Genomic DNA, 135,013 nt, shown 5'->3' with positions numbered 1-135,013 from the left:
AACATGTATACCCACCAACAACAAACCATGGGAGGAAACAGTGAACGTGCTGAAAACAATTGCGGAAAAGGAAATAGGATACCGGCAAAAAGAAGCAAGAAAGATCTGGATATTTGACAACACCTGGAAATTAATACAGGAAAGGAATACCTTAAAGGAAAAACTACACCGAGACGCCAATACCAACCAGGAATACAAAATAAAAGCAAAGGCAGTAAAAAAAGCAGCCAGAACCGATAAAAGAAAATATCTTGAAAACATAGCCATAGAAGCTGAGGCTGCAGCAGGAGCGAACGATGCCAGGATCCACCAGGTAATAGGCCGACTATGCAACAACAGCTTACGAGCTAGTCGAGGGCTAAAAGATCTCAACAGCCAAATAATCACCAATCCGGAGGATCAAATCCATCTATGGAAACAACACTTCAAACGTATAAGCAATATTGAGCAAGATAACAATTATAATTCCTATATTCATTTGAATACGAATACCCCCATTAACGAGTCGATTGCTGTACATATACCTACCGTAGAAGAGATAAGAGTCGCCATATTAAAACTGAAGCGCAATAAATCACCAGGAGAAGACGGCATACCGCCCGAACTACTCCAAACAAATCCCACCGCATCAGCAAAAATCTTAGAACAGCATATGAAAGAAGTATGGATAAACGAGCAATTCCCAACTACATGGTCAAAAGGAGCCATCATAAAACTGCCGAAGAAAAATGATTTAACTATATGCGACAACTGGAGAGGCATCACTATATTAAACACTATTTACAAAATAATGTCCATTCTTCTAAATGATAGATTGCTAAGCATAGAGAAATCTCTGCGTGACGAACAAGCAGGGTTTCGACCAAACCGAAGCTGCTTAGATCAAACTAACACACTACGTATAATAATAGAGCAATCTATAGAATGGAAAACACTACTATATCTCATATTTATTGATTTCAAAAAAGCTTTCGACTCAATAAACCGTAAAGCTATATGGGCAACTCTAGCAGCGAAAGGGGTGCCACAAAAAATAATCAATATAATCAAGGCAATGTACGAGAGCACCACCCTCACTGTTCGTCACTGCGGCCTCACAAGTGAACACTTCCATACGAACGCGGGAGTTAAAACAAGGTTGCCCTCTTTCCCCCCTTCTATTTGCAGCAGTTTTGGATGAGATTATGGTAAATGTATGTTCCAAAAAAAGAGGTATTAACTGAACCTTTGACCGACACTTGGAAGATCTTGATTATGCCGACGATATATGCTTACTGTCACACAACTTTAATCTAATGCAGAGCAAATTAGATGACTTAGTAAAAATTGCAGAAACTGTGGGTCTAGAAATAAACACAGCAAAAACATACGCGATGCGAATAAATAATACCAACGCAAACAGCTTCATGATTGACAACAATCCTATAAAATACGAAAAAAGCTTCTGCTACCTCGGTAGCATCATGTCTGCAGACGGTGGAGTAAACGACGATGTTGAAAATCGGATAAAGAAAGCAAGAGCAGCATTGGGTCGCGTGAGAAGAACGTGGAAATCAGCACACATTTCAAAGAACACGAAACTTCGGATTTTTAACAGTTGTGTAAAATCAACATTACTGTATGGCGGCGAGACTTGGCTAATGACCAAAAGCGTGGCACACAAATTACAAACATTTGTAAACAAATGTTTGCGCATTATATTTAAAGTGTTTTGGCCAAACACCATATCAAAGGACGAACTCTTAAGACAGACAAAGGAAGATCCAATACTGCAACAAATTACAAGACGAAAGTGGAAATGGATTGACCATACATTGCGCAAACCAATTAACAGCATCACCAGAACAGCCTTGGAGTGGAACCCACAGGGAAACCGTCGACCCGAACGTCCAAAAATACTTGGGGGAGAACCATAAAGACTGAATTAAACCAGATAAATAAATCTTTCGATAAAATAAAATTAATATGTCAAGATAGATTAAGATGGAAATGTATTATAGAAGCCCTATGTTCCCAAGTGGAATAATAAAGGAAACAGAAATAGATGGTGGTTAATTTTAATTATTAGATATTCCTACTGAACTATAAAAGAGTATATTCTAATCCATTGATTACACATTGCATTCTATGGATACTATAAAGGAATATATTATTTTCTTAGGACATGCACCGTGTTACGAATAATGTATTCGGTAATCAATAGAACATAGTGGCTCTGTATTACCCGCTCGATTCCCATCGATTACATTTTCCCATTGGGACAACCCAGTTGTTCAATAAATAGCAATAGCCTACTTTGACATACTTATGTAACTAGTTACTCATTGATCCCAGTTACTTTACATCCAAAAATGGCACACAAAATAGCCTATGGCCTGATTTTGTCACTGGAAATGGGCTTCCCTGCCTATCATGTCAATTCACTAGTTACAGGTAATGCTGCATGTAATATATTGACTATTTTATAGACTACCTATGGATAGTGTAATCGACAATGTTTTTCTCTTGTAATCTTTGTAAATATTATTTGTTTTCTTTTTGTTTATACATTATTGAAAAACGTATTTTGATGCGTTTGTTGTGCAAAAAATTTAAGATGCAAAACAAGAACGTGTTACGAGCTAAATCATAGAAAGGCGAATAATTTAAGAAGAATATTTATAATATATCTGTGGTAAGTATTGATACATATCACCCCACAACTCATTATCACGTCCTTTTATTAAACTTCAATACATTTTCTTTCAGGAAATTTTGAATGATTTGAAGGACACATGAGAAAAATATTCCAAGGACCAAATAAACATAAATCGCTGTATCAAGTAGTCACACACAAGTTCCAGTATCAAGGATCAAGGTGAACCTATCATATCAATATGTATACAAGATTATATTGCCCTTTGTAAAATTTTTGCACTCCATGTAATAAAATAAAGTGTATCTAATGCATATATGTATGCATTTACCCATTTATCTGACTTCAACTTACTAGTAATTTTGACTATCATTTCCGACTACCGAATTCACTGGTTACTGGTAATGCACTGAGGAGACAATTGGCTTTCACACGACTATCGAATTGGGTGGTTACTGGTAATGCAGTGAGGGGACAATTGCCTTTCTCACGACTATCGAATTGGGTGGTTACTGGTAATGCAGTGAGGACCTATGACCCCATGTTAAATTCACCAGTCTATAGCACTGCGAGTAGATTGGGTGGTAACTAGTTGTGTTTACCAGTAGCCAACAAAATTGCTAGTTATTCCCTAGTTACCCGAACAACTGGGATTTTTTTTTCATTGCACAAGACAACCCAACAAACCAACATTACTCGACAAAAACATCATATTTGAATTAAAAATTCTTGTGTAGCCACTGGAGAATAAACGAAACTTGATTCTCTTGAAAATAATGAATGCTTATGCTAATTATTATTATTATTATTATTATTATTATTATTATTTATTATAGTCAATGGAAAATTCAATTCCTTACAGACTAAGATTACAATATTATTGTTGAAAAGCAAAATAAATTGTTGATTTAAATATCTGTTTTGAAGTGCTAAATTCAATGCTGGGCTTCATTTCTTTTTGAAACTTAATATTTAAATGGTTTAAGCTTGACAAGGTACGCGTTAATGGACCATTTCGAGAATAATTGGTACGATGCAACGAAATGTTGAACAACTCGGTATATCTTAAACTTCTTGGCGGCACAGAAAATGGAATTAAGGCCAACAGTTCTGGCGAATCAACATGATTATTAATTAAATCATAAATAAATTTGGCAGATTGACATTTTCTTCGACAATCTAGGCTCTGTAAACCCAATAACAAACATCTGGATCGATATGTTGGGAGGTTTAGGGGGAAGAGTGATTTAAGAGCAAACTTAGTAAAAAGCTTTTGAATGCGCTCAATACGTGATACATGCGAAATATGACTAGGATCCCAGACGATGGAAGCATATTCTAACTTTGATCTAACAAAACTTGTATACAACAACTTAATAGTGCAGGGATCAGTAAATTCATGGCAATTTCTTTTTATGAATGCAAGGGCTTTGTATGCTTCAGAAACTATGTGCTCAATATGTGGAACAAAAGATAACGAGCAGTCAAAAACTACTCCAAGGTCACGAGTTGATGTCAATTTGTTCAGTGCACAGCTTCCAATTTTAAATGAAGATTGGATGGGATTTATTAATCTATAAAACGATAAGTGAAAGCATTTCGATAGATTTAAAATTAGCTTATTTTCCAAACACCAATTTAGAACATTGCACAGTGGCCAATTTCCCAAAAAACCTGGCCAAAAATCGAAAAAACCATTGCATCAATTTACCCTAAATAGTGTCAAATATTGTTTACAGGAGTCCACTGCGTGTAGTTGTGCAAAAATATATACGTTTATTGTTTAGTAAGTGGGTATAAAAAGGGGGCCAAAGTGACCCCATTTAGAAAAAAAAATTTTCTCAATATTTAAGTTGTTTATTAAAATCTTATAATATCCAAAATAAACAGCGGTTTGTTTTATTTTTTTTTTTGTAATTGTAATTAAAGGTATGCGAAACGTATTCAAAACGTTCAGTGTCGCGAATGAAGTGCGCGTTTTCAATAATTGATATTTGTACTTGTTCATTTTTTTAAGATAAATTTTCACTAAAAGCGATGAAAATAGTTATGAGTAAGATCGAGTTGGGCTATGTAACTTATCATTTCATAAAAAGGGAAGAGTTTTTTACCAAATTACATCGAAACATCCTGCCCATATTTGCCCTTCTCGTTTTTATGCCACATTTTGTCTTGCAGGTATATACATGTATCAGTCTGTTCAGGAGTATATGACAAAAGTTCTTGATATTCCTATATAGCATTACTATTAATTATAACACGTATTGCAAAGTATACATTCTAGAAAGTGCAATACCAGAGCATACTATGGTCAGCATTGTTAAATATGTCAATTTTTGAGATATATAAATTAGTTTTGAAAATATTTCTCGAAAGTAACAGATGTGTTTCAAGTATTACTGACTATATACATCTTTTCGTGATTCAAAATGGCAGAAAATAGTATAGAGTGCACTCGTCATGAAGTTTTCAATGCATTGTGTCAGCAATTTCATTTACCACTAACCCCCCGTTTACACATGCAAGTGACAGTTCGAAAAATACCAATACACTCACACATATTCACTGGCACACCAACTAACAACCTCACTGCCGACAAAATTTACTTGTCAGTAATCAATGTAAGTGCTTTGAAAGTAACTTCAATTTTTTCCGAACGTTTACACATGCAAGTGTCAGTTCGAAAAAATTGAAGTTTCGACTATAATATGTATACACAACTGTCTGCAAGTTACTTGCATGTGTAATCCTTTGGTTAATGAGAAAATCAGACTTTTGGAAAAGCACCTATCCAACAAAGGAAAACGACCAGTTACAATACATTCAGATCAAAAAAATGAAATCAAAGTCCTACTGCACACCATAGGAAAAAAAATCATCAGACGAGTGCGAGTCTGACAGCGAATAGTAATAACCTTTTGTGTGTATTTTCAGAAATTATATAATATACATATGTTTATTATTTGGCCGTTTTCATCATATTTATAATTATTATAATAACTTATAATTTTTTAAATTATCAAAAATAATACGGAATAAAATTTGAAACTTCAATATCATACTTGCACGTCTTTTCTTACACAAATTGTAATTCATTGGTGACATATAGTGGAATTTAACGAAGAACATTATTGTCTTTGACGCCATTATTCCAAAATGATGTTTTGTATCACAATTTTATCTAAATTCACAAGAAGTACGACCTTAACCCTAATTTTTTTTCAATTTTGCATATTTCTGGAATTTAGGTAAGATATAGAGTTTTAGTGTATTCCGGGACCTATAGTAAAATTTGATGGCGAACAAATTTGTAGAATATTTTGATCCGATACGAACTCATTTAATAGGAGAAGGGACCAGAAAGACCCCCTCAATGACCGTCTAAGGGTTAAAAAATACGAAAAATGAAATCAGCGACCCGAAAAACATAAGAAACCAAGGTTAGGCTTGAATCCATTCATTTTTAGAGTTTTGGCCAGGTTTTTTGTAAAATTGCCCACTGTGCATTGTCTAGATCATTCTGCAAATCTAAGATGTCAGCAAAAGACTCCACTTTATGAAATATTTTTAGGTCATAGGCGTAAAGAAGAAAATTCGATTTTTTAAAGCAGGACGAAATGTCGTTAATAAATAAGTTAAATAGTAACGGGCCTAACACGCTACCCTGAGGCACCCCCGATGTTTGAATGTAAGGAGTAGAAACGAAATTCTCAACCTTAACTGAACACCATCTATTGTGCAAATAAGAAGAGATCCATCGCAGAAAGTTAGAATGGAATCCGATTTGCTGTAACTTAGCAAGCAAAATATGATGTGATACTTTATGAAAAGCTTTAGCAAGATCTGTATATATGGCTTCAACTTGAAAACGACGCTCAAAGGCTGATAAACAGAATTCAGTGAAAAGAATCAAATTAGATGTTGTGGATCTTCCAGGAAAAAAACCATGCTGGTGTGGTGAGATAAAAGACTTACATAGGAAAAACAATTTTTTATGGATAACGTGCTCAAATAGTTTTGAGACACAAGATAATTTTGCAATAGGTCTGTAACAAGTTACATCATCCCTCTTACCACTTTTAAATATTGGCGTAATCGATGCAATTTGTCATCTATCAATGAAAATGCCTTCTTTAATGGAGCGATTAAAGATAAAAGTTAATATAGGAGCTATACAAGTAGAAGAGTTCTTAAGAAAATGCACGCAGAGCCCATCAGCACCAGTTTTAAAGCTATTTTTAATCTTTGAAATACCATCCAAAACATCCTCATTTAAGACTGATATGCTACCTACGTTAATCATAGATACATAGTTGGAATAAGTCCAGTTATTACATACTGAAGGATCGAAATTAGATTTAAAGAAATTTGCAAACATGTTGACAATATCAAAACCAGATTGTGAAGTGCAACCATTATACATGACCGTAGATGGAATATCAGATGACTTCTTTTTAGATTTGACGAGAGACCAAAACGATTTAGGATTGGCTTTAATTTCATTTTCTTTGGTTATGATGTATTGCTTGTATAGGAATTTATTTAAAAAAAATTAAATTCCCTTAAATAATGTTTATATTTGACTTCATCCTCAGGATCATTATACAACATAAAACGTTTATGGAACTTGTTTCTAAGATTTTTAAGTTTTTTAAGTCCTTTCGTGTACCACGGCAACTTGTAAGGCTTAGTTTTTTTAACAGGGATATTATCTTTAAGAATACCTGTTACTTTTTCTATAAAAATATCATAACAATCGGAAGTTGATTTCTTATTGAACGCAGTAACCCAAGTAATTATTAGCTTGTCCGTGTTATTGAAGAATGTATTTATACGAATTATTTTTCGTAAATTTTATTAAATCAGACTATGTTTGTAGTTGTATGAGCAGCCCTTTACTTTTAAAAATGATAACAGTGGCAAAAAATGGTAAAAGTGGTGAACTGCTCTTATATAAATTGTATGCTTTTAAAAGTAAGAAACACTTTGCGGATAAAAAGTGTTAAAAACTGGTAACCTCAGGCACGTAAAGGAACACGACTAATATTATGCACTCTATTAAATTACAACAAATTATGGAAAGTGTTAATTAAATCTAAAAATTGGTAAAATTTTTCATCGATTGAACCATAAATGTGGCCTTAAGAGCATTTTCGTTAAAAATCATCATTGGCTACATACCAATTACTATGGAAACAAAGATCGACCAGGTGGCACGGATTAATGAACCGATCGCCATAAAATTTCATATATAAGGTTCTTGGATCAAATAAAAAAAATATTTAAATATTTAAAGTATCAGGCGATTAGGCGCCCGTGTGCGCTATAGAGAAATCAAAAAATGGGCATATTTAAATTGAGCAGTAAAAATGATGCACCACAATAATCGATTAATAATTTTCAAATTTTTCGCTTTTTGTGCCATTTTAGTAAGCAAAATGGTGGAGCAATTGGTTCCCTACCGATTTCAGTAGTTTTGTCATTGATTCCGATAGAAAAATGATGTTCCACACGTAATTTTGGAATGATTGTAATTAATGTCCCTTTGCAGGCAATTTGGCTAGAAATTTATAGTTTTTGAAGTTATTTTCCAAAAAATGACTATGAAAAATCATTAAGGGTTTTGTCCACAGCACATACAAACAATCTATTGATATATGGAAAGTCCTCTATTAGCTTAGTCTTTAACGGCGTTGCCCTGATAGAGGTAAAAATTAGGGCATAGAACAAAATTGTTTGCACTTTTCTTTGAAAATAGTTTGCAGACACATTGTCGTGATCATGTTTGCTTTCATAAAAACAAAAATTTCAACACCCATTGTTGCCATTCAAGCCAACAATACCCCCTTCGACGAGTTTCATAGAATTACCCAATTATTTTGTTGGTGCCGGTTTTTTTAAGTTATGTCGTAGTTTTGCGGGCATTGTGTGGTATAAAACTCATAGTTCGGATAAATATCAGCATATAATCGTATGGCGAAAATTTGATATTTTACTTGTGGAAGAAGCCAATATACACCTGATTTTAAATAAAATGTCCCTATCAAAACGCTTCGTAAGAAGATTTATTGTTGGGGCTTGAATGACAACAAAGGTAATTATATTTTTGTTTTTCTAAAAGCAAACGTAGTCAAGAAATTGTTAACAATGTTTGATTTTCTGTCTCAAACTCGTTTCTCAATAAATGAAACGCTTAAACAAAAAAAGATTAGCATATTATTCCTACTAATAAAAATTAAAAATGTTTTACAATCGATGAATCCGAGCTTCACCCATTCAGAATTCGCGAACTGTTAACATATTCCATATAGTATGACACTGTGCAACATTTTTGAGGTAATATTGTGCAAACAATTTGAGCTGAGGATTTTTCGAAAGTACAGATCCAAACAACAAAAACCCTAGTTGGGTTTTGTTTTGTCAGATCCAGCTTGGATTTTATGGCCCCATCTAAACTTGGTAAATATTGACTTTTTAAAGTAATTCGGGGCTATATCTCTGAAACCAATGCGAAGCTTCTTCTGACCTCTAAAGCAAATTTGTAGATAAGAACAAGAATAAAATGTTTGGAGAAATAGTGAACTTGAAAACAACATTTATTGCCTCAAATTTTATAAAATATCGACAATTTCCATAATGTGTATACATTTCGCACCATATCTCCAAAACCATTAATTTGTTCTTAATGCTTTCTTTCGGAAAAATATTCGCTGGAGTGTAATACACAACTCTTCAGAACATGTCATTGTTGTAAAATGCCTCTATCACCTTGTTTTCAGTATATTTTTCAACGACCATTTAATAAATTAGTCAATAATGTGGTGAAATCCGAAATGCGAGAATAAACTGTTGGTGTGATTGAAATACGTGTTGTAAAAGATATGATGCAAAATAGCGCTAAAACAACATGAAGTCAGCATTTGAGAGTTTCAGAATGTTCTGAAGAATTGTTGAGAACAATATTTGGAAGATTTTTGCAACAAGTTACTTGGTTCGACTCCCAATAGCTTAGCTGATACTGACCAGAATTTCAGCAATTATGTAAATGTTTCAATATTTTATCGATTTTGATACCCTAGATGGTGTTTTTCTGAAGTGACTGTAGAAAAATGGGTTGAAGCCAACAAATTTTTGTATGTTCTCTTCCGATTTCTAGCTTAACCCTACATTTTATTGAATTAGAAGCCGGAATTTCGGGGTTTTTTGAATTTTTTTAATAATCCGGACGCGCAACAAGATAATGTTCCAAACTCATAATAGGATTATATAACTCGTGATTCTACGTCGTTGAATGTATATCTCATGACTGTGCTCCGTATAGCATCCTAGTAATTGGAGCCTAAAGGCCAAAATTTCATGCGTGAATTTTCTTAAAAAACCTATTTTTGCGTGTAAAGTTTGCAACAGTCATTCAATTTTATTTGAACCCCGCGTAAAGTTTTTTTACGCGATGGAACTAATAAGCTCATCCGCTTTCGAATCCATCCACTAAAACCGCGAATATATACTTTGAAAATAGGAAAATCAGCAAAAATATTTTTTGACAAATCCGCATACTAAACCGCTATTTTATTTAATAAATTTTATATAAATTAAATCCTTTATACGCGATTATAATATTTGCGAAAACGCGTGTCACAAATTACAGAGATACGCGATTTATATGGGTTTTTTACGCAAAATAGAATGTGGAGGCACATCCGCAGATCTTAAAGAATCTATTTGGAATATGTGTATATTGACGTATTTTTTATGGGCGCTAGTTAAACCGGATGCGCATCAAAATCGTATGTACACTGCTCGACTTTTACCCACTTTAAGGTTTTTGGTATTGGGAGATGCAACTGACGGCATACAATGGCCGCTACGTGAAACACTGAAATATGCATAAATATTGAACGAGACTGATTCGCTGTATCCAAAAACGCATGCGCATCAGCTGATTTTAACTAATTCGCGAATTGCAGGCTTTTTAATTTTCATATTTTTTGAATGATGGTAATTTCAATATTACCCTTAATTTCCTATCCTTATAAGTTATCACGGTAAGCAACTAAGCTTTTGCGATGGTAAACCATAATTCTTGATGAAGTTTTAGTTAATTATCGTTTGGAATTTAGGGAAATAGTCGGAGAACTCCCAAATATTTTTTCTAATTTTTCGCATCAAACAAAAAATATATCTGCAACACTATTGTCCAACAATAAGTTTTTCTCTTTTGTTATTGCAATAATATGCGATTTATGTACCTCTATACATTTGGTTTCATATTTTTCAACGCATTGCCTAGATTTCGCAGATATTTTTTAATTTATTTTCTGGGGCCTTGTACAGACTCTGGGACAGGATAATTTGAATTTGCTTCAATATTTGTTTATTATTTGTTGATTTTCTGCCAAAAAAAATAATAATAATAAATTTAGTAAATATTTAAACTCTACGAATAGATATGGAATGCTGTTAACGATTTATGCATAAATTTTCTCATAACAACAAATAAGACATTTTTAATTATTTTTTTATATGAGAATAAAAACAGCTATAACTTTTGCGCGCATATTTTGTGGACGCGAACAGATTTAAAACAAGAATTTTTTCCTTAAACTCTGTACCGAAAATTCTAGATGCGTTCGCAATTTTTTTTATTTTTTTTTTTTTTCAAATAGAATTGCAAAGGAATTTTGGTTTTTACCATATGTATGTACTCAATTGTATTTTTATACCCTACACCACCTTGTGGTAAGGGGTATTATGTCTTTGTGCATTAGTTTTAACATGCAAAAGGAAACGAGATAGACCCATAGTTCCTTTTAGGGATATACATAGAATCACTTTCTCAGTCGATTTACGCATGTCCGTCTGTCCATGTATTTTTGTAAACAAAGTACAGGTCGCATTTGTTGTCCGATTCGCATGAAAATTGGGGAAGATAGTTTTTTTTTGGCCAAAGGACGAATGCTATTTATTTTGGTAAAATTCGGTTGAGATTTTGATATAGCCCCCATATATATCTTCAGCCGATTTAAGGCAGTTGGTGCCCAAAACACGCTATATATGTCCGATTTCAATAAAATTGGGAATGTGCGACGGAATTTAGTCTAGAAATAAGTGTGCCAAATTATATAGAAATCGGTTTAGATTTGGATATAGCCCCCATATATATTTTCGCCCGATTTAAGGAATTTGGTGCACGAAACACGCTATATATGTCCGATTTCAATTCAATTTGGAATGTGCGACGGTATTTAGTCTAGAAATAAGTGTGCCAAATTATATAGAAATCGGTTCAAATTTGGCTATAGCTCCTATATATATTCTCGGCCGATTTTAGGTATTTTATGCACGAAACGCACTATATATGTACGATTTCAATAAAATTTGGAATGTTTGCCGGGATTTGGCCTTGAAATAAGTGTGCCAAATTATATCGAAATCGGTTCAGATTTGGATATAGCTCTCATATATATATTAGGCAGATTTGAGTTATTTGATGCACGAAACACGCTATATATGTATGCCCAATTTTGATGAAATTTGGACTATGTGACGGAATTTGGTCTACAAATAAATGTGGGAAATATATCAAAATCTGTTCTGATTTGGATTAAGCTCCCATATATATTTTACATATTCACAGTGGTGTAGGGTATTATATAGTCGGCCCCGTCCGACTTTGATCCTTTCCTTACTGGTATATTTTTAAGATACGAGTTTGAGGAACTAAGGCATCGATTAGTGTCTTAACTTAAAATAGCAAGATTCAGGTACATTTCGATAAAAAATAAAAAATGTTAAACAACATGCTGAAGTCCTTTGTCTAAAATTTCAGATATTTAGGAGCGACCGTTTAAGAAGTAGAGGCGGTGGAGTCCTTATCGCCGTTTCTTCCCAAATTTCTGTTACTGAAATATCTTTTCCAACACTGGTTGATATTGAAACAGTCGCTGTTAAGATTCGTCTTAAGCATTTGACGATTTTCATAACATGTTCATATATCGCCCCATGTTCAAGCGTTGACACCTATATAAAACACGTTTCATTCATTCACCATGCCTTTAACATTTTGATCATTCACGGGAACTTCAGTCTGCCCAATATTAAGTGGATTGAAAACTCCGATAAAAAAAAAAGAATTCTTACTACTGAATTGAATGAAAATACAAAACAGTGTCTTGGTCAATTAATGAGTATAGGCCTATCACAAATTGTATATGCAATTCATTTGGGAAGCTACTTGACCTTTTATTTGTCAGTCAGGACACCAAGATGAACACCATCCTTCTTTTAATATTCAATTCCATCATCAATACTATATTCATACACCTACAAAACTTGTCACACAAAACCTATATATTGTTTCTCAAGAACAAACTATGTTGATTTGATGTCACTTCTGAGCTCAATTGATTGAGCTATTCTTAACTAACTAAATACTTTAGATGAAATGTTAGAAATGTTTTATTGTACTCTATAATTTTCCATATCAAGCATAGTTCCGAAAACGGCAGATTTAAAAATGTTGGTTCACCATGAAATACTCTATAAAAAATTCAAGAAAAGTGGTTCACATTTGGATTTTAAAAATTATTCTGTTAGTAGATCAATATATGTATATGATTTGAATAAACTACAGCACAACAACTATATAACTACAATGAAACCGGAAATGCTGACAAATCCAAGATCCTTCTATAGTTTTATAAACAACAAACGCCGATATAATGGATTTCCAAAAATATTAAAATTTTGAAAAGTTGTTGCTGATGATGACGTTGGAATCTCAAATACATTTGCATTATTTTTTGAACCACGTATTCCACAAAAACTCATGATGACACTTTCCAATATCCCTACTTTATTTCAGAAACCTCATTCATTAATGTTCAAAGTTTTGATGTTTCGACTGCTTTAAGCCACTTTAAAAGTATTAAAAATATAACCACTCCCGGTCCTGACGGAATCCTAGCATGTATGTATATTGAAGCATTGTGCCGAGAATCTCCCACTACCTCTCTGCATTCTGTTTAACAAATCTTTACAATCAGGTAACTTTCCCGAAATATGGAAAGAATCATATATTATACCATTATTCAAATCAGGCAGTAGAGTTGATGCCTCTAATTACAGGGGAATTGCGAAGCTTAGTGCTGTTCCAAAGTTTTTTGAGAATTTGGTTACAGATTCAATATCATTCCAAGTATCGCCTATTTTTTCATAATGTCATCATGTATTTAGAAAACGTTGCTCAACAATTACTAATCTTTTAGAGCTTACTGCAGTTGTTAATGATGGCTTTAGAAGAAAATATCAAACTGACTGTGTCTACACTGATTTCAGTAAGGCATTCGATAAGGTGAACCACAATTTATTATTTGCTAAAGTTACATAACATGGGTTTCAGTACTTCTTTATTAGAATGCATAAAATCATACTTAATTGGCAGATCACAAATGGTAAAATTTGGTAAGGCAATCTCTACAAAGGTCTACGTAAGTTCTGGGGTTCCGCAAGGGAGTCATCTTGGAACAGTACTTTTTTACTTTATTCATAAACGAACTGGTGCATATGGAATTTTTTAGAGTCAATAAAGTAGAATCAACTTATTGCTTTAATGACAGTTTAATCGAATCTGTGTCTTCCATGAATGATCTTGGAATCCTTTTGGATTACAGACCTTATTTCCGAGATCACATTTCATTGATCACTGATAAGGCATACAAAAGTTTGGATTTTATAAAACGCTGGAGTAAAGAATTTTCGGATCCGTTCGTTTTTAAACAATTGTATATTTTTTTTGTATTATCTATAGTATGGAATCCAAGCTATATCATTCATTCCAATTTGTTAGAATCTGTTCAAAACAATTTGTTATTATTTTGTTTGAGAAGTCGTGGATGGTGCCAACAAACATTACCAAGTTAGGAATTTAGGTTAGATTATGGGGCTGTGTGAGTGCTTCCACTGAAGGGAATCTTGTCTTTATCGAAGGAATTATGGATAAGTCATATACGATGGAATGTGTTATACCTATGTAGAATGCTTACATGGTACTTTGATTTAGTAAATCCAAATTACCAAATAAATACTCATAAAGGAGGTTAACGTGGCAAAAATTTCTGATGTAAACATGTTCATATTTATCAGTTATTTTATAATATGTTTACATCGTTAAATGTCATTAAACAGGTTTACTGCTAATATAAATCTATTTTCAAATTTTATTGTAAATTTTAATTGTTTTTTTTTTTTTTTTTTTTTGGTATTGTTAAATTTTATTAAATTATTTTAGTACCTTAAAAATAGATTTGAAAAGTTTTGATGTTCGATTTATTTTTCTGTTAATGCTATTGATTGTCTTTATGGTTAACCTGTAGCTAACGCTGCAGCACATTTCCTATTTACCCAGTTCGTTTCGTTTGCATAGCATGTCTCAATTCGCCAATAGATTGAAAATATTTAATAACATACGGAGCATCATTCAAGAATGACTTTGTGCGTGACAAGTAGAAAATTTATAGAACCTATTCGAAGGTATATTCAATCGAAAGACAGTTTATTTCGGTACTGGAGTAACTTGAAGTAGGTCGAAATACATGATGTCGCAGTTGTTAAGTATTGTGCTGTTCATATTTGCAATCACGAAAATTGAAGGTCAAACCAATTGTGAGTTCAAACAATGTAAACATAAGTAATGAAAATAAATACAAATACAACGACTCCTCCCGCGACTATACGTGAAAGATTACATATAAAACATTTCTTTATTTTAGTGTTTAATAAAATAATGAAAAAATTTTATATTTTCGTTTTACAAAACTATGTGAATTCGTTCCACACGTTTATAGCCCGTTTAGACTATACCCTTATACGATGATTAAGGGCATTATCACGATTTAAGTGCTTAATCCACCGAAATCCACCCTGATTTACCATACAAAATTAAATCAACTCAAAACTTGGATTTGTTTTAAATCAAATGTTAAATCGAAATATTTTGATATACAACACTGCTTTTTGCTCCTAAAAATGCAACTATTGCAGGCTGTACGAAAATTGGCAACTACTTCATGTGTCGTTTATTTACTAGGGTTTTGACTTTTTGACCTTTTTTCTCAAAAATGATTCCCTGTAGCGAGAGTGAATGAACTTTTGCCTATTAAAAATTTGCTCCAAAATTTTTTTCCTGTTGCACGAATAAGTGACATTTCGCCTATTAATGACTAAAATAATTTTTATTCCATTTAAATATTGAAAAAAGTCCCGCACAAAGCACTTCCAATTTATGTTATACATGGAATAAAGCCATATATGATATAAAATGATATATATGTAATAATATGACGATAATATTGGTGAGAAACAAATGCTTATGTCATTCTGGATATGTCCTATGGATTTAACGATTATTTTGAGTTATTTATGTGCTTAAAGGGACTCCAAAATTTTTTTTCCAAAAAGCTCATCTATAAAAACTTTTTTTGCGTGAGCTTTTTCTATCGAATCACCTTGTAATTAAGATTTTATCTAATCTTATGCAAAAGCTCATCAAAATATGACACAGTTATGTGAGGTTGTAAAAAAGTCATAACCCTATTATTTACATTTTTCAAATAACTGTAAACACAAACACACAAAAACAAACAGAAGCGGAAAAATAGAAAAAAATATTAAATAAAAATAAAATGGATGTAGCTTTAATTTAATATAAATTCTAAACAACATATTTAATATCAATTTGTCAGATTATTTTTTGCAGCATTCCATTCCATTTTTATACCCTCCACCATAGTATGGAGGGTATATTAAGTTTGTTTTTCCGTTTGTAACGCATTGAAATACTCTTTTGCGACCCTATAAAGTATATATATTCTTGATCAGGGTAAAATTCTGAGTCGATTGGTGCACGTCCGTCCGTCCGTCCGTCCGTCCGTCCGTCTGTGGTAATCACTCTAGCATCCACAAAAATGGAGATAGAACGCTGAAATTTTGGGAAAATACGTCTTTTGTTTGCAGGCAGGTCAAGTTCGATGATGGGCTATATCGGTCCACGTTTTGGTATAGCCCCCATATAACGGTACCCCCCGATTTACGGTATTTTGCCGTTTTTAGCTACATTTTCAGACCGATTTAGCTATAATTTGACATTTAGGGTTCTTAAGTGTCAATAAATTTATATAACAAAAGTTGTGGACATCGGTCCACGTTTTGGTATAGCCCCCATATAACGGTACCCCCCGATTTACGGTATTTTGCTGTTTTTAGCTACATTTTCAGACTGATTTAGCTATAATTTGACATTTAGGGTTCTTAAGTGTCAATAAACTTATATAACAAAAGTTGTGGACATAGGTTCACGTTTTGGTATAGCCCCCATATAACGGTACCCCCCGATTTACGGTATTTTGCCGTTTTTAGCTACATTTTCAGACCGATTCAGCTATAATTTGACATTTAGGGTTCTGAAGTATCAATAAATTTATATAACAAAAGTTGTGGACATCGGTCCACGTTTTGGTATAGCCCCCATATAACGGTACCCCCCGATTTACGGTATTTTGCTGTTTTTAGCTACATTTTCAGACCGATTTAGCTATAATTTGACATTTAGGGTTCTTAAGTGTCAATAAACTTATATAACAAAAGTTGTGGACATAGGTCCACGTTCTGGTATAGCCCCTATATAACGGTACCCCCCGAATTACGGTATTTTGCTGTTTTTAGCTACATTTTCAGACTGATTTAGCTATAATTTGACATTTAGGGTTCTTAAGTGTCAATAAACTTATATAACAAAAGTTGTGGACATAGGTTCACGTTTTGGTATAGCCCCCATATAACGGTACCCCCCGATTTACGGTATTTTGCCGTTTTTAGCTACATTTTCAGACCGATTCAGCTATAATTTGACATTTAGGGTTCTGAAGTATCAATAAATTTATATAACAAAAGTTGTGGACATCGGTCCACGTTTTGGTATAGCCCCCATATAACGGTACCCCCCGAGTTACGGTATTTTGCTGTTTTTAGCTACATTTTCAGACCGATTTAGCTATAATTTGACATTTAGGGTTCTGAAGTATCAATAAACTTATATAACAAAAGTTGTGGACATAGGTCCACGTTCTGGTATAGCCCCTATATAACGGTACCCCCCGAATTACGGTATTTTGCCGTTTTTAGCTACATTTTCAGACCGATTTAGCTATAATTTGACATTTAGGGTTCTTAAGTGTCAATAAACTTATATAACAAAAGTTGTGGACATAGATCCACGTTTTGGTATAGCCCCCATATAACGGTACCCCCGATTTATGGTATTTTGACGTTTTTAGTTACATTTTCAGACCGATTTAGCTATAAATTGACATTTAGGGTTCTTAAATGTCAATAAACTTAAATAACTAGTAGACATAGGTCCATGTTTTGAATAGCCCCCATATAACGTTACCGCACGATTTTAGGTATTTTGACGTTTAAATTCACATTTCTAGACCGAATTAGCTATAATTTCATATTTAGGGTTCTTAGTGAGCAAAAAACTTAAATTCGAAATAATTATGAACATAGGTGCATGTTTTGGTATAGCCCCATACAACGGTACCTCCCGATTTTCGGTATTTTGAGAATTTTACCTACAAGTTTTACCGAAATATCTGTAATTTGAACATTTGACAGTTGAAATTCTTAGTGGTCACCACACCTCTCCACCAAAAATTGTCAAGAAAGGTCGATGTATTGATAAGCCCCATATAACGGTACCTCCGATTTTCAGTAATTTGATGATTTTAGCTACAATACTAAACCGAACTAGCAGTAATTTGACATTTGAAGTTCTTAGTGGTCACAACACCTCTCCATCAGAAATTGTCAACATAACTCCATGTTCGGATATAGCTCCCATATAACGGTACCTCCCAATTTTCAATAATTTGGCAATTTTAGCTACAATTTTTAACCGAACTAACTGTAATTTGCAATTTGAAGGTTGTAGTGGTCACCACACATCTGCATCAACAATTTTCAACATAGCCCCAATATAACGATACTTCCCTATTTTCGGTACTTTGAGGATTTTATTTAAAACGTTTAACCGAACGTAGGTCCATGTTTTGGTATAGCCCCAAAACAAACCTCCCGATTTTCCGTACCTTAGCTTTATTTTTTGGACGAACTTTTTGTAATTTGAAATATAAAATCCAACAAAAATTCTGCAACAAAAATTGTTCATGTAAGTTCATATTTTCGTATAGCCCACATACCCCCGAACTAGCTGTTAATGACATTTGAAGTTCCCACGTTATGTACCGATTTTCGGTATTTTGAGGATTCTAGCTACAATTTTTAACCGAATTAGGAGTTATTTGACATTAAAGGCTCCCATCAAAAACTGTCAACATAAGTCCATGTTTTATACTAACCTCTATATAACGGCACCTCCCAATTTCTAGCCCACCAAAAATTGTCAACATACATAGTTAGATATAGGCACCATAAAAAAGGGCCTCCCGAATGAAGCATTTTATGTACATTATCTGACATTTTAACGTACCCACTTAAAGTTGGGGACAGGAATGAAAACTAATTATTCCATTTTAGTTCAGAATATTTTATGGTGGAGGGTATGAAAAGTTCGGCCCGGCCGAACTTAACGCTTTTTTACTTGTTAATTTTCAAGCATTCTTTTTGCAAATTCGCGTATGTATACGTAAACAAATATCAGCTGACTGGCATCTTATATCATTTTAGACTAGTCTAAACAACTAGGATTTGAAAGTTGGATTTAGAAATCGAGTCGATTTAAAATGACTAGTCTAAACGGGCTATTAAGCGGACAAATTTAAATGTTGTTTAACGAATATGTGTTATAATTAAATTTGCGAACAACCAAATTGTTTATTTGCTGTTGGCACAAGAACTCGTCAAGAAGAGGGTTTGTTCCTATCTTAACGTTTTTTTTTTTTTTTTGAAAATTAAACATGAAACTGTCGCAAAAGAAGTAGTTCGGACATCTGCTAAATTATAACAAGTTGGAGAAGAAAAATATGGCACAAATTATAGGGCTTGTGTGCTGTTTAAGGATTTCATTGTCTTCCCTTTCTTCTTTTGCTCTTCCGAGTCTATTGGTGAAAATGGTTTGTAACTTTGCTATTGTCTGGCCAATACTGTCTGTGTGTAAACGCCTAGTAAATGTCTAATCACATTGGATTTGAGTTACTACCATGATGAAATTATAAGGTGGTAATTTTCCCTACTATTGGAAAATTACCACCTGCCATATTTCAATAATGAAAAAAGTCAACAAGTAAAAAGGCAATACAGCCAATTCGGCCTTAAAATGAAATAAAATCCTTTTAATACTTGAAATCGGGTGGTACCGCTATAAGGGGGCTGTAGGAAAAAATGGGCCCATATTCGTGTATTGTCATCCAAATCTGAAAAGTGTGCAAAGTTTTAGTCCGATTGGTCAACTGCAACTGTGTCAAAATTGAGTTACCAGATTTGAAATGCAATTTAAATAAAACACCGTTAAAACACTATAAAAACGGACCAATATTGGTTTTGATTCCATGTTCATGTATTGTCATCTAAAACTCCTGTTAGACTATGAACTTGTACTATGATTTAAACTGTCAATCCCATAGAATATACGTCAAATAAAATCCAGTGGATTTAGAACTATGATTTATTTGACGTATCTGACGTATCTATCGAGTGGATGTGTATCCACTATATCATCAAGAATGTGTATCCAAATAATTTTCATGCAGACTTCAGAAAAGTTTGTGCACCCAATAGTTTTCCAAGCCTTGTTAAAAAGTGATTGTGAATTTTCTATTTTTATAATATTACTAGCTGAACCCGGTGCGCTTTGCTACCCCGACTTAGATAAAATATAATGGAATGATTTTTTAATATTTTAACGTATAAATATAGGAGATATGAAGGCGTTCTCTACCCATTCAGGGCTGTTTTGGAGCTACTATGGTATTTTTGTATGTTTCAGGAGGTAACACTCCCCTAAAGCCTTTTCGACTATAAGTATTCCTACGGTAGTTATATACTCTTACAGTATTAATTTCTCTTTATTTGTACAGATTGGATTTGGAGTGAATAAAATTAAGAATAGAACCAGGTTTGAGGATAGTTGTAATTTATTATATAAATAGGACTTATTATTTCCAGGTCATATACATATTAACATGTTGTGATATCTTAAATTACTCTTAGGATAACTCCCACTCGTATTCACAATTTTTACTCAAATAATGATTTAGTTATATCATATTAAAACATTATTCTCAAGAAGTCTCTCAAAGATATAATATTTAAAGCTGTAGCCTTGGTCAATTCCTTCTGAACTTCTAAGTATCTTCAAACTTTCATTGAAATTGGACATACGTAACAAAAACATGAAAATATATATGGGAGCTATATTCCGATCTGAACAGATCTCGATATCATTTTGCACATTCATTTTTACACCAAATCCCGTCTCACATTCCAAATTGCAATGAAATTGAACATACATAACGTGTTTGGTGCACAAAATGCAGGAAATCGGCCGAAAATATATATGGGTGCTTTATATTTAAATCTGAACCGATTTCGATATAATTTGGCACATTTGTTTATATACCAAATTCCGTCCCACATACCAAATTTCATTGAAATTGGACATACATAGGGTGCTTGGTGCATAAAATACAGGAAATCGGTGGAAAATATATATGGGAGCTATATCCAAATCTGAACCGATTTCGATATAATTTGGCACATTTATTTCTAAACCAAGTTCTGTAACACATTTCAAATTTCAGCGAATTTGGACATATACAGCGTGTTTGGTGCATCAAATGCGGGAAATCGGCCGAAAATATATATGTGAGCTATATCCAAATCTGAACCGATTTCGATATAATTTGGCACATGTATTTCTAGACCATGTTCCGTCACACGTTCCAAATTTTATTGAACTTGGATATAAATAGCGTTTTTGGTGCCTCAAATACATGAAATCGGCAGAAAATATATATAGGAGCTATATCCAAATCTGAACCGATTTTGATATAATATGGCACATTTATACCTAAACCAAATTCCGTTACACATTCCAAATTGGACATATATAGCGTGTTTGGTGCATAAAATAAGGAAATCGGCCGAAAATATATGTATATGGGAGCTATATCCAAATCTGAATCGATTTTGATATAATGTGGCACGATTATTTCCAGACCAAGATCCGTCACACATTCCAAATTTCATTGAAATTGGACATAAATAGCATGTTTGGTACATAAATTAAGGAAATCGGCCGAAAATATATGTATGTTGGAGCTATATCCAAATCTGAACCAATTTAAGTATAATTTGGTAAATTTATTTCTACATCAAATTCCGTCACACATACAAAATTTGGAGATTATATCTGTAACAGTTCTAAAGATATTTGCATACAAAATCTAAATTTTTTGGAGATACCTCCGGTTTTGATGCTTATCTCCAGATCAACGCGATATTTCAAAAAATGATATAGCCTATTTTCATTCCAGGCCATGTAGCAATGTATCTTAAAAACTTCAGTAAGATCTGTTCAGCGGTTTTCGAGTCTATAAGGCACAAACAAACAAACGTACAAACAAATTTCAATTTTATATATATAGATTTTCCCAAGTCCTATTTCATTTTAATTTTATTTTGTATGTTCGACTTTCGTTTTAATGTTTACTGCATTATTGCTTTATTGTTATTGATTTTTAATTCTCATTTTGACAGTAACATCCTATCGCCTACTACCTCCCATGTTCACACTCGACAATTATGACGAGTGTTTTGTTCGATCAGAGCCACCTTCTTCGTATTGTTTACTATTTGCCGAAATAGAAACTGATAACTCAGAATTGTGGTGTCAAATAGAAGAATATTCTAAGGATGCCTTATTTCGTTACCGGCACGATTATGTGTTTATGGGTATATGTGTGGACCAGTGCAAAGAACTGTTAAGGAACTCCCCGTATATTCGTGAAAGTAAAGTTAAGAGCGAACGTAATTTTACATATTACGAAGAGGTATGAAAATGCAATTCAAATATATAATCGTGAACATATTTCATGAATTATTTTTTGGTTTAGGTAATCCAATACTATCAGAAGATTTACAGAGATGATCCAAAGGAGGACGCTGTGAAATATAAAGATATGTTGGATAAGTGTGCCAATTTTATATTTCAAAGCAAATATAATTTAACACTGAACACATTTGTGGAATACTGTAGTACCCCTGAAAAGAAATCCAATATAGGTAAATATAAAATGTATTGAAATAGTTTATAACAAACTGATGAAATAGAAAAAGTAAACCCCATTTTTCGTAAAGAAATTTTGATAGGGAAAAAAACAAGTAAGAATGTATCAATCGGCATTGCCGACAGAATTATACCCTCAGCCTGTGTGATTTGAAATTTTAGATTTGAACTTGACGACAAAGATATATTTGGATTAAAGCTCAAGCTCAAGTTTTAGGGAGGAGGTACGTGAAGGAATGCATAGGCATAGTCCATTTTGGAAGTGGATCTTATTTTAATTGTCATTTGTTTTTGATAGATAGCGCGCACTCCAGTCATTTCAGTTGGCCACCGTATAACTTAGAGGTTTTGGCCCACTATGTTAGTAAGCATGGACTTACCCATGAAAAACATAATATCGCTGTAAACGGGACCACAATGAGTAACATCGGTATGCATTTTCGAAGATCTGCGATCTGACCCTAAACTGGGAACTTTATCTAAGATTCACAGAAATATTACGATTTGCAAAGTATAGACCATCTCGGTTATTGCCTTCGAGAGTTAATGTGCGCTCCATTTTACCGAAAAGTTTTGAACTTTTGTATCGGAGGTACTAGAAGATGTGGACCGATATTGTCCGTCTTCGAACTTAAATTAAGTTTGGATAAAATATTACGAAGGCCAATTTTGCTACAGCAAAAATCAGAGCTTTTAATTAATTAATTGAATTAATCGAGCTAACATGGCCTAAGGAGTTTGTATTGAAAAATGAATTTTAGCGAAGTGCCACACACCCAACCACTATGCTACGATCGTTTCGCTGGTGGTTTAAGCCAGCTCATCAGGCATATTTTGAATGTAAATGGCTAGAAGACAAAGGCTGATTTTGATAACTTCTATTTATACCACCATTTTTACAAATTTGTAGATATGAAGTATTTTTGAAGCCTTTTTTTTGTATCAAGTCACCCTAGTGTATTGTCTAGGAATAATTTTCTCAATACATACACATGTACAATCGACGGGCGGTTTCCTTCATGAATTGTAATGCCTTCCATTTCGGAAGTTTGTTGATATCATATCAAGAATATAATAGGTTGGCAGTGGCTTAGAACGCTAGGACTTCGACAACATTGTCTGTTTGTTGGAGAGGACCCAGGTTCAAATTTGTAGATATGAAGTATTTTGAATGGAGGAGGAGAATAAAGTCCATATTGGAACCTCATCTATGTCTGGTAGAAATCGATTGCTCCCTTCGAGAGTTATCGTTCACAACATTTTACAGAACATTTTTGAACTTTTGTGGGGGAGGTACCCGGAGGAGTGGACCGATATGGCCCATCGTGGAACTTAAACTAAGTTGGGCAAAATTCTACGAAGTGCAAAATTTGGTTCTAATCGGTTGATCCGTTCGAGAGTTATCGTGCGCACCAGCCAGCCAGACAGACGGACGGACATGGTAAAATCGACTCCAAATTGTTTGAAAGATTTTCGTCGAAACATGCCGTTATTTCGAACACATTTTTTTGGACGTATCAAAGTGTATATACCCTCTTAGCTTAGGGCTGAGGGTAAAAAACAGATTTGGAATGGCGATTTTAATCTACATATATACTAAAAATCATTGATGTAGTTGATACCTACTTTTTTTTTGAAACGGTAAAGAGAATTTTACACATGTTCCCAGACGTGATTGTATGTGAATCTTAATTTGTATGTATTTTCAGGATATTTGGAGGCCTTTGTTTATTCATTATTGTGTTTATTGATGATTTTTACTGTTGCCTCATCGATCTATGATTATTTTCTGAAGGGTCGGAAATCGTTGTCAAATCAACAAGTTGACGATTATTACATAAAAGAGTTTGATACGATGGGTAGGTATGCGAAAGTCTTAATATCAAATCATTCAGTGTAACCAAAATCAATCAACCTTTTTTCTTCTAGGTTCTACACTATTAACCTCCTTTTCAATTGCCAGAAATTATAAAAAACTTACTTCATCTAAAATTGGCAGCAAGGATTTCAACTTCACGTATTTCTTCCGAGTCTTCACAATTTTCTTTGTAATTTGGGCCCATGTATTAATGTATTTCATGTCAGTGCCCATGCAAAATCCGCAGTTTTTTGAAGATTATTTAAAACAAAGTGTGATGATAATATTCCAAAATGGCCCTATTCTCATACAGATATTCTTTGTATTGACGGGATTTTTCTTGAAGCTGAGATTTGATCAGCAAAATCCCATTAACCCGGAAACCAAACCAACCAGATGTGTATTGCTGTACATCCAAGTATTTGTGCATCGTTATTTAAAGTTTGTCATTTAAATGAACACTGTATTGAGTCTGTATCTTTATCTTTTTCTATTGTATTTTCCTTTAATTCAGATTCCTTCCTTCGCTGGTATTTGTAATACTATTTAATGCTACTCTATTGACCAAAGCAGGAAATGGACCAATATGGAAGCATATAACGGATGGGGAACATGTTTTTTGCAATCGGAATTGGTGGAAAAACATTTTGATGATAAACAACTATTCGGTTAATGATAGTGTAAGTAATGGCTACATGTATGTTGTCACTTTAGGTATGCTAATATACAGACCTGATGTCATACATGTGAAAAAGCATATGGTGTGATATAGCCATAACAATACACAATAGGCAACACTAATACATATTGGAACACATCTCAAAATTAATCAAAATGCAATTAATTGCCGATTTGATCGATACAAATGTATAATTTACGCCCATACCTAACATTCAACGTTACGTACTCAAATATTTCACCATCCTACCACAAAAGCGCTCTTGGAGCGTCCGTATAAAGGCCTGGGTACATAAGCTGCCGCGCCTGCTTGCCTTGCATCTGATAAAAGAATAAAGAAGGCCGAGCCAATTTCGAACTAAGTTACCTTTTCTTCTTCTTTTAATTTTATTATTGGTCTGTTCCAGAACTGCAAGAATCTTCTAATTTTTACTATTTTTTCCGATAGCATAAAGTAAAAAATGTTATCGTAGTAAAAATAGTAGCTTCTGGAACAGAGCAATAAATGTCTGTTCCAGAACTGCAAGAAACTACTAATTTTCACTATTTTTTTCCGATAACATAAAGGAAAAAATGTTATCGTAGTAAAAAATAGTAGCTTCTTGCAGGTTCTGGAACAGAGCATAAATTTCCTTTGGCTTTTGTTTTCAAAATACAAAACAAACACACACAACATACTATACGTTCTGTCATAGTTGAATTTGTTCAACTTGAAATAAAATACGCTCGACGTATTTCAGTAGTATTCATGAAAATACATGCGTTCTACTTTTTTCACCACACTCGCTTTGGGTATACGGACGTATTTAGGTATGCGTCTTATTAGACTGACAATATTTAAATCTTTTGACATTTTTGTTTATTATTGCTCTTTTCCAGAACCTGCAAGAAGCTACTACTTTTTACTACGATAACATTTTTTCCATTATGTTATTGAAAATAGTAAAAATTAGTAGATTCTTGCAGTACTGGAACAGACCATATATTGTACTCCCTCCTTATGCTTGGTTTACATTTACGAAATCCACTCGATTTCAACTGTCAATTCCATTGATAAAATGTCAAATGAATTGACAGTTGAAATCGAGTGGATTTCGGAAATGTAAACCAAGCATTACTGTGAGTATTTCTAATTGATTTGTTATAGCTTGTTCTCTCGAGCGTTTGAATTACGTTGTTCGCCTGTTGAATGACGTATACGAATTAACCCGTTTCCACGACACCATTCGTCATTCATAGTAACATGCTTCATTCTTTCTCACTTCTTGTTTCCTGTTAAGTCGTCTGTATGTTCAGGGGGTCCATGACAGTAACGGAGTGCGGATAAATGGCTTTAATAGGTCCCGGGATATGAGAACAATATCTTCCAACATTATTGACATGATATTAAAGACCCTAGTCTAGAGAAATGGGGCTAATATCAAAGGCTAATACCAGGGATCTAACGCATTCGACTATATTTTAGAGTTGGGCAATCTCGTTCAATTGAACGATCCGGATCACTATCTCTAGACATCGGATTTTGCATATTTTTTAATAATAGAGATACGAAGATTCTGATTGGACCAAAATTCGTTTCAAAGAAATCTAAATTCAATGGCAGGGACATATTTTGTATTTATTTTGAATATTTGCATATTTTGCATATGCACAAAATATGCAAAAATATGCAAAATATGCAAAAAATATGCAAAATATGCAAAAAAAATATGCAGAATATGCAAAAAATATGCAAAATATGCAAACAGTTTTTGGCCGAAAATCGTCATAAAAGTCGTAAAATTGACAATTAAAGTTGGGAAAAATCATCAAAGTGTCCTAAATTAAAATTGTTGGCCGTTTAACGTCACTTTTTTAGCAGATTATTATGCTATTGAGACCCCTTACCACAGTGTGGATATAAAAATATGGTTATATGTATATTGTAGTACCATTTTTTATTATTAACCTATTAAAAAATATAAAATTTGTTAAATTGTCAAATATTTTATTTAAAATTCAATATTTTCTTTGTCTTAATTTGTTGCATTAGCCTGGTTTTAACTCAAAACATCGATGTCGGATTTTTTTATGCGGCACTCCTCTAAAGTGTTTAGTTTGGTTAGTTTTTAAGGTTGTTGAATTTTGAGCCCAATTGGAATATGTTAACACATGCCACTGGGTCCTCGTAGTTATGAAAATCTCGGCTTTTTGGCTATTTGACGACTTCAGGTACCCATATCTATGAAACGGTTAAAACCATTTGCCCGTGTTATGCATTAAATTAAATGCCATACTATTCTTAATATTTCTTGCCGAACAACAAAATACGTAAGTAATACTGAATTCAAGATAATAAAGCCAATGTTCCGAAAACGCCTTAGGGTGAAAATGGAGTCTCTTGTGAAAAAAACCCTTTTTACAGTATTTAATTTAACTTGCTTTTGTGTCTGTTTAGTTCAAGCCTAGTAACTTATTTTCCACACAGTTGTAGTTGACCAATCGAACTAAAACTTTGCACACTTTTCAGACTTGAATGACAATACATGAATATGAAACCAAAACCAATATGGGTAAATTTTTTCTTAGAGCCCCCATATAGCGGTACCACCCGATTTAAAGTATTTTAAGGATTCTGGTTAAATTTTTAGGCCGAATTGGCTATAACTTGGCATTTGGGGTTCCCAATGGTACAAAAACTTTCTCGCTAAAAATGTTGGACTCAGGTCAAGGTTTTGGTATAGCCCCTATTTAACGGTACAACACGATTTCAGGTATTTTAAAGTTTTTATCTATATTTTCGGCCTAAATTGGCTATAATTTTGTTATGAGGTTCCCAGTGGTCAAAAAAATTAAATGCTGAAAAGTTAAAATAAAAAATAGTTAAAAAAATAAGTTACAGTGTTTTATTTACAAAGGCACTTAAAACTAAACTAAATCTCTCAAATAAAACGCTTGCATTTGAATTAAAAATTGTGGCAATATTAAACGGCCACCAGCGTTTTATTTGAGAGAATCCATCATTAAAAATTATGTTCTAGTTTTAAGTGCTTTTATAAATAAAACATTGTAACTTAAATTTTTTAAATTATTTTTTATTTCTTCCCATATTATCAATTTTTGGGAATGAAAACAAATGTCTTTTACATTTTGTTCATATTTAATGTGATTTTGGAGACATCTGGGTAAAGATGACTACTTGGTGATGAACTCGACTTCTTGCTATGCTATGTCGTTCACAACTTTCAAGTTGTTTAACATCCTTTACCCTTCCTGGTAATTGATGTTCTGCGGTCAAGTTACAGGATCTCTTTTAAGAAATTCGGAGTTAATGCTTAATCTCTTGAACAACAAGTAAGTATACCCTGTAATTACGCCTGGTAGACTTTTTCTGGAAATTTCGGCAGTTGTTCTTTTGTTATACCCCGGTTACACTTAGCCGGATTAACCCAGTGGGTTTGGATTTCAAATGTCAATTCCATAGCGCAAACGTCAAAAAAATCCTCTCGAAGTGGGTTAACCCGGCATAAAAACACTAGTGTAACCGTACTATTAGTTTGGTTTTTTTCTATCTTCTTCTGCTTGCTTAGTTAAGATTTTTGTCGCATTTAGCTCTTTACGGTGGTTTGACGGTGGTTTGAACTATCAGATCAGGCCAACAAGTTCAGGACTAAGATACCACATATGATATATCATTTTGTTATTTCCTTTATCTGATATTTGTTTCGTATTTCAATAAATCTTCAATGCGGTTTAGGTATTTTTTTGGACCTAAAAAATATTTTTGGACCCTAACAATATTTCACTATTTGTTGTATTAAACTCAATCTATTGTCTCTAATCCTTTTCAACCCATTGATTATGTTTACCCAATCCATCCAATATTATATCTACATAACCATTATCTTGTTCATTATAGGTTTTGTAAAATCAATAACCCACACTCTCATTTATAACACTCAGTTGTTGTCCTTTGATATAAAATAAATAAACAAAATAGGAAATGTTCTGGGCGCGTTAAACCGGGCTCGAAAAATGAAAACACAAAGTGCTTCTACGACCTCTTGTTCTTGGGAAGTCAGCTGGGAAGTAGTTTTAAAACATTCTCGCCTACATCGAACATGGATTTGTCAATCGCAGACTATTCTTATAGCAATCGCGTGAATATGTTTGTTTGATGTCCGGATGTGCTGCCAAACTTGCAGTCAAAAATCCCTCTCAACAATACTTCTTATAAATCTGTACGCAGGTACAGAAGCTCTCGACTTAACATCTGCTTAAGCTGGTAAGACCCCATTATTCTAAGCATTCGTACACTGCTCCCCTGAGCTACTGTCAGTTTCAGGAACGCCCAGGAGTTGTTCTTTACCCCCATACCAGATGATACCAGAACGGCAACCCGTTCTTTCTGCACTGTTTTGGGAATACCTGGTAATAGTTTTCCATGCCAGTGCACGCAAATAGCCTTGTTTTGGGGTATCTTCCTTGAAGTTGTTGCTAGTATTTTTCACTGTTTATTCTCCGGAATAAATGGATAAAGCTTCAAAAGATCATATATTTGTTGGGGTCCTCTCCGAGAGCTTCTACTGTAGAAAAAATGATACGACTAACGTTCATATAGGACACTTTACAGGGATCCAGCAGCAATGACAATTTCATGGTTAGGAGTTTTTGTTGAAGCTGCGCTTGATTATTTTCGGGACAGATGGTTCTTCAGATTCTACGAAGCGTTTAGCATCAAAAGAAGACCTAGATCTCATTGAAAATCTATTGAAATACGAAAACATAGACAGAAAAAGGAAATAAAAAATGATAAATCACCTGTGGTATCTTAGTCCTGAACATGATGGCTTGGCATTGTTTGATCCGACAGTGCAAAACACCGTAATGAGTCAAATGGCGACAAAAATCTTAACAAAGCGAAGATGGAAACTTCTCCGGAAATATTCGACCCAAACTTACAAAAGAACAACTGTTCGAAATTCATAAAAAAGTCACATTAACTCCGAGTCGAGCTCAACACAGATTACAACCAATTAATTACAAAGGACGAACAACTAAAACAAAGCGTTCTCCAAGTAGTCGGCTATACCCAGATAGGCTCCATTTTCGCCCTAAGGCGTACGTAGTCACGTTAATCGGGACACTGGCTTTCTATCTCAAATTCAGTTATACTTACGCATTTAGTTTTTTAATATAAAATAAACAGAATGGCCTTTAATGCATAATACGGGCAAATAGCTTTAACTGTTCCACAAATATGGGTCGCCGAGAGAGACGAGATTTTCATAACTTCGAGGCTCCAGTAGCACGTGTTAACTTATTCCAATGGTGCTCAATTGGCAATCTTAATCTTAAATCTATCTAAGATCTAATCTAAGTAAACAGTTTAGGCGGCACCCCCGCCTAAAAAAATCCGACATCGATTTCTTCTCTTTGAGTTAAAACCAGCCTAAAGCTACAAATTAAGAGAAAGAAAATATTAATTTTATATAAAATGATTGATATTTTATCAAATTTTATATTTTTGCATAGTTTAACAATAAAAATAGTATTACAATACCATATACCCTAATTGACCAACAGTCTTAATTTAGGACACTTTAAAGTTGTTTTGATGATTTTTTCCAACTTTAATTGTAAATTTTACGACTTTTTTGACGATTTTCGACCAAAAACTGTTTGCATATTTTGCATATTTTTTGGCATATTTTTTGCATATATTTTGCATATTTTTGGCATATTTTTGATATGACCCCATATATCGAAAAATTGACCCTCAAAACGCCTAGATCCAAAATTTGAGTCCAATCGGATGAGAAATAAAAAACATGCAAAAATCCGATGTCTAACTATCTCGTTCAATGGACACCGGTAATTTCTTTGACAAAACTACGTATACTTAATTTCACACGTTAGCTTTTATGATGTTACTCATTCGTCTTTGAACGAGGACAGTGATCCGGATCGTTCAATTGAACGAGATTGCCCAACTCTACTATATTTATGAATAACATGTTGCTATATTTGACTCCTATGTATATCGGATCACCCATTGAAGTCTCTACACTACAAATCCATAGAGTACTTGCCCAAAAAATTTGCAAAAACTTACATAGGGGCCTATTTTATGTCAATATTATACGAAAGCGGTATTACACTAAAACACTCGTTGATTTATTGTTTGGAGGTTCGAAAGTGCTGAAATTAAGTTCAAAAGCAAAAATATCCCATCATTTTGTTAAAGAAGTAAAAAACAAGTAAAAAAGTATCAATCGGCTTTGCCGACAGAGATATACCCTCAGCCTGTATATATTGAAACATTTTTTTCCCAAAAAACGTATGTATTTAGGGGTTTTTAAAAATTTTGGGCATTTGAACCGACACAAATGTTCATTGGGATTAGAGATCAAAAGTTTTGCGGAGGAGATACTAAAAGGAATGGATCTACATTGACCATTATGGAAGTGGATGCCCAGCCGCTACATATGGTGCCATATGGGGTTTTTACACCCTCCGGGATGTTTGCTCAAGAAGTATGGACTTGCCCTGAAAAAATGTTTACCAACTTAAACTATGTTTGGACAAAATATTACTAAGGCAAAATTATGGACCGAATCGGCAGCTCCGTTCGAGAGTTATCTTGCGCTCCAACCACCTCACACGGTGTCATAGGGGTTTTTTGCAACTTTCAGGCTATACTTGTACCGTCGTATGGAGGGCAGTGAATACAAGTTGCTAAAACAACAAGTTAAAAAGTATCAGTCGGCTTTGCCGACAGAGATATACCCTCAGAATGTGCAAATTGAAACACATTTTTCACAAAAAAAAACTTATGTATTTAGAGGGTTTCGTATGAACCGACAAAAATGTTGATTAGGATTAAAGTTCAAAAATTTTTCGGAAAAGGTACACCCTTCGGACTGTTTTCTCAAGAAGTATGGACTTGCCCCTGAAACAACTTTTACCATCGTAATTGAGGCAGCGAATGTAAGTTGCTTCAACAAAAATCAAAGTGATTTAATAGCAGGTCTTAAAGTGAACTTATCCAAAATTGTGTGTGGGAGTTACGGGATGGAGTGGATATTTGTCCACGCCATATTCCATATTCGAACCTGATCTATATCTGGTAGATATTATGAGAATGTGTAAAGTATGGACCAAATCGGTCACTCCCATCAAGAGTTATCGTGCGCACATTTTTTCCGAATATTTTTGAACTTTTGTGGGGTAGGTACCTGAAGGAGTCGACCGATATGGCTTATCTACGAACTTAAACTAAGTTTGGAAACAATATTACGAAGGCCAAATTTTGGCCGGAATCAGCATTTCCGTTCGAGAATTATCTTGCGCTTCCACCCATAAACATGGTGTCATAGGGTTTTTTGTAACTTTCAGGCTATTTTCTCAGGAAGTATGGACTTGCCCCTAATGAAATTTACAGCGTCGTATAGAGGACAGCGAATACAACCTGCGTAAACAAAAATCAAAGCGATTCGAGACCAGGTCCTAAACTAAACTTTTCCGAAATTTTGTGTGGGAGGTACCCGAAGGAATGGACCGATTGAGTCCATATTGAAACCTCATCTATGTTTGGTAGATATTACACGATGTGCAAAGTATGGACCAAATCGGTTATTCCCTACAAGAGTTATCGTGCGCACAAGTTTTGCGACAATTTTTGAACATTTGTGGGGGAGGTACCTGAAGGAGTGGACCTATATGGCCCATCTTCGAACTTAAATCGAATCTGGACAAAATATTTCGATACCCAAAATTTGAACCGAATCGATTGATCCGTTCGAGAGTTATCGTGCGCACCAGCCTGCCAGACAGACAGACAGACAGACGGACGGACATTGCTAGATCTACTCAAAATTGTCTGAAACGGATATCGTACAAACATACTTGGGGTCTAAAACCATTATTTCGATGAGGCACATTTTTGGTCGCATCAAAGTGTAAATACCCTCTTTAGCCTAAAGGCTGAGGGTATAAAAATCAAAGCGATTCTAGAGATGGCCCTAAACTGAACTTTTCCGATGTTTTGTGGGGGAGGTACCGGAAGGAGTGGACCGATATAGCCCATCTTTGAACTTAAACTAAGTTTGGGCAAAATATTACGAAAGCCAAAATTTGAACCGAATCGGTTCATCCGTTCGAGACTTATCGTGCGCTCCAGCCAGCCAGACAGACAGACGGACGGACATTGCTCAATCGACTCCAAATTGTCTGAAACACATTTCGTCCAAACATACTTGGGGTCTAAAACCATTATTTCGATGAGGCACATTTTGCCCGTATGAAAGTGTATATACCCTCGTTAGCATAAACGCTAAGGGTATAAAAATCTTGCGATTGACAAAAGTGTAAACTTTATGTTGACGCCTCAGATTTTGGGTTATTTTGGTAATCTTCAATTATTTCCTAATGAAACGTTGGAAGGGTCTAATATTTTCTGGGTTTAATTTACCACTAAATACTTAAAAAAGTTATATTTATATGATATACGTATAATATCTCTATGTCGCTGTAATAATGCAATAAAAAATATTGAGAGGTGTAAACGCTTACTGTATATTTTATGAATTTATGAATTTAATTTACCACAAAATACTTAAAAAAGTTATATTTATATGATATACGTATAATATCTCTATGTCGCTGTAATAATGCAATAAAAAAATGTTGAGAGGTGTAAACGCTTACTGTATATTTTATGAATTTCGTGGGGTACCATCCCCACGTCTTTCTTTTAATATCTTAGCACAAACAGGTTTAAAAAGGTTAAAATTCAATACACCAATTAGCACAGTATAGTGAAACCAGTTATAACAATAATTAAATAATTTCTGATCACACAAAAACACAATTTACTAAAGAAAAGCTAAATTTATAAAAAAGCACAACAAATTCTGACAACTATCACAACTGATAACTAAAAAAACGCTCACACTTTTTAAATATGTTTTATTTTGAAAACTGATGACCACATCCACTCTTTTCAATACATTATACTTCCAATACTACTACCTACCTTTTGGGTTCTTAGTATACTCATCAAGGGCTTTCATCTCCAAAAGAAATTTTCCACCCCCCAGACTTTGACTTCCATTTTGTGTCACAGTGTTATAAAAGGCATACAAAGTTTTCATTAAAAACATAACGACGGACCAGCAACGCCCCGGGTTCGCGTTTTACAATAAACGTTAATGCTAATTTATTATTGCTTTTAACTTCAAAGTAACCAGAAGGCTACGAAGCTGTTCGAAAATCCAAACAAAAACAAATGAGAACTTATAATAATAGGGGTATGTGCATGGTACACATCAAGGTATATTGAATGTGCAGATAACACTGTGAACCGAAATTTTGGGGCAGAGATAATTCCTTTTGGGGATGAAAGCCCTGGAGGAGTATATTAAGAATCCTGAAGGAGAGACCCGCCGTGAGTCGAACTTCCGAGTTATGGCGTGATGAAGTTTCTGCTGAAGACCCTGTGAGGCATCTAAAATTAGCGTTATATCTTTGTTAACTGTTGTTTTAGCTTATTTATGAGATAACATGTCTTCAGTCAAATTAAATGAGGATTATTTTCGTAGATCATTTCCACCTTCTAACTCGCTTCATTCAATTTCTTTTAGTTCCTTATTTTAAGAACCGCTATAAAAGTGCCACAAGATGACGTTTTTCAGCTTAAAATAAGGGACAGAAAGGACATTGAAGGATGCGAGTTAGACGGTGGAAATGCTCTATGAAAATAATCCTCATTCGATTTGACTTAAGACATGTCATCTCATAAATAAGCTAAAACAACAGTTAACAAAGGTATAAGCTAATTTCAGATGCCTTACAGGGTGTTCAGCAGAAACTTCATCACGTAATCACTCGGAAGTTCGACTGTAGGCGGACCTGTCCTTCGGGATTCATAATATTCTCACCAAGGAATTATCTCTGCCCCAGATTTTCAGCTCCATTTTGTGTCGCAGTGTAATTAATTAAAAATTTCACTATAAATGACCTTCGCTCTATTAAGGAAAAAATAATATATTTGGAATATGTTATGTCAAACTTTGCTTTATGTTGTAGGGAAAATTACAACAATAATAAGTTTACTACAAAGTGGTTTCACAGCTGGCCTTGGCCTTGGTACAAATAAAAGTGATGCATTAAGAAAAAAACAACTTCGTTATAGGGAGGTTCATTGTAGTGAGTTTAAAAAGGTGAAAATGGATGGGAAAAGTTGTGTTTTAATTGTGTACTCGTTGTAGAGAAAATTTCGTTACAGAGAAGTTCGACGGTATACTCTATTTAATGCCTTTTTCTCTTCTAGTGTATTCATCAAACCTGGTACTTGGCTGCAGACATGCAATTGTTTGAATTGTATCTTCTTATCATAATTGTCACAGCAAAGTATGTCCACGTAGCTGTAAAAGTTAACTTTATAAAAATTACAGTGATATCCATTACAACATTCATTTCAGATTTAAAAGAAGCAAAAAATATTTGTATACACTAATAGGTCTATGTGCAATAATTATCCCCGGTGTCATTACCTACTATTTCAAATTGGATGCGTTTTCCCGTGTACATCCAGAGTAAGTAGACTATTTTGTATATACATATCGTCGGTGTCATGCTTAAGTGTTCCATACGCCATTTGCCTGATTCGAGAAAAACTCAAGTTAATGTTTAAGGCCATACAGGATAAAAATGGTGCAATAATACAATACTTTAAGAGCTCAGTTCTACTTAACTAAACTCATAGAATATATCAGTAGTTTATTTTAGCCAGATATCTGTGATAGTCTAGAAGTTATGACCAATTTTTACAATTGCAAAAAGTTGCTGAATTGTTCCATGTTGTTTTTTCATGTTTTGAGCAGTTTGTGTCACATGTAACACATTTTGTCACATTTCAACCAAAACACTTTTTATCAATCGTGTTCCACCTCCCTTATATGAAGTGCTACTGTGGAGTTGAAAAATCAGGACTTTAAATGAAACATTTATTTTTCTCATATAAAAACAATAAGAACCATTATTATAGGCATCCTTAACATTTGTTTAAGGTATTGCCTTCACTTATCACCATTTTTTGTGGTAAAAATTTCGATCGGACAAAACGGATTGATTTTTTGCATTTCTAAGGTAACATAAAACATTTAAACGCGTTTTTCTTATAATACCATTTTTGTAGTCGGTGTCCACACTAGCTTCAAGTCGAATGAACGTTTTTACATCAAAATTTTGTCTTTATACTAGGGATTTCTTGTTTAAACGATTGATACATTTTCGTTTTTCATATAACAATACAATATTCAAAACTATTTGGATTTAGAAATTATTATTCTTCAGTTTTTAAACCAAGTCCTTTCAAACAATTTGTTCCATACGCCACATTATTCGTAACTTGGCAAAAATTGGCAATTTTTTGTTCCAAACGCCATCATTTTTGGTGCGGAACAATTCGTTTTTGTCACTTTTTCTTCCATACGCCAAATGAAATGGATATGGAACTAAAAAGTTCAAAGTTGTTTTGTTCCATGCGCCAGGCTTTATGGATATGGAACAAAACGACAAGATTTTTTGGGTCACAAAGCGGATATGGAACAAATTTACATCTGAATATCTCAGAAATTATAAGAGATAGAGAAAATCCGACCAAAAAATCTGAAAGAGCATGGTTCAAAACCTTGTAAGATACCTTTATCTCAAAATGTCAAAAATGGCGTATGGAACACTTAAGCATGACACCGACGATATGTATATACCTTTGTACATTAGGGTTATAACTTTTTTGCATTTTTTGCAAATATGAAAAAATACCGCCACATATCCATGTAGAGCATTGAAAATATTATGAAATGCGTTATCACTTTTCCCATACCCGTTAAAAAAAGTTTCCCTACCGATTCCATACAAGTTTTCCATTGCAGTTATTTATTTTATGTTTTCCATTGTGATAGCAAAGCGTTATTAAATAAGCTATTTCTTGTTGAAATTTATAGCCTAGACCGACGGAAGTCTTAATTTGCATTAACAGCCCTAATTCAAATTAATTTGAACATTATCCACATTTTTAATGCACAAAATCAAACTGAATTTATACTGAATTTAGCAATGTTAATTTGGCAATGCTGTTGAAAATCAATTGTCTTTTGTTAAATGTCCATGTTTATCAAAATAAAAAAGGAAAACAGATCAGCAATTTTTACGTTTCTTTCAAATAAGTAGTGGTCTTTCGCGAATAGCATAGCGTTTGTCGCGCCTGCTATTAAATCTATTTTTACAATTTTTATTTTCACAAACATTTCATTACCCACCATAACAATTCTATCGAAAATAATATCTTCTTCAAATGTTTCTTTACAGTTTTGCGACAGTTTTATAATGTTAAAAAGACTCAAAGATATCGCGAATTAATTAAATATATTTTGGCTTTTTCGTGTGAGAAAGTCAATGGTAGAAAGTATATTTGTTTTGTATATTTAGCGGAACGTTTGTAAATCTTTATGAAATGGTCTGCTGGGTACAAACCAACAACACCAACAGCTGTTTCATAAATGCAGAAACTATCGGCTGTCAGGGTGAAAAAATAATTCAAATTAAGGAATTTTTAATGCAAATTAACTCTGTCTAGGGCATTAAATTCAATATGCCACCATTCTTTATAAATATAATACAGAATTTTTTCCAAATCGCGATAATTAAGCGTCTATTTGTATACCGGGCTGTTTCGGTCAGATGTACATGAGATAAATAAAACTAATTTATTTCATTTTTACTCTACGTTTCGTTGGTTTGATTCCAACTTCATCAGGAGTCTTTATTGAAAATCCTAAGACAAAACATTCATTTTAGTTCCAAATCATATTTCGAATTTCTTAGTTTAAAGTTTTACTTACAATTAGTTTCTCTTACATAGTCGTGGTATTATTCTTAATTATAAAAAAACTGGACTTCACAACACAAATTTTTGTATAAATAAAAATAATAATCACAAACTTAAATAAAAATAAAAATATTGCAGCAAAACCTTAAACTAAATCACAGAACGTCCTCTTCAAAATATTGCAACCGAGTATTGATATTTAGTATTATCCTTGTCTTCTTTTGTATTCATACATTCACACATTCTCTCTTGTATTCTTAGACTCTCAAGAGTATATCTCTTATTTTCGTTTTTCTCTCTATCAAGTATTTTTACATTTTTAAAATCTGCTACATGGCCCCACTGTTTAGTATGTTGGGATAAAGCTGTATTTTCTTTGCATTTCTTTATGTCGTTCTCATGTTCACTAAGTCTAACACTCAGCCTCCTCTTCGTCGTACCGACGTACACCTTGTTGCACTTCTCCCCTTCTCTGCCAATGCATGGTATTTCATACACGACATTGCATTGTTGTAATTTGTCTGTTTTCGTTTTTCGGGAGAATACAGTGTGGAGTGGGTGATTTGACTTATAAGCTACTGATGTGTTGTTGTCGTTTATCATGGTTGCTAATATGTTGTTGTCTGTCAATCTGGGAATATATGGAACACTGATAAAATTTCGTTCATCGTCCAGATGTTTTTCTTCTGGTTTATTTTCTGAATTTGCAGTTCTCTGTTTTATTAGTTTGTTGATAATGTTTATTGGATAGTTATTTTTTAATAGGATTTCTCTTATTTTGTTTGTGTTTTTAGTCATGTATTTTTCATCGCTTATACAGTATGCAAAGTTCATATTCGTACACACCTAAAAAATTAATAAAATCTTAATTAATTCCATATTTTATGTGCAAATATGAAATAATTGATAGGAATTACCATAATGAAGAAAGATTTAAGAATAACAAAACACATTTTTAATTTATTCCGTCATTTAGGTATAGATGGCGACTGTGTTGGTGGCAAAGTTCGTATTCGTACACCTATAAGCACTATATATTTGGTGTTTTTAAGGATTTTAAAAGCAAAATTCCGCAAATTTTTGTTCTTTTCTTCTTTTGGAATGCCTCTGCTATAAAAATATGTAAAAATAATGGTAATTTTATTAAAAATTTTGCATGAATAAAAAGTCGGACGATTATTTGAAATACTTAAGAAAAATGTGCTAGATATGATTAACTATTGCAATTTGTTCCATAATTTTGGACGAAAATAGTTAATAGCAGTCCTTCTGTAACAATATTCAAGGTCTAATATGAAAATAAATGTTGTTAGCGTTTGAAAATGCAAAGAAACGTAATCCGGGCTTACGCAAAGTACACACATTTTTGGTTTATACTTGGTGAAAATCGCAAGTTTCGTTTTATATTTGACATTAAATGTATTGAAGTTTTAGAATACAGCTTCGAAAATCATTTTATGTCAAGACATATCGGAAATTACGATGAATAATAATTTTTTTAGGAAGAAAATTTCCCCGAAAATAATGCATTTCTTCAAAAGGTTACCCCACGCTCTTTCCTGTACAATTTATTTCATTCTTTTGACATTTTTGTACTCATTTTGGATCCTTCGGTAAAGAAATATAATTTTCAAGAAGTAAAAACAATTATTTTCACGATTTTGGCAGTCATAAACCTCGTTCATAGTAAGCGTAGAATTTCAGTCGCACGCAGACAGTATGAAAACTTGTACAGTTTCATGTTTCTTCACAATTTCTCACAGTTTTCGACATAAAATGATTTTCGAAACTGTATTCTAAAACTTCAATACATTTAATGTCAAATATAAAACGAAACTTGCGATTTTCACCAAGTATAAACCAAAAATGTGTGTACTTTGCCTAAGCCCGGAATACGTTTCTTTGCATTTCCAAACGCTGACAACATTTGTTTTCATATTAGACCTTGAATATTGTTACAGAAGGACCGCTATTAGCTATTTTCGTCCAAAATTCTGGAATAAATTGCAATAGTTAATCATATCTAGAACATTTTTCTTATGTATTTCAAATATTCGTCCGACTTTTTGTTCATGCCAAATTTTTAATAAAATGACCGTTATTTTTACATATTTCTATAGCAGAGGCATTCCAAAAGAAGAAAAGTACAAAAATGTGCGGTATTTTGCTTTGAAAATCCTTAAAAACTCCAAATATATAGTGCTTTTAGGTGTACGAATACGAACTTTGCCACCCACACAGGCGCCATCTATACCTAAATGACGGAATAAATTAAAAATTTGTTTTGTTATTCTTAAATCTTTCTTCTTTATGGTAATTCCTATCAATTATTTCATATTTGCACATAAAATATGGAATTAATAACGATTTTATTAATTTTTTAGGTGTGTACGAATATGAACTTTGCATACTGTATAAAAAACTTTCTTGATTAAGTTATTGGCTGTGTTTATTTTCATGTTCTTTGGTTGTGTAGAGTAATAATTTATCATTCGTCCGGATGCTGTGGGTTTTGTGTACCAATCAGTTATTATCTTCGTATCATCTCTTATTATTTTCATGTCTAAGTACGGTATTTGGTTATTCTCTTCCATTTCCACCGTGAATTTTATTTTATTGTGATATGAGTTTAATAGTCTCAAAGTTGTATCTAAATGCTTTTTGTCCAGGATGGCAAATATGTCATCAACGTACTTGCAGATAAATTTGAATTCAATCCCCTTTTCTTTGAGTTCCGTGCTAATGTTATTTAGCAATGTGTCCAATACAATGTCGGCTATTGTTGGCGATAGGGGGTTGCCCATTGGCATACCATAAGTTTGATGGTAAATTTTTTCGTCATACTTGAAATAGTTATTATCTATTAAGCAGAATTGTAAAAGTCCAAGAAATCTTCGCTTCGGAATCGTCGTGTGTTGTTGTAATGTTTCCCATTTGTCCAGAATGTTCTTAATGGCTAAATGAATAGGTATATTGGTGAACAATGATACCACGTCAAATGAAACGAGAATGTCATCTTCATCCAAACTTATATCATTTAACTTTTCTTTCAATTGCATTGAGTTCTTTACGTTTAAATGTGGTGAGATTATGTGTCTTAAAATTTTTCCAATGTATCTGGAGAGGTTATAGCATGGTACTTGTGTGGAGGATGAAATCGGCCTGAGTGGTAAATCTTTCTTGTGAATCTTCGGCAAACCATATAATTCAGGAGCTTCAGCGGCATTGCACATTAGTCTAAACTTTTCCGCTTTTGAGATGTGATTTTCCTTGTGTAAATCAGATACCATGTTGTTGTTGGTTTTTAAGCCCGAAACAGCCCGGTATACAAATATACACATCAAAGCAAGAATAATAACAACACGGTCATAATAAATAAAAATAAGCGTCTATTTTATTTATTGCTTTACGCCAAATCGTGGGCGCATAGTGCCAAATGTTTAACTTCCCAGTGGGAAAATGGAAGCAATGGTAAACGAGGAGGTAATGCATAAACACTATGATTTATTGATTCCAGAATACATTATTGTTAACACGGTGCATGTCCTAGGAAAATAATGCATTCCTTTTGTTTGCCTAAGTGATTCATAATATAATGCATTCAATATAATACATGTTTGGACACTATTTCAAGAATACATTATATAATTGATTATTTATTTAATTTATTCCCCCATAATAGATTAAATTTATATATTTTTTATTTAAAAAATATATATTTTAATTAAATTTTTTATTATTTTATTATTTTTTTATTAGTAATAAACAAAGGTTAGTAAATATATGCACCTATTCTTAGAATACAAAAACAAAATCGAGTGGATTTCAACTGATAATTCCTTTGCGTATACGTCAAATAAAAACTCATCCGAAATCTATTGGCTTTCACTTGACGTTTGAGCAATGGAATTGACAATTGAAATCTAGCGGATTTCTTAAAAGTAAACCAACTATTAAACTGTCTTAATTTAGTCAGATGGAATGTCTTTCTAATCTCCTTTATGTATTCTTTCTCGTCATATCCTTCGCACTTTGACACTACTGTAAAAAATAATTTATATTAATATTTATGTTATAAAAGTATTTAATTTGCAAATGTTGAACAATTTTACTTGGTTTCATTTGATGTATGTACTTGCACAACGTTTCTTTTTATTTGGTATTAAACGCCTCCAATGTCGCTTTGAATACATTTAAAAAACGTACATCTTTACTGTCACACGAATGAAACAAAACTAAACAAATTTACAAAGTTAACAATGACGCGACATGAAGTCGTCCGAAAATAACGGGACACAAAATCAAGAAAAAAACAAAGTATGAAACTACACATTCCATCATATACAGATTCTGGAATATAGACGGTAATCAATCTGTAAATTTCGTCAAATGAAATTACCATTTCGCTTCAATTGGGATGATTAATATAATGCATCCTATAACAACGGTGTTATAATTAATTTTTGCTCAAATTGCATTCTTTTCTCGATTATTTTTGACAAATTCTATAATGTAAATCATATAATGCTATAAATTATTTATTATCAATGTAATATATTCTCCATTTTCCCACGGGGTTATTTTAATGTAAATAAAGCATATGAATAAAAAATTACCAAATTTTACAACGAGAAAATTATCCAAAGTCCTTTGGAAATCGTTTTCAGTGCGGTCTGTTTTCATCGAATAGGACTAAAGAATGCTTTTCCGTTGTTAGGACAATATTCTGCAAATGGTACTGACGTGTTTTTTTTTTTTTTGTTATAGCCCTAATGTATATCCATACTTGAACTATGTTTACATTTACGAAATCCACTCGACTTCATCTGTCAATTCCTTTGTGTATACGTCAAATGAAAACTCATCTGAAATCGATTGGATTTCATTTGACGTTTGAGGAATTGACAGTTGAAATCGAGTGGATTTCGTAAATGTAAACATAGTTTTAAACGCATTTCACACTTGCACATAAAACATGTGTTTTGGGAATTTACGTCATTTATTTGACAGATATTGTATGGAATTGACAACTTAAATGATCCATGTTTTATAAAACATGTTATATGTAAAATGCGTTTTATTGATTATGTTTCTTGTTTTAATTTGCAGATACTATCGCTATTTCTATTTTCAAAATGTGGAAACATTAAACAAAATCTATTTCCCTATTTATGGCAATCTGGGCGGTTACTTAGTAGGTATAATATGTGCCGAAATATACGCAAAATCTCCTACATTTCAAGAATTGAAGAAACGATGTGAAAAGTACAAAAACGACCTTAAAATTCAAATACCATATTTGGTGGCAATTCTTTCAGTAGGTTTTGGAACTTTATCTACCGGCCTTCTATTTTATTTTCAAAAGCCCGAGGAGGCTTCTATCTGGCCAGCTCTTTATTCGGCATTTTATCGCAATTTTTGGGTAATTTTTTGTGGAATTGCCATAATGACTATGGCGTTAAAATTTGGATGTAAGTATAAAAAATTTTAAGTGTATTTTTTTAATGTGTTAAGTGGACAGTAGCAAATGGTAAAAATACAATTTGGTAGATACAAACAAACTTCTCGAATGCTTTAATCTGGTGCTGCTAACTACAATGTTTTTGACGCTGGAAAGCTTAACGGAATCATTCCATTGTCAAATGTTTCATTGTGGAAACCTTTTCAATTTTGACATTGAAGTCGCCTAGAATAATTTTAATGTCATGGGCAGGACACCGGCCATATGCCTTTTCTAAGCGCTCATAAAATACATATGTATATACATTCGAACCTCGATAATCCGGAATCAGGTATCTGTAAACCTCCATTATCCGGGAAAGGAAAACACCGGAATTTTTGTTTATTTTACACCGATTAACCGCAAAAATCTTTATAATTCATTGCCCCAAATTTCAATGGATAAAAACAATGCACAAATGAATTATTTTAGAACGGATTTAAACATTTATACTTCACATTAAATTCATAACTGTTTTTATTTATAGATATTTGCAATATCTCATATATAAAAATATATCGTCTGTCTCGTCGGAAAAGGTCGTAAGTCCCTTTTCATAAATTTTTCAGGAGGAAGAAAAAACATTCCAGCGCTTTCTGTATTAAAGATTTTATTATGGTGGTAAAGGCAGAATTCTTCGCTTATTTATTCCGCTTCAATACATGTATTTTGTTTGATCAAATTACATATCGTTTGGGAGATAATTGGATGTCTTTGGACTAACGACCTTTTCCTTGTACAGTTTTGTATTTTTGCAGGGACTCATAGTACGTTTATATATAACCGGATTTAACAAACCCACTGGGTTTCAAATGTCAATTCCTTTGCGTATACGTCAAATAAATTCTCATTAAAAAGGTTAACCCTGCAAAAGGCTATAATATTAACTTGGCCTTACGACCATTTTCTGCAATTTACGGATTTTTTAAAATAAAATATTTTTACTTTACACAACAATGTGGAAAGGGTATTATAAGTTTGTTTTGTCCAATATTCGTGTAACATGGCAAAGTATTCGTCGTAGACCCCTTCCCCTTGCAATTTTTTCATATATTGACAAGATAAAGCGATCTAGATATGTGTGTCCGTCCATTAACTATTGTAATAAAACTCCTCAATTTTGGACCGATCGTCACGAAATTTTGTGGAGAGGTCGGGCTCCGACTAGAAATGACCCCATTAGATATTGGTTATGATCGTAAGGCGTGAAATGGACCAAACCCAAAATTTGTATCCGAGTTTGTAGCTATCCTGTAGATTGCAATAATATTCCGATCGGCACGAACTTTTAAGAATGATTTGAGTTTAACACAAAGAAGAAGCTTGCAATTTATCATGGTGATCAGATAATAATTAGCGAGTTTAATGAATCAAAACTTTTGGGTCAAAATTGCCAATTTTTTTAATATGATGACTATATATTTATTCCTAGAAGAGGAATTCTTGGTCTTCCTGTTGATGCCAATTATATTGATAAACATGGTTAGATAACAGAGTTTTAGCCTAATATATACCGGGGTCCACAGTTTTAATCAAAAAATCACGCTAGAAGACTTATTTATAAGATTATAATAATTGTGGATGTTGATCGGATAGTATTTGTGGGTGAAAATGAGCATATGGTGTTAAATATTGGAAAATTAAATTTTTGGTGCATATTTTAATTTATGCAGGACAAATTTCGGTAAAATATCTTATAAATGTGTAGAAAAAACTGTTTACTTGATGCAAATTACAATAAAGTAGCGGTTAAATGACGGAACTGCTTAATATATATGTGGGTGAGAACTCCAATAGAGTTATTCCATTATTAATTGTTTGAGATTAACCCTGCCACTGATCCCAAAAGTTCAGTTCAAACAATTGATCTCCATTTGGCTACTGAAAATGCCAACAACTTCTAGTATTCATTTTTAAAAGTATATATTGAGACTACAAAAACCCTAGTAGGGCTTTGTCCTCTCAGATCCAGTTCGGATTTTATGGCCTAAAACTAAAACTATTTTTTTGCATTTATCGGGCTTTTATCACAGCAACGAATACGAATTTATCCTTGCTGTCTTTAGCAATATTGTAGCCCTAGACTAATAGAAGTTAACCGTTGAACACACCGAACAAATACAAGCTAAACTTTTGGTAGCTGAACCAATTAACTTTTAGAAAAAATATTTCAAATAATGTTCTCAACAATTCCTCAGGTAAACATAAATAAAGCAACCCGAGCCTGGCTTAACAAAACGTTCTAGCGTAAAACCAGTAAGGAAAGGATCATATTCGGGCGGGCAAACTATATGATACCCTACACCACTGTGAATATGTAAAATATAGGAGATATATATCAATTTTAACTGATTTCCATATAATACGGTACACTTATTACTAGACAGAATTCCGTCACACATTCCAAATTTTATCAAAATCGGACGTATATAGCGGGTTTGGTGCAAAAACAGCAAATCGGCCGAAAATATATACATATATATGAGCTATATCCAAATCTGAACCGATTTCGATGTAATTTGGCACATTTATTTTTAAACCGAATTCACGAGCGGTTTATTCTCGCATTTGGGATTTCACAACATTTTTGACATATTTATTACATTGTCGTTGAAAATATAAAATACTCGTATAATAAAATATACAATAACATGTTCAGAAGATTCGTGTATTACATTCCAGCGAATGTTTTCCCAAAAGAAAACATTAAGAAAAAATTACCAGTTTTGGAGATATGGTGTGAAATGTATACAAAGTATGGAATTTATATTATAAAAATGTTTGAGTTCATTTTTTCTCCAAAACCTAACTAGGGTTTTCTGTCGTTTGGGTGTGTATTTTAAAAAAATCCTCTGTTCAAATTATTTGCACATGATTACTTTAAAAATGTTGCAGTGTTATCCGACCGAAATTTGGTGGCGATCCGATCAAAATTGCGTGATTTTAAAAGTTTAAATGGACAGACTGACGGAAGGACACACACATAGATCGACTCTGCCCGTCGAGGCATTCATTTTGTTATATATGTGTTAGTATAGGTCTGCGATCATTATTTCTATAAGTTACAAACTTTTGGACCAAAATCAACTTATAATACCCTTCCCACATATTGATGTAGGATAAAACAAGTAAAAAAGTATCAGTCGGCTTTGCCGACAGAGATATACCCTCAGCCTATGTGAATTGAAACTTTCATCTACGGACAAATCGAATGTATACAGCGTCTTTTCAGAATTGTGTGGCCCTTTTTGGACATTTGAACTTGCCGACAAAAATGTGGATGAGGATTAAAGTTCAAAAGTGTTGCGGATGAGGTACACACTTGAAGGAATGGAGCCATATCTTTTCGATAGATATCGCGCCCACTAGTCATTTCATATAACTTTTGAACCACTATGCCAGAAAGCATGGACTTGACCACGGAAAACATAATATCGCTGTACACATGGCCACAACGAACATCATCGGTATACATTTCCAAAGGATCTTCGAACTGGCCCTAAACTGCACTTAGACACAAATGTTGAACTTTTGTGGGGGAGGTACCCTAAGGCGACAACCGATATGGGCCATTTTAGAAGTTAAACTAAATTTGGACAAAATATTAGGAGATGCAAAGTTTGGGCCAAATTGGTTGCCCCATTCAGAGATATCGTGCATACCATTTTAGTGACATTTGTTTTAATATTTAGGGGAAGTACCGGAAATTGTGGACCGGTATTGCCCATTTGGACATAATATTACGATGGCCAATTTCGGACCAAATCGGTTTATCAGTTCCAGAGTTATTGTGCTCTCCAGCTACTACATATGGTGCCATAGGGGTTTTTTACAACTTTCGGGCTGTTTTCCCAAGAAGTATGGCAAGTCCATAAAAAACTTTTACCGTCGTAATTGAGACTGTGATTGCAAGTTGCTTCAGCAGAAATCAAAGTTAGTCCAGAGCAGGGGCCTAATTACGTGATTCGATTCGATCGAGTATTTGCTCGTGAAAAAGATTTCGACACGATAAAAAAGCGGCATGACGAGATTCGATCGAAATCGTTGATCGAATGTTTCGAGAGTAACCGGTAATCGAACTATGAAAACCTATGTGTACTATAGGGAATATGATGAAGGTAGATGTAAAAAAGGTGTTTTTTGATAGCAAGAACCAAAAAAAAAAAAAAAAACTAAATTATGAATGAAAAATGTAAATATTTGTGGAATTTGTTGAACAATATATTCAATAATAATTTCGGAATGAAGTTGTGCTATGGAAATAAGAAAATTATTAATTCTTGCAAAATCTTTTTGACATTGTTGTAACGGATTGCTGATACATCTACCTTAATAATCCTCTCTCAAAATAAATGAGAGAGAGTTTGGTGGATGTTTTGCATTAGCCTCTCTGAGAGAATATTTCCTTTGGTAAACAACGGGAGATGAAATGTTTAAAATGTACTTCCCTTATACAATAAAGACTATTAATATTAAATATTTTTTTCTTTTTTCCAGAAATGCTTATTTTTTAACGACTGCAAAAGTAATTTTTGGTTAATGATTGCATGCATTTTAATTCTAAATTTATCACAATTTCTCAAAACGACTGCAAAGGACCTTTCCCAATTTCTCTTGTTATATTGTCTAAAAAATGCTGCCAATTATTTACTAACATCGTTTTTCTTCTATAAAACGACAACAAACAACAATTTTTACATTTTAAACAAAAAGACAATAAGGAAATCTTTCATTTTATTTGTTTACGATAGGTAATTTGGCCTCGAGAAATTACTCGCAAATTTATGCTCAATTTCTCGATAATTTTACTCGATAACAAATGTTGTCATCCCAACTTTGAGTACTCAGGTAGAAACAACTCGATATCGAATCACATAATTAGGCCCCAGGTCTCAAAGTGAACATATCCGAAATTTTGTGTGGGAGGTACCCGTAGGAATGGACAAATATAGTCCATATTCAAACCTAATCTATATCTGGTAGATATATTAGGATGCTTAAAGTATGGACCAAATCGGTCCTTCCCTTCAAGAGTTATCGTGCGCACAATTTTTCCGAACATTTTTAACCTTTTGTGGGGGAGGTGCCTGAAGGAGTGAACCGATATGGCTTATTTTCGAACTTATACTAAGTTTGGACAAACCATTATGAAGGCCAAATTTTGGATCGAATCGGCAGATCCGTTCGAGAGTTATCTTGCGCTCCAACCACTACACACGATGTCATAGCGGTTTTTTTAACATTTCAGGCTATTTTCTCAGGATGTATGGTTTTGCCCCTGATGAAACTTGTACCGTCGTGTGGGGGGCCACGTTAGGGTCAAACCTATAGCTCTGCGTGTTGCGTGTGCGTTCAAAAATACAAAAACAAAATACATGTATTTCAATTTCAATTTGAAATACATGTGTTTTGTTTTTGTATTTTTGAACGCACACGCAACACGCAGAGCTATAGGTTTGGCCCTAACTTGTGCAAGTAGGTATACCCGTAACACAATACAATGCGAACGAGAATAAAATCCAGAACATTATTAAGTCTACAGTAATGACCCCGGCACATATGGTCCGTTGTGCTTCGCGTCACGCGTGAGAAACAAATGGGCCAAATACATACGTTCCGTTGTGAAGTTTTCATGTGGTTGTTGTAACGCAACGCTCAACGCGCCGAATATGCAGCGGCCGAAACAAACACATGAAAAAAGTGTAAAAGATGCCAAGTTTGCTCCTGAAGTTTTCATGTGGTTGTTACAACGCGACGCTCAACGGACCGTATGTGCCGGGGCCTTAAGGCTTTGAGATTTTCTTGTAAACATTTTTTAATTTTTTGTAACATTCTTACCAATAAACTCCTCTTAAACTCAACATTTTTATTGTAATGGCCCCGGCACATACGGTACGTTGTGAGTCGCGTCACGCGTTAAAAACAACAACCACATGAAAAATGTGTAAGTGATGGCATGTTTGTTCTTGAAGTTTTCATGTGGTTGTTGTAGCGCAACGCTTAACGGACCGTATGTGCCGGGGCCATAATTTTCATTGTTATTTAATATTCTTATGTCTATTTTACAGGGCTTGCTTATGATATCGCTAACATGAGTGCCTTCCGCCTATTGGGTAGACTAACTTTTCAAATGTATATGTGGCATGTGAACATTATAAGAATAACGTTCGGATATTTCCGTCAACCTATTTACATCACCGAATTCTATTTGGTATGTATTTCAAAACAAAAAATAAAGTATAAAATCCTACATGTATGTTTGTTTGTTAATTATATCGTCACCATAAATGCCGGAAGACGTAACCCACAAAAATAAAACTTTACAGGAGAAGCAAAAAACGTTGTAAAATGAAAATGGTGTTATAAAATATCGAAAAATTTTAGTATCGTGGTTTAAGACAGAGAAGAAATATATTTTTTGAAAAAAATTACATTTTTTTCCAGAATGTTAGAAGCTGTGTGGGTTACGTCTTCTGGTATTGTATTTTTCTGAAATACTAAAAGACGTAACCTACAATTTATTGAGTATACATTTGAAGAAACTAGTATAAATGAAAAATTATAAACAAATTAGGACTGGTTTATTGGCCTACGCGGTTAAGCGAACTTTAAACTAGCCATCTGACGGTGTTGGGTTCAATTCCCAGTCTTGACGTTGATATTTCAATGGACCACAATTAGGTGAACTGTTTATTCCAACCATCACTATAATTACTTATAATTTCAATTGTATTAGACGATATTAAATCTGGAATATTATATTTATTGTTGTATTTAAGTCAATTTATTGACAGAATATAGTTCATATAAATTAAGTGATCTGCAACAGTTTAAATGTAACTTGTAATTGTCATAAGGAATGTTGTCATAAAAGTAATGACAATCACTTGGAATTAAGCGTTTTAAGTCTTGCAGGTGTTGAAATTTCTTTCTTGAAACTTTTAGCCTTTGTGTGTACATCTGAGGAGCATTCACTGCCTCAAAATTTGTCGGACTTCTCTATGGTAGAATCTGCTACTCGTCTTTGATATCAAGTTTAAAAAAGATTATACTGCTATGATCAAAAGCCAATGCTCGCAGTGACTGTAGGATTTCCTGTCTTTTTGTATAATCCAAACCAATACAGAAAATTTGCGTTTTTGTCTGGACCTATTCGATTATTACAATCAGTTGATCTCTATTAAACCATGGGTTAGTTGACCAGACCATCTTTTGCAAATTTACAGCCTAATCGTATCCGTATTTAAAGAATACATCTTTGTACTAGAACGACGTGAATTTTGACCACATACACGTTTTCGTATCAACGTCTCAAATTTTGAACATTTCCGTTCGTTCTTTCTCTTGGAAAAATGAACAATATCGGGACGAGCATTGCCTTCCGAATAACCACTTCCTTTTGTCCGGTTAACATATTGTTTTCCATACGTGCGTTTTAGATGTTTATTTAAATCAGGGCATAGGTCTTCTGTCATCATCTTCATTATTTCAATTATGGATTTTTTCTGTAAGATCAGTAAAAACCGTCTAAAGTCAAAGTTATGCCTTAAAAATTAACTAAAAGAATGGTCTTTGTGATTTTTGAAAAAAGCTACCATTCTTGAGATATGATAACCTAAGAGTCAAATTACACATATGGAGAAATAAGCCGAGTAAAAGACAAAACTGTTAAAGTAACTACACCATGTGATAGGTATTTCCATACCTTACCCATTTTGCAGTAATCGGTTCAGTAGAACTGGGTCTAACCCGGTTTTGAACCTGGACTTTCGGGTCAAATAACCGGTTAACCGAATCCGCCCCGTGGAAATTATACATTAATTCAATAAGCCCTCCCTTTGGCATTATAATTGCTGCAAATATCAAAGAATACATTGTTTGTACTGCTGTTTAGTTTTGAAATAATGTGGGTTACGCCTTTTGTGTTCTATGAAAATTACAGTATGCTGTTACGTCTATTGGCATTTCTTGAATAGGATCGTTATTTTTAAACGTAGAAGCTTGAAATTTTGCCAGAGCATGTATTTTAGCTTAATATATCAGATTCCATCAAAAAACGAATTTCCATTTCCATGTCGGTTACGTCTTCCGGCATTTATGGTGACGATATGTATGTATATACTTTTCAATAGTTCGGCCAAATCGTTTTGAGTTTCGTATTGTCGGCAATTGTGGCTCTCATTGTGGCATTATTTGTGGAATATCCAATAAATAATATTGTAAATACATTATTCAAAAGAGGTTAGTAATTAAAGGACAGTTAAAGGCGATAGCGTTTCAAGAGAGAGAAAGAGAGAGGTCAACAACGTATCTTAACTTATTTTTTACTTTTAGTGGTTAAAGGCAGCGGAAGAAAAGAAGAAGTTGGAGAAATGAAATCTGTCTCTTAAGAATATCTGGCGCCAAAGACAGTAATGAGAAGACAACACTGGAAAATACAAGGCTACCCACTAACGCAATACCCAGGAAATTTGTGGTTGCTTCTCACGAATCTACCATGTACTTTCTACGTATCTCAATATGTTATATTTGTTATTGTGTATCTTTGGAATAAGATATAAGATTTATTATGTTTTTTTTTGTTTTCAAAATAATATTATTAATGGCCTGTTTCACTACGACGATTCGAATTCAAATTCGTTCGAATTACTACCAAACTTCTGCTTCTTGGTAAATATTTGATTATTTTTTTAATTGTCAAACAAAATTTTTCTACAATAACAGGAGTTTGGTAGCAGTTCGAACGAATTTGAATTCGAATCGTCTTAGAGAAACATACCATAAAAAAATTAACATAATGGGTTAGTTGGGGGTTTTGTAAGTGGTTACGACTCTTTTTGGTAGTCGTCTACCAAAAAATACTATAAAAAACCCATTATTTAGTAAGGATTTTTTGCTGGGAAATTGCATTTATCAGTAAATTGGGCTGATTTCTGAAACGTTCAAACACTTTGCAATTGGGTTGATTTCAGTAAATTAAGCTGACATCTGAAACGTACTAAGGCATTGCAATTTTTAGATTACGTCAAAATATTTCAGTTGCACACTAATGCATTTTTCGTGCATTGCAACTGCAAAATATCACAAATAAAAATAGGTTGTTCAATAACTTCGCAAGTAAAAAGTACATGCAAGTACTCAGCAAGTTCTCAGTAACGTCTCTCAATTAACTTTACTCTTTCGAAGGTAAACAAATTTATAATAGTTGTGTCTTTTTTAGTAAGGTTTACTCAGTAACTTGTTTTCAGAGAATAAGAACAATTATAAGGAAATAGAGAAAAAAGTAAAAAGAAAGCATTTAGTAAACTTTAGCAAGGTAACAATTGATTACCAAAACAAAAAGAAAAGCGACAATATATGAAAGAAAAACTAACTCCAAAGCAATGAAAAAGTTCTTAAATTTTAAGCAAAGTAAATAAAAAATAATTAACATATTAATAAAATAATCAATAAATATAGGTTAAACCTAATATTTGTAGTATTTTTGAAAAATTCTTCCAGCAACCTTTAGCGTGTTCTCAGCAAACAACTGTCAAAATTGTTCTCTCATTTCGCTCTCTTTTACTGAGCTTTTGTGTAAAAAATCAGAATTTAATAATATTTCGTAATAATTATAACAAATTATGACGTACAAAGACACACTTATTGTTATTGAACAGAGATGCTCAAAATATTTCGTGCATTAGTAGTGGTAAGCGAACATTCCCATTGTTAAACCACGGCAGATGAATATAAAGCAGAATTAGGCACCTCTTTACTCGCGAGCAAGCAAAGAGAGCTTCTCTCTCCACTCACTAATTGAAAAACCATGGACTGACAACAGTGTTTGCTCAAAATGTTGTTGTTGTATGCCGAATGCTGATATTAAGCATTGTTGCTCGCTTCCTTAGCACAACTGACTGTGGATACATAAGTTTATTTTGATTTGTGAGGAAAATTAAATATTTTATAATTTTTTTAAAATACAAATTAAGAAATAAAATATAATAGAACACGTGAAAAACGCCTGATTCGATTTTTGGACAATGGATCAATAAAAATCGTAGTGTTCGGCTGAGGAGCACTAAAAATCGTAGTGTTCCGACTGCCGGATCTCTAAAAATCGAAACAATGGATCAATAAAATCGTAGTGTTCGGCTGCGGAGCACTAAAAATCGTAGTGTTCCGACTGCCGGATCACTAAAAATCGTAGTGTTCCGACTGCCCGATCACTAAAAAATGTAGTGTTCCGGCTGCCGAATCTCTAAAAATCGAAACAATGGATCAATAAAAATCGTAGTGTTCGGCTGCGGATCACTAAAAATCGTAGTGTTCCGACTGCCGGCTCACTAAAAATCGTAGTGTTCCGACTGCCGGATCTCTAAAAATCGAAACAATGGATCAATAAAAATCGTAGTGTTCGGCTGTGGATCACTAAAAATCGTAGTGTTCCGACTGCCGGATCTCTAAAAATCGTAGTGTTCCGACTGCCGGATCACTAAAAATCGTAGTGTTCCGACTGCCCGATCACTAAAAAATGTAGTGTTCCGGCTGCCGAATCTCTAAAAATCGAAACAATGGATCAATACAAATCGTAGTGTTCGGCTGCGGAGCACTAAAAATCGTAGTGTTCCCACTGCCGGATCACTAAAAATCGTAGTGTTCCGACTGCCGGATCTCTAAAAATCGAAGAAATTTATCAATAAAAATCGTAGTGTTCGGCTGCGGATCATTAAAAATCGTAGTGTCCGACTGCCGGCTCACTAAAAATCGTAGTGTTCCGACTGCCGGATCTCTAAAAATCGAAACAATGGATCACTAAAAATCGTAGTGTTCGGCTGCCGGATCTCTAAAAATCGTAACAATGGATCAATAAAAATCGTTGTGTTCGGCAGCGGAGCACTAATAATCGTAGTTTTTCGACTGCCGGATCACTAAAAATCGTAGTGTTCCGACTGCCGGATCTCTAAAAATCGAAACGCTGTTAATTATGCTTTCTGAGGAAAATTAAATATTTTATGGGTTGTGGAACGAGTAAAAATTAAAAATAAAAATTAATAAATAAAATGCACGTGTTTTAAATTATTTAGCTTTAGTAGAAAATTAGAAAAAAAATCATCTTGTTGTACAATGGCGCACTAAAAATTGTAGTGTTCCACGAGCCGCAACACTTAACAAATAACGTAAAGGTAATGAACCACACATATGGTTGTTATGATCTGTGTGGAAATGTTAGATTTTTTGATAGGCATTTTACATGTAAATGTGTCCAAAATTTAGTGGCATAAAAATGTTTATTTTTGTTTTCATAATAACACTATCTTATTATGAACACAAAAATAAACATAATTATGTCGGGTTTTTATATAACACATAGTAAAGTTGCCTGCTACTTTGTGGTACCAATAAAAATATCTAAAATATATAAATATTTCATCTAAAAATTTAAATAAAAATCCTCTGGGGCACAAAATATCTTCAAGTTAAATATTTTTGGTTTTGCTTTAGAAAAATTGTAAGGCCGTTTTGATTTTTTGTACATTATACTTATGTTCCTATAATTATATCCCAAATGTATAACAGATTTTAATAAATTTTATTTATTTATATTTAATTCAAATTAATAAATACATATAAACATAAAAGTTTAACAAAAAAATTTTATTTTAAATAAACATAATACTACCTCAGCAGATAACTTAGTCGTTACTGAACTGGTAATTAAAAATACCGTCAACTTTTACCATTAGCATTGAGCATATACATTATATATATATAATTTATGAATATTGTTTCTTGTACAAATGGCAACAGGTACAACTTCACCAAAATTATAAGTGTGTGGTTATATTTATCCCGAAATCATAAAGTTGACTTTAAATGTACAATCCTACTTGCGGAAAATCAGCACATTCTCATTGAGTGATTTTGTTTGTTGTACAAATATCAACAGGTGTTATTTCCCCAAAATAATAAGTGACTTCAAACGTACAAGTCTACTTGGGAAAATCCACATACTTTCTTCAACTGCATTCATTGAGGAATTTTGTTTTTTGATACAAAAAGTTACAGGTACAATTTTCGCAAACATTGTGTTGTTATCAATATTTTCCGTTCGTTATTTCTTTTGTTCACATTAAAAAGATTAAGTAATTCATGAAGATCAAGAAGACAATCATTATACGAATATGTATATGTTTCTTCAGCCATGTAAAACTTCTCTACAAAGTGGTGTCTTAAGACACGCCGTTCGGACTCGGCGATAAACAGTAGGTCCCATATCATTGAGCTAATATGAATCGGGTTGCACTCGTTGATATGAAAGAAGTCTCCCTTGTCCCGTATGGGATGTTTGTGGTTTATAAAAATTTGTACCGCATGCATCTTGTCATATTTTCTACTAACGTTCTCAAATTTTGTAACTAATTTTAAGTACCTGGATATAACATGGCCATCTTAATTTGTATTTATTAATTTTTACTTGACCCAAAAGCCATCAAATATTTAATTTTCCTCATAAATCATAATAAACAGATGATTACCTAAACATCGAACAGTAACATTTTTACTGCTCCATTGTCCAAAAACCAGTCAGATGATTTTCCATTTCCTACTAATTTTTATTTCTTAATTTGTATTTATTAAAAAAAAAAACATAAAATGTCAAATTTTCCTCACGAATCATAATAAACTCATGTGTGGTACATTACCTTATTGTATTGCACGTGGTACACTACAATACAATTTTTAGTGATCCGGCAGTCGGAACACTACAATTTTTAGAGTTCCATTGTCCAAAAACCAAATCAGATGTTTTTCACATTTTCTTTTAATTTTTATTTATTGAATATATGTATATATAAAATATTTTATTTCCTCAGAAATCATAATAAATTCATGTATGGTGCATTACCTTATAGTACAAAACGATTTTTAGTGGTCCGGCAGTCGGAACACGACGATTTTTGTGCTTCATTCTTCAAAAACTAAATATTATTTTATTTTCATATTTTTGACCAAATTTTGTAACGTGTTTAACTAATTTAAACATACATGGATGTAACAGTTTATCTTAATTTTTATTAATCAAATTTAACCAAATATTTCATTTTCCTAAGAAAACATAATTCCTTTGTTATTTTTTAATGTTTCAACACGTGATGCACTACGATTTTTAGTGATCCGGCAGTCGGAACACTAAAATTGTTAGTGCTCCGCAGTCGGAACACTACGATTTTTTGTGCTCCCCATACCCAAAAGTAATCAATTTTAACTACATCCCTCTTAAACTTGTTGTTTTTAAATTTGAAAACAACAAACACGAGATTAAGCTTGACTTACATACAAATAGTAAGTAAAACACACATCTCAACAAAATTGCCAAAGTGAATCTAAAAATAGACACAAAGCACCGTGGACCATGGTGGAATAATAAGGTGTAAAGCCAAAAACAGCTGATCTTCATACCAGTTGTCAAAATGCGTTATTGTGAATAAAATCACATACAAAATGTAAGCAAGCAATTCACAGTAATTCATTATTGTGAGCAAATTTGACGTTTGACATGATTTGATGTGACACCTTCTTATTCCACCATGACCGTGGACGATTGGTTGTTGTTATTTATCGACAACTATCAAAATAGTTATGTGCATTCTCTGCAATGTGGAGACACATGACAGTGGGAGTTATTAATTTGGTCTACAAATGCGGCTACGAGATTTTTAAATGGTTTTATTTAGCTCACCCCGTTTGTTTTATTATTTATTCTTGGGTCAAATTTAGTAATTCAAATTTCACCCTCTTCCTGTCAACCAATTAATCTGAAATTTTGTATACACTTTGGATTTTGGTGACAATACAATTATGTTTATTCATTATCATTATAAATTCAAGATGGCCGCCGCTACAAAATGGCGGATAACGTAGGTTTTATCAATACCATCAATATGGGTATCAAATGAAATGGCTCAACAAGCAGAATACAATACACTATAAAAAATTGAAATCCAAGATGGCGGCAGCTACAAAATGGCGGATAACGTAGGTTTTATCTATCCCATCAATATGGGTATCAAATGAAAGGGCTCAACAAGCAGAATACAATCACCCTTATTACGGTTGGCGTTGTCGTATCCAAAATTGCAAGCTGACGTGTCGTAACGTCTAATTGGTATTATGTATGCTTTTGTACAAAAAAGCAAAAATTTCAATTTTTAAAGAATTCTTTTGGTAACTAACATTATTAGAATTATTAGTAGATCATTTTTAAACTTTTAATTCAGAAGAAAAACTAACCCTACAGTTTTTACAATCAAAATAAGTGTTTGGCGTAGACGTTTTTGTGGTCGTTGGCGTAGTCGTTGTCGTAGGTATATTTTTTGGTACCACGTAACATTTACGACAACGACAATTTTTTCTCATACAAAATTTAAAAAATTTATATTTTTTTAATTGTAAAACAATTCGTTTGAAATCATCTTTTGAGCAAGAACTAAGAAATTTACATTGCTTCAATCGTTATATGAGGACTCTAACAGATTTTCAATAGAAAGTTTGTCATCTGATAAAGACACGAAATTTATCTTATAAAAATGAATCAAAGTAGTAAAATTTGTATTTATTATAGTTATTTTCCAAAATATCTTAATAACCATTGCCAAAAAATTCTTTTGAAATTAATTTGTTTTTATTTTTATATGCTGTCGTTTACAAAATCGGTCACGACTTTTTCCTCGTATTTCAACGCCATACGTAATACCAATTTGTCGTGATACGCCAAACGTAATACCGATTTGTCGTATCAAAAAAAAAAAAAAAATGTATTTAAACCAAGAAATTCGTTTTGGGAATAACAAATGTATTTCTTTCGATTTTTTTAGGATATAAAATGCTATAAAAGACAAAAAATTTCGTTGTATATAATTTTTCATCATATAAAAATGTATCTTACGACTACGCCTACGTCTACGCCTACGACAACGTCTACGTCACTTGAACGTCTACGACTACGCCAACCGTAATAAGGGTGAATATACTATAAAAAATTTAAATCCAAGATGGCGGCCACTACAAAATGGCGGATAACGTAGGTTTTATCAATCCCATCAATATGGGTATCAAATGAAAGGGCTCAACAAGCAGAATACAATATACTATAAAAAATTGAAATCCAAGATGGCGGCCGCTACAAAATGGCGGATAACGTAGGTTTTATCAATCCCATCAATATGGGTATCAAATGAAAGTGCTCAACCAGTAGAATACAATGTACTATATAAAACTAAAATCCAAGATGGCGGCCTCTACAAAATGGCGGATAACTTAGGTTTTATCAATCCCATCAACATGGGTATCAAATGAAAGGTCTCAACAAGTAGAATACAATTTACTATGCAAAAATGAAATATAAGATGGCCGCCGCTACCAAATGGCTGATAACAATTTTTTATCAATCCCACCAATATGGGTATCAAATAAAAGGGCTTGACAAGAAGAATACAGTGCACTATACAACCTCAATATTTAAGATGGGCGCAGCCACTAAATGGCGTATAATTAAGATTTAAATTTAGAAATTGAATCTGTAATTTAGATATCTGATTCATCCAGCCTGAATCCACCACCCAAGTCAAGATTTTTTATCGTGTTGAGGACTGTGTGGCGTTAGCGGTACACCACCCAAGTTAAGGTGAAAGGTTAAAACGCGCCGAGAACTGTATGGCATTAGGGTGGATAAAAATGATATGTCGTTAGCGTTTCCCCTTAAGACTCAGGCGCATCTTGTTGTACATAGCCTTGCCCCTTTATTGGACCTCTGGGGGGTCGACCGTTTAAATGTGCATTACTCGTGGGAACAAAATGGTAAAAAAAATATATAAAAAATACAAACACAAATAAAACAGAAACTGCAACACAACGTAAACGAAGGCTTCAAAAAGCGAAAGAAAAGTATAAAGCAAAACGAGCTAAAGAAAGTGAAGGTGATAGAAATAGTCGATTACAGAAACGACGGGAACAATTAGCGTCAAAAACACCTGAGCAATATGAGGCCAGGTTAAAAAAGCAACGTCAGCGATATACACAAATGAAGCGTCAGAAACGCCTGAAGAGTATGAAGCCAGGTTAACAAAGCAACGTGAGCGATACACACAGATGATAGCGTCAGAAACGCCTGAAGAATATAAAGCCAGGTTAACAAAACTACGGGAGCTATACACACAGATGTGTGTTGCCTTTAATACTATCATGGGCTTCTACAATACATAAAATGCAGGCCAGCACTGTGGATCACGCAGTCGTATACTTAGGTGCGAAACTGTTTGAAGAAGGTCAAGCCTACGTGGCTCTTAGTAGAGTAAGATCTTTGCAGGGACTACGTATAGAGGAGCTGGACTGCAATAAACTAACGGGCAAGAAACCTTGCAATAATGAAGCACTAAATGAATTAAACAGAATGCGAAATAAAAACTAAAAACTAGAAAATAAAAATAGGTAAAAAACTTTTTAAGTTAAACGGTTTTATGTTAAACATACATTGCAATGTTTAAGATAAATGTACTAAAAACCAAAAAATAATAAAATAGATACAGTCGTGGGAATTATAAACATATGCACGTCAATTGTCTACAATCGTTGATTAAAATGTTTGTTTTGTAATGTTACACTATAATTAGGCAGTTGTTCAACCGACAACGATGGACGTGTGATAAGTAGGGCTAGAATGTGGAAACAAGCTAGCAAACTCGATTATAAGCGAGTTTTAGGGTTTCATAGTGGTGAGCGAGTAGTACTTTGTCGATTAAAGACAAACTACGAGCAGTGAAACGATTCCTCGCCAGCCAGCAGTGTGAATGTCCAACGATAAACTAGTTGAAACATCTCTTTTATTTACATGGAGTGTATAACTATTGGAATTTCCATGAGCAAGAAAATAGTAAGTAATTTCCTCACCGTCTGCGGGTCAACTGCCTAACGATGAACGATTCTTCTATCGCACATTAAGTCGATAATTTGTAGACAATTGAAGTGCCCCACGGTTTTATTTTAGTCCAGTCTATGCATATGTTTATAATTCCCACGACTGTATCTATTTTATTATTTTTTGGTTTTTAGTACATTTATCTTAAACATTGCAATGTATGTTTAACATAAAACCGTTTAACTTAAAAAGTTTTTTACCTATTTTTATTTAGGTGTTTCGGTTGAATTCGCATTTAAACGAATTCATCAGTCACACTTATTCTTGAGCTCGAGTCGTCACAAAAGTGGGGAAGGGTTCTTTGTTTTAATACAAAGAACTAAGAGAACTGATGAGTCCAAGTGGCGTTGGACGAAACTAGTCTTCTCTGCCATCCCCAGAAGTAATCAATTTTAAATTCATCCCACTTTAAATTTGTTGTTTTTAAATTTGAAAACAACAAACACGAGATTAAGCTTGACTTACATACAAAAAATTATGTTTATTTTTTGCTATTGCTAAAATTTATTAACTTATTTTTGAAAGTAGTGCCATGACCTCCCAATATTAAGGTACTTAAAAATAGATTTGATTTTATGTTTAACCTGTAGCTAACGCTACAACACATTTCCTATTTAGCCAGTTCGTTTCGTTGTAAGCTTAGCATGTCTCATTTCGCCAATAGTTTGAAAATATTTAATCATATACGGAGCATCATTCAAGAATAAATTTGTGCGTGACAAGTAGAAATAGAGCCTATTCGAAAGTATATACAATCTAAAGGTAGTTTATTTCGGTATTGAAGTAACGAGAAGTAAGTCTAAATACATGATGTCGCAGTGGTTAAGTGTTGTGCTGTTTATAGTTGCAATCACAAAAACGGAAGGTCAAACAAATTGTGAGTTCGAACAATGTAAAAATAAGTAATAAAAAGTAAATAAAAATGAAAAGTAAGACAAAGTATCTCCAGAGATTAAATGTGCAAAAATTTAAATAATTTTTACATATTATATACATAAGTAAAACAAATATTATATACTACAGTAAAGGAAATTTGATATGCTTTGATAGTGTAAAGAAAATAATTATTTAACATATGGAAAATTCGTTTCATAGTCTTATCGAAAAAATCCAATTTATAAGAATATAAGCTATAATCCACCACATAAAGTTTGCTGTTAAACAAATATGAGTTACAATCCAATTTGAATACTACAAAACTTAAAATGAAAGCATGAAAATGAAATCCTAAAAAGAAGTAATTATAACAACCTGAAGAAAAAAACTAGTAAAAGCGGCATTAATATCGGTCGGGTAGTAAATTTATCAGTATTACTTTTATACCTTCAGCCTTCAGGCTAGAAAGGGTATACACTTTGATACAAGTTCGAATATGGAGTATATTGGCCCACTCCTTCGGGTACTTCCACACAAAATTCGGTTAAAGAGAAGTATAAGAGCTCCTCTCGGATCGTTTTGAAATTTGTTTCAGTAAGTTGTGCCTGCGGCTCCCTTTACGACGGACGGTACAATGTTTTTCTCTCGGATCGTCTTGAATTTTTTTTTCAGCAGTTTGTCCTTGCGGCTCCCTTTATGACGGTACAATTTTTTTCTTGCGCAAGTCCATATTCTCGCAGTATTTCTGATTGGTGCAGACTTTGCACATAATATTATTTTATCTAGTCATGTATCAGGTTGGAATATGAGCTATATCGGTTCACTCCTTCGGGTACCTCCCACACAAAATTCGTTCTAGCGGCCTCAATTTCAACGGTACAATCTTTTTCCGGAGTAAGTCAATACTTCCTGAGATAATGGTCCAAGCACCAAAATTCTCCCGGCACATACTAAAATGGCTATTGTGCAAGATAACTCTAAAACTTTTTCAAAAATTTCTTTCAAACTTAGTTTAACGTAATTTAATATTTCGAGTCCTTTACGAAGAAGATTGGTTGATACATTCTTACTTGTTAATAAGAGAATTATCGATGTAAACCTGAGGCTGATTGAGTGCTTTTTCAAAAGAGGTGTCAGTGCTGAAGAAAATTCTGTATATAAGGTCTGAAAATCAGATTTTGGAGAAAATGCATTAGTTAGTAATGTTCACCCTTAAGATTCCAAAAAAAACCTATTAATCACCGGAATAACAAAATATGTATGTAAGAAGAAGTAAAACTAAAGGTATGTAAGAAGAAATCAAATTTTTCCTTGCAGAACCAACACACAGTGCCGCTCAAAAAATTGCTACTGCAGTGCCAATGTCAAAAAAAACAAGTAAAAAAGTATCAGTCGGCTTTGCCGACAGAGATATACCCTCAGCCTGTGTATATTGAAACAATTTTTTTTTCCAAAATACTATGTATTTAGGGGGTTTTAAAAATGTTGGGCGTTTGAACCGACAAAAATTTTGATTGGGATTAAAGATCAAAAGTTTTGCGGAAGAGATACTAAAAGGAATGGATCGACATTGACCGTTATGGAAGTGGATCTCTAGCCACAACACTCTTCGGGCTGTTTGCTCAAGAAGTATGGACTTACCCCTAAAAAAACTTTTACCATCGTAATTGAGGCAGCGAATGCAAGTTGTTTCAACAAAAATCAAAGTGATTCGATATCAGGTCTTAAAGTGAACTTATCCGAAATTTTGTGTGGGAGGTACCGGATGGAGTGGACAAATATAGTCTATATTTGAACCTGATCTATATCTGGTAGATATATTAGGATGTGTAAAGTATAGACCAATTCGGCCACTCCCTTCAAGAGTTACCGTGCGAACAATTTTTCCGAACTTTTTTGAACTTTTGTGGGGGAGGTACCTGAAGGAGTGGACCGATATGGCTTATCTTCAAACTTAAACTATGTTTGGACAAAATATTACTAAGCCCAAATTTTGAACCGAATCGGCAGATCCGTTCGAGAGATATCTTACGCTCCAACCACTACACACGGTGTCATAGGGGTTTTCTGCACCTTTCAGGCTATTTTTTCAGGAAGTATGGACTTGCCCCTGATGAAATTTGTACCGTCGCACAGTGCAAAATTTGGGAAGTTTAGTGGAACTTTAAGGGATTTTCAAAGTACATGAAATTAATTAAACTTTTATTGAATTCGTTAGCTAAGTACTCTACTGTAAATGGTCTATACTCAGTTTGCCGATTTACTCCACGAAACGACTAAAAAATGCACTTAAAGTTGCATTTTTGTTTAATAATTTTTTTTGTAAGAAATGTATTATTGATTCATTAAAAAAATGGAGTGGCGTGGACAAATGGTAAGTCAGTATGCCATGATTTATTTTTCTTAATATTTTACAAAACAATTATGATATTTTACACTTTAAAAAATGCAAAAATCCCTTATTGTTTTCGTGCAATTTTAGTCGGAAAGAAGTGATTTTTTGATGTTTTCAAAATTATAATTTTTTATTTTCCGTGGACATTTCAAAAGTGAGTTCCGTACATTCACGTGTTTAGATACATATATATAATCTGAAAGATTGGATTCTCCTCTGTTCGCAAAGCTATAAAACTGCTGCGGTATCGCGCGGTCTTTGGAGATATTCAAGATTTTCTATATAGACTTCGGGAATTTCATTCAGTCGCATTTTCCAAAAATGGAAGGTAAACGCGACAATGAACGCCATTGTTGACTGTGTTTTGAAGAAATGGACTCACTAATTCTAACAAATGATGATTTCTGTTAAATTAAGAATCCTCTCGCAATTTTTCATAGTTTTGACCTGTAAATGTTGGTGATTTATATATAGTGTAACATTTTTGGATGCTGTGGTACAAGTACCATTATACGTTAAAAATTGTAATGCAGTTCCAACCTGAACTTGATCTGAGAGACATTATTAATAAAATTAATGATACAGACCTGCTAAATAGACCAATAATCATTATAGCTACAAATGAAAACAAAAAATTATTGACATTTTACTCCTTAATGGATGTTTAGGGTTGTGGGGCTTCACCCAGAAGTGGACCTATGTTGACAGATTTTATGTGAGGAGGATGTTTATTCGCTAATATCTTAAAATTCACATTTGCATCAAAATCGGTTGCAATTTTTGTCTTCAACTTTTAAAATACCTAACATGGAGGAACCCGTCATATGGGGGCTATACCAAAAACGCGTATCTACGATGCTGATATTTCACACAGTGGTTTTCTATCTACGAAGAACATAAAGTGCTAAAATACAACCAAATACATTGGAAAATGTGTCTGTAACATTTAAAAAGGTCCCATCTACCGGTACCGTTCAATGGGGGCTATACCTAAACGCGAACCTATATTGAAAATATTTTGTACATAAGTTTTCTATCCGCTGAAAACTGAATATATCAATTTGCAGCGAAATCGATTGAAAAATGAATGTAAAACGTAAAAACGGCAGCCGGCGTTACATGAACGCTACGGGAAACCGCGGGCCTATGTGGCCCAATTTGAGCCAAACACTAACCACTAATATAAGAGAAATTTTTGCAAAATTTTAGGAATCTACGTCCTTTCCTTTAAAAGTTATTAGCAAAGTTCCGCTAAAGTGCTCATATTTCGCACTGTGCGTCGTATGGAGGGCAGTGAATACAAGTTGCTAAAACAAAAATCAAAGCGATTCGATAGATGGTCCTAAACTGAACTGTTCCGAAATTTTGTGTGGGAGGTACCTGAAGGAGTGGACCAATTGAGTCCATATTGGAACCTCATTTAAGTCTGATACACATTTCACGATGGGCAAAGTATGAATCAAATCGGTTACTCCCTTCAAGAGTTATCGTGTGAACAAATTTTTCGAACATTTTCGAACTTTTGTGGGGGAGGTACCGGAAGGAGTGGACCGATATAGCCCGTCTTCGAACTTAAACTAAGTTTGGGTAAAATATTACGAAAGCCGAAATTTGAACCGAATCGGTTTATCCGTTCGAGAGTTATCGTGCGCTCCAGCCAGCCAGACAGGCAGACAGACAGACAGACGGACGGACATTGCTCAATCGACTCCAAATTGTCTGAAACACATTTCGTCCAAACATACTTGGGGTCTAAAACCATTATTTCGATGAGGCACATTTTGCCCGTATGAAAGTGTATATGGGCAAAACTGCCAATTATTTCATATTCCATTTCCAAAAAATTGATTTTTTTCTTTTCGCGCTACATTAACGATTTTTGGTACATAGGTTAAGAAAAAATTCCCCAGTACAAATCCGCTCGCGAGCAAATTTTTGGTTGTTGCGGACAAATGTTATCGCGGTTTTACTTCTGCTTTTAAGAAAAAATTATTATAAACACGCTAATTATTTTATTGAGCACAATTGTCACTAAAAAGTTATCACGAAGTGACGTCATTAAGTACATTGCATAATACTTGTAAAATGTTTCTCAGCATTCGCGGAATTTACAAAAAATTGACAAAATTTTAAATGTAATCCAAATTTTTTGAAAATATAGCTCCATATACCCGTCAAAAATTACAAAAAAGTAGCAGTTTTAAATAAAGACTTCACGGGGAATCAAATGAGACCAAACTTATAATCATCGGGATAGTAGTTAGGATATTATAGCCAAAATAAGCACATATTTGTGTTACAAAAAACTAATTTTGGTTTGGAATAATAGTTTTCACACGCATTCTAGAGTCGAAAATATTGGAAAAATTCTATAAGAGTACTTCTTTTATTTTTCTTGAAACTCCCAAGAAAATGGGTGGATTTTGCTTTATCTACATTCACATAGAAGGTTTCCCATTGAGGAAAGTTATCGGGTTGTTGAAATAAATCATTAGACTTCTTAAACGGAAACAGAGTTCAAATAAACCGCTTTAACTTATATGCATTATTAAAATATGTGTAAATCGCGTAATTATCAAAATCGTTTTGTCCGCATGTGATTTTCATGTACAGCAAGACCATATCTTTTAATTTGTATATATTTTTCGAAATATAATTTGGACGCTAAGATGTAGCATCGGCTGCATCTTAGCATTAAAAAACCTATAAAACATCGCTAATTTGCGCAAAGTTCATACAATTTCGTTCCGCATCCGGTTTTAGTGTCACCATGAAAATCTGCATCGATATATACCTATTTCAAGGCAATCAGTCAAGAACCGTGGATGTAGCATCACACACTATTTTTGGGATAAAATGAATGTAGTTCCCTTATCAGTGAAGTTTTTAAATCATTGTTTCCGCAAAAAGGAAGATCCTGCACTAGTTTTTTCATAGCAGTGCAAGCTGCCGAGAGAATACGCGATAAAATGCGCGATATTTTCAAAAACAATATTAGGTGATTTTCCTACCTTGGAATTTCTCGTATCTCGCGTTTTAGTAGATGGAATTTCACGAGTATTGATTTATTAGATCCGCAACGTAAAAATCAAAAATTTGCAATCAAGTACGAGTAAATCGAATGCCAATTGTAAAAATTAGGCCCGAAAAATATGATTTTTAGAAATTTGTTCACACAAAATTTTCGTATTTGGATACAGATTTCTCTGAAGCTGTGTAGGCTACATTCACGACACATATATCAAATAAATCAGAATCGTGAGTTCTTCATTCCTATATATGATTTTTTGAAAAACCTGTTTGCGGAACGAAATTATAAGAAAATTTCAAAAAACACTTAAAATCTGGCTTCAAAATGTCAGCATCATTTAATGGTAGACGCAGATCAAATTTTGAAAAGTAACACATTAGTGAGATTATCCTTATTTAGTTGCCTTCTACTTTTACTTTAACGGGAAAATCGTAAAAAGTGTGGTTTAATCACAAATCGAGAGAAAACAAAAAAAGTCACGTTGGCTTCAACCCATTTTTATCCATTTTTAACATAAATATAGCCACAGCTTCCACGCAAATCAACTTTGAAACCCAATATTTTTTGCCAAGTCTAAAAACATTTCATTTTATCCAAAAGCATTTAAATTGTACAATATACAACCACTATTCGCGAGTTATAAACGGGTAAACCTTGGCTTCAACGATGTTAAATTTTCAATAATATTGCCCATATACCCTTCATAGCCTAAAGGCTGAGGGTATAAAAAAATGGAAGCCACAAGACTCGAATAGCCAATTAAAAAGTTATGTAAACAATATAATTTCTGTATTACCAGTAAGTTGAAAAATAATGGGTTATTTTTTAAAAAATATCCAAGGCAAAACTACAGTCCTAGGCATAATTATTTTGACATTTGTAGTAAAAGGCATATAATTGTCGTCAGTATTAATAAAATAGGATAGTAATCGCTGGCAACCCTCCTGATGGCAGTCCATCCAGCCCCTGCATTCTTGTTCTATGAAAATTTGAATTGAAAAATATTTCCTTTCTTTCATTTGACAGTTTTCTCCTTTATAAAAGTTTTCATTTCACATTTCACTATCACAATTTATCGACACTCAAGTTGTTTAAATTTTTTAACCATATTTTTATCGACTTTGGTATTCTGAAACATTTTAAACAACTTTACTCATTGTTATTTAAAATTTTGTCGATAAATAAACGGCAATAAATTTTGTGTTGTTAAATTGTCGCCGATTTGTTGTTATTGAAAATGACATTTGAATAAGTTATATATGATTGATCTCTTAGGAACAATTTTATGAGAGAACCGGCAATCGTTATTTCGCGACTTGGACAATCGCTTATAACGACATACTGATAACGGCGAAATTGAAAAGTCAAAATTTCTGTCCGCCTTATATAATTTAAACGAATATCAACTACAGAGATTATCGCTTATACCGACCGAATTTCGTGGATTTTTGACCGTTATTATAGACGAAGTCTACTGTAGGTTAAAAACCAAAATGAAACAGAAACATGTTTTTCGTCTTAAAATGTGTATTTATTAATGCCATCATTCTGGTGCTTTCATCGCAACTTTAGGTTCAACCAACATCTACATATGTATGTGAATATGTATATTGCAATTAACATGAAACAGATGCTATCTGCAATTAACCATTAACATATCAGCGTGAATTTGGCCTTTTCTAATAACTTTGACCGTAACTCTCCTATTCCTTCATGACGCCATTACTTCTGAAAATTTTCTCCTTTCGCCAATTCGGTACCAATAAGATGGGCCATTCTACAATAAGACGTTTGTACGTAAGCAGTTCTTGTTTCATTGTAACGCATTTACACTTACTTGAAATACACTGGACATTCACTCGAACAGTTTATTCAACTTAGTTTTATAAAAACGGCGTAATTTTCGTGGGATATACGTTTTTTATATTTTTCATGTCTTCGTTTTTATATTTTCTTTATTTTTGACAACAACAATTTCCAGAGATACAATTTTAAAATATTTATTTTCGATTATATTTTAACATAAGTTACAGAATAACACTATCGTTAGTGCAAACCCCAAAACCTGGCGATAAAAATAACAACTCGACTGTCGTTAAAAAGTTACAGAATAGGCCCACTGTTTGCCTATTCTGTAACTTTTTAACAACTTTACTCATTGTTTATTTTACAACAATTTCATTTGTTTGTTTTGTAGTTGTTACAAAAACAAAATAAATTTTAACAACTTTTCAATCGATAAAAGTTACAGAATAGGCCTACAGTGGGCCTGGTGAACTAAAAAACCTATAGGACATTGTTTACATGTAATACGATCTGGCAGCCCATTGATCCATATAGTAACCCTCTTAGTATGAATATTCTATGCCTAATATTGCTGATACATGTTAGTAGCTAATCCTTATTAACAACAAAATTCATAAAATGTCATAATTTTTAAGCATTTACCGGAAACATGGAATATTTTGGAACCTCCATAAAATTTTGAAAACATTTGTTTGATACCTTTCAATACATATTAATTATTAGTTTTATTTGTTGTTGTTGAATTACGTAGATTTTTTTTTATTTATATATTCATATCCCACTTATCCGGGTGGTTCTTCCCACTTAGATCATTTCATGGTTAGTACCAATTTGATATGCAACCAAAATTTTACAACTAGAACTCTGTCCACTTTTTCAGATCATTTACCTCTTGAACTTCAAATTTCCTTCTCACAATTTGACTTCATCCTAGATCCGCCTGAAGACTTCACTTCTTTTAGAAACACGAATTGAGAAATTGAAATTGACTATTATATTAATGAGTTTGTAACGTCTAGCACAAAAGGAGAAATTCAAAGTCTGTAGCGTCGGATCATTTAAAGAATCTTCTCAAGATCATAGGAAATAAGAATAGATCGAAAGTGACAGAAATTTCGGCAAACGGAAATAGAATAACGGATTTAAATGAAAAATTAAATGTTCTCAGAAATCATTTTGCCTCCGTATATCAAAGTTCTCCAGCAAATAGAAATACATCCTATGTAGATGACACTATACATCAGACCATATCTAGTGCCCCTGATACTATTACGGATTTTGATGAAGTTACTACAGCATTAAACAATCAGAACAGCTCTACATTCACGACTTTAAATGCACTTCAAGAAATTGTAAAGTTCATCAATAACAAGAAGTCTTGTGGTGTGGATAATCCAATTACCTAATTAAAAAATTTCCCGTGAAAGCTTTAGAATATTTAACTATTGACATATTTAAACCTTATCTAAGTCTGGTACACATTTCACGATGGGCAAAGTATGGACGAAATCGGTTACTCCCTTCAAGAGTTATCGTGCGCACAAATTTTCCGAACATTTTCGAACTTTTGTGGGGGAGGTACCGCAAGGAGTGGACCGATATAGCCCATCTTCGAACTTAAACTAAGTTTGGGTAAAATATTACGAAAGCCAAAATTTGAACCGAATCGTTTAATCCGTTCGAGAGTTATCGTGCGCTCCAGCCAGCCAGACAGACAGACAGACGGACGGACATTGCTCAATCGACTCCAAATTGTCTGAAACACATTTCGTCCAAACATACTTGGGGTCTAAAACCATTATTTCGATGAGGCACATTTTGCCCGTATGAAAGTGTATATACCCTTCATAGCCTAAAGGCTGAGGGTATAAAAATGGATTCAGGAGTGCAAGATTCATACATTTCTCAATATCAATTTGGGTTCAAAAAAGGCAATTCCACTGTACACGCCCTTCTAAAATTTAATAACGACATTATTCAAAACCTAAGAGAACGCCGCTGCACAGTTGCTGTTTCTCTCGATATTGAATAAGCTTTTGATAAGACATATCATAATGGTATTTTATATAAAATGATTTCGATTGGTTTTCATTCTTCGATAGTTAAACTTTTCAAGAGTTTTCTCGATGAGAGAAAATTCTGTATTCAGATTGGAAATGTAGTATCGTCTGAAGGTTCTATGTCATGCGGTGTGCTCTATTTTGGCTCCCCACTTATACAATATTTCTATTTATGATTTTCCTCATGAAGTAAATGGATCCAAGGGAATACTTTATGCTGACGACTCACTACTCTATGCCCATGATGAATCTCCATCAGTAGCACTTCAGCATGTAAATCATGTTAGTAATTTTTATTCGCAATGGGGTATAAAAATTTATGTTTCAAAGAGCAATGTATTCGCAATGCATCAGGAGCTAATCGTGTAAAAGGGGCTTTTGCAATTCTTTTCAATAATAAGTTTTTGTCTACAAAATCTAAACTTTATCTATAGGAAGTGAGTTTACGTCCCGTACTTTTGTATGCATTTACAATTTGGTTTTGCATATCACCAATTACTATGAAAAATTTTGAGATTTTTGAACGACACGTTCTCCGCAAGTTTTTAGGACGAAATTTTAGCGCATTGAATAAGCGATACTCTAATGAATATATTTATAGAGAAAGCAAAATTACACCTTTGTCACAGTATTCCATAAATTTAATGAAACGTTTTGTTGAAAGACTTTCATATCATAATAACTGTTTAATCCAAAATATTCTAGAAAGCGAAAAAGAATTTGGCTGGACAAAAACGAACTATCTTTCTGCTATTAGTATTTTACAAGAACAAATCGATAGTCCTAGTCACGATTTCTATATATGTTCTACTCCCGGTATCCATAGGGGATATTTTTTTTACTTTTATTATTTAGTTTAATTTTTTTTTATACTTAGTTTAAGTAAAATAAGTAGTTTTTAAGTTTTTTTATTCACACATAGATACAGCTCTATAAGTTTCTCTAAGTGCCGGGAGCAAGCACTGTACACTTAAAGAAGTTATTGTTTATAAACTTGTTAATGATCATCATTTAAATGTGTAAGCAAGCTGCAAAATCTTTTAGTGATGACATTAAAATAATACAATATAGTTTTAAGTATTCTCATCAATATTTGTTTTATATACTTTATTACTGAAAACAAAAAGTCTCAAAAACTAAATATAAAAATCTGATCTTAAACAAATCGAAGTAGTTTAATATTTTTCAACAATCAAAAAATGATATACAATAATCGAATCAATCCCTTTAAATTAAAGCCTTTTAACATTTTTATACCCTATACCACATTGTGGTAAGGGGTATTATGTGTTAGTGAATTTGTATGTAACATGCATAAGGAAAAGAAATAGAAACATAGTTCCTTATAAAGATATGCATAGAATCACTTTCTGAGTCGATTTATGCATGTCCGAATCTCCGCCCGTGCGTTCGCAACGTACAGGTCACATTTATTGATCGATTTGGCTGAAAATTGGGGAAGATCATTTTTTAGCCGTCGGAAGAATGCTATAGCTTTTGGTGAAAATCGGTTCAGATTTATGTATAGCTCCCATATATAATTTCAATCGATTTCAAATATTTGCTGCACCTAACTCGTTATATACACCCGATTTCGATGAAAATTGGAATGGGCGACTAAAGTCGGCCTAGAGATGCCAAAGAGATGTGCCAATTTTGGTGCAAATCGGTTCAGATTTTGATATAGCTCCCATATATATTTTCGGCCGATTTCAGGTATATGCTCCACAAACACGCTATAAACGTCCTATATTTGTATATTAGGGTTATGACTTTTTTTATTACATAACATTTTAATTATAAAGTGATGCGATGAAAAAAGCTTCCGCACAAAAAGCTTTTAAAGTTTTTATTTTTCAGAACTTTTCATCATTTTTTGGAGTCACTGCAAGCAGATATTTAACTGACCCGGGTCCGCGTTGCTGGCCCGTCGTATTGAGTTTTAATGACAACTTTTTAAGGAGTTTATACTTTACAACTCAAAAATAGGTATTTTCTACCTCATTTCTTCGGGTCCATTGTCAAACCGATTTATTCATTGAGGATTTTAAATTTATCAACAGATTTTGTCTTTAACCTTTCTTTTCGCTTACGGACTTTTCGGATTCGCCCATTGATGCTTTTTAGGATTTATTATCGTCCTAAAGTGATCAAATAATAAAAGTTAAAAAAATGGTTAAGTCAAATTCTCCCTCTTATTGAGCCGTATATGTTCATAGTTTTTCATGGTGATGGACCGTTGAACTTCACCTTTTAAGGAAATTTGTAAATATGTCATTTTTCTTAATACCGTGCCACCTTCGAAATTCATACCACAAAATTTTGTGAAAATCGGTTCGCTAGTTTTCGAGATATAACATACTTAAAAACCGACCATGATCGGGCACCAAGAAACAACATTTGATCGGGGGCGCAACCACCGTTGCACATTGGGCCCAATGACAGGTTTTTGAGGCAACAAGTCACTGGAAGCAGCTAGAGCTACCAAATTTCGTTCCAATGTTTTTAATGGGCATAAAAGTACTTCTGCAAAATTTGGTAAGAATCGGTTCAGATATAGATATAGTTTTCATGTATGTGTTTCATCCGATTTAATCCGATTTTATATTTAAGCCCCACAAAGGTCACAATTTGCATCCGATCGCCTTAAAATTTGATATGGTAAATCCTGTTCAGGTTAGAATCAGGTCCTGAAAATTTGGCTCTGATCGGTTCAGATATATATCTACATATATATAGAAACCTTTTCAGGTATACAATGATGTTCGAAATATAAATCTTCTGAAATGGCTGGACCGAATTTGATAAAATTTTGTTTGTAGATTCATAAGGTCTGAGAATAGATCGTAAGGTACTTTTTATACCGAAAAATGGAGGGGGTGGGGGACCTCCCCCACAACAAGTTTTAGCCAAACGCGAAATCTCAGAGATTATTAGACGCATTGGTATACAAAACAATAGTAATTGTGACCTCTATCATTAATTTATGTTTTGGAAGTAGAAAACCGCGATCGCGTCCGTTATTTGAAAACTTTATAATTACAGGTTAAGATCTTGAAATTTAGTAGGTGTTTGTAGTACCAGTTATTAAATTTAAAGATCTAGAATATTGAAGATTTCAATGCTTGGTGTAACTCGGATAAGATTACTATAAAATTTGGCGACTTGTGTCATATTGAGCATCGTCCAGTCCCAACCCAATCTAATAAATTAAAATATACACATTTTTAAGTGTCACGCTATCTGTAAGTAATTTTCTATAAGTATTCGGATCCATACGGACATGAAATTTTTTTACACATATAGTACTCACTATTACCTTCTATCAGATATATATAGTTTCGACAATACGTCGCAATACCGCGAGTTTTATTCCAAAAACTATTTAAACTACAATACGAACTACACAAAAAATACACCACAAGTCTACTTCAAATATTCCTTACCAAATCTAACTTCTTTTATTTCTTAATCAGAATATTAATTTATATACCTTTACACGTTTTATCCATTAAAAAAACTGTTTATTAAATCAGCGGTTTTTAATTGCCGAGCGAAACAAATTTGTTCTTCGTTGGATAAATTTTTATAAAATTTTACAAAGTAACATGCAATATCTTTGACAGCTCGGTATGTGACCACGAAGCGTTGCCAGGTTGAAATGATTTTGTTTCTAAGTGGCTCAAAGTGTTAAGAATCTAATCCCGTTACTAATTTATACAAATATATGACTTCAAAACTAGACTTTTTGCCTCAGAAACCTGCCATTGGGCCCAATGTGCGTTGTTTCGAAAATTAATTTGCAAGCCGAACAAACAACAGGCCCCCAAAATTCATCAACAAATATATAGCATTTTGAACCTCGTATCATTCCTGAAGTTGGGCATATACATATATCGTTTGAAAGAAATGCGTGGTTAGGTACCCCACCTCCTCTGAAATTCATAAAGTACACATTGCCACGGCAGACCTTGATCGTTGGTTCAGGATTTTGGAGATAAAACATATTTCAAAAAGTAGACGTGCTCGGGCCTTTAGACCCAAAAGATTTACCTAGATTTTATATTATTTCGTAAATTTTCAAAACGATACATTCGTTAGTATTGAAAATGTAGCTTTTTTTAATATCAAACAAACTATGCAGCCTATTTTCCCTGGGAGCCATCCCTGTACATCCCTGAAAATTTCAGTAAAATCGGTTCCGTAGTTTTGTAGATGCAACCTATTTTAAAAAGTGGACGTTGTCAAGTCTTTGGGTCCCAAATAAGTACGTAAGGTTGGAGTCACAACTACAATTGTCTCGCAAATTAATTGCTAAACCGGCACATTCATAATTATTGTAAAAATGGCATTTTTAAAAATAGGGTATAGGGGAAGTGTCCCGCCCCTTCCGAAAATCCATAAAATTTGTAGCCCATTTGAACCGGGAGCCATCCCTGTACATTCCCTGACAATTTCAGAAAAATCTGTTCATTAGTTTTTGTAGAAAAGATACAAATTGAAAGAAAAAAAAAACGTGGGCGTAAAATGGGCGTAAAACCCTATGCCGGATTATGACGAACATTTCACAAAACGAATTATCCAAATCGGTCCAGCCGTTCTCAACTGATGCCATAGGGTATGGGGGAAGTATCCCGCCCGACGACTAGCAAAAATAACCTTTCATATTCACAAAAAATGAAGGAGCCAGACTGGAATTCGCCAAGACCCATCTGAATTGGAGATTGGAGGACTCTGATGTTTTCTGATTACTCTAATTTTAATTTGAAGGATTCAGATGGCATGATGCGTGGACCAAATGGGCAACGGTTGAATCCTAAATATTACAAAGGCAGTGTAAAACATGGAGGCGGAACATAATGGCCTGGGATTTTTCCTCTGACCATGGGATTGGACCAATTCATAAAATTAATTAAATTAAGGATCGTTTCAACGTATTAAAAAGCACGATGTTGCCTTGTGGGAGATCGTTAACTCAAAAATCAAACGAAGAAATTGCAAAACCAAAGAAAATTTATTTGAAGCCGCAAAAGTAGCCTGGGAAGCAATATCGCTGCAATAATTAATAATTAAATATCATCTATGCCTAAAAGATTTGCTTGTGTCATCCAGAATAAAGGATACACAACGAAATATTGATTTCAATAGTTTTTGTTTTACTTCAAATTGGGGGGTGCTTTAGTTTTGTCCGCTTATATTTGCGACCTAAAATGTTTTTTGAATTTTAGCTTTTGTTTATTAAATTCTGAATTCCTTTTTTGTGTTTTCCAATAATATAGATATAAATAAATAAAATAAAAAATAGATTTATAACTTTGTTTTCCTAAAAAATTTCATTTTAAAAAGGGGATGCTTTCATTTTTGCTGACACTGTATATATCATTTCATATTATATATAACTTTATTTCATATATCATAAAAACTAAAAGTGGTTTGTGCGGGACTTTTTTAATATTTAAATGAAATAAAAGTTATTTTAGTCATTAATAAGCAAAGTGCTATCCATTGGTGCAACAGGAAATAATTTTTTAAGAAAAATGTTTTTCATTTCCTAGTATTTTAAAAAAAATTTTTTTTTCAACGTGGTTTGTGCGGACATTTTTATACCCTACACAATAAGTATTATAAGAAAAATATATGTTAGAAATATGTTTGGATCCAAACAAATATTTGTTTGGGACTGATTGCAAACAAATATATGTTTGGATCCAAACATAATTTGTTTGTGTCCAAACCAAACCAACATATTTTTTAAGTTAGAACAAATTTTTCCCTACATTTTCATCGGTCTCATCGTCTCACCATCACATTGACAATGTATCAACAAACCACAACACAACCCCCACCATCGTCTCACGATAACATTGAGACTTTATAAAGCATGCAAGGCAGCTTATGTACCCAGGCCTTAATTATTTTAATGAGCACAGTTGTTACTAAAAAGTTCTCTCGAAGTGACTTCAGCGAGTAGATTGCATAATACATATAAAATGTTACTCAGAATTCGCGAAATGTACATAAAATTGATACAATGTCGAATATAAGTCAACATTTTTCAAAATAAAGGTCCATATACCGGTCATAAAGCATGTATTTTGGTGAAAAAATAATTTTTTGTGTGAAAAAATATTTTTTCATATGCATTATGGAGTTAAAAATATTGCAAAATCTAAAGGAATACTTCCGTCATTTTGCTTAAATCTCCCAATAAAATAGACGGATTTTACTTTATAGACATTTATATTATGGCGTTCCTATTGAGGAAGATTATTGGGTTGCTGAGAATATATCTCAAGATTTCACATAACCCATTTTAAATTATATGCATTTTAAAATATGTGTAAGTCGCGTAATTATCAAAATCATTTTGTCCGCATGTGATTTTCATGTACAACAATACCATATCTTTTAATTTGCATACATATGTATATTTTTCGAAATATAATTTGGACGCTAAGATCTAGCATCGGCAGCATCTTAGCATTAAAAGACGTATATATGCATACAGTTTTTGTCCGCATCCGATTTTAGTGTCACCATGAAAATCTACATCGATACACGCAGAAAAATATATGCTAGAAATATGTTTGGATCCAAACAAATATTTGTTAGGGACTGATTGCAAACAAATATATATTTGGATCCAAACATAATTTTTTGTATCCAAACAAATATATGTTTGCAACATTATGTAACATATCTCAATTTTATTTGTTTGGGTAGCAACATATTTTTTATGGGTGGAGAGAGGGTTTTTGTCAAAGGGAGTAACAACAGTGCTCTCGCGACTGCCGAATGCTGTTTTATAATAAAGAGATGTGTGTATGGTGTGATAGAAGAAGCAGAAGCGAAGACAGGAGGGTAAAAGTTTGGTTTTTGGAGGTGTGTATGCGTTAAAACAAGTGTGTTTCGTGATTTGTTGTTGTTAACTAACGTAGCAAGCGAAGAGGAAAAGAAAAAAATGGTATTAATTATGTTGTTCGTTTTTCTTCAGTGTTCTAAATAAAATCGTTGACTAAAGACGGTAAAGTGAGTGAATAAATCAGTGTTTTGTGTTTTCTTAAAGAAATTGTGCTTTTGGTTATTACATCCATACATTTTTGATATACATATATACATTAGGGTTATAACTTTTTGCACTTTTTTGCAAACATCAAAAATACCACCACATAGCCGTGTAGAGCATGGAAAACTATTATGAAATACGGAGTCAATTTTTCTCTATTGCGAAAAAAAGTTTCGGCACCAAATTCATTGAAGTTCTGTAATGCATTTTTTAATTTTAGCTGTTATGACAACATATTTGCTTTTAATTAAATTTTTTATTTTTTTGTAATCTAATTTAAAATCATTGCCAAAGCGTTCTGGACCAATTTGTTCTCAAATCGCGCCATTTCGGAGCATATTAGGAACTTTTGATACTATTGCAATTTTTGCTTTTTCTTTATAAACTCGTGAATTTTATGTTTATATTTATTGTACCTATCGGACAAGAGAATGTGGTTTCATTTGCAACAAATTCGCGAAAGTTATAGACAGTTTTTAATGACTTTGCCTGTGAGAATTGTATTTTTTCTATGAATATTTACTCAAACAAAGCAAATTTAAAATTATAAGTAGAAAAAATATCAAAAGGGTTTTAGTAATTACAGTCGGCGCGGAAACTTTTTTCACCAAATCGATCTTAGAAACGCGTTTTCATTATTAGGACAAAATTCCCCACGTGGTACTGGTGTTGTATTTTTGTAAAAAACATATACGATTCTCACAGGCAAAGTCAACAAAAACAGCCTGTAACTTTCGCGACTTCGTTGCAAATGACCCCATATTCTTTTGTCCGGTAGGTACAAAAAATATAAACATAAAATTCACGAGTTTATAAAGAAAAAGCAAAAATTGCAATAGTATCAAAAGTTCCTAATATGCTCCGAAATGGCGCGATTTGAGAACAAATTGGTCCAGAACGCTTTGATAATGATTTTAAATTAGATTACAAAAAAATAAAAATTTTAATTAAAAGCAAATATGTTGTCATAACAGCTAAAATTAAAAAATGCATTACTGAACTTCAATGCATTTGGTGCGGAAACTTTTTTCGCGATAGAGAAAAATTGACGCCGTATTTCATAATAGTTTTCCATGCTCTACACGGCTATGTGGTGGTATTTTTTTGGTTATAGCCCTAATATACATATGTATATTTGAATTATGGATGTACCTATTTATTACATTATATAATCATTTGATTCTAGATGCCGATTTCCCGCTGATGATTTCAACTTTGAGGAAAATGTGTTCTATTTCACAACTAAGGAGAAGCGTTCAACGATGTTTCTATATAATTTGTTCTTTTTTTCTATGTTCTTTTGTTCTTTTTGGGTATAAAAAGTTTTTTGTTGAAGAAGATATTGAAAAATAACTTCGTTGAAGAATATCCACAAACAAGAAACAAGGGAACAGATGAGATCTTGTGGCGAGGATCGAAACTAGTCTTCCCTGGCTTACGCCTTGGCGAACAATGCCAAACTTTCTCCACTAATAAATTAATTAAATTTGTCATTCCGTTTGTAACACATCCAAATATTCATCGTAGACCCTAAAAAGTATATATATTCTTGATCATGGTAAAATTCTAAGTCGATATAAGCATGTCCGTCCGTCTGTTGAAATCAAGATACAGCTCGACATTTTTAAGTTAGAGTTTGGATTTGGTATATAAGCTTCTATTACTCCTAGGATATTTGGTATTGGAAATGGGCTATATCGGTATACGTTTTGATATAGCCTCCATAGAACGGTACTTCCCGATTTTCGTTATTTTGAAGGATTTAGCCACATTATCACATCGAAATAGTTGAAATTTGGTACTTAGTCTTCGGAGAGGGTATGAAACTTTCCCCTCTAAATGTTTCGGTATAGTTTCACGCCTTCATATAGCCCCCATAGAACGGTACCTCCCAATTTTCGGTATTTTGAAAGTTGTGGCCTCAATATTCCACCGAAATTACTAAAATTTGGTATTTAGCCTTCGTTGGGGGTATAAAACGTTCCACCATTTGTAGGTGTAGGTCCATGCCTTCATATTTCTTGCAAGTTCTCACAAAATGTTGTTCGAAAACTTTCTGCAATTTTTCTTGCTTGAGAGAGTTTGAGAGATTAAAATTCATTGCGAGAGGTTGCTGGAACTTGCTGAGTAATTATATCTGGGAAAGTTATCGTACAGAACTATACAGGGATGCCAACTGTTCTGAGGTAAAAATCGCTACAGCCACATACGCACCATAGGTCTGTAGCGATTTTTACCTTAAAACAGTTGACATTCCTGCTTAAACAGTGGTTTTTGTACGTCAAAAATCACCACAAGTAGCGGGAAAACCACCAACATGGCACCCCTGGAACTATAGGCAAACGTTAATGATATTTAAATGTAAAATTTTGTAAGATTATAAATCTTAGGAGAGAGCGGAGGTGAAGGAGCTCCCTTTTTCCCTTCTTGCCCATAAACACTAACATTTTTCATAGTCTGGTATAAGACTAGTATACAATGTATACTATACATGATTTCATGTGTTCGCCATATTTGCTTTGATGCAAAATTCGTTCGTCTTAACCTTTAACTTTGGAGGTGAAAATGTAGGACGTACTTTTGACATGGTGGTAAATTTTACACCTATACATATTTCGCCTTTTTTGTATGGTATTGAGTTAGCAAATAATAACACTGTGCAACAAAATTCAATTTTTCTCAAAATTATGGGAAGAATCGAATAGATTATGAAAGTAGAGCTAAAAATATGAGACACGTGTATCGGCGTTTTTAAAGTTTACGTCGGAAAGTAACCAAAATAGGCGGGGCAAGTTCCGCCCATTTTTAATTTCTTCGAAATATTCGAATTAAGATATCTTGGAATCCTTGCATTTCAGGTATATAGTGTCTTTGGCAACTTTACTCAGGAGGGTATGGGGAATATTTTTGATAAAAATGTTAACCCTCATGCGATTCAACAAAGTGGTCTTTTTGTCTTTTTTTTTTGAAAATCTTTCAAAAACTCCTTAAAAATGTGATCGTATCAAATCCAAATATTCTACAAAATTTTTCGCCATAAAATTTTTACTATAGGTCTCAGAATACACCAAATCTGTAACTCTTGTCTAATCGCCAGGAATCTCTAAAAATGAAAAACCTCGTTTTAGGGTTAAAGTCGGACTTCATCTGAGTTTATTCAAAATTGTCCCACAAAACATAATTTTAGAGAGATGATGTCAGAGACAAAAATATTGTTCATCAAATTTCACTATGGGTCAACAAAGAAATGAAATGTCTATTTACATTTTATAGCATGAAAATAGCAGTATCAATTTTACTGAAAAAACATGAAAATATTTCCCAATTTTGTTGATGAAATTTTTTTCCTTCTTTTTTCGAGTTGATACAAGGAAGTAATATAAAACTTGGTTATAGGTGAAAAGTGTCAATAGATGAAAAATTCAACACAAAATTTGACTATGAGTTTCAAAATAAACCATATATCTATGTATACTATTTCCTTAAAAAATTAGATTACAAATTTATATATATTATTATATTATTATATACTAGCGGACCCGGCGAACTTCGTCTCGCTATTAAGGAATAAAATTTCATACAAAAACTCAATTTTCGATTTTTCCAATTATCCGACTTTTCCAGAGAGATTTTCCAAATTTTTCTTCCGTAAAGACCTTCTCCTCGAAAATACGAATAACTGACAAAAAATTTTACAGAAATCGGCCCAGCCGTTCTCATTTTATGAATTACTATACATTTTTTACACCATTTTTATATATATAGATGTTTTAATTTGGGCTGTTAATTTTACATAATTCCATACTGGATCAAAATCTAACAAAATCCTTTACTTTTTGGGAATATTGTTAAAGAAAGAAATGTTCCAAAAGAAATTTCATTGTGAGTCTCTGAATAAAAGAAATCTGTAACCATAACGTATAACATTCTTAGCGGCCCTTGTTTTTGGTGTAGGGTTTAAGGCTGTATTTTACAATTTTTAGCCAGATTGTCGTTGTGATTAAAAAATATAAATATCTTATTGATGGTTTTTCATTATAAATTCATACAGAAGATGTTGTGTGTTCAATTTAAATAGCTTTAAAAACACTTGTGGTGAATATATATTTGAAAAATATAGAAAACCCAGATCGGACCTGCCAAAATTGCGTATTTTTAATACTTTTAACTTAAATTACGTATTTAGGATAAGCCATTGGTTGCTTATATTGTATGTGAAAATATATTAGAGGTCTACGGCTATGGTCCAGTGAAAATATAGGTGTCATATGGGCTCTCACATATACAATTTGGTGTGGTCCAAAAAATTACAATGATGGGACTCACTCCTACTTTGGTGGCATTTACGTAATTAACTATAGCAATGGACATAAATGAATACATCCTAACTGGGTTCGTTATGGTCATTCATGATACAGCTATTTACGTCAATTGCTATAGTTAATTACGTAAATGCCACCAAAGTAGGAGTGAGTCCCATCATTGTAATTTTTTGGACCACACCAAATGGCGAACAATTTTGTAGAATATTTGGATTTGATACGATCACATTTTTAAGGAGTTTTTGAAAGATTTTCAAAAAAAGGACAAAAAAGACCACTTTGTTGAACCGCATGAGGGTTAAAATTTTTATCAAAAATATTCCCCATACCCTCCTGAGTAAAGTTGTCAAAGACACTATATACCTGAAATGCAAGGATTTCAAGATATCTTAATTCGAATATTTCGAAGAAATTAAAAATAGGCGGAACTTGCCACGCCTATTTTGGTTACTTTCCGACGTAAACTTTAAAAACGCCGATACACGTGTCTCATATTTTTAGCTCTACTTTCATAATCTGCTCGATATTTTATTTTTATAAAAAATAAAGAATATAACAATACTTTAAAACGTGAAATTAAATTTTTTGACAGACAGGCGTACGTATTAAATAAAAATACAGAGATCATTCAAAAACACTGCAGGGTAGCAAATAGTTGATTTATCATTCATATTGATCGTACACTGTACACATACATATGGGTTTGCTGCAAGCCATTTACATTCCTTTATTTGATTAGAAACAGGTATGTGTAATTTTTTATACCTACTAAGCATATATAACATATTTTCGAGTCACTGGGATATATTTAAGATGGGGCTATTGATCTCCTTGCCAAAGATCCTAGTAATGATTTCACATAGGTAGCCTTTGGTTATGTTGAATTCAGGATCGACCATCACCGTCAACCTTGCTGAACGTATCGTCCTCTTCTAGCAATTTACTTATTCTAGGAACACTGATTTGCTTTGAAAATGGCATAATTGAATATGCAGAATATATAATTCATACGCCAAATTTGACGTGTGGTCAAAAAATTTTCATGAAATTCATACGTCGTATTGGATGTGGGGTCATTTTTTTACATAGGATACTTACGTTAGTTTGGAGGTGGTGGTAAAATATGCCACAGTGACAAGAACTTGGACGTGGGTTAATTTTTACACCACCGTAACCATATCTCCTCACTTGCTAGTCATATGACAACCAAAATATTACTGACTACTTACGCCAAGGAAATATGAAGATACGGGGAAAATTAGACCCATCGCTCAAAGCATGCGAGAGTAGTTACCAAAATATAAGCGGCGGGGTAAAATTTACCCCCACCTCCACAGTTAAAGGTTAATCAACTTAGCGTTTTTAATTTCAGTTTCCTTTTGCTGTCATGTTATTTTTCAGTGAAATTACTCTGTTTCGGACTTGGACTTTGTAGCGGCCGCATATATTAGCAGCCATGATATTTTATTATTTTAATAATTATTATGTATTTAATGTGACTGTTTTTACATCATTTCGATTATTTTTGCATTGTGTGACTATTTTCGCCACTTACTGTAAAAATTATTTACTTTTCTCTTGTGACTATACATCACTCAGAATGTTTCATTTTATTACTCAAAAGAGTTATCGTTTAATTTTTTCAATCAATACTGAAATTAATACTCAGTTTATTTTAATACTCTCACTCATTACTTTTAGTCTCAACTCTATTATTCTTACTCATTTCGTTACATATATAAGGCAGAACATTGTTTAATTTTATGTCATTCCTCATCAACTATTGACGAATAAAGACCTATTTAAAAATAAAGCGGAATTGTTTTTTTCCTCACTTCCTCGGCGAATAAATATTGGAAATAATCCAGCTTAGACGTTGATCGTCCGGTTGGGATTTTTTCAATAAATATAATTTATTGTATTATACGAAAGATTAATATCCAACTTTGACGTTAATCGTCTGGCCTGGGATCTAATCCGAAATATAATACAATTTATTATATACAATATTTGCTGAGAAGGGTTCAGAACAAGTCCCCTTCTACAACTTTCGTAAGAAGAAGCATATTAATATTTTCTACATTTTCACTCTTATTTCGACAGTAACATCATATCGCCTACTACCTCCCCTGTTCACTCTCGACAATTATGACGAGTGTTTTGTTCGATCAGAGACGACATCTTCTTCGTACTGTTTACTATATTCCGAAATTGAACCTGATGACTCTGAATTGTGGAATCAAATAGAGGAATATTCCAAAGATGCCTTGTTTCGGTACCGGCATGATTATGTATTTATGGGTCTATGTGTGGACAAGTGCAAGGAACTGTTAAGGAACTCCCCGTATATTCGTCAAAGTAAAGTTAAGAACGATCGTAATTTTACATATTACGATGAGGTAAGAAAATATAATTTGGTATCCATGTATGTGTGTTTAATGGTTTTTTGATTTTGTTATTATTTTTTGTGCTTTAGGTTATCCAATACTATCAGGATATTCACAGAGATGATTCGAATGAGGCTGCTTTGAAAGAGGAAAATATGTTGGATAAATGCGCCAATTTTATATTTCAAAGCAAATACAATTTAACACTGACAACATTTGTCGAATATTGTAGTTGCCCTGAAAATAACTCAAATATCGGTAAATATAAAATGTATATTAATCTTTTTTATACGGTTTTACTGTCTAAGATGTTACTGTTTAGATGGCAATTTAACTGCACGTAAGAACTGTGAAAACACTTTAACATTGTAGATACCTTGCAATCGCTCTAAAGCTGAAAACACATCCAACGTTTGAGTAAAGTTTTGTGTGATTTCTGGTAGAAGAATAAAGAAAAAATTGAAACTTGGCAGCACTTTGCCTTTATTCATCTACCAGAAATGACATAAAACTTTACACAAACGTTGGATGTGTTTACAGCAACCTAAAAATGTGAGCTTTGACCGCGATTTATTTAAAAATCCCTCCAGCGATTTTATCTTGTTTTTGGATTTTTCCTATCTATGGACATTGCTGTTTCAGATTCCGATTGTATATGTGTGTGTACTGAAGAAGGATTCTATGAAGACCAGAGACACTAGGCTGACTTGATAGTTAAAAAGACTTCAAAAATACTTCACAACTGCAAGTTTGCAATAAGTTTAGTACGAGCCCTAAACACTTTTAATTCGTACACCAGGTATTTTTTCACTTTCCTCTAAACTTACATAGAAATAATATTAAAATCAGTGTTAAAATGCTAAAAATATTGAGTGAACACAAAGGCCTTTAATTATAGCTGCAAATTATTTGACCACTATTTATTCGTTCAGTTTATAAATTGCGTTCAAGCTAAACGAAAAAGAAAAATTTAATCAAAAAATTTAAATTTATCGTTACAATGAGAGAATAGAAATGCAAAGGAGTCAAAAAAGATGAAATTTTCACATTATTTTATTTTAATTTTCATCGTTTCTAAAAATGACAGGTGGCAAACCTATTTCGGAGGAAATTTGAATTTTAATCGTCGATAAATTCAAATCTGGAACGACATATGGACAGATTTCGACTGATCTTAAAATTCCAAGATCTACAATACAAAGTAAATATGAGAAAAGAAAATATGAAAAAAAGTGAAAATATTAAGAAATTTTAAGCAATAATGTTTCAAACAGAGGCCGGACTTCCAAAATAAGTCCTCGCGACAAAAGAGCTACGGCAAATATCATTAAAATAAATCGCAGAAGCACCATTCGAGATATAGCCATTAAGTAGTCTGAAGCAATTGGAAAACCCTTAGAACGTGAGTGGGCCCGACAGCAAATGAAAAGGTTATAATTTCTATAAAGTAAGTTAAAGATTAAGCCGGTATTTCGAAATCAACTTGATAATTTATATACATTTTAGGCCAAGGAAAAGCCATTGCTTACAGCTCTTAAAAACGCCTATTATGGACTAAAACAAGTAAAAAAGTGTCAGTCGGCTTTGCCGACAGATATATACCCTCAGCCAATGTGAAGTGAAACTCTCACCTACGGACAGAGCGATTGTATTTAAGGTCTCTTCAGAATTTTGTGGCCCTTTTTGGACATTTGAACTTGCCGACAAAAATGTGGATTAGGAGTTAACTGCACTAAGACACAAATGTTGAACCTTTGTGGGGGAGGTACCCTTAGGGAGGACCGATATGGGCCATTTTAGAAATTAAACTAAATGTTGACAAAATATTAGGAGATCCAAAGTTTGGACCAAATTGGTTGTCCCATTCAAGTAATATCGTCCTAGCATTTTAGTGACATTTTTTAAATATTGGGGAGAAGTACCGGAAGTTGTGGACCGGTATTGCCCCATGAAACTTTATTTCGATATAATATGACGAAGACCAAATGTTAGACCAAATCGGTTGAACAGTTCGAGAATTTTTTACACCTTTCGGGCTGTTTTCCTAAGAAATATGGACTTGCTCCTGAAAAACTTTTACCGTCGTAATGGAGGTAGCGAATGCAAATCGCTTCAACAAAAATCAAAGTGGTTCGAGAGCAGGTCTTAAAGTGAACTTATCCGAAATTTTGTGTGAGAGGTACCAGAAGGAGTAGACAAATATAGTCCATATTCGAATCTGATCTATATCTGGTAGATATATTAGGATGTGCAAAGTATGGATAATATCGATCACTCCCTTCAAGAGTTATCGTGCGCACAATTTTTCCGAACATTTTTGGACTTTTGTGGGGGAGGTACCTGAAGGAATGGACCGATATGGCTTATCTTTGAATTTAAACTATGTTTCGACAAAATATTACGAAGGCCAAATTTTGGACCGAATCGGCAGATCCGTTATCTTGCGCTCCAACCACTACACACCGTGTCATAGGGTTTTAGTAACTTTCAGGCTATTTTCTCAGGAAGTATGGACTTGCCTCTAATGAAACTTACAGCGTCGTATAGAGGACAGTGAATACAACTTGCGTAAACAAAAATCAAAGCGATTCGAGAGCAGGTCCTAAACTGAACTTTTCCGAAATTTTGTGTGGGAGGTACCCGAAGGAGTGAACCGATTGAGTCCATATTGAAACCTTATCTAAGTTTGGTAGAAATTACACGATGTGCAAAGTATAGACCAAATCGGTTATTCCCTTCAAGAGTTATCGTGCGCACAAGTTTTGTGACAATTTTTGAACATTTGTGGGGGAGGTACTTGAAGGAGTGGACCTATATGGCCCATCTTCGAACTTAAATCGAATCTGGACAAAATATTTCGATGCCCAAAATTTGAACCGAATCGATTGATCCGTTCGAGAGTTATCGTGCGCACCAGCCAGCCAGACAGACAGACAGACGGACAGACAGACGGACGGACATTGCTAGATCTACTCAAAATTGTCTGAAACGGATATCGTACAAACATACTTGGGGTCTAAAACCATTATTTCGATGAGGCACATTTTTGGTCGTATCAAAGTGTAAATACCCTCTTTAGCCTAAAGGCTGAGGGTATAAAGAGAAGATTTTGAGTACAACGACAATGGGCAGCATTATCTTTAGCGACGAATCCAAGTTTGATATATGTATGTTTTGGTTATGTAAGAAAAATGGTAGTACGTAAAAGCGCCGAGGCATCCAATAAAAACTGTGCAGTAAAGTTTTCAGCAAGCATTATGGTATAGGGATGTATGTCTTCAAAAGGTGTTGGTCAGCTCCATTTCATAGATGGAATCGTAAATGCAGAAAAATATTTAAAAATCCAGGAAGAAAATCTGATACCATCTGTATCGAAATTAGCAGACTATGGGGAATATATATTCTAACAGGATGGTGTTTTTTCCGATACTGCCAAAAATACGAAATAGTAGTTAGAAGAAAATGAAGTCGATGTCCTGGATTGGCCACCTCCTGTTCAGACCTTAATTCAATAGAAAATTTGTGGGCTATTATGAAAATAAAGCTTCGAAATTAGCCCCAACGGACTGTTAACGGGTTAACGTCCAAAATTCAGAAAATTTGGGACTCGATAACCCGAGAAGATTGTCAAAAGCTAGTCGGTACCATGCCAAAGTGGTCGATACCGTTGTAAAAAACAATGATGGCGTAACATAATTCTAACAATGATAATTGGTGACTGTAAGAATTAATAGTGGTCACAATATTTTTGTTTAAAATGATGAACTTTCGTTTTGTTTGTTTTTTTAAGGGACCTTTTTTTGATATGTATTTTTATTAATATATATCTAAAGAGAATAAAATTATCTTTAAGAATAATAAAAATTTGTTTGTGTAGTCATTATAGTTCTGAAGATATACATATTTTAATATCACATTGTTGAAAAATGCTATGTGTACGAATTAATAGTGGTTAGGGCTCGTATCTATGTTGACCAATATTTTGGGATGAAAATAGAGTACATATCCACATTGCACATTGGATCCACTTGTATGGAGAAAGTGGCCAAAAATATTTAGAGTGTAAAAATCAAGCCAATGCGCCGGTTACAGCTTTGTGCTGCTGCGAAGAGTGTTTTAAGAAACCACGAGCGTAACTTTTTCCCCCCTTTCCCCTCTGGAGGGGGTATACGGTAAGAATTGTTTTATGCTGTTAATACAAAATGACATGAACAAAGGTCCCGATTATCTTATGATGCAAAAATAGGCTTGGGAAAACAAAACAATCTCCAAAACAACATAAAATTTAACCAATTTAGCGGATTAAAAAATCAACATTTTTGTCTGAAAATTGGTAAGATTTTTAATATAGATCTTATAGCGTTCTTCCTGGCAGGCACGTACCGCCAACGTAAGACAAACGTGGAAGAAGATTTCTTCATCTTGCCACTGGTACCAATTATGTTAATGTACGTGGTCAGATAACAGAGTTATACACTAATATATCCACAGAAACCCTAATCTAGAGTAGCTTTAGTCAGCGGCCCACCATTTATAGTCTGGCACTAGATGGTAGCTGATTTTTATAATGAATAATCTTAAACCCATGAACTACTTTGGAAAATTATTCCCGAGGTGGGCACTGGTGGGCATCATGACTAAAACCTTAGGTCAAATTTAAGTATATGATCGAATTGGCATTACAAAATATACTAAGAAAATATGCAGCTAACTAGAATTCCACAACACGCTAAAACACTATTTTTAATGAAAATTAAGCTATTACCTCCTCCTTCAAAATCCACTATAATATTTTGCTATACATACGTATTTGTTTCGCGATATTTTGAATATATTTGCTTGCACTTAAAATATAGGTTGAACTCACAACAAAAAATATTAGTCAAATGTTTCGACTTTTGAAGCTATTCTTAAGAAGATCGCGTTAGAATGAAACAAAAATTAATATAATATTAAAAAGGGCCATGTCATAGCTGTCATAGTTGCCAGATGTTGTACTAAAATTTTGACATTCATTTTTTTATTTTTGGCCAATGGGTGGATCCACTGTGCATTGATGAAAATTTAAATGCTCTTCGATTTTTTACTATTCGAAAAACTGGATCAAAGAAAAAGGTTTTGCTCACTGTTTTCATCGACTGCAATAGCTTGGTTCATCATGAATTTTTGCCACAAGGTCGTACGGTCAACAAGGAATACTACCTTAAAGTCTTGCGCCGTTGGCGGCGATGCTTGTGCGTGAGTTTTTTGGCAAAAACCAAACCGTAAATCATGTTATAAATCAACGTTATTCAAAACTGAATTTAAAATAACGTTTTTTATACCCTCCACCATACTATGGAGGGTATATTAAGACTGTATTTTCTGTTTGTAACACATCGAACTAATCATTTGCGACCCTATAAAGTATGTATATTCTTGATCAGGGTAAAATTCTAAGACGATCTAGCCATGTCCGACTGTTGTAATCTAGCGTCCGCAATAATTGAGATAGAACTCCAAATTTTGCACCAGAGTGTCTTTTTTCCATAGGCAGGTCAAGTTCGAAGATGGGCTATATGGGTCCACGTTTAGGTGTAGCCAATATAACGGTACCACCCGATTTAAGGTATTTTGAGGCTTTTAGCTCCATTTTTTGCCCGAACTAGCTGAAATTTTACGTTTGAGGTTCCCAATGACCATAAAGCTTCTCTATTAAATATTGTCAATATATACAGGCCCTCTTTTGGCCTTTCTGATTACTAAAATGGCATACAAAGCGAAAAATTTGGAAATTTTTCATCGATTATTGTGGTACATCATTTTTAATGCTCATTTTAAAAATGGCCATTTTTTGTTGTCCGATAAAATTTTAGTATAACGGTACTGTAAGTGGAATATTTTTGTATGCCATCTTGAAAACAACTTTTCAGTCTACAAAATTGTTTTTTGGATTGTTAAAAAATCTCCACTCGTTACCAAGATATCAACGTTTACATTTATTATTTCAGGTTGAATCATTTTCAGTGGCAGTCACTGTATGTCGACCGAAAGGCCTATGGGACGAAAAACAAATCTTCTAAAAATGTTGTATCATGTATCTTGTGTATCTTCTTTTGTGCTCCATAAGTGACTAAAACCCCTTAATTTCTGCCTAGTGTTCTCTAATTTTATTGGCTTGAATATGTATGTATGTATATATTCTCATGTATTTGTAAAACAAATCAAAATGAGAGTACTTTAAATGAAAATAGAGGACAAATTGAGTACGTAAAAAAATAGAGGGCGGACACGTAATATAGAGTACTGCACTTTATAATAGAGAACGGTTAGTCACCGTAGCTATATGAAAACGTGTACCACCTATAATAACAAATTTCCGGGGGACTATTTTGCAGCCCCAAGAAATACTAAATGACAAATTTCAGCCATTTGGGTAAGATGACCTGGGTAAAACCTTCAAAATACCGAATACCAAGAGGAACCGTTCTGTGGGGGCTACATCTAAACATGAAACTATGCTGACACATTTTTGGGGTAATGTGTGGAAACCCCAATTAATACAAAATGCCTAATTTCAGGCATTTCTAATATCTGTGGCTATAACCTTCAAACTACCGAACGTCGGAAGGTAAAGTTCTATGGGGGCTATATCAAAGCGTGGACATATACTGACAAATTTCTGGGGGAAATTTTGGAAGCACTAATGAAGACTAAATAGAAAATATCAAGCATTTCGGTAAGATAATGTTGCTAAAACATTTACGATGCCGAAAATCGAGAGATACCCTTGTATAGGGGCTATATAAAAAATGGGCCCATATTGACAAATTTCTTTGGAAACGTTTCTTTGGCATTTAGACAATTTTCAGCCATTTCGGTAAGGTAATTTAATTTAATTTAGTTTATTGAGACTAATAAGGCAATGTGGCTATAACCTTCAAAATAAAAAATCGGGATGTACCGTTGTATGGGGGCTATATCATAATGTGGACCCATATAGTGCATTTTCACTACCAAACATCGTAGAAGTATACGAAATTATAAAGCCCAATCTTAAATATTGACAAGGACATATGTATGTATAGAAATAAGACAGGGACAAATGTATTTTCCAAAAACGTATGATAATAGTGTGGAATGTTGGTTATAGATAGCTAAACAATTTACTGGAATAGATAACAGCAACGTTAATCGCTTTTTTAAATTATTTTCTTTTCTTTTATTTTGATTTTTTCAAAATAGTCTGGCTGTTTATATTATAGGTTTTTGCAGGGTTAACCTTCTTTATGAGGATTTATTTGACGTATAGGCAATGGAAATGACATTTGAAACCCAGTGGGTTTGTTAAATCCGGACATATTTATATAAACGTACTATTAATCCCATTGTTGTTGGTTGAATATTTAAAAATACTTTTAATTGTTTTTTTTTATTTGATAACAAAAAAAATGTCACATGTGAGTTTATATTTGTTTCTTGTCAATATTCCAATCATGGTGGAATAAGAAGGTGTTCCGACTATAATCTACTACTTTTGCCGGTTTTACCATTTTTAAAAGTAAAGGAACAAACCAAATGCTGCTTGATATCGTAACAATCTACTCATAATTTTGCAAAATTGACTGGGAGCTGTGTCTGGATCTCAACAGACGTAGGGTCGGAGACACAATACGTTAGTAAGTTTTGCAAAAATTGGACTTAGGAGAGTTATTTATCATTTATTTCATAACTGCATATTAATTATAGAATTATTAAACGATTTTATTCATTGTTAAAGAGTGTACCAATATGAGCTTTGCATACTGTCTGTATTTTCAGGATATTTGGATGCCTTTGTTTATTCATTATTGAGTTTATTGGTGATTTTTACTGTTGCCTCATCGATGTATGATTTTGTTCTAAAGTGCCGGAAATCGTTGCCAAATCAACAAGTCGACGATCATTACATAAAAGATTTTGATACGATGGGTAGGTATGCGAAAGGATCAAAGTCAAATCATTCAGTGTAACCACAATCTATCAACCTTTTTTCTTCTAGGTTCTACACTATTAACCTCCTTTTCAATTACGAGAAATTATAAAAAACTAACTTCATCTAAAATTGGCAACAAGGATTTCCACTTTACCTATTTCTATAGAGCCTTTACCATTTTCTTTGTAATTTGGGCCCACGTGATAATGTTGCACATGGCAGCTCCCATGCAAAATCCGCAATTTTTTGAAGATTTTTTACAACGAAGTGTAGCGATTTTATTCCAAAATGGCCCTATTCTCATACAAATATTTTTCGTATTGACGGGATTTTTCTTGAAGCTGAGATTTGATCAGCAAACCCCTATTAAGCCGGAAACCAAACCAACCAAATGTATACTGCTTTACATTCAAGTATTTTTGCATCGCTACTTAAGGTTTGTAACTGAAATGAAAAAAAAAAAAACACTGTATTGACTCTGTATTTTTTTATATTTTTCTTTTGTTTCTTCTTTTTAATTCAGATTGCTCCCTTCGCTGGTACTTCTAATACTCTTTAATGCTACTTTATTGACTAAAGCAGGAAATGGACCGTTATGGAAGCATATAACGGATGGGGAACATGTTTTTTGTAGTCGGAATTGGTGGAAAAACATGTTGATGATAAACAACTTTTCACTTAATGATAGTGTAAGTAGGCAAAACTCATATTGGAACACCCTCTCAATTGAATCAAATCGTAAGTAATTGATGGCCATCTATACAGATGAATCCAAAATGGAAGAGGGCACAGAAGCCGCACTCTTCAGTGATGAGTTCGGTCTTATAAATTGAATCACTTCTGTAGCGTCTTCCAATTGGAGGTTCTAGCTATTGTAAATACCCTGGAACTGATTCAGGTCAACTTGTGTGGTCCCAGAGACTGGTAGTGGTGATTGTGGACAGCCAGGCGGCACTTCAGGCACTCACATCCTGCTCTATCAAGTCCAAGATTGTTAACACGTGTAGAGATTTATTAGGAATGCTGAAGAACGAAATCACTCACAGTGACATAGTTGGAAATGATTTTGGCGATGAGCATGAAAAATATATATTTTGAAGAATTCGGAGGGGTGGGGTACCTCGCCTTTGCCCTTTTTATACCCTACATCACACTTTGATAAGGGGTATCATGTCTGTCTATTAGTTTATAACATGCAAAAGGAAACGAGATAGGTCCATAGTTCCTCTTAGGAATATATAAATCACTACCTGAGCCGATTTACGCAGGTCCGTCTGTCTGTTGATGTGTTTTTGTAAACAAAGTGCAGGTCGCATTTATTGTCCGATTCGCATGAACATTGTGAAATACCTTTTTTGGCCAAAGGACGAACGCTATTTATTTTGGCAAGAATCGGTTCAAATTCCAATATAACTCCCACATGTTATTTTCGGCGGATTTAATGTATTTGATGCACCTAATATGTCATTTATGTCAAATTTAAATTATATTTGGAATTTGTGACGGAATCTGATACAGAAATAAATATATCGAAAACAATTCAGATTTGGATATAGCTGTCATATATATTTTCGCCCGATTTCATAAAAAACTTCACCAAATTATATTGAAATCGTGGAGGGTATCAAATAGTCTGTCCCTCCAAAAGTACTAAATAGTTTTTCATGAAATTCGAATGTATATGAGTTTCGGAGTAGGTGGGACACCTACCTCACAAAACTTATGACCATTTCGGTTTTAGCATTAATTTTGGGAAACAAAGGGGATGTATCTTCGACCTGGGGCATATTTGGAGCCAAGATACCAGACCACGCCCACTTTTTAAATATGTTATATATGCAAAACAGATGAAAACGCCCACTCTTTTCTCCAAAACTACAGCTTGGAAATTATATTAATGGGCATCCGAGCCGAATAATCTACCAAATATTAAAGCGATATCGCTCATTTACTCAAAGAGTGACATAACTCAAAAAATGCGTTTTCCGAGTTAGCAATTTCTATTTTTCCTAAGACTTCTACTTTATTTGTGTCAAATTTGCATGCTGATATCTCTAAAACTCGTCAACTTACACCTCATTTACTAGGGGTTTGGCATAATTCAACAAAAAGAATTTTTTAGTTTATGAAGCACTAAAACACTTCAAATCATAGCTGTTTGCAAAATATGGTCCATGTAGTTATATTATTTTTTGTGTAATAATATTTTTAAGTTGGAAGGTCAAATTTCAAATTTCTCTAGAAGATTTCGTATTTAAATACGAGAAGGATATGAATTTGGCTAAACCTATCGCGGACACAAAGAACTTCATTTAGTAATGCCCACTGATGCTGGTACAATAATTGCTGAACCATTTGCAAAATCGAAAAATAAAGTAGTTTTTAATATTTTTAAAATAAAGTCCTAAAGAAAACAATAACAAAATGTAGTAAGTAACAAATGTTTCACACTGGTATTAAGGAAAAACTTTATTAACAAACTAGCATGTGCCCTCTACTTCGTTAGCGAAAAGATTTCATTTATAGAAAAATGGTTATAAACAGAATTTTTATTTACCCCATTCTTCCCTTCCTTACCGCTTATCGAACAATGCCAAAATTTCTCCACTAATAAATTAGTTGTTTTTAAAATACTAAAACAACAAAAATGGGATTAACCCAGATTATTTTGAAAAAAAAAAATTAGTATTCATTAAGCAAAATTTGAAAACTTTTTTCAATTTACATAATTCGATTCCTAACCTTACCAATACTAACGATATACAATTATTGCTTTTCGTACTACCAAACCAAAAACATCCATAGTGCCATCATTCCAAATTTCAGAATCCCAATTCTATCCTTACACCCAATACCAAGGTTCACCTAATTTAGTGCTGTTTTACATCTGTAGGACTCACTCCCAAAGCAACCTTCTTATCTTAAACCTACGCAGCAGCGTTGACCCTAATATCGGAACTTCAGCTTTATCCTTTCATCTTATACCAAATTTAGAAACAATTATTACTTTCCGTACGCTTTTAGCTCCAAAACGAACTCACCTAATTACAACTATATCGTTACAGCCTATACGAAATTTAGTACCATTTAATACGTTTCGTATACTTTCGGTACGTATTTAAAAATTGCTCCATATCATAATTCAACACACCAATTCTGCTTCCAGTACCAAAATTCAGAAATCTACTAACTCTATACCTACACACAATACTAAATGTGGTACCATTTATTAACTTTTGTACTCTTGTAGTACGTATTTCCAAAACTCAATTTCTCAGCCCTAAACACCAACAATGACCCTAATACCAAATTTCAAATTCCAGCTCTATCCATACAACCAATACCAAATAACCTCCATATCAAAGTCCTACACTCAAAATATAATTTTAATTGGAAATATCAAGAATCCACCTCTAACCATTCACCCAAACTCCAACTTGTACCAAATTTATTATTCAGGATTGCAGCTCTCTTGGTTCTCTCAAATCCAAATTAAGTACCATTTAGTTCTTTTCGTACACATACGTTCGAATTCCAAAAACTACCTCCATATCTCAATCCTACACTCCAGCAGTAATTTTGAAACCAAATTTCAATATTCCAGCTCTATCGGTTCATTCAAAACCAAATTGTACCAAATTTAGTAACATTTAGTAATTTTCGTACACATACGTTCGAACTTCCAAAACGACCTCCATATCTCAATCCTACACTTCAACAAAAATTTTAAATACAAATTTCAGGATACCAGCTCTATCGGTTCCCTAAAAACTAAATTGTACCATATTTAGCACCATTTAGAACTTTTTGTACAATATAGAAGTTCCGAAAGTTCCTCCATATCTCAATCATACAGCCCAACAGTAATCTTTTATCCAAATTTCAGGATTCCAGCTCTATCGGTTCACACAAAACCAAATTGTACCAAATTTAGTACCATTTAGAACTTTTCTAAACATTAGTTCGAATTTCCGAAACTACCTTCATATCTCATATATCGCAATCGTACACTCTAACAGTAATCTTAAATCAAAATTTCAGTGTTCCAGCTCTATCAGTTCACTCATAACCAAATTGTACCAAATTTAGTGCTATTTAGAACTTTTCGTAAACATGCGTTCGAAATTCCAAAACTACCTTCATATCTCAAACCTACACTCCAACAGTAATCCTTAATAAAAATTTCAGGATTCCAGCTCTATCGATTCACTCAAAACCAAACTGTGCCAAATTTAGTAACATTTAGTACTTTTCGTTCACATACGTTCGAATTTCCAAAACGACCTCTATATCTCAATCCTACACTCCTACAGTAATATTAATTCCAAATTTCAGGATTCCAGCTCTATCGGTTCAACCAAGGCACATTTATATAAGGTGGATGTGACAATCAGCTGTAATTTTGCTTTTTATACCCTCAGCCTTTAGGCTGATATACGACCAAAAATGTGCCTCATCGAAATAATGGTTTTAGACCCCAAGTATGTTTGTACGATATCCGTTTCAGACAATTTTGAGTAGATCTATCAATGTCCGTCCGTCTGTCTGTCCGTCTGTCTGTCTGGCTGGCTGGTGCGCACGATAACTCTCGAACGGATCAATCGATTCGGTTCAATTTTGGGTATCGAAATATTTTGTCCAGATTCGATTTAAGTTCGAAGATGGGCCATGTAGGTCCACTCCTTCAAGTACCTCCCCCACAAATGTTCAAAAATTGTCGCAAAACTTGTGCGCACGATAACTCTTGTAGGGAATAACCGATTTGGTCCATACTTTGCACATCGTGTAATTTCTACCAAACTTAGATGAGGTTCCAATACGGACTCAATCGGTCCACTCCTTCGGGTACCTCCCACACAAAATTTCGGATAAGTTCAGTTTAGGACCTGGTCCCGAATCGCTTTGATTTTTGTTTACGCAAGTTGTATTCGCTGTCCCCTATACGACGCTGTAAGTTTCATTAGTCGCAAGTCCATACTTCTTGAGAAAATAGCCTGAAAGTTACAAAAAACCCTATGACACCGTGTGTAGTGGTTGGAGCGCAAGATAACTCTCGAACGGATCTTCCGATTCGGTCCAAAATTTGGCTTTCGTAATATTTTGTCCAAGCTTAGTTCAAGTTCAAAGATGGATTATATCGGTCCACTCCTTCCGGTACCTCCCCCACAAAAGTTCGAAAATGTTCGGAAAATTTGTGCGCACGATTACTCTTGAAGGAAGCAGCCGATTTGATCCATACTTTGCACATCGTAAAATTTCTACCAGTCTTAGATGAGGTTCCAATATGGACTCAATCGATCCACTCCTTCGCGTACCTCCCACACAAAATTTCGGATAAGTTGAGATTAGGACCTGCTCTCGAATCGCTTTGATTTTTGTTGCAACAAATTGTATTCACTGCCCTCTATACGACGGTACAAGTTTCATCAGGGGCAAGTCTATACTTCCTGAGAAAATAGCCTCAAAGATGCAAAAAGCCCCTATAACACCATGTGTAGTGGATGGAGCGCAAGATAACTATCGAACGGATCCGCCGATTCGGTTCAAAATTTGGCCTTCGTAATATTTTGTCCAAACATAATTTAAATTCGAAAATAAGCCATATCGGTCCACTCCTTCAGGTACCTCCCCCACAAAAGTTCAAAAATGTTCGGAAAAGTTGTGCGCAAGATAACTCTTGAAGGGAGTGACCGATGTAATCCATACTTTGCACATAATAATATATATACCTGATATAGATCAAATTCGAATATGGACTATATTTGTCTACTCCTTCTGGTACCTCTCACACACAATTTTGGATAAGTTCACTTTAAGACCTGCTCTCGAATCACTTTAATTTTTGTTGAAGCGATTTGCATTCACTACCTCCAGTACGACGGTAAAAGTTTTTTTCAGGGGCAAGTCCATACTTCTTAGGAAAACAGCCCGAAAGGTGTAAAAAAATCCCTATGTCACCATATGTAGCTTTCGGAGAGCACGATAAATCTCGAACTGTTCAACCGATTTGGTCCAACATTTGGTCTTCGTCATATTATATCCAACCTTAGTTTCATGGGCAATACCGGTCCACAACTTCCGGTACTTCTTCTTTAAAAAATGTCACTAAAATGCTAGGACGATATCACCTGAATGAGGCAAACAATTTGGTCCAAACTTTGGATCTCCTAATATTTTGTCAAAATTTAGTTTAACTTCTAAAATGGCCCACATCGGTCCTCTCTAAGGGTACCTCCCCCACAAAAGTTCAACATTAGTGCAGTTAATTCTAAATCCACATTTTTGTCGGCAAGTTCAAATGTCCAAAAAGGGCCACAAAATTCTGAAGAGACCTTAAATACATTCGATCTGTCCGTAGGTGAAAGTTTCACTTCACATTGGCTGAGGGTATATATCTGTCGGCTTGACACTTTTTTACTTGTTTTTTGTAAATTTGGTTTTCAAAATGTAATAAGGTCTACTCATGAAATTTGAATTTGCTACCATAAAATACTTCTTTTCATGTGTAATAACAATAATCTACGACAGTTCTGTTTACTTTATATTTACATTTTGATCCAAATTTGTTCTATTTTAGAGGATTTTCAAAATGTATTTACGTTTTTCCTGAGAAAATTTTTAGAACGACCCCATTATTCAATAGCGGTATTCACTCATGTTGGTAAAGTGGCATTGTAGATCTTGTACATCTTGTTAATATTGTAGATCTACAAGTGTTTACAATACCACAACAACAAAATACATGAAAGTTTAATTTACCACAGGGTTGTTAATTTACTCGACCTAAAGGTATTGTAAACATTCCATTGTACTTTTACAAGGGTTAGAACAGCTGATTGTTGTGCCGTCACTTTGTTGTGAGTTTTATTTATGTCGGAGTTTTGTTTTTTTGGTAGAAAAATGGGAAAAATAAAAAGAATAAAAGAGTGGAGGCCAAGAAAAAAACAATTTTTTATGAAAAATTGTAATAAAACTGAAACTAAAAGATACACCTACGACGACGTTAAGATGCTTTGATTTGTTTACGATATTCACAAAAAAGACATTCACACTTCGTTGTAAAAAACCCTGGTACATATAGTACATTAACAAGAGTTGTAAATCTACCACAATGAGTGAATACCGCTAATATTTTCTTTGGCATTAAATTTTCAATAACAACAATGTTGTTTTTGTAAATTTGTTAGTTGTTGTAATTCATTCATTTACCATATCGTCTGCTCCGTCGGAAAAGGTCGTAAGTCCACTTTTTTTGGAAATCGCGTTTTTGTTACAAGATGATAGTACAAGTCAAAACACGTCGTATGATACAAAGAAAATGGTAGTATGTCGCGTTTTTCTATATGTTTTGCCCTTGTCGGAAAAGGTTGTAAGTCCACAAAACGTACAAATTTGAGTACGAAAAGGTCGTAAGTCCACAGGAAAATGTATACTTTAAAAGAATACTACAGCTAATGTAGTTCATATATAATGTTTAACGTCATCCATGGTTGGGGTACAATGTAAAGAACTAGCCTACACTTTTGGATGATAATCGGATGATATTTGGCGGAGCCTGTGGACCATACTTTTGAACAAAAATGTGATAATTTCTATATTGCAACGAAAATTTACATTTGAAATCTATTTTCCCCTATAAGCGAACTGATTATGAAAGATGGACTTCTGGCCTTTTCATTGATACAAATTGGGATGCTGTATGTGTTCAAATACCTCATATATTGAAAAATTTAAAAAAAATCCAAAAATTTTACTGTTTTTACTGTCGTATATCTTACTTAACTTTATCAACTGGTCATTTGTGGTTTCTCGAGGGACATTCATAGGACATAGGACATTCACATAACGAGATTAGTGTGTATTCTGAATTCAATAAAGTAATACCTTCTAACGGACGGGTAAGTGCAATGTTTATATTATTAAACTAGCAGACCCCGGTCCTCGTTGCTGGCCCGTCGTAATGAGTTTTAATTCAAAAGTAGGTATTTTCTACCTCACTTCTTCGGTCCATTGTCAAACCGAGAAGGATTTTAAATTTATCAACAGATTTTGTCTGTAACCTTTCTTTTCTCTTACGGACTTTGTCGGATTTTTCGCCAATTTTTGCCTTTTAGGATTTATTATCGTCCATGTCACTGTCTTTATCCTAAAGCGATCTAATAATAAAAGTTAAAAAAATTATTAAATCGAATTCTCGCGCTTATTTGGACCTATATGTTTTAGCTTTTCATGGCTGATGGACCGTTGAACCTCACCATTTAAGTACATTTGTAAATATATAGTTTTTCTTGATCGGGGGCGCAACCACCGTTGTCTCGAAACCTAATTTGCAACCCTATGCACTCATAAGTTTAGCAAATAAAGCGATTATAAAATAATAGGCCCCGAAATTCGTCTACAAATATATAGCATTTTGGACCACGGGACATTCCTAAATATTTTCTGAAAATTAGGTTCAGTAGTTTTGGAAAAATAATGTTTTGAAAAGTGTGGGCGTGGTCATCAGTTTTCAAGATATAACATATTAAAAAAGTGGGCCTAGTCCGGTCCTAGGGTTCACACAACTTCATTGCCTACCAAAATGTATGCTGAAACCGATATAATCATAAGTTTGGCTTATACATATAGCGTTTAACAGAAAGGCATGGGGAAGGTACCCCACATAACAACGGCAAACATTGAGCTTTTGCTGCAAATTTTATGGAAATCCCTTCAGTAGTATTGGAGTTATGACATACTAAAAAAACAGGTTTGGTCGGGCCTATAGGCCCCAAAGAAGTACCTAGATTGTAGATTAATCCGTAAATTTTTATTCCGATACATACATAATTTTTGCAAATATAACGTTTTTTTAAAAATATCGCATAGGGGTGGTACCCCGCCCCCTCTGGAACTCAATAAAATATGTAACCTGTTTTCGGGGGCGTGGTAAACTTTTCATTCCAAAAAACCTAAGTTGGGTTATGACAGCATATTATTTTTATTCATAAAGGTAAGGCGTTTTTTTTAATATGCCCTCTTCAAAATTCAAGAAAATATGCCTTTACATTCCCTGACATTTTCACGAATATCGGTTCAGTAGTTTTGTAGATGTAACATATTTTAAAAAGTGGGTATGGTCAAGTCTGTGGTTCCTAAAAAAGTAGGTAAGGTCGGAGACACAACCACAATTGTCTCCCAAATTAACTTCCAAATAGATACATTCGTAATTATTGTAAATATAACATTTTTAAAAAAGTAGGGTATAGGGGAAGTTTCCCGCCCATTCCGAAATTCAACTGAATTTGTAGCCTATTTTATGCGGGGACCATCTCTGTACATTCCCTGGCAATTTCAGGAAAATTGGTTCAGTAGTTTTTGTAGAAATGATAAAAATAGAAAATTTAAAAAAGTGGGCGTAAAAGTGGGCTTGGTCAAATTTTCTTTGTCACAAAATAAGTACGTAAGGTTGGAGACACAATCGCCATTGACTCGCAAATAAATTCCCAAACCGATACATTCGTATTTGTTGCAAATATTGCATTTTTACAAAAAAAAGGGCACCTATGCCCTACCCGCCCGATCCGAAAGTAAAAAAAATGTAGCCTATTTTTATCGGGGTCCAACCCTGTACATTCGCTGAAAGTTTCAGGAAAATCGATTTAGTAGTTTCGTAGATATAATATATTTAAAACAGTGGGCGTTGTCCAGTCTTAATGCCCCAAATAAGCACGTAAGATCGGAGACACAATCGCCATTGACTCGGAAATTAATTTTTAAGGCGATACATTTGTAATTGTTGCAAATATTGCATTTTTACAAAAATAGGGCATAGGGGAGGTACCCCGCCCGATCCGAAATTCAATATGTAGCCTATTTCATCCGGGGCCATCACTCTACGATCCCTGCAAATTTCAGGAAAATCTATTGAGTAGTTCCGTAGATATAACATATTTACAAAAGTGGGCGGAAAAGTGGGCGTGGCCAATTTTTCTTTGCATAAAAACCTAAACTGGACTATGACTAACATTTCCACAAAAAAATATCCAAATCGCTCTAGCCGCTTTCAACTGATTCAATTACCAACAAACGACAATTGAGTTTTATATATAAAGATGATTCTATAATCTTATATATATAAAAAAGAATGATGTTAGTTACTACGCTTATAACTCAAGAACGGCTGAACAGATTTTGACAATTCGCACCAATTCGGAATGGTCCCATGGCAGAAAAGGATAAAACCGAAAAAAATCTCGAAAATCTGCGAAAAATTTGAAAAAATATTTTTTGAAGAATGTCAATTTTTTCACACATTTCTCACGAGCTTTTGCGTTCGGAGTGTATCGTGTCACTTTTTTTACAGGCTTTTGGCGAAAATGGTGTATGCAACACATGCTATTGACTTTTTAAAAGATCTCTATGTCAATTTTTAAAAGTTCTATAATTTTTTTTTTTAATTTAATAAATGTTAGTTTTCATTTTATTCAAACAATTCTTTGTGCAAAATAATTGCGAAAAATTTTTTTAAAAGACGTGAGTTTGGTCTTAATTTTAAGAGGTTATTAGCAGCTTCAATTGATGATACCATTCTCTGGATTGTTATTTTTGAAAAATCTAATAGGAAGTACGCCAGCGTTCCAGGCAGAATATAACAGATGTTTTCAAATGAATTCGAAGTTAATATTATTGAAGAACGCGGATTGAACCTGACATCGACCCCACATACCCACGGCCAAATTCACCATCGATTTGGATCTTTGTTAACACATTCTTATTTTCATCAACTCAACAACTTGCATTATTCACATCATTGCATAGAGCTCGTGCGTAATCAAGGGATCCATTTTTAATATGAATAACGAGATGCGAAACCGAGGTGGTTATGAAGACAGATAATAAATGCAAAAGGTTGATTGAAGGTATGTCGGTTCTGTGATCGGATGTTTTTGAGAAAACCGTCAAATGTACATCAGTTTCCAAAGCTTTTGATTAGATCAATGCTTGCCTCAAATTCTCTTCATTGTGGTAATTTAAACCGAAAGAAGCAAGTTCGGCTGGGCCCAATTTTTTATACCCACCACCACGAGTTGTACCTTAGTAAAACGGAACCATTAGTTTCTGTTCGATTTTGAAAATACTAAACTCTAAGACTTATTCCCAGGAGCCGTGGAATATGCTAACTGCTAAATTTCTTTTAAACCAGTTTTAATACGAATGAGACATCAATATTTTCTACGCATTCCGAATCCGAAATACCATGTTACATTCATTGGGATATATACAAAAATATGAACCTATATTGATCATTTTCGGTGTCGAGGTTTTCTACCCATTGAGAATCCGAAATACCAAGTTACCGTCACTACAGTAGAAAAATCTTTTAAAAAATCACATCGACCGGCATGGTTGTACCTTCCAATCTGACAACCAACAATACCAAATTACTGAATTTTCTGTCAGAAGAAAATATGGACCAATGTCTAAAATTTCTGCCGATAAGTTTTTTAAATACAAGCCTCCTTAAATGACAAATTAGATCAGGATGTACTTTTATGTTAGGGGTATACCGAAATGGGGATATATGCCAAAAAATTTTCGTGGAGTTTTCTGACCACTGGAAACTTTAAATGTGAGATTAAAGCTAATTATGTTAGGATTACTACAAATGACTAAATAAAATGTAATTCGTTATGAGTTCTATGTTCATTTCATCAGACCGACAGGCGGACATAGTTAAATCGAATTAGAAGTGTATGCTGATCAATAATATACATATGTATATACTTTATTCTCAGACATAAAGTAGTGTTGTAATGAATGAATGAACGGGATGGCAAACATCTTATGGTGGAGGGTATTAAAATGAATAATGTTTGCCAAAAGCTTCAAAATCGAATGTACCTCTTCTATGGGGCCTATATTAAAGAGTACACTACCTATACCTACAATTCTTGGTATGAATTATTACCCATATCGAATACTAAATACAAAACTTCAGTAATTTCGGTAGGATAATGTAGCTAAAATACTCAAAATACTGAAAATCGGGAGGTATCTTCTATGGGGGCTATATCAAAACGTGGATCTATACTGAAAATTTTATGGGGAAATATTATGTAGCTCCAAAGAATACTTAATACGGAATTTTTGAGCCAGTTCGGTGAGAAAATGTGACTAAAACCCTTAAAAACACCTATAATCGTGAGGTGGCGTTCTATGAGGGCTATATCAAAACATGGATCGATATACCCTTGAAAATGGGTTATATCAACATCCTAGGAGTAATTTAAACGTCTGTACCAAAATGAAAGCTATGCGAGCTGTTTCTTGATTTCAAAAGGCTATATCGACTAAGAATTTTATGATGAATAATATATACGTTATAAACGGAATACAACTTTAATATAACAACAAATATAAAATGTATTCGAATTTAAGTAATTTCGTCTCGCAATAGCCATGACAATAAATGAATTGCAAGGAAAATAATCAACTTCAATGTACCTTTAATGACTGCGAGACGAAGTTCGCCGGGTCCACTAGTAATTCTATAATTATTAAACTAAGAAGTCATCATGGTTTTTGCTAACAAAGAGCAGTATGAATTTGGAATTGAATTAGACGATGGTGTCATGGGTCTAGTTCCCTATGGTTTTCACGGTGATTCTGAAAGCTCTGATGATGTCAATACCAAACATCCAAGAAGTAATAGAAACTCTTAATTTCAAAAGACGGACAGACGGTCATGGTTACACCGACTTAGAATTTTACTCTGGTTGTTGTTGTTGTTGTTGTAACAGTGTTTTTGTTATGTTTATTTGTTCGTTCCTCTGATCAATCTGGCTCTGGGTCTATCTCCAGTTCAAGAAAAGTGGCTGCTTCGATGGGATGTAGCCATAGATCCACTGGAGTTAGATGGGTAGGTTTGGCGGCGCAGTTAAAAAGGTGTTGTGTGTCGTGCGGGCCCATGCCGCATACTGGGCAGATGTCTTGCACGGCGCGATCGATTTCCGCCCAATAATAATTTAGGCGACTGCAATATCCCGAGCGTAGTTGAGCCAAAACTACTCTAGTTTGTCGTGGCAGCTGACGCTCCTCAGCTGCGATAGATGGAGGATGTACTCCGAGTACTTTATTCACACTATAATTGCTTAAGGCCTTGGCAACTGCGTCCGTGTGAATGCTATTCAATCCTGCTTGATATGCTTGTTGATCTAAGGGTTCTCTCCTGTATCGTTGGACCTCTCCCTCTAGAGCATGGATATCCTTCCTGATCTCCCTGAATGGGCCGGGCCTACCCACAAGATGGTGATCGGGATGGCTCACACGATAACATCCAAGCAGGTACTGCAACGAAAGCATCTCATTGTGTTGCTTTACAGGAAGAATTTTTGCCTCCTCATGTAGATGGTCCACTGAAGATTTGAGGAGGCACCCTGTCGCTGTTCTCAGGGCTGCATTCTGGCAAGTTTGAATCTTTTTCCAGTTCGAATCACACAATCTCGGGGACCAGACTGGAGCCGCATAGCTTACCACAGACCGACCTATCGCGTTATATGTGGTCAACAAGGTTTCTTTATCTGCACCCCAAGTGCTGCCGGCCAGAGACTTGAGGACCTTGTTCCTACTTTTCAACTTGTCGCAGATAGTTGTGGCGTGTGCGCACGACGTGAATGTAGTGTCGAATGTGACCCCTAAAATTTTAGGGCAGTTTGTGGTCGGAATTCTGCTACCGTCGACCACGACATTCAACTCACGTCCAAACTGCGCTGTCCATGTGGTGAACAGGCTGTAGATTTTGTGGGGGAAATCTGCATATTCCTCGAATGGAAAAAGGTGGTAAGATCAGTTAAATAGTTGTTCAGTCTCTTACAGATGTCATCAGGATAAGTACCCGACGCCAAGATCGTGCAATCATCCGCATACGTCACGATCTCAATGCCGTCTGGAGGGGGTGGAATACAGGAGAGGTAGAGGTTAAACAGTTCCGGAGATATCACCCCACCTTGGGGAACTCCCTGTTTCACTCTACGGGGTTTGGACTTCTTATTCCTGAATTCCACGTACGACTGGCGTCCACACATATAGTTGACTATCCAACGTTTCAAGCTTGGCCGGAGGGTTGTCTGCTCAATGTCCTCAAACAGCGTGGAGTGCCTGACTGTATCAAAGGCTTTTGATAAGTCAAGCGCCACCATCACTGTTCTATCGCACGGCCGTCTCTGGTTGAGTCCTTTACAGATATATGTGGTAATGGCGTGCAGCGCTGTTGTCGTGCTGTGCTGCTTACGGAATCCATGTTGATGATCGGCAACTTGATAGCTATATCTGATACTGGGGAGGATCAAGGCCTCAAGTGTCTTTGCTACGGGCGACAAAAGCGAAATCGGTCTGTACGATTCACTTTTGCTGGCATCCTTGCCTGGCTTCCGTAGTGGGACCACCCTGCCCATTTTCCAGACTTCGGGAACAACGAGGGTGGCTAGCGACAAGTTGAAGACTTTGGTGAGATACTCGACTCCCGGCTCATCCAGCTGCTTCAACATTACCATGGAGATTCCATCAGGGCCCAACGCTTTGGATGATTTAGCGTTCCTGATGGCATTGGCAACATCATCCATTGTAAATTGTGGTGGTTCATCCTCGGCAGGAAGAGATCTGATGCGACGTAATACTCTTCTCTTCGCCCTGTCACTCTCGGGATGCTCGACAAACTGTCGATTGAAATTACTTGCGCACCTCTTCGGGTCAGTCAACGTTACGTCCTATCTTCCCTTCTTCCAGGGTTCGAGAGTGACTTAACCGTTGCCCACAATTCACCTATACCGGCTCCAATGTTGCAGCTCTTCAGATGATTTAACCATTTGTTCCGCTTAAGCTCGCCGACCAGCCTGTTAACTTCCAGTGTCAGCTCCCTGACTCTGGGGTCATTGGGGTTGATACGACGAAGCTCATCACGCTCGTTCGCTAATCCCGTCGCCTCTGCTGGGAAATTTGGTCTTACTTCGGGTATTCGACCAGCAGGGATATGGCGAGCGGCTGCAGCAGTGATGATGTCCCGGAACGTCCTTTCCGCTACCCGAACATCTGAAGGATTGGGCAATTCTCTGAAGCGGTGATTGGTGAACTCTCTGAAACTCGGCCAATCAGCTTTTTTATGATTGACGAACGTGCGGCGTTCAGAGGTGATGAAATCGGGTGGTCTGCTAATGGAGACAATTATGGGGAGATGGTCTGATCCAAGGGAAATGACGGGTTGCCAGGTAACGTCATTTGTCACATTTGTCATTTACTCTGGTCGGGTCTTATTGCTAAAATATGTACCCAGGATGGGAGAAACGGAATCGTTCGTAAGTTTTATATATATAGCGCATTTAAAAAATAGGGCACCGTTTTAAACCGCTCCTCCGAAATTCAACAAAATATATAGCCTACTTCCATCAAGGGACATTCCTGTGCATAATCTGAAAATTACATGGAACTTAGGGTCGGAGATTCAGCAACCGTTGCCTCGCAAATTAATTTTCTGACCGATACTTTCATAACTTTTGCAAAAAAGCGTTTTTTAAAAAATAGGGCCTGCCCCCGCCCCCTCCTAAATTCAAAAACTATAAAGCCTATTTTCACCTCGGTTGTTCCTTGCATATTCTCTGAAATTTTCAAAAAAAATCGGTTCAGCCGTTTTTGAGTCTATACAAACATACACACATTGTCTTTTATATATAAGATTTCACACAAAAGTTTTGGTCCATTAAACCCGCTAATAATTATCTCATCGCCATGTTAAATTGCAAGCTTATTCTTCGTCTTGAACTGAAATCATTCTTAAAATTTCGCTCCGATCGGAATATTACTGCGATCTACAGGACAGCTACAAAGTCGGGTAAAAATTGTGGGTTTGGTCCATTTCACACCTTTCGATCATAACCAACATCTAATGGGGTCACTTCTGGTCGGAACCCGACCTCTCCACAAAATTTCGTGACGATCGGTCCAAATTTGAGGCCTGGAGCTTTATTACAATTGTTAATGGATAGACGGACACACATAGCTAGATCGCTTTATCTCATCAAGATATGAAAAAATGGCAAGGGGAGGGGGTCTACGACGAATACTTCGCGATGTTACACGAATATTGGACAAAACAAACTTATAATACCCTTTCCACATTGTTTTGTAAAGTATAAATATTTTATTTTAAAAACGTCCGTAAAATGTAGGAAAAGGTCGTAAGTCCCTACAAAAATACAAAACTGTACAAGGAAAAGGTCGTAAGTCCAAAGACTTCCAATTATCTCCCAAACGCGATGGAATTTTATCAAACAAAGTACATATATTGAAGCGGAATAAATAAACGAAAAATACTGCCTTTACCACCATAATAAAATTTTTAATACAGAAAGCGCTGGAATGTTTTTCTTCCTCCTGAAAAATTTATTGAGAGGGACTTACGACCTTTTCCGACGGAGCAGACGATATATAAATTTGCCTTGTGTTCACCCAAAAGCAAATTGTACCAAATTTAGTACCATTTAGTACTTTCCGTACACATGAGTACATATTTACAAAAACACCTCCATATATTAACCCTACTTTTTAACCATGGTAGAACAAATACAAGGTAAAGTTAATACTACAACAAATACAACTCGAACAACAACCACAAAGGAATTTGTTTTTGTTTGTAAACCTTAGTGTCAACGTAAATGTAAACAAAACAAGGAAATGTCTATAAATTATTGGAATTTAAAAAACTAATAATTTTTCACATTTGATTGAATATTTTGGAAAACATGAATGAAAACTCGTTAGATTTTCAATTTGAATGTTTCCATATCATTCCACTAAATGCATAATTTCTCGCAGAAAGTAGAATACTTGCAAAAATGTTTCGGGTCGCTGGTAATTCATTGAAAAAAGAGAAGATGTTTCAATCATTTGCTTTTGAAAACAAAAAAGCACATGTTTATTAGGGCTTCATTATTTTCAAGTTTAAGAAAATACCACACATATTAACAAATATTGTACCGCCTCTATAAGCGGTGTTTTAGTGTGCGGCATGTCGTTCGGACCTGGAGGAGGTTACATGTCAATGATATGAAGCCGTCTTTATATGAAATAGTTTTTTTTCTGATGAATAAATTTGTTCTTCAAAAATATATATCCCTAATATACATCGAACATAGAAATAAATACATAAAATTTCGAATGGAATTTGACACTAACACTACAACCCAGTTCAGTCAGCTGGGTATTGCTGCTACCTTTTCTTGTTCTACCATGCTTTTTAACCTTGATTCCCATTCCAAATTACAAGCTTGTAGCTTTATCCGCCCACATAATACCAAATGGTACAAAATTTAGTACATTTTAGATCTTTTCGTACACTTATAGTTGGAATTTCAAAAAAACCCCGTCGTTCGTCTATCCTACACTCCATCAGTGACCCTCATTCCAAATTTTAGAATTGTAGCTCTTCCCGTTCGCCAAATACAAATGGTACCATATTTAGTACCTTTTAGTACTTTTCGTACCGTTCTAGTAGGAACATGCAGCCTTATTTGACACATTTAGACCGAGAGTGACCCTTAAGGCCTCGCGACATAAGCCGCACGGCTTTCTTAATTAATTCATTTCTAGAATAAAGAAATGTCAGAACCACATTTCAATTAGGTCGAACTTGGTCTTTGGTCTTTTACCAGAAATGAATTAAGCAAGAAAGCCGAGAGGCTTATGTACCCAGGCCTTTACCCAAATTTTCAAGATTCTAACTTCAACCGTTACGTCTGGACGTTGATGATCAATCAATCAATCAGTCAGTCAGTCAATTACTTTATTCTTTTATTAATATGCATTTAAAACAAGTAAAAAAGTATCAGTCGGCTATGCCGACAGATGTATACCCTCAGCATGTGTGGAGTGAAACACTTTTGGGCGTAAGAACCGACAAAAAAATGGAGTGGATTAAAGATCGAAAATTTGCGGAAATATCGATAGATAGGACTTTTGTACCATACTTGCCTAAAAAACATAATATCGCTGTAAACAGGGCCACTATTAAACCTTCGGTAAAAATTTCCACAGAATCCTCGAACAGACTCTTAACCCCTCTCAGACTCTTTGCCCCTGAAAAAGCTTATACTATCGTATTTGGAGCAGCGAATGCAAGTTGCTTCAACAAAAAACTAATTGATTCTGGAGCAGGTCTCAAAAAGAATTTATCCGAAATGTTGTGTGGGAGTTACCCGAAAGAGTGGACAAATATAGTCCATATTCGAACCTGATCTATATCTGGCAGATATATTATGATGTACAAAGTATGGACCAAATCGATCACTCCCTTCAAGAGTTATCGTGCGCACAATTTTTCCGAACATTTTTGAACTTTTGCGGGGGAGGTATCAGAAGGAGTGAACCGATATGGCTTTTCTTGGAACTTAAACGAAGTTTAAACAAAATATTACGAAGGTCAAGTTTTGGAGCAAATCGGCAGATCCGTTCGAGAATTATCTTGCCCTCCAACCACTACACACGCTGTTATAGGGGTTTTTTACACCGTTCAGGCTATTTTCTCCGGAAGTATGGACTTGCCCCTGATGAAACTTATACCGTCGTATAGAGGGGAGTGAATACAAGATGTTACAACAAAAACCAAGGCGATTCGAGAGCAGGTCCTAAACTGAACTTTTCCGAAATTTTGTATTGGAGGTACCCGAAGGAGTTTGCCGATTGAGTCCATATTGGATCCTCATCTTAGTCTGGTAGAAATTTCATAATGTGCAAAGCGCGAACCAAATCGGTTATTCCCTTCAAGAGTTATCGTACGCACAAATTTTCCGAACATTTTCGAACTTTTGTGGGGGAGGTACCGGAAGGAGTGGACCGATATAATCCATCTTTGAACTTGAACTATGTTTGGACAAAATATTACGAAAGCCAAATTTTGGACCGAATCGGCAGATCCGTTCGAGAGTTATCTTGCGCTCTAACCACTACACACGGTGTCATAAGGTTTTTTGTAACTTTCAGGCTATTTTCTCAGGAAGTATGGACTTGCCCCTAATGAAGCTTACAGCGTCGTATAGAGGACAGCAAATACAACTTGCGTAAACAAAAATCAAAGCGATTCGAGACCAGGTCCTAAACTGAACTTTTCCGAAATTTTGTGTGGGAGGTACCCGAAGGAGTGGACCAATAGAGCCCATATTGGTCCACTCATCTAAGTTTGGTAGAAATTACACGATGTGCAAAGTATGGACCAAAGCGGTTATTCCCTACAAGAGTTATCGTACGCACAAATTTTCCGAACATTTTCGAACTTTTGTGGGGGAGGTACCTGAAGGAGTGGACCTATATGGCCCATCTTCGAACTTAAATCGAATCTGGACAAAATATTTCGATACCCAAAATTTGAAACGAATCGATTGATCCGTTCGAGAGTTATCGTGCGCACCAGCCTGCCAGACAGACAGACAGACAGACGGACGGACATTGCTAGATCTACTCAAAATTGTCTGAAACGGATATCGTACAAACATACTTGGGGTCTAAAACCATTATTTCGATGAGGCACATTTTTGGTCGTATCAAAGTGTAAATACCCTCTTTAGCCTAAAGGCTGAGGGTATAAAAATGTATTTATTTGAATCCCTCTACCAAACAGGACTTACAATTTTTGTAATTGACTGTAGTTTAATACTAAAAAAACAAGTAAAAAAAGTATCAGTCGGCTTGGCCGACAGAGATATACCCTCAGCCTGTGTATATTGAAACAATTTTTCCCATAAAACGTAGGTATTTAGAGGGTTTTCAAAATTTTGAACGCATGAACCGATAAATATGTTGATTAGATTAAAGAGCAGAAGTTTTGCGGGGGAATTACTTAAAAGAATGGATCGACATTGACCATTATGGAAATCGATCTCCAGCCACTACATACGTTGCCATAGGGGGGTTTTACTCCCTTTGGGCTGTCTGCTTAAGAAGTGTGGTTTTGCCCCTGAAAAAACTTTTACCATCATAATTGAGGCAGCGAATGCAAGTTGCTTCAACAAAAATAAAAGTGATTCGATAGCAGGTCTTAAAGTGAACTTATCCGAAATTTTGTTTGGGAGGTACTGAATGAAGTGGACAAATATAGTCCATATTTGGACCTGATCTATATCTCGTAGATATATTAAGATGTGTTAAGTATGGACCAATTCGGCCACTCCCTTCAAAAGTTACCGCACGAATAATTTTTCCGAACATTTTTGAAATTTTGTTGGGGAGGTACCTGAAGGATATGGCTTATCTTCGAACTTAAACTATGTTTGGACAAAATATTACTAAGGCCAAAATTTGGACCCAATCAGCAGATCCGTTGCAGAGTTATATTGCGCTCCAACCACCCCACACGGTGTCATAGGGGTTTTGTGAAACTTTCAAGCTATTTTCTCAGGAAGTTTGGACTTGCCCCTGCTGAAACTTGTACCGTCGTATGGGGGCAGTGAATACAAGTTGCTAAAACAAAAACCAAAGCGATTCGAGAGCAGGTCCTAAACTAAACTTATCCGAAATTTTGTGTGGGAGGTACCCGAAGGAGTAGACCTATTGAGTCCATATTGGAACCTCATCTAAGTCTGGTACATATTTGACGATGAGCAAAGTATGAACCAAATCGGTTACCCCCTTAAAGAGTTACCGTGCGCACAAATTTTCCGAACTTTTTCGAACTTTTGTGGGGGAGGTACCGGAAGGAGTGGACCGATATAGCCCATCTTCGAACTTAAACTAAGTTTGGGCAAAATATTACGAAAGCCAAAATGTGAACCGAATCGGTTCATCGGTTCGAGAGTTATCGTGCGCTCCAGCCAGCAGGACAGACAGACAGACAGACAGACAGACGGACGGACATGGCTAGATCGACTCCAAATTGTCTGAAACACATTTCGTCCAAACATACTTGGGGTCTAAAACCATTATTTCGATGAGGCACATTTTCATCGTATCAAAGTGTATATACCCTCCTTAGCCTAAAGGCTGAGGGTATAATTAAGAAAATAGAAGAGTGCAATCATTGATAAAAACTGATTTTAAATATAAAATGACGAAAATTATATCCACACCCACTCTGCAATTTTTTCTTAAATAGCTGAAAAAACAAAAAATACGAAAAAAAATTCCATTTGGACCAATATCAAAGAAGATATGAGTATTTCTTCGCATATAGTTTTTACAGCATTCGACTTCTTCAAGGCGCGATATCTCTAAAACCGTTAGTAAAAAATCTGAAAATATACTGAATGTTTTGTGATGAGCAGCAGCAACACAGCAAAAATAAAGGAAATCAAACACCACTTTTTGAAAAAGTGTCGGATTTCACTCCAAAATCCCCATATATTTTTTGAACAGCATAAAATTATATGTCGATATAAACATGTTAGTCCGTCCGTCTGATGAAATAAAGATATAGCTCAGCATTTTAAAGATAGAGCTTTATAATTTGGTATATATGTTTCTATTACCCCTAGGATGTTTGGTATTGCAAATGAGCTATATTGGCCCACGTTTTGATAAAACACCCGATTTTGAGTATTTTGAAGGGTTTCTCCTCATTATCACACCGAAATGGCTGACATTGGGTATTTAGTTTTCGTTGGGGGTATACAACTTTCCACCTGAAAGTTGTCGGTATTGGCCACGTTTTCATATAAAAACTGTTGTTGGGGTTAAAAACTTTTCGAACTGAGATTGTTGTAATTTAATATTGTGTGTTGCCAGAGGAACAATAGCTCAATACGGAAAATTTTAAATATTGGTCCATGTTTTGGAAAGAACAACGATGATGACCCACCAAGATATTCTGCTCCTGCAAGGATTAGAAGGAAGAACTCCTTTTTACTTCAAAAAAGTAAACAAAATATTTACAAAGATTTTTCTTTATGACATACAAAAAATCACATTAAAAGTAAATGCTAAATTTCCAAATTTGATTAACACTTCACCTCCCCCAGGTAATAAGGCTACTCTAATCCCTTTTTCTCTTCTAGTGCGCTCAACAAACTTGGTACTTGGCTGCGGACATGCAATTGTTCGCATTGTATCTTATGATCATAATTGTCACAGCAAAGTATGTCCGCGTAGCTGCAAAAGCTGTAGTTATATAAATATCAATGATTTCCATTGCTTGTTTTTATTCATTTATTTCAGATTTAAAAGAAGCAAAACATATTTATATACTCTAATGGGCCTATGTGCAATAATAATTCCCGGTGCCATTACCTACTATTATAAATTGGATGCATATTTCTATGCACATCCAGAGTAAGTAGACTCTTTTGCATATACATACATACATATGTATGTATGTACAATGTACATGCTTTCGTACTTATTATTTTTGTTTTAATTTGCAGATCCTATCGCTATTTATATTTTCAAAATGCTGCAATATTACATAAAATCTACTTCACTACTTCCGGTAATCTAGGGGGTTACTTAGCAGGTATAATATGTGCAGAAATATACGCAAAATCTCCCACATTTCAAGAATTAAAGAAAGAATGTGAAAAATACAAAAACGTCCTTAAAGTTCAAATACCATATTTGGCGGTAATGCTAACAGTAGGCTTTGGAACTTTATTTAGCGGACTTCTTTTTAATTCTCATAAGACCGAAGAAGCGTCTATCTCGGCAACTCTGTATTCTGCTTGTTATCGCAATTTTTGGGTAGTTTTTTGTGGAGTTAACCTAATGACTATGTCACTAAAATTTGGATGTAAGTATAAAAAGTATTTGTATTTCTAAAAAGTGGTTAATAACGGCAATCCCAATATACGACATAAACATAAATTTTCAAATCAATATGAGAATAGCATTGCAAAAAGAATTGGCTCTCAAAACATATTTAATAGCATGTTTTTATTAATGTAAATGATGTTTTAATTATATCGAAACAATGAAAACGTGACAATAGTTGTGTCTTTTACTTTTTCAGTAAGAAAGATTTTACTCTCCTATACGACAATAGAGATAAAAGTAAAAAGACAACATTTGGCAAAAAGTATAAGTTTTTCCACAACCGATATTTGAAAATGTAGCTAAAAATGTCTTCAATCGGGTGGTATCTTTATATAGGGGCTATATCAAAGCCTGGACCTACTTCAACAATTTGTGGTTAAGATGTTTTGTGAAGACTGGGAACCTCACATTTCAAATTAGTTCAGTCAAAAAAAGTAGCTAAAACCCTCAAATTATACATGGACCTACATGTTGGTGTACAAATACCTCAAATTACGTGTAGTTCTGTCCAAACCCGGCAAAAAAGTACTCCCAAAATCATGGGTTTCGTAAGGGATTTTTGGCAGCCATAACTACTCTCAACCCCCCTTTCTTCCCCATTATTTTTACAAGGGCATGTCGCACTAAGTTTGTAGTTATTTTATGACCACTAGAATAACTAGTTATTCTGTGGCCACAAGAAGTTGAAAAGTAAGGTGAAAAAAATTCTATTTTTAGACAGTTGATGTAGAGAATTTGTTTTTAATTCCATCACACATCTTACTTTTATTTTACTTTTACATCTTACTTTATTTTACTTTTTACGTTGAACACACAACCCTAGGATTTATAGTCGGACACACACTCACTGTGCCACCGTCGTCATTACTTAGTGAGGAGTAAAGTAAGTAGGTTTACCTTGTAATTTTTTTAAGAAGTAACCCATTACTTTTCAGATTACCTGTAATGCGAAAAGAAGCTTGTTGACATTACTTTGTAAAGGGTTACGTAATGACTACCGGATCCAAGTTTTTTGCTGGGAAATGTTAAGATCCTCAAAATACCGAAAATCGGAAGCTACCGTTATATGGGGACTACATCAAAACACGGACATATGTTGACAATTTTTAGTGGAGATGTTTTGTGACCACTGTTAACTATGGGGGCTATGTTTGATTTTGGCCTGCCTATGGAACAAGTAAAAAGTATCAGTCGGCTTTGTCGACAGAGATATACCCTCAGCCCATGTGAATTGAAACTTATGTACATATATACAGTGGTCGACATTAGTTTAAGCGCAAGACAAATTTTAGTGTATATTTGTATATACTCGCGAACTAAACAAGTTTTATTATGTTAGAAAATAACAGAAAAAAAAATTCAATACTAACACAGATGTGATTAATGGAAATTTAAAAACTGTGCGACATTCGTTTAAGCGCACACTACTTACAACACATTAAATAAGCTTTATATCAAATTTAAACCAATAATGTCGGTAATTATTATAAAATTTAGTATCATTAATGATAAAAAACGCGAATTGCAATTGTTCTTAACTGACTTTGACTGGGTTTAAAGTCAAAATTCGACTATGACAGCTTACCCGCCTATTTTTTACCGTTGATTATTGAAAACTGTTTTTCAGCTGTGTGCGGAGTAGTGGTGAGAGTGTCTCATTGTATTTAACTTCAATATTGCGCAGAACTTTAAACTGACCGCGAAAATATATCGTGTTTTAAAACATATCACGCAGGATGGAGGACGATTTCGTAAGGAATATACAGAAATTCCGCTACCCTAAACTAACTTTACACACAATCGCGACTTGTTGGCCATTACATGAACTTTTACTGGGTTTTTAAGAATAACAATACCCATTATATATCACGGTGTGCCTTAACCAAATTTAAATGGAAGGTGCTTACACCTGAGAAGTTCTTGCAGATTCTGAAACTACAATGCTCATAGATGAGAAATATCAAGAAACAAAAAAAATCGCCGGAGGGATTTTCAAATAAATCGCGATTTAAGTTCACATTTTTAGGGGTTCTTTAGGTTTTCACGATTTTGCTTGAAAACCGCGAGTCCAATGTAAATGGGCCTAAAGAAAATGTTGTTGCTGTGAAAATTCTCCACAAGATTGACCTTTAGGTTTATTCGTAGGCGATTTTGTTTGTGTTTTTTTATTTTTCTTATCTATGAACATTGCTGTTTCATAATCTGCGAAAGGCACGCTGAGCATGATATTGTTTTATAAGGAGGCGATACAGTCAGTGCATTGTCTCAATTTGAACTTCTATATCTCAAAAACGGTAAAACCTACGAAAATATCATCAAGGTCAATCTTATGGAGAATTTTCACAGCTACAATATTTTCTTTAGGCCCATTTACATAGTACTTGCGGTTTTCAAGCAAAATCGTGAAAACCCAAAGAACCCCTAAAAATGTGAACTTAAATCTCGATTTATTTGAGAATCCCTCCGGCGATTTTTTTTTGTTTCTCGATATTTCTCATGTATGAGCATTGTAGTTTCAGAATCTGCAAAAACTTCCCAGGAGTAAGCACCCTCCATTTAAAATTAGTTAAGGCGCGCCGTGATATATGGCCAAAATTTCAATGCACCACATGTTTATAAAATACCAAAAAAAACGAAAAGGATGGAGTTATCAAAATTTAAATAACTTTGACAAAATGTAAGGATTTTAACAAGAATGACTAGAAAAAATTAAATTTAGCTAACATGGCCTAAGGAGTTTTGTATTGAAAAATGAATTCTAGCGTTATAGCGTTGTGGTATAACGCTAGAATTCATTTTTCAATACAAAACTCCTTAGGCCATGTTAGCTCGATTAATCCATAATTAATAAACTTTCATAAATAATTGGCCTTCGTCCTAAAAAGACAATAATAAAAATAAAAATTAAATTTAGCATGTTTAGAGCTTTAAAAGTAAAACTTTCGCGATTTAAGTAAAAATAAATTAATTACAGATAACATTTCCGCGATTAGTTGTTATGGATCAAGTTTTGTGCCTAATTCGTTAAATTGTACTAAGACTAATTGTTTTATAAAGAAAACCCTAAATAAATGTAGCTTAATTCGCGAATAACCAAAAAAGATGGGTTGCGCTTAAACGAATGACGTTCACTGTATATACATATATATATATATATATATAGATATCGTCGGTGTCATGCTTAAGTGTTCCATACGCCATTTTTGACTTTTTTAGATACAGGTGGTTTCTAGGGTTTTCCGGTATGCTCTTTCGGCTTTCTCCTATCTGCTCTAGTTTCCGAGATATCCACGCCTCGACGGGAAAGCATCAACTTTTTTCAGTTATGAAATTAATATTTTAAAAACTTACAAGTTTAAAAACACATTTCAAAAATCAGAATTTTAATTTTCGATTTAGAAGTATTTAATTTATTGAGGCAAAGATGGAAAATTTTTTTGTCACTTTGTTCCATGTGATTTACAATATTTCACATTTGTGTCATAAGTGCGGATATGGAACAAATCGACAAAAATTCTTTTTTTTAAATCTCTATAACTTTTATATTCCAATACATATTCCTCTAAATTTTTGCAAATGTGTTCTATATACTATTATTAATATTTCAAGTCAAAAATATAAATATTGCTTTAGCCAGCTCGACACAGTTGTGACGCAAAACATTAAAATGCGATTATCTCAAAACAGGCAAATGGCGTATGGAACACTTAAGCATGACACCGACGATATGTAGATCAAATACCTGTTACACAATTAAAATCATTTTCTGATTTTGTGACCCGTTTTGGTTGTACAATCTTGCCGACAAAAGTATATTTTTGGATTAAAAGTCAAAAGTGTTACGAAGGAGGTACCTGAAGGAGTGGATCTTATTTCAGATGGTCACCGTATAACTTAGAGGTTTTGGACAACTACGTCAGGAAGCATGGACATGGACATGAAAACCATAATATCGCTGAGCAGGACCACAAGGAGTAGCGTTGGAATAAATTCGCCAAAGGATATCGAACAGACCGTAAACTGCACTTAAACATAAATGTTGAACGTTTGTGGAGGAGGAACCCTAACAAGAAGACCAAATTTTGGACCGAATCAGATGACTCGTTTGAGATTTATCGTGCATTGCAGTTTTTAACCGCCAAGTTCATATTCAATGAACTGGAAACTGCTATGGAATACAATCCTAAGTCCAACTTTTTGCTTTCCTACAATTTGTATAAGCCGAATTGCGCTTTAATGGGGTTTTATCAGTAACATACCCCTGTTGTTAGTCAAATGTTTATATACTTTGTTTCATAAACATTTGTGCATTATGCATCTTTTCCAGTCTTTACAGTTCTATGTCTATGTTTCTGTTAAGGGTAATGTTTCTATACATTGTTTCTTAAACATTTTTTGTTGCATGCATTTTGTCTGGTCTTCATGGAAATTCATTGAATTTTTTGTTTTTGAAATCAAAGAAGCACATGTTTATTAAGGCTTTATTTTTTTCAAATTTAACAAAATACCTCACATATTAACAAACTTTGTACCGCCTTTATAAGCGGTGTTTTATTGTGCTGCTCGTCGTTCGGAATTGGAGGAGGTTACATATCATTGATATGAAGAAGTCTTTCTGGGAAATAGTTTTTTTCGGAATGATATATTTTTCCTCAAAAAATATATATCCCTAATGTACATCGAAATAGAAATAAATATCAAAGACATAAATACAACAAGATAAGACATTTGTTTTGCTATCATTCTTCAGTGAATGGCTTTTGAATTTAACATAATGTTATATCACGATATGGTGATATAACATTTTTTTCTTTTATACATTTTTACGTATTTAACCGAATTTACCGATCCAATTGACACAGAATTATTCTTGAATAGATCCTTGAATTCATAAATTTCGTTTTTGATACCATTACATGAAATGTTCCTCCTTGGTTGCGACTTTGAATTAACTGCATCTGTTAAGGGTAATGTTTCTATACAAAGTTTCGTAAACATTTTTTTGTTGCATGCATTTTGTCATGTCTTAGTTGTATTTATGTCTTTGTAAATATATAATATATCGTATGGAATTTGACACTAACGTTACAACCCAGTTCAGTCAGCTGTTTATTGCTGTTACCTTTTATTGTTCTACCATGCTGTCTTGTCTAGAATCAATTTTTCTATACATACACACTTACAATCGAAGATGGGTTTTCTTAATGAATTGTAGTGCCTTCCATTTCGAAAGTTTGATATGATAGATTGGCAGTGGCTGTTAGCCATTCACATCCGATATGCCTGATGAGCTGAATTAAACTACCAGCGAAACCACCTTCAGATTTTTGGTAATTTGAAGGTTTCACCTAGGGTGTCCAAAAACCCGGTTTTTCCAAACAAAACGGTTTTCGGTTAACCGAAATTTTCAGTTTTTTCAAAAACCGGTTTTCGGTTTTCAAAAATTTTCAAAACCGGTTAACCGGTTTAAACCGGTTTTGTAAAATAGGTACAAAATTAGCTGCGTCTTTTTACGTGATAATTAGTAATAATTATTACTAATGTTGCAGGTTTTGACAGTTGTATAAAGGAAAAGTTGCTGAAAAAATTTTTGCAGCAACATTTAGTAAGTAAAAAGACACACCAATTGCTCATAATTGATAAATATTTGATTAAAAATGTGCGGCAAGGGGTAAATTAAGTATAACTAATTCGTTATTATATAATTATCTGATAATATCCTTGGTATTTAATATTCAACCTTAAAGTGGAGACAGCAAACGTAAGTCAGAAATTGTGCTCTAAGAATAGTAAAAGCCCTTACAAATATACGATTGTGTACCAAAGGAATTAAGTTTACATTTTATTAAGTCTGGATTCTCCTTCTTGCATTGAGAACCTCAAATTATCGTGCCGGAATCAAAATGTGCTTTGTTATCGTTACCCTTTACAACCTTAAAGTCGACAAGTTCTTAGTTTACTGTAATAATTCAAAAACGTATGAATAACGTCATTCAAACAACCGTGTGGTATTACGTATACGCAGTTTTTTCATAGATCGTTCAATTGAACTATATTGGAGTTGTGCCATTTTACACTAAATATTTTCAAGTTTAAAGGTATCTGACATTTATAATTTAGCCGTACCTTTTGTTAGTTATGTTTAGTTTTCTTTCAAGAATACAATTGTAATGAAACTTTAAAAATATTACTACTTTTTTAAAACCGGTTAACCGACACAAATAACCGGTTTTTTCGGTTAACCGAAAATGACGTTTTTGGCGAAAACCGGTTTCGGTTTTGTAACTCAAAACCGGTTAACCGGTTAACTGTTAGTTTCATCTTCATTATCACATCGAAATGACCGAAATATAATTTTTAGTCTTCGTTGTTCCTCCAAACCTTGTAAAAATACAACATTCCGACAAAGAATTGTTGGTACTGATCCATGTTTCGGCATAGCCCTCGTAGAACGGCATCTCCCAATTTCGGTATTTTTAAGGTTTTCGACTAATTATCCCACCGAAGTGGCTGAAGTTTCTTATTTAGTCCTCGTTGGGCTATACTTATTATTCCCAGAATGTTTTCGGTGCATGTCCACGTTTTTATATAACCGGGAACCACCGAATTTTCGGTATTTTTAAAGTATTAGCAACATTATCTAACCGTAATGGCTGAAATCTGGTTTTAATAAAATTCCAAAGATATAAATATACTAAGATGGGAAAAGTCAATTGTTAACATTTGTCAACAGATGTAGTTAAGCTCTGTTGTTACGATATCATAACAACATTCTGTTAAGTAGTTAACAATTTCAGGTGTTTTTAACCGCTAAGTTCATATTCAATGAACTGGAAACTGCTATGGAATACAATCCTAAGTCCAACGTTTTGCTTTCCTACAATTCGTATAAGCCGAAATGCGAAATGGAGTTTTTAACATTAGCAGTGTCTTTTTACGTGATAATTTGTAATAATTATTACTAATGTTGCAGATTTTGACAGTTGAATAAAGGGAAAGTTGCCGAAAAAAATGTTTCAGCAACATTTAGTAAGTAAAAAGACACCCCTATTGACATACCCCTGTTGTTGATAAAATGTTTATATACTTTGTTTCATAAACATATTTGCATTATGCACCTTTTCCAGTCTTTATAACTCTATGTCTTTGAAAATTCATCGTGTAGGGTATACAAATTCGGCCCAATTAGAGAGATACAAATCTTTCGTGCACCTGTCGACATAGCACCGATAGAACGGCCCAATATTTGGTATTTTTGTGGGTTTATCCACCAAAACTTGGTTTCTTCCATTTTTGCAGACAATTGTTGGTGCAGTTTCATGTTTTAATGCTCAAAGTCTGGCTTATATATGTGAACACATAATGATATTTTTTAAGAAAACAAGGTTGTAAATTTTTTGTATTTTTCTTTTTATTTATTTGTATCTTTATTATTGAAAAAAAAAACTTAAAGAGTTCTGAATTTATTAAAAAAGTTAAAGTTAAAAAAAAAAAAAACATTTTATGTCGCTAATACAAGTGGTCAAAATTAAAGCCCCCCAATTTAAGGAACAAAAAATCTACTGAAATCATTGCATTGTTGCGTGTACTTTATTTTTGTTCCTCAAATTTTGGTTGCTTTAGTTTTGAAATGAAAAATAAAAAACAAATTTATTACCTTGTTTCCTTAAAAAAATATCATTTTGAAAAAATGTACTGAGGGAGTGCTTTAGTTTTGGCCGAATTGTATGTTTAGTTCAAATCTAGTAACTCAGTTAACCAATCGAACTAAATATTTGCACACTTTTCAGATTTGGATGGTAATACATGAATATTAAACTAAAACTAATATGGGTCCATTTTTTCCAATAGCCCCAATACAACGGTACCAACCGATTTCAGGTATTTTCAGGGTTTTATCTTCATTCTTAGCCAGAATTGGCTGTAATTTGTGATTTGGAGTTCACAATGGTACAGACCAGGGTTTCGGAGTCGGAGTCTACGAGTCGGAGTCGAGCAATTTTGCTGGAGTCGGAGTCGGAGTCTGAGTCGAAAAAAATAACTCGACTCCGACTCCGGGCAAAATTTTTTCCACTTTATAGAAATATAACATTAAATTTGAAACAAGAACTTTTTTTAAAAATCATTATTTATTTTAAAAGAAAGGTATAAGAAAAAATATATGCAAATTATATATTATACTAAATTAAAGGCCAATTCACAGGATATTTACTATCCTTTGAAGTGTAGTCTATTCATCCCTATTTTGTTGATCCAATTGATTCGTTACATTTTTGCAAACAAAAGTAAAGTTCTATGCCAATCGAGTTAAGATTGGACCTTTTAACCTCTTTCGTCAGAAATCTTACTGGTCTTCTCACAAAGGTCTATTGGTATTCTCATCTTGTTTTTTATGAGAAGTCATCCTTGTCTTCTATTAACGACATTGTGATCTCTATGGGAAATCTTACCCTGTGACACAAAATGGAAGTTAAGATCTGGGGGAGGAAAATTCATTTTGGGAATGAAAGCCCCAATTGAGAACCCCATAGGATCCCATAGCTGAAATTTCTGAGTCATGACATAATGAGTTTTTTGATTTGACCCCCATCAATCATTGAGAAAATAGTTTTATATCTCTGTTTGGAGATATTGTTTCATCATTTTTAGATGACATGTTTTCAGTTAAATGGAATGAGGAACGTTTCTGCCAAATATGCTGTCCTAGCTCAGTTTCTTCCATGTCCTTTTTGTTCTTGAACCCAAAAAGTAAAACAAAATTAAATTTTCTACAAAAATGTTCCAACGAAAATTATATGTAGGTTTCCCATATCCAAGAAATCGACATTGTCACGTTTTCATTGTCCTTTATCAGTTTTACCCGTTACTTTCTCAAAAAACAGTATGTTTATGTATTTCGGTAAATTTCGCATAATCTATTAACTATATACCAAATTAGGATGGTTATGCTTCTGAATTTGAGGCTAAGCACAATGAATTATTGGCTTACATCCAGTTTGAAACTTGATCGTGAAGTGCTTATAGTTTTTATTGCATGTAGTCCTTACGATTTGTATTGCCCCATCATTTTCACATATTTTGAAGGCTCTCACGCGTGCAAAAAAAGGAAAACCGACAAAAACTTTCTAACTTTGCTATTTGTCAATGTAAGATTCGCAGAAACAGTACTGATATGTTCGAATTTATTCGAACGAATGCCCTTTCTAATGAATATGTAAGGAAAAACTAACACATTAGCCTATATAGGCCAAAATATAGGAAAAAATTACAAATTTGTGCACATTTTATTCATTTTTAGTGGTATGGAATTCACTCTCGGAGTCGACCCGGAGTCGGAGTCGGAGTCGTGAAAAAAACTCGCCTGGAGTCGGAGTCGGAGTCGAGCCGAAAATACCTCGACTCCGAAACCCTGGTACAGACACTTCCCCACCAACAATTTTGGACATAGGTCCAGGTTTCGATAAAGCCTCCATATAACGTTACCACCCGATTTCAGGCATTTTAAAGTTTTTATCAGCATTCTCGGCCAACATTGGCTGTAATTTTGTTATTGGGTTCTCAGTGGTCAAAAAATGTATTTACTAAAAAGTTAAAAATAAAAATTAATTAAAGCCAGTAAAAAAGCATCAAAGTCGGGCGGGGCCGACTAAATTATACCCTACACCACTGTGTTTGTAAAATATATATGGAAGATATATATAAATCTGAACTGACTTCGATAAAAAGTGTACAACATTATACACTTACTACTAGACCAAATTCCGTTACACATTCCAAATTTCATAAAAATTGGACAGATATAGGGGGTTTGGTGCAGCAAATACGTGAAATCGGGCGAATATATATATGGAAGCTATATCCAAATCTGAGCCGATTTCGATATAATTTATCAAATTTATTTCTAGACGAAATTGAGTCACACATTCCAAATTTCATCAAAATCAGACATATATAGCGTGAAATCGACCGAAAATATATATGGGAGCAATATCCAAATCTGAACCGATTTCGATATAATTTTGCACATTTATTTAGACCGAATTCAGTCACACATTCGAAACTTCATTGAAATATTATTACGAATGTAACTGCTAGACTTACATAAGTAAATTTAGATGAATTTCTGTTAATTTAAGAATTTGAATTGTAACGTAAATTTACAAATGAACTAAATCATTTAAATCAAATTTACAACAACAATTACTCTATAATAGCATCCGGCAAAAAGGGGCACACGTGCCCTTGATGATAAGAGAGCGAGAGAGAGTCGTATGCGTGAGAACGCAAACAATGCGTTTGTATTAGTGCCGATATCTGCATTAACCCACACGATGTTTGTGGAGAGAGCGTATGCGTGTGACCGCACATTCTTCATTTGTATTGCTGAAAATGATATGTCAAAGCATTGGTGTAAATGACATGCTTTGGATCCAAAAATGAATAGCATCTTTTGGGGTCCACGCTCATATAAAATTCATCGATGAAGATGCTAAAAAGATGACATGCCAGATCACTTGCACCCATGGTTGAATGGCATCTTTGGCATTCAACATTTTGCTGGGTCGTGTTTGGTGTAGCAAATACGTCAAATCGGCCGATATTTCCTTAGTATTTCAGCCATGACAAACGTCTCTACTAGTGGCACTTAGGACAGGCCGGTTGGACTCGGCGATAAAAATGAGGTCACATATCAATAACTTAATATGAATCCATTGGTATAAGAGTAGCGTCCCTTGTCCCTACTGGGATGTTTGTGGAACAATTATATAAATTACACATTTCTAAAAAATATACGAAAATTGGAAAATTCACATTGATTAGCTCCTCCTGCTACATCTTCAAATTGTCTTTGTCAGGTTACTTTTCGGAGTACACCAAAAATAAATAAATATGTATATACAAGCAATTTGCTATGTCTCTGATATTTGATATTTGAGAAAATTGTACCCTTGCAATAGGGACCGTGAAAAAAACCTTCTTAAAAAAATTAAAATAAAATAAATCAAATAAATCAGTTACTAAGTTTGGGCAAAACATTAGAAGTATAAAATTTGGTTTGAATAGGTAGATCTGTTCGAAAGTTATCGTGCGCACCAGCCAGCTAGACAGTAAGAGAGACAGATGAACGGACAGGGCTAAATCGACTCCAACGAATTTCGTCCAAACATACTTGGGGTCCAAGACCATTAATTTGATGAGACATATCGTTGGTCATATTTTGTACGTATCCCCATTATCCTAAATTGTAGAATAGAATAGGTCGGGAGATGACCCCATGCTGCAATATTTGTATAAAAAATCCAATTGGACAACTGAACTGAAAATTTCTCTGTCATGATAGAGACAATCCCATGTAGCATTATATATTAGGCAGTAGGCCCGTTATCTAGCAGACACATTATTAAAAATTGTATTAGGGGAAAGGTCAGTAGTTATATTTCCATATGTAGACTACTTTGCCGGATATGCCCTTCAGGAATTAAAATACGGACCAAAAATAAAATTTGGATATTTTTTTATACACAAGTAATGGTCTATGTCACCCGCTAAATAATATCAGATCATCATCAACAGCTTTAGGCATCTTCTTCGACCTAAACTTTTACCTCGTGCAAAATTTCGTGACTATTGAACTATAATTGCTACTTCTAGCGTGTTTATGATTTCACTACAAACAAAAAAGGCTGTAACTCTGTTATCTGTTCACATACATCATCATAATTGACATGGATGGAAAGGTCAAGAGATCCTCTTTCAAATATAACTCACACGAGAGGAATGTGTCTTTCATGAACAAAGATATAAGCTGTATATTAAAAATTTTCACAATTTTCACACAAAACTTGTGCTCCATTTAACCCTCTAAATATTATTTGATCGCCATCTCAAATTGCAAGCTTCTTCTTTGTCATATACTCTTACCTTATTTAAAATTTCAAGATCGGGCTATTATTGCGACCTACAGAGCCGCTACAAAATTCGATAAATAATATGTTTTTGGTCCATTTCACCCGCTAAATATTTCACGATCTTACTTAGCTGGCCTTTTACAGAACATTTGTTCCATAAGCCGAACTAAGAAAAAATCTCCAATCCTCTCTGTTTGCTGCTGTATTTTCCCAATCTGGGATATGTAGCTTTGTGATATCTCGTTTCACTTGTTCGCTCCAACGAAGCTTTGGCCTTCCAGATCTGCGAGAACCTCCATGCGGCCCGTATTTATACGCCTTTTTAGCGGGTTCATCATCACTCATTCTTATAACATGGCCTAGCCATCGCAATCGTTGTATCTCGATTCGTTCAACTATATTGATGTCATTGTATAGTTGATACAGCTCGATGTTCATACGACGCCGATATTCGCCGTCAACACAGATTGGCCCGTAGATCTTTCGAAGAATTTTTCTCTCAAACACACAAAGCACTGCCTTATCTGCTTGAGCAAGTACCCATGCTTCGGAACCATACATTAGCACGGGTAGTATCAGTGTTTTGTACAGTGTTATTTTTGTTTGACGAGAGGTGGCTTTATTCCTAAACTGCTTACTCAGCCCAAAGTAGCATCTGTTAGCCAACACTATTCTTCTTCGTATTTCACAACTGATGTTATTTGTTGTGTTTATGGCGGTGCCGAGGTAGACGAAGTCCTTTACTACCTCAAAATTATAGGTACCAACATTCACAGATGGTGCGGTGTTTATGGACATATTACGCGTCGATACCATCAACTTGGTTTTTACGCCGTTTACTGCCAGACCAACTTTAGCAGATTCTCTTTCGACTTTTGCAAAGGTGTCAGTTACTTCCTTTACCGATCGACCCATGATGTCAATGTCGTCGGCATAAGCCAGTAACATGTGGCTGTTCGTGTATATCGTTCCATTTCTTTTGACCTTCGCGTCTCGTATGACCTTTTCCAGCAGGATGTTGAATAGATCACACGACAGGCCGTCTCCTTGTCTGAAACCTCTTTTGGTAGTAAACTCTTCGGAGAGGTTCTTTCCAATTTTAACTGAGGATCTCGTCTCAGTTAATGTCATTCTACAAAGTCGAATGAGCTTTGCAGGAATACCAAAATCAGACATGGCTTGGAACACCTTTGAACGTATAGGGCTGTCGAATGCTGCTTTATAATCGACGAAAAGATGGAAGGTGTCGATCTGCATTTCTTGGGTCTTTTCCAGGATTTGTCTCAAGGTAAATATCTGGTCAATGGTGGATTTGCCAGGTCTAAAGCCGCACTGATAGGGTCCAATAATTTCATTGACCATAGGCTTTAGTCTCTCACACAATATGCCAGATACTATCTTATATGCAATAGGGAGCAGACTTATGCCCCTATAATTGGAGCACACAGTCTTATCACCCTTCTTGTGGACTGGACATAGGATGCTCACGTTCCAATCGTCGGGTACGCGTTCTTCCTGCCAGATGGTGCTAACTAGCTGATGCATACACCTTATCAGCGTGTCGCCTCCGGTTTTGAACAGCTCGGCTGGTAGGCCATCTGCTCCTGCCGCCTTATTATTCTTCAGCCGGTTTATTGCTGTCCTTACCTCATCTTGGCTGGGCGGTATACATTCAATACCATCATCTGGGATTGGATCTGTGGTATCTTCGCCGTCTTCACTGCTATCGGATACCAACAGTTTGGAAAAATGTTCTTTCCATATCCTGAGCACACTATCTGTATCAGTTACCAAATTACCTTGTTGATCTCTACAGGACGATATTCCTGTACCAAAGCCATCAGTTTGATGCTTCACTCTTTGGTAGAATTTTCGGACTTCGTTCTGTCTCCTGTACATCTCCATTTGTTCACACTCCCTCTTTTCCATTTCTCTCTTTTTCCTGCGGAAAAGACGTTTCTCCTCTCTCCTTTTCTCCCGATACCTCTCTCGTGCGCTACGCGTTGCTACTGATTGTAAAGTAGTCCTATATGCCGCATTTTTTTCTTCGGTAGCAGCACGGCACTCCTGGTCATACCACGGATTCTTTGGTGGAGGTCTCTGGTATCCAAGTACTGATTTTGCGGCTGTTTGCATGGAGTGGGCAATATTTTGCCATTGTGCTGATATGTTATCGGGACGAGAAGCGCTATCATTAAGCAATTGGGTCAGTTGAGTGGAATATGCTGTGGCTATCTGTTGTGTTTGCAGCTTGGCGATGTCCAACTTTCGTGTTGTGTCTGTCCGTGCTTTATTTGCAACGTTTAGACGGGTACGTACCTTTGCTGCAACGAGGTAATGGTCCGAATCTATGTTTGCTCCTCGGAACGATCGTACATCCAACACGCTCGATGAATGTCTTCCATCTATCACAACGTGATCAATTTGATTTATTGTTCTTTGGTCTGGAGACAGCCAAGTGCCCTTATGAATATCGAGATGCTTAAATCTGGTACTGCTAACTACCATGTTTTTTGCCGCTGCGAAGTCTATCAGCCTCATTCCATTGTCTGATGTTTCACTATGTAGACTGAATTTCCCAACTGTTTGTCCAAAGATATTCTCCTTTCCAATTTTGGCATTAAAATCGCCTAGAACAATTTTAATGTCATGGGCAGGACAACGGTCATATGTTTCTTCTAAGCTCTCGTAGAATATATCTTTGGTCTGTTCGTCCTTGTCTTCGGTTGGGGCATGAGCGCAGATAAAGCTGATGTTGAAGAATTTTGCTTTAAATCGAATTGTAGCAAGTCTTTCATTCACTGGGGTGAAGCTGGAGACCAGATGTTTTAACCTCCGACCAACTACAAAACCGCAACCAAACTCATGCTTTGTGTCATGGCAGCTATAATACAGTGCGTCACCTTTAGGTGTTGTTGTGACATCTTTCCCAGTCCATCGTATTTCCTGTATGGCAGTAATATCGGCTTTGTACTTTCCAAGTACGTCTGCCAATGCGAAGACTGCACCTTCTCTATAAAGAGTGCGAACATTCCAGGTGCAGATTCGCAGATCATGGTCCTTAAAACGTTTGCGGGGTTCGTCAACTTTAGAGGGGTTTGTTTTTCTTTTCTTTCGTTTTTTCATAGTAGGCTGTTTTTTTCTAGGGGAGGGTTACTAACCCTACGCCCAAACCCAAGTTTTTAACGTTCTTATGGGTGAACGCGCGGCACATGTTAGCTCACTACCTTTAACGGGTGTTAAAGGCAGTTCCCCAGGTGACACCACGGGGAGGTCAGTGTCCACTTGAGATGAAAGAGGGACCAAGATAAATCCTGGGCTTTGCCATGTTAAAACCGGTCAGGACCGTTCCTTGGTATCTTCCATCCCCTACGTCACCCAATTTCACGATCATCTCCAATAAAAATAGGGATCTATTCTGGTCTGAACCCGACCTCCATACAAAATTTCGTGACGTTCGGTCCATAATTGCGGCCTGGAGTTTGATTTCAATTTAAAATGGACAGACGGACGGACACACATCTCAAAATCGCTTTATCTCGTCGAGATATGAATATTGGTATACCACATTGGGGGTCTCCGACGAATATTTCGCGGTGTTACATGAATTTTTCCCAAAACAAACTTATAATACCCTTTCCACATAGTGGTGCAGGGTATAATTAAAATGTGCTTATCAATTCTAAAACTATATAAATTTTCGGATCGTATCAACTTGACTCCAATATAAATGACATTTTCACTCGGAGAGGTGAACGATTGAAAATAAGAAAATGCTTAAAATGCCGACTATTGGTGCACTTACCCCATACACTTTATATGGTCTCCGACGACTATTTCGATCCACTCCATATTATGGTGGAGAGTATAAACAACAGCGAACTGCAAATTGTTCCAATATTCATCAACAATGTGTTGCGGGAGGCTTACAAACACCGTCATACAAATCCTTAACAGGAAAATCTGTCACTCCATTGCACCAAAAACTTTGCCGGGTTTCCAGGCATCAATGTTGAAACATTAAGTTGAGAGATTCTGGAGTTTTATGTGGAGGCTATCCTAGCCAAAACAATTACAATTATTCCATCTCAACATAGTCTGATTGTCTGAAAATAGAACAAATGAGTAAAATAAAACATTTGTTTTCTTTGTTGTGCCTTTATGCTTACCACAACAGCACTATTGTGAATGATTATGTCTCTGCAGAGTAACGTTTCTGCATATTACCTATTCCACATATCAGTATGGGGTCCATTTAAAGAGGGTAAGGAAGCAATGGGCCCTGATGGGAGGTCCGAGTGGAGGTTCCATACATCAAGGGGCTTCGGTATATTCAACGAATGTCCTCCGTGTTGTATTTGTTTTGGTGTTGTTCAGATGTTTGTTAGTTTTTGTTTAGTTTGTTTTATGATGTTAGATCCGATGAGAGTTTGGCGGTTGAGAACCTTTCCGAGAGCCCATAGAGCAGTCGGAAGGCCAAACTGGAAGCATCTATGCGGTCATAACAAAGGTCGATGATCACACTAAAGTGGCTTTCTGAAGTAAATTGCGTGAAGCAATGATAACTGTGTTCAAGCAAGAAAATGCTAAAAGGAATATGTGTGATGTTAGTACAGCTCCCGCCATATAAAACAATGTGTATGAAAATGAAAAGAAAGAATTTATAATTTAAAACATATTAAGATCTTTCCTTTAAATTTTGAAATATTCACAGAAAAACCAAACAATAATAAGTGTTCGGATAAAATTATTGATTCCGTTATTAAGTCCTGTGTCTGGTGTTGAAAACTTAGTATGGAAAATGATGAGTTTCTTGTAGAAAGCGTAGTTGAAGGGACTCCTTCCTCTCACATTTTACCTTTAAATCAAAACTATCAATGTTGTTATTGTCATTGTTATTTTATATTCTTATGTCTATTTTCCAGGGCTTGCGCATGATATTGCTAATACGAGCATCGTTCGCGTATTGGGCAGGCTAACTTTTCAAATGTATATTTGGCATGTCAACATTGTGCGATTGTTGTCTGCATTTTTCCGTCAACCCATTTATATCTCCGAATTCTATTTGGTAGGTATTAGGACAAATAAATTGTAGACATTTTTGTTAATTAAATACATTTTTAACAGTTCGGCCAAATCGTTTTGTGTTTCGTGTTGTCGGCAATTGTGGCTTTCATTGTGGCACTATTTGTGGAATACCCAATAAATAATATAGTAAATACCTTATTCAAAAGAGGTTAGTAATTAAATGGCAGATAAAAGCGATGACATTTCAAGAGTGAGGTCAACAATGTATCTTAAATTATTTTATACTTTTAGTGGCGAATGGCGAAAGAAGAAAAGAAAAGTTTGGAGAAATGAAATCCGTCTCTTAAGAAGATCTGGCACCAAAGGCAGTAATGAGAAGACAACACTGAAAAATACATCACCAGGAACTTTTGTTGTTTCTCACGAATCTACCATGTACCTTTAATGTATTCCAATATTATTGATGTTTTATGTTATATTTGTTATTGTGTATCTCTCTGTAATAAGATATAAGATTAGTTATGTTTTCACAGTGTTTTATTTGATTTCAAAATAATATTATTAAAGAAAAAATAAAAATAACCACTACTTAGTTTCCTTCTTTTTTTTTTTTTGTTTGAATAAATAGATGCCGTGACATACAAATAAATGGGGATCATGTACAGTCGGTAATTTAATTTTTGAAATAGATATCACTACGAAATCAATAGCTTCGTTCCAGAAGTAAAAAGTTTTTACACATTTTAAACAATTTTTCCTCGAAATGCGTTCCCGTACACCAAAAAAGTTGCAAAATGTTCACTTCTCTTTGAACAAAAATGGCGCTGAATGGCTTTCTCTTTAGAAACTTTTTACACGACAAATTTGAGCGAGCAAAAATGTGCAACATATTTGCCGGCTTCCGATTCGCTGACACGCCGACTTTGACATTTGTTCCAGATTTTTTGACGTTTCTGCCATTTTCCGTTCCCGTACATTTTGGAAAAATGTGTGCGTTGAACTCATTTTTGACAGTTTTCTCTTTTGAACATTTTACCATTAAAATGTACTGGAACGAAGCTAATGTAAAATGCATATTTGGTTGACTTTCGAAATTCTAATTGTTAGATTTCGTCAAAATATTGTAGTTGCACATTTATGCCTTGTTCGTGCATGCAAATGCGAATGTATCGCAAATAAAAATGTTTGCTTATTTGCTTATTTTTACTGCGTTAAAAATGCGCAACTACGACGTTTTGAATTGCGGCGTTATCAAACACCCAATACTTCAGGTATTCACAAACAACTGACGTTTCGTAATTTTTATTCGGAAGTCGAGGATCTTGACCATGATGCAAGCTGTCATAATTTTTGTTTACGTTTTCATAGAGTGAAATCAGCTGGCCCTATCGCTTCACCTTATATCCCGGTTACACTTAACAGGATTACCCAGTGGGGTTTGGGTTTCAAATGTCAATTCCATAGCGCAAACGTCAAATAAATCCTCATGAAGTGGGTTAACCCGGCAAAAAGCTCTATTGCAACCGTGCTATAATACCCCGGTTACACTTAACCGGATTAACCCAGTGGGTTTGGATTTCAAATATCAATTCCATAGCGCAAACGTCAAATAAATCCTCTCAAAGTGGGTAAAAAATCTCTAGTGTAACCGTACTGTTATGTCTGAATTCACTATTGCATCGCACAGTGTCACGATCGAGGCCAAAAATGGTCAAAACCAAGTACTTCGGAATACAAATTTATTGATGAGAATTGATAGTAAACATTTCAATTTGAAAGAATTTGTATTGATTGTCAGATAGTTTTGTCGATGTGAAGATTCAAACCTGATAATTGTTGGAAATTTGCATTTTTGTCCTCATTTTACTAAAATTAATAACTTTTATTATGCTAAAATATGTTCATATTTAAAGAAAGTTATCGTTCTAAAATAAATGTTTACAGTTGCTTCGGATGTAATAAACGTGGATTTACTTTTGTTTAGAAGTAAATATTGATCATATCGCTCATCTACTCAAAGAGTGACACATCTCAAAAAACCCAGTTTCGAGAAAAACGCGTTTTATGTTGGCGATTGAAATTTGACTTCCCAACATAAAAAGATTGTGTTACGCAAAAACTGAAATAACTACTTGGGCCATATTTTGCAAACAGCTAGCTAGATATCAGTGCTAAATTTCTGTGCAAGATCAAAAATGATTTGAAGTGTTTAAGTGCTTCATAAACTCAAAAAACTTTTGTGTTGAATTATGCAAAGCTCGTAGTAAATGAGCTGTAACTCGTCGAATTTGAGAGATATCAGCATGGAAATTTGACACAAGATAAAGTAGAAGTCGTTTTTGGAGTTATGCCACTCTTTGAGTAAATGAGCGATATGGTGTTCACAGGTTCCCAAGTCTGTAGTACTTAGTACATCGATTTTGTGAACTAAATTTGAAAATTAATGGAGTGGGAAAAAATTGTATAAAAGTGTATATCGATATTATTTGCTGTTTGAGTTGTGAAAAGTGAGTACTTCAAATGTATGAAGGTGCTAGCTGTAGAGGTTTGCAGACGAACATGTTATTTCTCTTTTTCAGTGACCTTCTCATTAGGAAGTTACCCC

At 34.4% G+C, this 135,013-nt stretch overlaps 3 protein-coding genes across 7 annotated transcripts; 2 read left to right on the top strand and 1 right to left on the bottom strand.

The window, feature by feature from the left end:
• Window positions 1-15,055: 15,055 nt before the first annotated feature.
• LOC141388543 (nose resistant to fluoxetine protein 6-like) lies at window positions 15,056-52,453 on the top strand. Its single transcript, XM_073958465.1, has 12 exons — window positions 15,056-15,298; window positions 22,412-22,704; window positions 22,768-22,936; window positions 24,650-24,799; window positions 24,870-25,239; window positions 25,313-25,478; window positions 35,789-35,868; window positions 35,940-36,053; window positions 43,460-43,821; window positions 49,919-50,061; window positions 51,983-52,091; window positions 52,185-52,453. The coding sequence occupies exons 1-12, from the start codon at window positions 15,229-15,231 to the stop codon at window positions 52,238-52,240; spliced, it is 2,082 nt and encodes a 693-aa protein (XP_073814566.1). The 5' UTR covers window positions 15,056-15,228; the 3' UTR covers window positions 52,241-52,453.
• Window positions 52,454-61,459: 9,006 nt separating this feature from the next.
• LOC141388532 (nose resistant to fluoxetine protein 6-like) lies at window positions 61,460-133,000 on the top strand. Its single transcript, XM_073958452.1, has 12 exons — window positions 61,460-61,687; window positions 84,470-84,765; window positions 84,843-85,011; window positions 92,554-92,703; window positions 92,774-93,143; window positions 93,231-93,396; window positions 114,721-114,800; window positions 114,881-114,994; window positions 115,087-115,448; window positions 132,306-132,448; window positions 132,508-132,616; window positions 132,700-133,000. The coding sequence occupies exons 1-12, from the start codon at window positions 61,618-61,620 to the stop codon at window positions 132,753-132,755; spliced, it is 2,085 nt and encodes a 694-aa protein (XP_073814553.1). The 5' UTR covers window positions 61,460-61,617; the 3' UTR covers window positions 132,756-133,000.
• Window positions 127,005-133,373, bottom strand: LOC141388484 (uncharacterized). Of its 5 annotated transcripts, none has more exons than XM_073958423.1 (2): window positions 133,149-133,373; window positions 127,005-131,966 (listed from the first exon to the last, which is right to left on the bottom strand). In XM_073958423.1, exon 2 carries the CDS (start codon window positions 130,504-130,506, stop codon window positions 127,519-127,521), a length of 2,988 nt encoding a protein of 995 aa, XP_073814524.1. In that variant the 5' UTR covers window positions 130,507-131,966; window positions 133,149-133,373; the 3' UTR covers window positions 127,005-127,518. The 5 variants fall into 5 exon arrangements, with proteins under 5 accessions (XP_073814524.1, XP_073814507.1, XP_073814531.1 ...); XM_073958406.1 differs by having other exon boundaries at window positions 133,051-133,182; XM_073958430.1 differs by lacking the exon at window positions 133,149-133,373 and adding an exon at window positions 132,992-133,029.
• Between the last annotated feature and the right edge of the window lie 1,640 nt (window positions 133,374-135,013).

The sequence above is a fragment of the Musca autumnalis genome, unplaced genomic scaffold (assembly GCF_047663935.1).
Source record: "Musca autumnalis isolate F117 unplaced genomic scaffold, ASM4766393v1 scaffold_1, whole genome shotgun sequence".
Taxonomy (NCBI): Eukaryota; Metazoa; Arthropoda; class Insecta; order Diptera; family Muscidae; genus Musca; species Musca autumnalis.
Note: the sequence above shows the minus strand (reverse complement) of the source record. Positions and strands in the feature narration are given on the sequence as shown.

What these genes read in the sequence shown, in the direction of transcription:
- LOC141388484 (XM_073958423.1), bottom strand. Translation starts at nt 130,506, where the DNA reads ATGAAAAAACGAAAGAAAAGAAAAACAAACCCCTCTAAAGTTGACGAA.
- LOC141388543 (XM_073958465.1), top strand. Translation starts at nt 15,229, where the DNA reads ATGATGTCGCAGTTGTTAAGTATTGTGCTGTTCATATTTGCAATCACG. An exon ending in TGAAAAGAAATCCAATATAG is followed by an intron (nt 22,937 to 24,649) that starts GTAAATATAAAA and finishes ATGTATTTTCAG; the next exon opens with GATATTTGGAGGCCTTTGTT. An exon ending in ATCATAATTGTCACAGCAAA is followed by an intron (nt 35,869 to 35,939) that starts GTATGTCCACGT and finishes CATTCATTTCAG; the next exon opens with ATTTAAAAGAAGCAAAAAAT.
- LOC141388532 (XM_073958452.1), top strand. Translation starts at nt 61,618, where the DNA reads ATGATGTCGCAGTGGTTAAGTGTTGTGCTGTTTATAGTTGCAATCACA. An exon ending in AAAAGATTTTGATACGATGG is followed by an intron (nt 92,704 to 92,773) that starts GTAGGTATGCGA and finishes TTTTTCTTCTAG; the next exon opens with GTTCTACACTATTAACCTCC. An exon ending in TTTTTGCATCGCTACTTAAG is followed by an intron (nt 93,144 to 93,230) that starts GTTTGTAACTGA and finishes TTTTTAATTCAG; the next exon opens with ATTGCTCCCTTCGCTGGTAC.